Genomic DNA, 144179 nt, shown 5'->3' on the forward strand with positions numbered 1-144179 from the left:
GGTCCAAGAAATGAATACAGATACTAATCACAGCAATCTTGGTTCTAGTTCTGTCACCGTAACATAATAACTCTGCGAAGATAAATGAATTTTACACTAGTTTATACTAGTCGACTTGCATACTTGACCCCCTTGAAAAAATTTTAGTAGATGTCAGCATTCCCTATTATCCCACTTAGGCTTAGACAATGAATTGGAGAAGTGCTTTATTTAGATGAAATGTGACTGCATATTTATTCAGATGAAATGTGACTGTATTTATATTAGGTTTTAAAAATATATATATTTTTTATTTCTTATTTTCATTTTTATTATTCTTAATTTACATGGCATGGTTCAGTAGAATATAAGTTTGTTTGTCTACGAAGCATTCTTACTTTCATGATTGCACTTGCACTTTATGGGTTGAATTACTTAGATTTCATTCTCGTAAAGGCAATGTTTTTTAAAAAGTTGAGTAAGCTTGATCAGAGCTTGAAATCCTGTTGAAAGTATACGCAATTTCCCTTAGCTTTATACACATATTATATTTTTCAATGTAGGATCCTACATAGTATATGTTTGTCTTATATTAATGTGTTAGCGCTTTATAGGTCGTATTGTATTAATATATTTTTTAGAACTTTTGATCATTTGGTATCTTAAGACTTTGATGTTATGTCTAGTTTGTAATAATTTCATTGAAGTGCTGATAGAATATATCACTGAATGAAGGAAGTGACGGAATGAATATTCTAAGTGATTGACCAATTGGTACTGAAGGGGGACTATTTAAATTTGACTGTTTTAAAGTGTTGTTATGTCTGATGAAGCCGAAAGGTGAAAGCGCTCACAATTATACAATAAAATATTTTTTGGATTAGCTGTTCGTGGTCTGAAGAATCTTCGTGCCTTTGCAGTGACATTGATATTTGTTTTTTCATCACGTTAAAGAGTCTGACATTGATGGTTTACAGAACAAGTCAGCTACTTGGTAACTACTGTGGCGACACCCAGGATTGATTATTTTTATTTGTTCATTGCCACGGTAGTTTTTGTGGTTCGGTATGGTGTTGTTATTATCAATATATATATATATATATATATATATATATATATATATATATATATATATATATATATATATATATATATATATAGATATATATATATATATATATATATATATATATATATATATATATATATATATATATATATATATATATATATATATATATATATATATATATATATATATATATATATATATATATATATATATATATATATATATATATATATATATGGGTCCCATTCAAGTAATCGAAGTTTCAGAACTTCAAATCTCATATGGCTGAAACCATATGATCGAAGTTTTAAAACTTCGAACACCTATAACGGAGATCTCCATACAGCACAGAATGGGAATATTCCCTTTTCCTTGCTGTAGTGTGATCTCAGAGCTGGTATATTTTAATAGCAGGGGGTGGTGGGGGGGGGCTGCCCCACTGCATAAATGTGTATTAAATTTTTTTTTTTGAATGTTCGAAGTTTTAAAACGTTGATCATATGGTCCCGGCCACATGACATTCGAAGTTTTGAAATTTCGATCATTCAAAGTAGACCCATATAAATATATATCTATATATATCTATATATATTTATATATATATATATATATATATATATATATATATATATATATATATATATGTATATACATATATTTATATGGATCTACTTCAGTAGATTGACTTACTTAAATGCCGAAGACCATAAAGCTAAGACAATATGACCGTAACTGCAAAATACTGGAAATTGTGAAGATCGAATTTCATAAGAGGGGAACTGCAGTGAATAAACGTCAAACTGAAGCACGTGCATTGCCTATATAAGTGCATATACCTTTCACTAGATGTACAAAGTACCAATTCAAAACAAAAACAAAATCACACAAGATGGCTAACATAATGTACGATACTCTGGGCAGAGTAGGAGCAGTGTATACAACTACTAAACCTCAAAAAGGAAAGGATATGTCAATACTGGACAGATATTGCTACCACCTGGAAAAAACCTTAAAAATCCACAAAGTACTGGACTTGTAAGTATAAGTGTAGGGTTAAATAAAGGCAGAGCAATTACTGTATGTGTAGCTAATGGGGAAGAGTTGAGTAAATCTATATCACACAACCATTCCAGAGATCCCTCTGAGATGCAAAAGTACTGTGTATGTACTGAATTAAAGCAAAGGTAGCATTGTCCATGGGTACACCATGTCTTATAGTTGATGATATAATGGCATCTACTTCATTAGACTTTGCTCCAACTCTTCCTAATAGAAAAGCGCTGTTGCAGCAAATCACTAGAATTAGAAAGAAGGATTTACAAGTTGATTGTAAAGATCAGTTAACACTGGAAAATATAAATGTTCATAACTTTCTCTTAAGTGATGGATATTTTTTAAAGAAGACATTGGCTGATAGTGTAACTAACACAGCAGTTGTGGTCTTTACTATGTAGAACAACTTGTTTGACCTAAGTGCAGCCACCATTTGGCCAATGGACTCTACTTACTTTAGCAAAGGAACACTATGTAGGCAGTTACACAGTATTCACAGGCTAGTTAAGTATGGCAGATATAGTAAGATGTTGCATTTTTCTTTTGTCTTATGTCCAACAAATCATTAAAATCCTATAACATGACGTGGCACTGTCCCTTTGATTGACTAACTGCTCAAGGTTTCAAAGCTAATCTAAAATATATTCTTTGTGATTTTTAAATAGCTGCAGTTAAGAGTATTAGATTAAATGTGAACGGCACTATATCCAAATGGTGTTTTTTTCACTTTGGACAGAATATTTGGTGGAAGGTGCAGTCACTAGGTTTCGCTGCCTTATACAACTCATCTATCTATTTCCAACTATCGGTAAAGACCTTAGCTGTGTTAACATTTCTACCAGAAGAGGAAGTTTCAAGTGCTTATCAAGCTGTTAGAGAAGGGTTTCCACTGAAGGAAATTAATTAACGAAGTACTTTTCTGACTGGTATGTATTGGGGAAACCTAGAGCGTTTACGACTAGAACTTCTGCTGTAGCTAGGTTTCCTCCTTTATTTCCAGTATGTTTTTGGAATGTCTTTGAGTTAAATGCATTGTTTCTTCCTTGGACACAGAATTCAGTAGAGGAATGGCATAGATGTCTTTAAGATCTACTAGGAAAATGTGTTACAAATCTCTGTCTTTTGATATTAATGTTAGCTAAGGAACAAAACAGAGTAGAGGAGTTATGTTTCGTATGTTGGCAGTTTGTCCCCCATCACCCAAAAAGCAGATATTGCTGCAGAGATGCAGTCAGTTTGAGCTGGTTTTGAAAAATAAATATAATAATACAAATTGTTACTCTTCTGAAGATGTAAAACAGTAACTGAACGAAATGCGATGTTTGAGTGTTACATGATGGTTCACTAAAATATAGTATTTGCACAATGGAGGAAGGTATGCAGTTTCACAAGTGTCATTGAATTGGAGTGACATTAAATTTTCTTTAATAAAGTCACAAGTGTAGGGATCATTAAGTCATGTCTGCAGTACAAATTTCGATGAAGAAAACGTAGCTGTATTGCCAAAGGCTCCGATCATAAATGTAGAAATGTAGTAGGAAAAAATCTTCGGTTCCACCACAGCTGTAAAAATGTTAAAAACAAACTTTAATCTTCAGTAAAAACAACAAAAACAGGAGCGCAGTAAAATTCCCTGATAAGCACTTTCGGCTTACTAGCCTTCATCAGATCATATGTCTTAGCTGTGCTCACCCTGAATTTAAAGACAGAATAAACCAATCAATGTTCCATACACATAGTCATAACCAATGAAAACTCATTAGTTTGCATACAGCATATCTTCTGTGTCTTGCTGTGAGCCAATCATTATTGTATCTCAAGGTATCAAATGTCTGGTATCCTAGTGGCAGAACTATCCAATAGCAAGAAAGTTAATCATTTGCATACAGCATAAATCCTGCTTCTTGTTATAGCCAATCATATTTATGCCATCAAATATCCAATCTACAATTTTCTTGTCCTGTAGCTATCCAGTAGCATCGAAGGGACTGAATTCCTTTGGTTGCCAGAACATGTTGTTATTCAGTTCATTCAACAATATGCAGTACTTCACAGAAGCAAGTAGCACATATGATACAGTTTTATAAGTGCAATAGCTGTGGTGCTCTTACATATAAATTCCTATTATGTGCGTATTACACAGTATAGCGAATTAATACATGTATCATGTGGTTTTCAGAGTAACATACTCTATGCTTCCTGAAGTATTCTTAGCCATTTGCTCTATGTTCTATAGAAAATACTGCCTGGTCACAGATTCAGCATAAAATAATGCACCACAAAGAGTGTTATCACTGCTGCAGCATTCCTTGTTTTTATCAGTCTCTGCCTTGAATAATTAAACTGAAAAATGATGTAAATATATTCACAGAACAACTTGACGAAGCATAAAAATAATTCATAGCTCTTGCATCCCATTGCCATAATAATAAGGTTGCACCACAAATGGTGTTGTAGATAATCACTGCTGCAGCTTTCCTTGTTTTTACCAGTCTCTGCCTCAGATAATTAAACTGCAAATGATGTAAATATATTCACAGAACAACTTGGCAAAGCATAGAATAGATTGCAGCTCTTATATTCCATTGCCACAAATTATCCATTTATCCATTAATCTTCCTTTCTAGAAGCTACACTCATTTTTCTTGCTTTCAGCATATGTTTCAGTGAGGCAAAACTATTGAGACCTGGTGGACGGTTGGCTCTCAAGTAGGTTATCCAGCTGGATTCACGTAGTTTACTTCTGTTTTTAATATCCCCTTCTCGTAAACTCATGGGAATTACTTCCACTTCTCTGAATTTAAAGCGGTGGGTGGGATTGCCAGCAACATGCACTGCAAAAGCATTTGTGAGATCCAATTTCTTAATATCTCTAAGATGACGCAGGATCCTATTGTTTCTGGTAGAGGGTGGCTCACTGACTCTTAGTCTGTATATATAGAAAATGAACTAAAAAAAAAAAATTGCCTAAAACTGAAGCAGTATTAAAAAGACACTGGATCTTTTCTGATTTAACAAAACCCAAGGCAGAACTGGGGGTAATGAGATCTTGCTAGTCACTATGGACATTACCAGCCTTTTTACAGTCATTCCTGATGAATATGGGATACAGGCAATTCACTCCTTCCTGCATCAAGCAGGGTCCAATGCTGATCTCATATGCCTATTGTTGGAACTTGTATTGGAAGCTAATGTTTTTGTTTACGGTTCAGAATTCTTTCTACAGACATGTGGGTCAACAATGGGCACCCCCTGTGCAAACTGCTATTTGAACTTGGTATTGGCCCAATGGAAAAAAGAAGGTTATGAGTCATTCTAACCCATGGTATAGTCATCTGAAGTATTATGGCCATTTTGTGGATGACATCTTTATCCTATGGGAGGGTAATGAAAGCCAACTGGATGAATTCACTGAATATCTCAATCGTAGTATGGGATTTTTGGAATTCAAAGTTAAATCTTCAAGAGAGACTATTGATTTCTTGGTAGTGAAGATCAGCATTCATGCCGACTCGAGTGTGAGTACCAGTATATATAGAAAATCAACCTGGAGAAACCATTATTTACATTGGTCAAGCATGCATCCTGGCCATGTCTTTAATAATATTTTTGAAAACCAAGCAATAAGGATCTCTAGGCTCTGCGCAAATGGCCAAGAGTTTGATTCAGAATTTCTAAATTTGCAATCTAACCTAGAAGCAAGGAGTTATGGTGCAAAATACCTAATAAAGGTGAATGAACAAGATGACATTCGGAATGGAAGAGGCCAACCATACTTCTCCAACCAAGGACCAGATTTACATAAGAAGAACGTGAAACCAAGGATTTGAAGAAATCAGCTTACCTGCAATTTAACTTACAGTATGGATAACGAGAGTATGTGGCAATATCAGAAGGTTCTGGCCCATACTCACTGCTGATGAAAAACTTAAAGATATTGTTGGTGAGTCACCTCGATTCACCTTCAAGAATAAAAAGAATCTACAAAGACTACTTTGTAACAAAGATGGCACTGCTGAACAAGAAATTTCAAATAGAAAGGGTACTTATAGGTGCCACAGATGTAAAGCATGTAATCACTTGGATAGTGACAATACTTTTATACATCCGGGCATGAACCATATCTACAGTTTCAATACATATGCAAGCTGCAATACAAAACATCTAATTTATCTTGCTTGCTGTACACATTGTACTGCTTTTTACATAGGCAAAACAGATCAGATTTTTAAAAATTGGATCCTGCGTCATCTTGGAGATATTAAGAAATTGGATCTCACAAATGCTCTTGCAGAACATGTTGCCGGCAGTCTCACCCACCGCTTTAAATTCAGAGCAGTGGAAGTAATTCCCATGAGTTTACGAGAAGGGGATATTAAAAACAGAAGTAAACTACGTGAATCCAGCTGGATAACCAGCTTGAGAGCCAACCGTCCCCCAGGTCTCAATAGTGTTGCCTCATTGAAACATATGCTGAAAGCAAGAAAAATGAGTGTAGCTTCTAGAAAGGAAGATTAATGGATAAATGGATAATTTGTGGCAATGGAATATAAGAGCTGCAATCTATTCTATGCTTTGCCAAGTTGTTCTGCAAATATATTTACATCATTTGCAGTTTAATTATCTGAGGCAGAGACTGTTAAAACAAGGAAAGCTGCAGCAGTGATTATCTACAACATCCTTTGTGGTGCAACCTTATTATTATTATTATGGCAATGGGATACAAGAGCTACAAATTATTTTTATGCTTCGTCAAGTTGTTCTGCAAATATATTTACATCATTTGAAGTTTAATTATTCAAGGCAGAGACTGATAAAAACAAGGAATGCTGCAGCAGTGATAACACTCTTTGTGGTGCATTATTTTATGCTGAATCTGTGACCAGGCAGTATTTTCTATAGAACAAGGAGCAAATGGCTAAGAATACTTCAGGAGTCATAGAGTATGTTACTCTGAAAACCACATGGATACATGTATTAATTCGCTATACTGTGTAATACGCACATAATAGGAATTTATATGCAAGAGCACCAATGCTATTGCACTTATAAAACTGTATCATATGTGCTACTTGCTTCTGTGAAGTACTGCATATTGTTGAATGAACTGAATAACAATATGTTCTGGCAACCAAAGGAATTCAGTCCTTTCGATGCTATTGGATAGCTACAGGACAAGAAAATTGTAGATTGGATATTTGATGGCATAAATATGATTGACTATAACAAGAAGCAGGATTTATGCTGTATGCAAATCATTAACTTTGTTGCTAGATAGTTCTGCCACTAGGATACCAGACATTTGATATGTTGAGATACAATAATGAATGGCTCACAGCAAGACACAGGAGATATGCTGTATGCAAACTAACGAGTTTTCATTGGTTATGACTATGTGTCTGGAACATTGATAGGTTTATTCTGTTGGTTTATTCTGTCTTTAATTTTAGGGTGAGCACAGCTAAGACATATGATCTGATGAAGGCTAGTAAGCCAAAAGTGCTTATCAAGGAATTTTACTGTGCTCCTGTTTTTGTTGTTTTTACTGAAGATTAAAGTTTGTTTTTAACATTTTTATAGCTGTGGTGGAATGGAGGATTTTCTCCTACTGCAGTACAAATTTTGGTCTTTTAAGTTTTGATTTTTAACTCGTTCGATGTTGACATTTCACTCTTATGACACTCTATGCTGTTAGTTGTCGGCATTTAGCAATTATGGTATTGTAGTCTCAGGATTGTGGTCTTCAGCATTTTTGTAAGTCGATCTACTGAAGTAGATCCATATATATATATATATATATATATATATATATATATCTGCATAGGACTACCTTGAATCAACGAAATTACATTTCATGAGCCTGTTTTTCTGAAAGTGTATTCATCAGAAAATGCACTTTCATAAAAAAATGACTGAAAATCACAAAAAAAAAAAAAAAGAACAACAAATAAAACATCTATGCAGGGGGCAAACCTTAAAATCCCTATATTATACATAGGAGCATAGTAAAAGATAAATAATCAGCACTGCCAACCACAAACCAAAAAAGTGTTTCAATTCTACACCTTCGCAGGATTGAAATAAAAAAAAAAAAATAACCTTTGCGTATTGTTACAGTAAATTCAGTTCACGTTTATAAACATAAAGTCATGTCCACATTTGCAGTCTTACCCTTAGGAATTACAGTGTCATACCTCATCATATAACTTATTTTAAATTTACGTACAATAGAGAGTCAATTATCCAAACGTCAGTTATCCAAATCAGCCTTCCAAAGTTTTTGGCTAGGAAAAATCATAAAATCTGCATATGTAAGCATTATTTGCTTGAGCATGTTTTTTGAGCTTGTAACCAGCTTGTGTGTGAAAAATATTCTTTATTATCTACCAGAATCGCTGAATGGTTGAAAGTGTATTCCTGTGTGCAGCAAAAAACAAGATTTTAGAAGTTTTTTATCTGCATCAATTATATGTTTGATTATCTGAACAGCTTGATTATACAAACTATTCTAGGTGCCAATTAAATTGGATAATCGACTCTCTATTGTAAAATCATTTATTTTGTTCCTAGTTCAACAGCACAATGAGCTTAAAACAGATGTTACACTAGACAAGTGAGAAAATACATAATCTCCATCTTGTCATTAAAAATATTTAGTTACAGCATTATTAACAGTGCTCTCACTTCTGCGCCTAAAAGAAATTCTTTTATATGAAATTTGAAACTACACATTGTATTCCCTACATAATGCTTTCCTTGGGCACTTGAAGTATTTCAATATATATATATATATATATATATATATATATATATATAGAGCTACTTCAGTAGATCGAACTTTTACTAGTTCGAACCACATATGGCCAAGACCATATGTTCAAACTTCTAAAAGTTCGAACACTGACATAAAACCACATAAAACCAAAAAACACAAAACTAAACTTCTATAGCAGGGGGCTACGCCCCGTGCAACACCAACACACCCCTTACTTAAATATACCAACTCCAAGATTGCACTACATTGCAAAATGGGAAATCTTCCCTTTCCGCTCTGTACAGAGATTTCCATTCAGTCAGATCGGACTTTTACAAGTTCGAACATATGGTCCCGGCCATATGTGGTTCGAGCTTATAAACATTTGATCTACTGAAGGGGACCCATATATATATATATATATATATATATATATATATATATATATATATATATATATCATAGCAGTTTACTATCATAATTTCGAACATGTTTGTTGCGAGTACTGACGTACTTGAAAAACATTGTCGATAATGACCGAGAAAAAGAACAAACAAAAAAAAAATGTCGAAATTCGAAATTGAATTGTCTAAATTTTTTTAACATACCATCATACAACACACATTTTGCAGGGGGGCAAGCCCCCCTGCACCCCCACACACCCTGCTACTTATATATAAAAACTCTGAGAATGCACTACAGTGAGGGAAAGAGTATATTTCCTGATCCCCACTATAGTGCGATTTCCACTCAATCTGCCGAATTCACAACAGCAAATGCACAATACCATTCACTGTTGTGCATTCGGCATGGTTTTTTACGCACATACAAACCTGTGCAAACTTACTTTCGGATATCCGTTGTTGCACACTTCAGCCGCAACATTTTGTTAGTACACCTATCATAACTAATTGACTTCTGTATTGTCAACCCACTTTAGTCGACTATGAAGATGTTTCACAGTTTTTTGACAATAGACAATCCCTGGGAAAGGGAATATGCCCCTTCCCCATGGATTGCCTGATCTTGGAGTTAGCATATATAATTAGCAGAGAGTATGAGAGTACAGCCCCTAACAGAGGACTTGCCCCTACTTTTGACATTATAGCACATTCCAAGAAGTAACTTCATTGCACACAGATTGATGTCAGCATTTGCATTTCATTGTTAATAAATCGATATTTGGCATGTCAGTGTAACATTCATTCAATGAATGCCATTAGTTCCAAATATATATATATATATATATATATATATATATATATATATATATATACACACACACACACACACATATATATACACACACATACATATACTTTTCATTTCGTCTTAGCAAACTGCAAATGATAACTCGTTGTATAACATTCCATTAATAGTTTTCCATGCTATTTGAATGGCATAAATGAAGATATACATTTACAATTTAAAGGAATTTTTTCTGTAACAATAAATAACATCTGATTAATATAGCAGATATGCTGTATCAATTGCAAAAAAGAATCCTAAATATATTATGCATGCAAAACTTAAGTGAATGATTATTAACTAAGGTATGCCATGTCATATAAATTCTAAACAGAATTGGTGCAAAAGTTTATAATCAAGCAAAAATAATAAATCTTCACTTCCTATTTTTCTTCACTGTAAACAATGTAGTATAAATCTGGGGATCTTTCTAAATAAGATAATCTCCATAGGTATCTTCTGGGCCAGTAATTAAACAGTAAGTCTCATTGAATTGGTACTTAAAACATTACAGCAGAAATATAAAATGCACACAATGATACAAATGCATAACGCCACACAGCAAAAAAATTACACAAGTTATAAAACATTATTTTGTGGTAGAGCTTGTTCCTACATCCCCTGACATGGGGGTCTCTGCCCCCACACCTCAAATTTGTAAATATACTATCTCCAAGGTCACATAAACTTGAATTAGAAAGAAATGTTAAGAAAAATAAACCTATTTTTTTCTCCTTTACTCTGAGTCAGCTGACCTTGGAGACAGTAAAACAGTATATGCAGCAAAGCAACAGATGATGCTAAGAAGCATCATGAAACCAGACCATCGTGAAGGAAATAAGACACTTCAAGAGTTTACTAAAATGTGCACAACAAATCACCCTAAATGCCAAATCTCTAGCGCTTTTACAGCCCTTCACTAGCAATCCATTCATGATTTGCTCAGACAATTGCTCAAAGACATCCTTCATTGAACAATTTCCCTTTCATCTTAAGAATAACCAATCAGTAATGGATTTATTTATGATGGTGAATGGCAGCATGTAAAACTACCATAGGTGCATTTTACATAGGAATGATCTAGGAAATTATTCATACTGTCCATGTAAAGTTATATTTATTTATTTTATTTATTCTTTATTGACTGGGTTAGTCCCATTAGGCTAGAGGCCTCTTTTAAGGGGAAACCTGATGCGGCATTTTAAACTTCTAGTTGTAGTTTGGCCAGAGCATCAGAGAACATTTCACACTCTTTTTCGACAGGTGACACAGGATCTTTTATATACACCTGGGCTAGCACCAACTTAAGCACATGGGACATTGGTTTAACATCTCATCCAAAGGTTGACACCACCAAGAGGGCAGCACCCCCCCCAACTCATGTTTTTTTTTTTCTGCTTGTGCTACAAAGTCAAGATTTTACCTGTTCTTCTGTTTTAGTAGTGTCAAAGGACACTCTGAAACTGATTTAATTTAATTTATAAATAAACAACAAATCACTCATAAATCCTGTGAAAAAATATTTGCTAATAATCTGATGACAAGTGCAGCTTTTCTGTCAAAAATACACATAAATAAGTTTGTATAACTGAGGGCAAAAGCTGTACCCATTGAGTTGTCTTTGATTTGCGAACAAAACATTCTTCTTAAAAAGAAAACAATTCATAATTAACATGTAATATAGAAGTTCCAATAAATAGCCCAGTTTTGCATTCTCTTTAGAATAATCTTTGATTTTAGCTGATCTACCTGCAAGCTATAACCATATGAATCGTTAGGGAAAAAAATCACACATCAAAAAGCGAAAAATATTTTTCAACATGCAAAAATGTCAGTGGTTATTGTTTTCAAATTTGTTATACCACAATTTCCTGATGGAGACTGCCATGTGGTGATTTAATTTTACAGTCAGTGTTTTAGATCCTAATGTGCTTATTGTCATTGGCAGTGGCAACAGTCTGTCTTTTTCCAAGATTTCACTTCCTTTGACGTTTTTAGTGGTTGTCACTGGCACAGTTACATGAAAGAACATATGCGGACATTTTTTTCATCCCCAAGCATATGGTTCCAACCCAGAGTTTCTAGCTAAGGTAAAAGAGGTCAGTCACCTCTGACAATTTGCTTATGCTCAGACTGTGATAGCTAGTGTCACCTTGTCTCTCTGATTTTTATTTTAATGCTCCCTATCAGATTATTACTGATCCTATACTATAATGAATGCATTTGAGATAACCATTCCAGATATTCTGTTACTCGGCTGAGCCAAAGACTATCTCCATAATGCAGAAGATGTCTTAATGAAATCCAAAAGAAAATAACATGCAATTTGGAAAAAAAAATGCTATTGAGAGAGGAGACAGTATACAATTAAATGCAGACAAAAGAGATGAAAATGTAAAACATATTTTCTTTGAGTGTGGCATTCTTGTAGCTAGACTAAAGAAAATGCAAAGTTACTTGTGATGAGGAAGTTTTATAAAAGTGGACTTTTCTCAGGCACATTTGAGTTCATCACGTGAAATATGTGCTCTTATTCAGACTCTGAATTTTTGCTCCAGAACTTTCTGTCTCAGATGTGAGGTTGTTCATTTGTGACTGTCAAAATACTCTTAAGTAATTAGGTAAGATTTGTTTTATTAACCCTGTATCTGAAATCAATCATCTAACTTAATCTGTTTTTTATGCTAATTTATGTTTGAGATGTAGTTAGCCCTCCTTCACTACATGATAGAAAAGATGCTCAAACGCAGCAAAAATAATATGCAATCTCACTGAAAACTAGAAAGATTCAGGTTTAAGCATAAAACAAATATATTAGTTGTTTAGTTAATGATTTGTTCATATGAGTTAGACTAGCTGTAGCTAGAACTGATAGGAAAACTTTTTTGGGTCTAATATAAGCACCTGAGTTTGAGATGTTTGAGTACCACTACCTCACATCCAGGTGCTTGAGTATCACTACCTCACAGCCAGGTGTTTGAGTGCCACTGTCTCACAGTCAGGTGCCCAAATATCACTATCTCATACCCGGTGCTCAAGTACCACTACCTTACATCCAGGTGCCCAAATATCACTATCTCATACCCACATCTCAAGTGCCACTACCTTGCATCCAGGTGCTTGAGTACCACTACCTCATATCCAGATGCTCGAGTATCACTACCTCACAGCCAGGTGCTCGAACATCACTACCTCAGAGCCGATGCTGAAGTACCACTACCTCACATCCAGGTGCTCGAGTACCATTACTTCACATCTAGGTGCTTAAGAACCACTACTTCACAGTCAGGGACTCAGGTCTCATGTAGCTGACACAGCCATCTACTTGCACTCGGATTCAGACTTCGCTACATGTTCAAGTGATGTGAGGCAGCCATGAGGAGCTGCTGCACTTCACCTGAACACAGTAGTGATTTTGAGCAAGTTAAGTGCAGCGGCCATAGGGAGGGAGTGGGAGAGGGGAGGAGGTGCAGCTTAAGGCTTCAGGCAGCGGTCAGGATAGGGGATTAATCTTAGGGAGAGGAGACCTTTAAAGTTAGGGAGTGAAAAGGAAGTTTAGGGTTAAGGAGTGATCAGGGATTTTAGGTTTGCTGAGCAGGAAGAGAGTTTTAGGTTTATGGAGAAAGGACTTTAGGGTTAGGGATGTGAGTGCTATGGTTAGGGTGGGGGTCAGATGGGAGTTCCAGGGTTAGTGTTAAGGTACTGTTATGGCTTTGCAATTCAGTAAGGTCAGGTGGCGGGAGGGCTAGGTGATTAATTAAGGCCAGGTCAGTTGGGGTTAGGGCACTTGACTATTAGAGTAAGTGTGTCATGAACTTCTGGCAAGTGAGCACTTATAGTCATACCTCTCACATTCTTAGTGCAAGAAATACAGACAAAACCTAAAATAATGGGGGGAAGGCCCAAAAATAGGGACTGATTTTAAATATTGGTCTTATAATCTTAGAAAGCTGTTAGAATAACAGGATTTGTGTTAGCATGCATTTCTTGAAGGATATGAAGTCTGAACTTCAAATATATGTCATTATTTAGTGAATTCAGTCCCTGGTGATTTGCCAGAAAACAACAAATTTTATGAAGACCAAAAATATGAGGCAAAATCTGGACAGAAAATCTGGAGAGCTGAGAAGCATGTTTGTAGTAGACTCAACCTTATCAGGTAGGTCAAACTTAACACTTGGGTAAAAGTGTTCATTAGCATCTAGTAAAATCTCAAAGTAGTCACTTAAAAACAAAATTCTCTAAATTAAGAAACAAGTTCCCATGTCTCTAGTTTATTAAAAAAATGTAATACTTTTAATTTAGGTTACAAGAGCCATTCTCCAAAAACAGAAATATAAATTTGCACTAGAGTATATGAGTTTCATATGAGGGCAAACTTTGCCTTTTATGTGTCTTAGGTAGGGACTAAAAGGCATGAATAGATGGGACACTTAGAAAAGTAATTTCAGTTGGAAAATGTTGCAGTGCATGATGTGGTTAGATGTCTCCTCTAATGATTGCATTTAGCAGCATTGAATTGGTATTGTTTTATATTTAAATTTGTTTACTCAAAGCAATTACGTGCCATTGTACACTGCATACCACGGCGACTGAGGTGGTGGGGAAAAGTGAAAAGAAGTGATTCTGGAGGAAAAAATTCAAAGACAGAGTGAGTGATCAAGAATCCGTGGTTTGGCAGAAAATGGAAATGATGATTACTAGGTGAGGAAGATTATGATGGTGACGATAACACTTAAAAAACATTTAAACTAGGAGGGATGCAACACAATTTAAGGCATTTATCAGACTTGCTGGATCTGAAAGGTAATTGTATGTAAATCTGCCAATTTTAATTTTTTGCATTAAGAATATGATACCACAATAAATCAAAAGGTACAAAAGATATAAGGCAAGGCAAACGCAACTATGGACAATTAGTTTATATTGATCAGCAGCTGGTATTATTGGTAAATAAGGCAAGGGGAAATTCAAAACTGAGTTACACTGCAATGTCTGGAGATATAAGGCAAGGCAAACGCAACTATGGACAATTAGTTTATATTGATCAGCAGCTGGTATTATTGGTAGATAAGGCAAGGGGAAATTCAAAACTGAGTTACACTGCAATGTCTGGAGATATAAGGCAAGGCAAACGCAACTATGGACAATTAATTTATATTGATCAGCAGCTGGTATTATTGGTAGATAAGGCAAGGGGAAATTCAAAACTGAGTTACACTGCAATGTCTGGAGATATAAGGCAAGGCAAACGCAACTATGGACAATTAGTTTATATTGATCAGCAGCTGGTATTATTGGTAGATAAGGCAAGGGGAAATTCAAAACTGAGTTACACTGCAATGTCTGGAGATATAAGGCAAGGCAAACGCAACTATGGACAATTAGTTTATATTGATCAGCAGCTGGTATTATTGGTAGATAAGGCAAGGGGAAATTAAAAACTGAGTTACACTGGAATGTCTGGAGATATAAGGCAAGGCAAACGCAACTATGGACAATTAGTTTATATTGATCAGCAGCTGGTATTATTGGTAGATAAGGCAAGGGGAAATTCAAAACTGAGTTACACTGCAATGTCTGGAGATATAAGGCAAGGCAAACGCAACTATGGACAATTAGTTTATATTGATCAGCAGCTGGTATTATTGGTAGATAAGGCAAGGGAAATTCAAAACTGAGTTACACTGCAATGTCTGGAGATATAAGGCAAGGCAAACGCAACTATGGACAATTAGTTTATATTGATCAGCAGCTGGTATTATTGGTAGATAAGGCAAGGGGAAATTCAAAACTGAGTTACACTGCAATGTCTGGAGATATAAGGCAAGGCAAACGCAACTATGGACAATTAGTTTATATTGATCAGCAGCTGGTATTATTGGTAGATAAGGCAAGGGAAATTCAAAACTGAGTTACACTGCAATGTCTGGAGATATAAGGCAAGGCAAACGCAACTATGGACAATTAGTTTATATTGATCAGCAGCTGGTATTATTGGTAGATAAGGCAAGGGGAAATTCAAAACTGAGTTACACTGCAATGTCTGGAGATATAAGGCAAGGCAAACGCAACTATGGACAATTAGTTTATATTGATCAGCAGCTGGTATTATTGGTAGATAAGGCAAGGGGAAATTCAAAACTGAGTTACACTGCAATGTCTGGAGATATAAGGCAAGGCAAACGCAACTATGGACAATTAGTTTATATTGATCAGCAGCTGGTATTATTGGTAGATAAGGCAAGGGAAATTCAAAACTGAGTTACACTGCAATGTCTGGAGATATAAGGCAAGGCAAACGCAACTATGGACAATTAGTTTATATTGATCAGCAGCTGGTATTATTGGTAGATAAGGCAAGGGGAAATTCAAAACTGAGTTACACTGGAATGTCTGCAGCTGATGAATGAATGGACAGCTTTCTGTATTATAGAACAAAGATGGCACTCTGGGTGGGGCTCACAGCTTCATAAGGCAGTGATGGCGCTCTTAGATGATTATGTCTCCTAAAAGTTTGCATGTGTGTAGTCACCCCCTTTGCCCCCCCTCACCCAATAAATCAGATTATGCAAATTATTTTCAAAATATAATCATAAATCTTTCTCACTTCACATATTGTAGTCTCCTTTGGCACACATAGTCAATACAGAAGTCTATATCAAAGGCAGGGGTTTGAATCTGGTAACATCTGTCTGTTAGACAGCAGTGGCTTACATACAGAAAACAGTTATAGCTCATGCAGAGGGCCACCGTTTTTAAGCATTGTTCTATTAGGTAGGGCATCCATTCCCCTTATAATAGAAAAGTGCTGTAAACCCTTCAAGAGTGTTCTTCATAACTCAACCAATATGCATATTTCTGTGGCATGCATGATTATGTATCTCTCTGATATCTGTCCTGGCATGTGTACAAAAGTGACAAGATATGAATGTTTATTATACCATTCATTGCTCAAAGGCATTACTTATTTTTGAAATAATTATGCTCTGCATTGCATGTCTTCACCCAAACATTTCTTTTCTTCATACTGTACAATGTATGGTTGATAACAGCTTGCATAAAACATTTTTTGTTGTATGACATATTGCCAGATCATCAGAAAGTGTGATTGGGCCTCTGTTATGGCACTTTCCAGTGTGTTGGTGATGTTGAATTGCTGTTATGTCACTATTCCCTGTAAATCCTTGTGAGCATGCACAGTATAATGATGTATGAGATGTGTACATTTTACCAACAGAATATTTCAAGTCCTGAAATATAATCAGATCTGTGTTGTCATTTCCCACTTATGTATGTTAAGTGTTATTATATTACCATTTATCATTTACATGAATATACAACACATGCTTGTCTATTACATATTTATAGGTAATAAACTCATTTCATATGGGTGCCAGTGACAGTTATGGGCAGAAACATGTCTTTTCTGATGTGCATTGCAGAACAGCTGTGAGGGTTATTTCTTCTTGTGTATACATGCTGAAATGTAGAATGCAACAGTGGTGCCAGATACCATACATAAATTCCCTGTATATATACTGTATCTATTATGCAATAACTGCAGTCTATGCATTTATCCCATAATGTATCTACTGTCCTCACTAACTGTTATCTCAACTCAGCATTTTATTAACACGTTCATCAAATGAACTCCCCTTTGTTACATTGCAGCTTTATGTCCCTCTCACATCCTTTGCTAACATGCCCATTTTTATTTATGTGCATAAGTCAAGTACTGCCATTGAGATTAATTATCATTACATAAATATGACAGTATTTATACATTAAAGATATTTATTTGACATTTCTCCCTCCAGTATCTGACTATATTTTCCCTATTTCCCCACCCCTCCTAATTACTTTTTCAGTATAACCAATCTTAATTGTATGCATTTCCCCCATTTCACTTCCTCTCTTCAGAATACTTTTACTGTACTTGTTCCTACTATTTCTGGGGTACAACTCATACTCTTTTATTAGGTTTGTCTATAGGCAAGTTGTTTTTGTATACATTCTATGCTCATGTTTGCAAGCACCTTTCCATCTCCACAAAAACTATTGTTGTTTGTCTTTTCGGCTTTTCCCAGTTAGGGGTCACCACAGCAAAACTCCGGTCCGCTAATGATTGGCAGTCAATTTTTATGGTGCTGAGTTGCCAGCCTGACCCCCAACCTTCAGCTAAGGCACGCCCATTCACGCATGTCTTTCGGAGGCCACTCGACCGCGGGGAGGACAAGCAGACTCCACACAGAAGGCACTCCAGCCGAGAATCGAACAGGAGAAACTCTTGCTGTGAGGCAACAACGCTACCGCTGTACCACCGTGGCTTGTTATCGCCACAAACACTATCGCTGGTCATAAAAGGTGCTTGCATATTTTAAGTCATGATGAACAGCGTGCATATTCGATTAGTGCTGTTGCTCTTCTCGCTAATACGCTTAAATTGTGTAGGCTTAGCATGAAGCCTGCACAATTGTTAGGGAATCCCATCTATGGTCTCTAACAGCATGGTAAGCAAGGCATAGATCATCCCTTAAAAGTCTATATAGTACTGAAAAGAGAGACAGGGCTTCCAGCCGCCTGCTATGATAACACAGCAATATTAGTCTAGTGATCTTTTTCATTAGGATTTGGAGGCCTATCTAAATATTTGCTATACTAAGTGAGATATATCCCAAATGGGTCATTCTACACAATAACTGGTCTGATCAGTCCGGAGTACAGGGTCAGAATTTTTTTTTTTGGATTTTGAGGATATTCCTTTAACTGTCAGTTGTGCTAAAAAGAAAGACTTCTTAACTACTGTTGTTACATGATGGGCAACAGTGAAGAAATTATCAACCCAGGTTTCTATATCCCTGACAAAACTTTTACTTAGTAACAGTGTGTTGTTTATACAGTATGAATAGGAGAGTGTTTATATACCAACAGTACCAACACCAGATTTTTTTTGTTTAGTTTTAGCCCATTTTTACTACACCAAGAGTTTACTAGGAACAGTTCATTCTGGAGGGTTTTGTTGTCAGACCATGATTTATCGATGACCTCTAGCTTGCAGCCATCTGCAGACTTAGTTAGCCAGAGATCATTGCTCTCTGCATGGAACTCTGGGAAATATATGCCAAAAAATAAGTGGTCTAGTACTGAGGCCTGAGTGACACCACTGGTAATCATCTCACTTTCTGATGGGACTTGGGCAAACTGCACTGTGTGGGTTATATCTTTCATTAGATGGCTATCCATCTTAACACATCTGGATCATTTTTTAAGCATTTAGTTTCTGAATGCTGTTGTCATGTGGGATGGTGTTTAAGGCCTTTGCCAGGTCTATCAAAGCTATGTGTAGCAAGTAACCAGTGTCACCAGGCTGTGTAACCTTTTTAAAGAGATTTAAAAGTTTCCGAAGTCAAGCTCTACCCTTAACAAAGCCAAATTGTTGGATGTCAAGGCTAATGAATTTTGTATAAATTAGTTTATGAAATCCATTATAATGTACTCAATTGCCTTGCAAGTAAGACTGGTAGAGCTGATGGGTTGTCATTTCCTGAGTCTGTTGTAAGACCACCCTTATGGCGAGTATTACCATAACAGTGTACCATTCATCACAGACAAAATCAGCATCTTTGGTCAGGTCAGATAATTTCAGGAGGGGATCAGTAAAAGGTTGTTTGACACTGTCATTTAAACAATTGGGTATGTTATAAAGCCCCATGGACAAAGTATTTTGTTCTTGGTGAGTGCTTCTGTTATTTCTAGGTTTTGGGTAAAAGTCTTAAGGGCAAAGTTTGTATTACATCTGTTTTTCAGGGTAGTTATAATGTCGCCAGGATCAATCTATGAGACATCATTATAAATAAGCTAGGAGAATAGCAGGACATTGTTTCCTAGTTTTCTGGCATAGCTATCTAAAGGACTTATGATTTTCTTTGTCTTGGAAGGAAGCCAGAGTTTATGGCTTCATTTGATGGGTGTACTGGTAATTTTCTGCTTTTTATTTTACTTTTTATATTCTCCTCGAGTAGTGGAGTTTGGGGGTCTAGTAAGACTGTTTTTGACAAGAAACCACCACAGAGATTTTTTTTTTATTAGACTTCCCTTGAAACATGATCTTGGCAGGAACTGATAGTTCTATACTTTTTTTTTTCTAAATAGGAATGGAATATTTTGGTGAAATTTGCTGTTGTGTCCAAGATGAGAAGAATATAATTGTGGGTAAAGTTGGAACTTTTGACAAATAAGTAAAAGAGAAATTCACAAGTTGATGGTGAAACTTTACTGGAGAAGTAGAAACCAGGGATTAGAGAAAGAGGCTGTCATATTTGCAAGAATTTTTGTTTCTCAAGTCCAGGAATGTTGGTGTTGAAATTTATAGAGGGGTAGTTGAAATCACCCAGAATACTTGTGTTTTTGCTAATAGGGAGATAATTCAAGACATCAAAGAATCTCCCGTGCTCTTATTCTCACAGAAAGTTAATTCTATGACAACCTATTAGATAATACTTTTTTTCCATCTGGTCTAAAGACATAAAAATCACAAAACTCAACTATAGAGGAGGTGGTCTCTTTACATTTGACCCAGGTTTTTGTGACTTCACAGATATGGATGTTTTCCAAATGTAGGAATGTACCCTGATCAGGTAATTTGTTGTTTATACTTCTTTCATTGAGGACAGACACCTTTATATGATGTGATTTGGAGTTTGATATGTTAGTTCTGATGGAATATCCGTCAGTTGGACCCTGCCTAAAAAGGCAGTATGGGGCTATCCTGAGTCTTAGCCAGTATGCAGAAGCCTTGGGACAACAGGTGCAGGCCATCCTTGGCAAAGCAAGTTGACTATTGTGTATCTCTTCCTGTAATGATATATACTGAAACCCCCTTCAATTACACAAGCTATTTAGCCAGTTGTTAAGTTTTTCTTTGTATCTATGCAACATTTGAGGTGAGGGTTTGATGCCACTCAGAACCAATGTCTTTTCAACATTTGTAACATACTAACAGTTCCAAAATTTCTCTCTGCATGTCACAGTGGGTGTTGCAGTTCAAGTCAATCACTCTTATATCAATAATTACCATGTCACATTCAAAGATACTGGGTGTTAGGGTCCTTAGAACCTTGTTACGTCTGACATCCTGGTGCCTAGAAGAGAACCCATTGTGACCTTCTCCTTGAACGGTAGTAATGCATCTGAAAGAAAACAATATAATGAAATATTGCATTTGTAGAACATGGATTAAAAATAAAGTAAATAAAATACATACTTAAAGCATACATACACAGGCAAAATATGTGGGTGAAGAAGAAGCAAGTATGTGAAAAGTAATGAACCAACCAATTGTAGCATAAAGTGTGGTATACATAACACTTTTAAACAGAGAAAAAACTCTTGGGGATGCTAAAGATTATTTATCGCTTTGGTTCTGCTTTTATTAATGGAACTTATTCAGAATATAAGCCTCCAAGCTATCATTAAAAACATATTTTATACTTGTTTCAAAACGTCAGATGATGAACCAATCAATCACCAGCATTATAAGCTAAAAAGGCTCACCAAAAATTTTACTTTAAGGGATGCAGATTCAAAATACTTTTTACGCTAACCACATCATTCAAATTTGGAACAACATTTGGTAACAATTTCCATAATAATTCCTTGTCTCCAGGATAATTATCAAAATCATCACCACAGCAGTCAAGGAGCATTTTTTTTCAATATTGAAAACTCACATTTCTTAAAATTCTGAACAAAAAAACTAAAACACAGACATTTCAACGTCAATATTCTCTAGTAGCTCAAGTAAAATATCCTGGCCATAGTAAACCTTTTTGATGGGAATGAAACTAAGTCAGTGCTTTAAAATGTTCTGCTATCACAGATAAGGATGAAGTGACAGTTTTTTTTTTTTTTTTTTCAGGGTAGAAATGTTACCCAGACTTCCTAGGGTTATGAGAGAGAGTGCATACTTCAGTTTTGGAATGATGGCATTTTTATTTTTGGCTGTGCAGCTAATGTTTTCAGAAGCATTAGCTGTATTTTTAGTGGAGAACCAGTGGCAGATTTATGAAAGTCCTCTTATGTAGTTATTTGTAAGTCAGAGAATTAAGGGGAAACTATGAAGAACTAAAAGGGTGTCATCATATAGAGGTGAAATAAGGTGTGGAATATTCTGTTGCTCAGTCAATTCAGTATGTTATACAAGTCAGCATTATCCAACACATATTCATAGAAAACTAAATGTATTTATCTGTTCATAATGGCTAAGAGTATGGCATGTCTTTTTTTTTATTCAAGGCCAACGAACTAATGCTCACACTTGTTTAACCACTACAGTCTTTAGAAGTGGAATAAATTGTAATGTCATTCAATAATAAAAAGGGTGCAGTCCTGCAGGAAATTTTTTGTTTCCCATTCATAGTTCTAAGCTGTGAATGAATATGGATGGGGATGAACTTTGCTTTATTTGGCTGGAGAGTCTATTCCACAGCAACATTATTCTCTGTGAGATATAATCGTCACTCAAAACTGTTGTGTTGATTTTGTAGAAGAGGTTTAGATCCCTAGACTGAGCATTTCTGATGCTATTTGACTTGATGATGTGCTATCAGTAATGGGTAGGAGGATGTCTTGTATTGCCAGACAAAAGTCAGCTCTTAGCAGTCTGTAGGATATGTAGTATAGTGACAAGGCTTTCAGTCGGTCCATGTATGGCATGTTGTTTAGAACTTGTATCTTTTTAGTAAGGTATGTCTGTGGGTGTTCAAGTTGTTGCCTGTGCCTGGACAGATACATGCCAAAGGGAGCATCATATCCAATAATTGGTTTAATGAGGGCTGAGTAAAGTGGGACAATGACATCCCTAGATCTAGACATAATCTCTTTGTTTATAGAATGTGCAATATAGAAGGACTTTCTTGCAAGAATAGACACTTACTGGTCAAAAGTTATGTTACTGTTCACATAATTTCCCAAATCCCACAAAACTGGATTAACTCTTAAGGGCAAATTGTCAATGTGGTAGTTCCCTGGGGTAGGTGGCTTCCCAAAAGATACAATAATGTATCTATTTTTTTTTTTTTTTTTTGGCATTTAGTTTCAGTCCATGATTTTGGCACCAGTTATTTATTTGAGACACATCTTCCTGTAGGATGGCTAAGTCACTTGGGGATTCAATGACTGCTCCTAACATGCAGTCATCTGCAATCTTAGTCAGCCAGAGACCTTTTCTACTGGCTCTTTCTTCAGAAAAGCAGATTCAAAAAAGGAGAAGACCCAGCACAAAACCTGGGAGACTACACTGGTGAGTGATCTCTTTGTGGTGGTAACTTCCCCTATTTTCTTTATCATGTCTTATCTTCAGCTGGTGATGGAAGGGTTTATTCCCAGTTGATTTAGCTTTTCTACTTTGCCTGAGTGGGGAATTGTGTCAAAAGCTTTGGCCACATCAAGGTATGCGGTGTGTACCATTTTGTCTTCATCCATTGCTTTGATGACTTTTTCAAAAAAAATCTCCCAGTCTGAGTAAGCATGATCTGCCCTTGAACACAAACTGAAATGGGTGCAGTGTCTGGAGGTTCCCTATATCCTAACTGATTAATTCTATGATAAGTCTTTCCATGGCTTTGCATATGAGGCTGGTCAGAGTTATGGGTCTGTAATTGCCTGGATCTCTGGAAGGTCCTCACTTATGCAGGGGGAAATAACTGTAGCTGTGTTCCATTCATTTGGTACAAAAACCTGTATGGAGGCTGAGATTGAATGTTGCTGTTGTTAGAGCTATGGCTAAATTGTGCTTCATGCTATTTAAGATACATCCAGGGATATCGCCCGGACCCACTGATGCAGTATTTTTAGCTTTTTGTATCACATTTAGGACTTGGTCTTGTGTGATAGCTGGAGCTGAGCCAGCTTCAGGTATATCTTGAGGGACAGACAGATGGGATAGAGAGGGCTAAAATTAGTGCTAAATTTATCAGCCAGTAGGTTTGTTATAACTTCAGCTTCAGTTTAGGTAGCATCATCCTGAATCAGCTCAACACATTGCTGAATTGTGCTTTTGAGATTACAAACATCGCTAAAAATTCCCTGTGCTTGCTTTTGGCTTGGGTAGCTATTTTAGCCTCAAACGTGGCTTTGTTGTTTTTTAAGCTCCTTGAGTTGTTTGTTTATTTCAGTGGTAAGGGCTATAACATTCTGGGAATTACTCTTCTTATTTCTGGTCAAAATATCTTCCTTTTATTAGAACGACTGTTGATATGGTTCCACCGTGTAGATTTGTTTCTGGGGTTTGCCCTGCACTTCTTCCTGCAGGAAACAGCTACATATATACAGCTGTTTGCATGCTGGTATAGTGTGGTGATGTACATTTCTGTGTATTCAGTGGAGTTAACTGGACTTTGGTGGGGATTTGAATCTTTCCAATGTATCACTTAGGAATAGGTAGTTTGTTTTAAATAAATTCCTAAGGGCATCTTGGATGGAAGGGATCTCTGGTTTCAGTTTTATTGTGATGGAGACTGCTTTATGGTTAGACCTAACAAGTGATGAAGATATGCAAGGGATGGTGCAACAAGCTCCCATATTACTAAGGAGAAGTTCAAAGATGTTATTCCACCTAATGGGTACTCTTATTGTTCCATGGCATTCGTATTGACAATGTTCATGAATTTATGTTCTTCTGAACTAGTGGTGGTGTAGGTTTCCCAGTCTATATTTGGACAGCTCACCTAGGAAAATGTATTGGGTTTAATGCTGAGTGATTGTAGTTCCTGTAGATAAGCATTGCTGCTTTCTTTTGTCATGCAGGGCGTTCTATAGTTAGGTAATATGTAGTACAGGACCTCTCTGATGGCTATTTGGACATGAAGAAGCTCTAGTGCATCCTGTTACTTTACCAGCCTTGATATGAGTCTGTTCTGGATGTAGATTCAGACACCTCCACCTTTTATCCCCTCCTGCACAGTAGCTGGTATAAACATGTGGAAAGAATTATAACCCTGTACAGCCAAAGTTCTCTCTGCTGTTTTAAACCATGTTTCATTCACTACACAGACAATGTCTTCCAGAGTAAGAAGGGTTTTTAGGGAGTGGAGTTTTTTTTTCAGGTTCCTAACATTGATTAGCAACACCTTCATGTTTTCCTGTGCTCGTTCTGTTATGTTAGTAAGTTTATCAGGTGGGCATTGCCTAAAAAAGGCACTATGGAGGTGGGCAATGTCTTTGCTAATAATTGAAATCCTAGAGGGGACAGATCCAGGCCATCTCTGGTGAAGCAGCGTGGTCTGTCAATCATATTCTGCCAGGCTGACAAACATTAGTCCCCCCCCCTTTGAATAACAGCATAAATTAAGACAATTGTTGAAGTCAATTATTTTTTGCTCACATCACGGCATCATCCTTAGTGAAGGTAGAATGCTGTTCAATGTTAGGCTTGTGCCTGCTTTAGACACATAGTCTCATTATGTCTCTCTTCATATAATCCAGAGATGTACACCTCAAGTTATTTTCACTGCCATGAACTATGATAGAGTCATACTGCTACTTGTTGTTCAAGGACTTGAGATTGTGCATGATCTGATGGATCCTGGCTCCAGACAACCAAAACCAACTACCCATCACTCTTTCCTTGCTCAGCCTGGTTTGTAAGAGGTACATCTGTATGTATTACAATGGGCTCACCTATAACAAGAATGCTTGGTTGGGTCAATGCTTGCCTTGTGGGCTCAGCATCTGTGAGTTTGGGACTCCTTGTGCTATGTGAGGAAGGAGGCTTAATATGCTGAGTGCGCTTTATGCCTATGTTGTGTTTTGGCAGTCTTTAAGGTTTAGGCAAGTTAATCTTTAGAACCTCAGCATATGATAAATTATATATATTGTGATGGCCTTGGAGAGGTATGATGTGTGGTGTACTGTTGACAATTTTGGTGTCTGAGTTTACTGTGTGTGAGATTTTTGCCTACAATAATATTATATATGTAAATCTCTTGCACACTGTGTTATGTTTGTGGTATATGTTTTTGGTATGCAGCACAGTCTACATCTTAAACAGCATCCTTATGCAAATATTTCATTCTGCAGTTGACTTAATGCCAAAAATGTTCTCATAGAGTTACAATTTTTAATAATACACACCATGGAAACTTTCCAGGTAGAGTGATCATTACATATAAATTATTCCATAAACACCACTAAAAACTTTACAGCATGTATTTTTACTTGTTACTTATTATATTCAGCTTTTTTATTTGTAAGAATCAGTACATCTGCTGACAGGAAGTTATACTTATTGGCAGTATAAGTGTGTGTGTGTGCGTGCGTGCGTGCGTGTGTGTGTGTGTGTGTGTGTGTGTGTGTGTGTGTGTGTGTGTGTGTGTGTGTGCGCGTATGTATGTGTGTGTGCATGTATTACAGTAACATTTGGTCTATGATACTTGCGTTGAGAATTATCTGAGGCAATACAGTAAATGTTTATGTATGTGTCTTTGTGTGTGTTGAAGGATGTATAGGAATCATACAGGTAAAATCTCCTGTAGAAAAAAAAAATATGTTACATTGTACCCTAAGGGCCATGGAGATACTTTGCACATTTGCACTATGGACCACGGAGAAGCCAATGTTAAATGCTCATAGTCATCTCCATGGCATAAAAAAGAGAAATGTTTTTATTATGGTGCAATTGAACTGATTTTGAATAATGTTCAAATGCCTGAAGAAGCTGTAAGGGGAGGTTGGGAGTGTGACTTATCATTTGGGTGACACCTACCAGGACCACATTCGTGGAGTTTGGGCCTAGGATAAAAGCACTGCCAAGTGCAATTCTACAGAAAGCTGATGGTATTCAGAATGATAAGGCCTGCTTCTCAATGTAGCCAGGCAATAGCAGTGCTAGGAGAGCTGCTGAGAGAAGTGGTGCTGTTCCTGGGATGAAGGTTGGCTGTCTTGTAGGGGAACTGCATGCTTGTCCAATGCTTGCCACCCGAGTCTCACCACATGGCCATGATTGAGCCAATAGAGGTCATGGGACAGGAACAAGTGGATCACTGGGTCTTGGCTATCTCTGTGGATGCCTGGCCTCCACCCTGTAAAACAAACGAGCTGATTGGATACAGTTAGAAGAGCCCCTGGACAAGGTCCTATAGGGGGTATAGAGAGAGAGCAAAAAATGTTTAATGTTAATCAGATGAAAGTTCTATTCCTGTTGATATGGTGCATCATGGTAATACTTTAAAATCAAAAATGAAACCAGTGAATGAGTGAAAGGGCAGGGAGAGCTGCAGATATATAATGACTTTCTGGGCATAAAATGAAGTTTCATTAATGGACAGATACACACACACATGCACACATGTACACAGACACACACACACACACACACACACACACACACACACACACACACACACACACACACACACACACACACACACACACACACACACACACACACACACACACACACACACACACACACACACACAAACACACACACTCAAAAGCTGCTTTAGCTACCGAGGAATAAAGTATATTCTTCTCTGCAGGAGGAGAGTGAACTGTCACGTGAGATCAAAGAATTCTTTGCATTTGTGGGTCTCGAGCACTAAACTGGCTGCATTAACACAGAAAGGAGAGGGTGCCTTATGAACTATTTGCCCTATTTTAACTTGCTCTTCTAGTCCAGGTTCAAAATACTTATCTATAGCTAATGTGCAGCAGGGTGATGTGGGTGCTTTTAACCTTGTCAGTGCCTGACACTTTGAAACTAATTTAGTCCGGCCTGGAAGAAGGAATGAGAAGGCCTTCAAATATAGTAATGCAAATAAGCCTGTGGTTTAATCATTTTCAAGTTAAACATATTAGTTTGGGGGTACAGGGAGTACAGCCCTCTGAATGGAATGTGGGGGCTGTTGCCCCTAAATTAAAAACAAATATTCAGTTACCTTCCTGTCTAGTCTTGTCAGCTCAGACAAATAACCCAAATCACATTGATTTGTCAACATTGACCTGCTTTAGAAATGGCCAGTAACAGTGGTATTTTCTGGAGGCTTATAGGTAGCTACTAGGAATGCAGTTCATGAGACCGTAGAAGAACCTAGTCTAGTTTTACAACTATCCCAGAACACTGTTAGATTAAGTGACTTGCTCAGAATCACAGAGAAAGTAAATGGAGGATGAGGGAATCAAACCCTGCACTACAGGAAGCAGCTCATGAGCCTTAGTCCTCTACACTAACTGCCAGACAATGCTGTTGATACTGTAAGTCACATACTGTTAGGAGTGCCAGAGCACTTTCAGACAATTAAGTCAGTATACAATAATGGTAAGATAGTATTACTAAAACACAAATGGCCATTACAAGGGCTGCAAATAAATTATAGCCCTCTCTTTTTACCCTTAAATGAAGTTTCCTGATAAGGAACTCATGAAACATCGTATCTTTAATACAGTCTGGGAAAATGAAATCATCTGTCTTCCTTGGTTAAAGAAGGTTTATCATTAGAACCGTTCATAGATTAACTGGATAAATATGTGCTAGGTCTAACGTTTCACCTTGGATTTTAAATGTGGCAGGTGGAGTGATCCCTTTGTTTCCTTGTCTATAAATAATTACAGTAATCATTTATGTGACATTATGACATTATCCCTCGGATTTACTATTCTTCCATGCAGCACTAGCTTAGTCCTGCATGGAAGTGGCCATTTAGGAGCAGGACGGCAATGCGGCATGCATATTAATGAAGGCACGCTGCCTGAGCTCCTAATCTTACACGGAGCATGTAAGAGTGCAGGGGGCATGTCTGAGAGCAGAGCTGTCAGAATATATATGCCCCTGCAATGAAGAACGGCAGAAAGTCCTAAAAGAATGAGTGAGACCACTCATAGGTGTACGCATACCCCCAGCAACATCCACCCATGTGTACAAGAGCAATAGTTAACACAAAAAATATAAAGATACTTTATTTTTTCAAGAAACAGATTAAATTTAACCATAGGTGCGCGGGTATGCCCATCACTTAGCTCTGGTTAATGCAGCTTAAATGGCAGAAGAGGATAAAAAACAAGATATATACAAATGCAGCAGTATAGCAATACATTCATCTTATGAGCAGTCATTCCTGGTTCGAGTCCCACTGCAGCACTTTCCATGTCAGATCACTTTATGACCATATTTTTAGTTGCATAACCTACTAAATAACATATATTTGTGAAATGGAGTACTGCATTAAATGCAGATGTGAGGTATCAGTGTCATAATGTTGCAAAGTCCACAGATAATCACATGTGCCCCATAGAGTATATGTACACAGGAATCAGGGATACAAATGGAAGATAAAATGTGTAATGAATGATAACTCCATACAGCATCCCAATCCCCTACCTCCCCAAGAACCATTAAACATTACTAACTAAATTAGTGCAGTGGTAAGTGGGAGTAAGCACTAGTAAGCAAGTGTAGGCACTATTAAGCAGTAGTAAGCGGGAGTAAGCATATTTATGCACTAGTAAGCAAGTTTAAGCCTGTTTGTGTGGGGGTAAGCAATGCGCACACAGGTTAAGCAATATTGAAGCTAACTCTCTGTAAGCATATTTAAGTGGAGGTTAGCAGTGCTTACCTTCACACAAACCCACGCAAACCTGCTTACAATTGCTTATAAGTGCCTTAATCACTCTGTATCCAACGGCCCTTGTTCTGCCCAGAAACAAAATAAACAGCCTTTGCAGATCTTGAACCCTGTGCACTATAGTCACAGTAGTTAACCACTAAGCGATCACAGCAGTACATAAGATTGAGGTATCACCAAACAAATCCTCACTATAGGAAAATCAAACTGAACATGTGAAAGGAATCTATATACAGTCTTATGTTGTATAGCCTACTACATAACATAAATATGTGAACTGGAGTACTGCAGTAAGCCTAGATGTGAGGTGTAATTGTAATAAAGTGTTGAAGTCCCCTAATAAACACAAGGACCCCATACAGTGTACGTACAAATGAATCATGGATACCAGACACGTATATAACATGTAATGAATAATAAGTCAATGCCAAAAAGCAAATATAATGCAAATTAAATATTACGCAATGCTAAACATTGCTCAGCCCAGCTTAGTAGGTGTAAGCAATGTGTAGGTCAGCTAACTTAATTTGCCCATTGGTATACCCCTTTAAACAATGCCAACCTTAGGTAAGCAGGTTTGCCCATAGCTTAGCTTTTTCAAAACTGTCCAATCATGGCAAAATGTGGAAAATCAGCCCTATTTAAACCCAACAGGTGAGAATACATCTCATAACTGGTTGTAGCTTCCCCTTGCAGGCACCATGTCTGTAATGGGAGAGGGTGTGCACTTTTGGGTGCAGCAGTGGGGCATCCAGGAGTCCAGAGTCATGGCAGGACTCCTTGCCAAAGACCATGAGCAGAGACTGCTGCAGGGCCAGTACCAGGGTTCCCAGTATAAAGCAGAAGCCTGTGACTGTCTCACCTGTGACCTCACCAGTGCCACTTGTCTACCCCGAACTGGTGAGCAGGTCAGGTATCACTATGCCGACCTGAAGCGGCGAAAGGGGGATCTCTTGGATCAGTGGATCCAAGAGGCTAGGACGTCAGGGGAGGTCCCAGCTGTGTATAAGTATCACTCCACTATCTGTTTAATAATCACCAGCTCTTGTATATTATGGATAGGTATGGCTAAATATCCCTCTTATGCCCTTCACAGAGGCAAGTGAGAAGGCTGCAAAGCAGGATGGCCATGGATGTCACTTGGAGAGGTTGCGAAGCGAAGCAGGTTAGTAATACTCTTGCATGTACTGTCATAGGAAATAAAAGTATTAGTAAGTTAATTGCCTGTATAAAACCTGCATTGTTTGAGGCAAGTACTGCATACACCAGAGAATATGGCAGGAAGAGTCTCATATGGGTTGTATGTAAATAAAAGCATAATAGCTTGACAATGATGGTCTAACTGCTGGACTGCATGTGTTTACAATGGTGTCATATGGTAATGTAGATTTGCAATCACTTAATAGTACTGTTTTATTACTCACTATTACCCACACTGTGCAACATAAATAAAATGTGTAGGAATGTTTGTATATGACTGGTGTAATCCCCAGAGGTCATGCAGTAAAACTGAGAGAGACATAGACAGAAAACAATGAAAAGACAGACAACAAAACCCGAAAAGCACACACACAACTGAGACGTGAACTGTTGTATATTTTGCACACACAGCCATGGTTTGAATCCTGTGAGTGGTAGTAGTTTGCATACAGAATCATATCCCAGAACTGTACAGATATGTCCAGAATGTCCAGTAAAGTGGCCCATATCTGCTGCCTGTCACTCTGTCCTCCTGGGAAATCAGTGGGATGATCCCAGACGTATAGGCTGCAAACAAAAAATACAACTGATTGTCATACATCTAAAAGAACAAACCTGTCACTCTAGCAACCCCCCAAACTGTTATGAGAGTAATAAGCAAAGTATGTCCCATCTACACCCCCATGTTGTCAAGCTGTGACCAGAGTGTGTACAGTAACAGAGTGAGATGTAAGGGCATAATACTAATGTGAAATCTGGTACTTTGTGTGGCAACATTCAGGTAGTGCTAACAAACATTCCTCCCACAGGTCAGTTAGATATGAACACTGTGCCCAGAAATAAAAGATTGATACCCTGTACTGGTACTGTTTACTTTGGTATTGTATGGCATTGTTATTGTTGCAGTTGCTCTGAATAATAAGGTATTACTCATCACTGTCACCCACACTCTGCTACATAATATAACTGTGTAGGAAATCCTGTATAAGAGTGATGCAATACAAGGGCAGCATGTAAAATCACAGGAGAATTATACACAGAAATCAGATAAGAGATATACAGCTATAGGTATATAGCACACACAACTGTGATGGACAGTGTTTTAGTGTTAGTAGACACAGCCATGGTCTGAATCCTGGGAGTGGAAGTAGGCTGCATACAGAAACATACCCCACAACTGTACAGATATGTCCAGAATGTCTGGTATATTGGCCCATATCTGCTGCCTGTCCCCCTGTCCCCCTGGGAAATCAGTGGGATGATCCCCGATGATTAAGCAGCAAACAGGAAATACAACTGCTTGTCACACATCTATACGAACAACCCTGTCACACTAACAACTCCAAAAAATGTTATGAGGGTAATAAGCCAAGTATGTCCCATGTACACCCCCATGTTGTCAAGCTGTGACCAGAGTGTGTACAGTAACAGAGTGAGACGTATGTGCATAATACTAATGTGGATTCTGGTAATTTGTGTGGCAACATTAAGGTAGTGCTAACAAACAGTGCTCCCACAGGTCCGTCAGATACAAACACTGTACCTAGAAATAAAAGAGTGATACCCTGTGCTGGTACTGTTTGCTTTGGTATTGTATGGCATTGCTATTGTTGCAGTTGCTCTGAATAATAAGGTATCACTCATCACTGCCACCCACACTGTGCTACATAATATAACTGTCTAGGAAATCCTGTATAAGAATGTTGAAAGTCACTAAAGGTTGAAGAGGGCAATATTCTACATATGTCCCAGTTCACCTGCATGTGGTCAAGACATGACCAGAGTCTGTGCAAAAAGAGATGGACAGGTATGTGCATAACATCAACCTGGAATCCGGAAGAATGCGTAGAAACAATTAGTGTTAACAAACAATTCCTCCACAGGTATACTAGGTAAGAAGTGTATACTGCAGGTAAAACCAGTTCATATATATAGTTGTCAACAGCCATATCACTGTCCAAACTAAGGCAATAGGGTAGTGTACTAATACTTGTAAGGTACAGATAACAGCACTGACCAGGAAAGTAATGTGAACTACAGGAATATACTAGTTGTTAATTGACATCTTTCTCTCTCCCATCATATCTCCAACAATAAACTAAATACCCAACTCATTGGTATGTGATGATTTCACTGTAATGTTGGGACATATGTCCTATTGTTTGATAATTATTTAAATCTGTTTCTATGCATGTGCTATGTTGAAATACTCCAACACTGGTGGCATGGTGCCATCAATGTACCTGCATGCTGTTGCAATTACCACTTTGGTCCCATATATGCATGTGTTCTGTTTGCTGTGCAACTGTTCCATATCTGGTGTCTTGGTTAATGAGAATATCCATGCATGCTGTTATACCGAATCCTGGAATGTGCTGACTGTTACTAACTCACGTATGTTAATAAAACATAAAAACCATAGCACGTATGGGAATGCGGGTCCCAGCGACCCACCTGTCCCACCTCAGCTGGCCATGTCACTGGGCAACAGCACATCTGGGGCCCAACCCAGGACCTCCTTGTCCGTTGGTCCTACACCACCTTCGGGTGGAACTGCCTCGGGGGATGGGGCTCACCCTCCAGGAGCAGGAGCGGACAGGAACCTGTCGCCCATCACCAGGTCCGGGTCGTGGTGCGTAGTGAGCTCAGTCAGCAGTTTGGAGATCTGCTATGCCAGCTCGAGGGTCGCGTGTCATGACCTGGTTGGCCTGGCTCTCTGACTCAGCCCTCAGCACAGCCACCTTCGAGGCTGTGAAGGTGCAGTGGTGACTGGCCATGGGTGGGGACCTCAGTCCCACTGTTTCCACTAGGGGACTCATGGGCTTCCTATTTCCCAACACCCCTCCCCATCAAGGTGTGTACCCCCACATGTGTCACATACTGCCCCTGTATGCGTCTTGTTTGTCTTGTCTGTTAACCTACCCAGCCAACCTCCCCAAATATAAATACTCTCCCTCCCCAACATCCCACTCTCACCTGAAAAAAAAAGTTCCCAAAAAAAATCTTGCCCCATACATAGCTGTCCATTTTGCACACATGTCCACTGGACACATGTAATCTGGTCTAATTGGCATCACAACATACTATTGTTGTCTTCACCCTTCTCTCAGGGGTTTGAGTGTCCAAATCAACCTCTAAATTCAGTGTATATGCACAGCTGTTTCTGGAGAAGAAATGGGCAGCTATGGATCTTCCCTACACCCTTCCTGCACATCCCTAGCTATTTTCCCTACTGTCTGTCCCTCTTTGTGCCCCTTTTTCACAACTTTCCTATCAACCCTTTTTTCTTTTCTTTTAAAGAAATTAGTATGGAGAGGTAAGCGGGAGTAAGCACTTTTAAGCAACAGTAAGCAGGTGTAAGCTTGTTTGTACGGGGGTAAGCAAAGCCTACACAGGTTAAGCAACTGAAAAGCTAAATCAGTATAAGAAACCGTAACTGGAAGTTAGCAGGGCTTACCTCCATGCAAACCCACTTACAACTGCTTAAAAGTGGCTTAATTTATTTATTTATTTATAAAGACCACTGGGTCATTAACCCATTTTCAATGGAGGCTGGGGAGAAAAGCTCCACGGTAGTACATTCAAAAAAAATTAAGACATTTTGAGTTTTAAAACACATGTGCACATTATATGTCATAATGGTAGTGCATTCACTATAAATACCATACACAATTCACTTATATACTATAATGGTAGTACATTCAATATAGTACATTAAGAGAACATATTCATAGTTCCATCTTCAGATAAAAATTCACAGAAGGTTTCAAGTAAGGAAGAGAGTTAAGTCCATTGAGTAAAGGGCTGATGTAATAGTGAGGCAAGATTGTGAGTGTCACATAGGATTGTGTAGCAAGAGGTACGGGGAAGAAGGGAAAAGTCAGGCAGTAAAGGGCAGTAAGAGGTAAGGAGAAGGAGAAAAAATCAGGCAGTAAGGGCAGCAATATATATATACAGAGGTCAGTTGAGATTGCTCTGAAGGATCACTCTGTATCCAATGGCCCTTGTTCTGCCCAGCAACAAAATAAACAGCCTTTGCAAGGCTCAAACCCAGGACCCTACACACCATAGCCAAAGTGATTTACCACTAAGCCATGTCAGTTATGCATAACCCTAGTATTTCACAATATCGTCCAGCCCATTCATTCAACAGTACAGGAAATGTATTTAAGCATGTAGATGTATGTGTGTGTGTGTGTGTGTGTGTGTGTGTGTATATATATATATATATATATATATATATATATATATATATATATATATATAAATAGATATAACATATCTATATATGTAGATATAGATATATAAATATAACTATATATATATATATATATATATATATATATACATACATATGCATATATCTATAGATGTATATGTCTACATCTATATGTCTATATATATATATATATATATATATATATATATATACATACATACATACATATGCATATATCTATAGATGTATATGTCTACTTCTATAAGTCTATATATATATATATATATATATATATATATATATATATATATATATGTAAGTATAAATATATATCTATATATGTGTATACAAACATGTATCTATAGATATAAAAAAGAACACAACAAAAACATATATGTCCACATGCACTGTTAATTGGGAAGAGGGGGCCCAAGCAACATGCATCTTGTACGTATAGATATACCCCCCAGCCAAACATGTCTGACCTGCAATACAGTATCAACTGTTGCAAATCCCATAACCAGGACCTGACACAACATGGGCACAAGATGTTAACAGTATTCCATCCCACCTGTATGATGTCAGGCTGGTATCAGTAACATATCATGCAGTGCAGTCTGGATACCATAGGGAATGTACACTGTGGAAGCAGTCAACATTCTTAAGATACATATACACAGACACATATATGCAAATACATATCTAGATATATATACATATATATAGATATATATGTAACTACACATACACACACAGAGATATGTATAGGAAGATACATATGTAGAAGGTGCACACAATACGGAACAACCACTATGCCTACAGTTGCCACCTTACCAACTGGACACTGTATGAGCCACCCATACAAATGACAATTATTGCCTGCAACATATTCACTTCACACACAGAGAGGTCAATTGATATAACACCACACACAGGTCTGCATACATGGGAAAGCTTTATTTGTGTACTATTACAGTAGTATATGCCATGTCATATAGCTTTTTAGACTTTGATATACATATAAACAGACTAATGCAACTGTCAAACAGATAAATTAATACAGTATTCTGGAAAGTTTTACATATGTTGCTGTCCAGGACAAGGCCTTCAAGTAGTACAACAGTAAAGACAGACTGGGCCACAGGATAACAATCAATCAACAGTAAGTAATGCATATGTATAATCCAGCAGACTTTATCTACACACTGTACACAATCCCTAGGGGGTAAAGACCTCAGCTGACACAATGGAAAGTATCTGTTACATAATAAGGCATAACTGACACCATCACAATCACACTGACAAACAGAACAGTGTGTATGGCAGGAAGCAGTAGGCCTGCATTTACCCAAGGTGAATTGTATGGTAATGTACATCCAGATATCTTAAGGCAGCTTACCCCTGATAGCCCCACATGTTGTAACAGCCTAGGTTAGTTATGGTGCATCCCCCCATAGACTTACACACATGGCCATATACCACTGTTACATACACTGGCCTCTGGAGTGCTTAAGGGCACACATGTATTGTGTAGATGAAGCCCACTCATATATGGACCCAACCCCAAAATAGGTGTGGGGGCTACAACAGCAGTGGAATGATGGCAGGAATGGCAGCATGACATACTCACAGCCCACTACAGAGCAATCCCTGACAGCATGTCATATGGGCAAAGTCTGGTATGTAGGTGGAGGACAGAGGGTGGAACACAAGCCCATATGTGAAATAGTGTTGTCATACACTAAGCAAGTCGCTGATGTTACAGGATAGACTGCAACATACCCTTAGTCAGGAATATTAAGTTAGAAACACAAATGTATGTAGTCATGTACTGATAGCACTCAACAAACACACACACTGCCAGTGATATATCTGACACAAGACCTGTGTGGTGGACAGACAAATCATAACAGGCACACTTCTGGCCATCAAGTGGATAGGCCCACAGTTGAGAGCTATGCAGACAGACTGCATTCCATGTTAAACTAGTATGTACACACAAACCTTGTAACAGTGGTGCTAGACAATGTATACAACAACACTACTCACACTCTGTCTGTAGTTCTGGAACCTCATACAAATATGTAGCTTGCCTGAGTGTGCAAGTTCTCTTGTAAGAGGTATTTCTACCTGCTGTCTGTAACATTGCTGCCCATACACAGGAAGGATGTCCACCATACAGGAAAGGTAAAGGGACTACGCCCACATGATGTAGGGATTTATAGTAGTGGGTAGCCATGACAGTGGTAATTGGAAGTACTACACAGCATGCTGCATGCAGGTAGCAAGTGGAGGACACTGATTGGTGCAGAGGCCATCACCTGATCATGTGCATCACCTACAAAAGCCATACTGCAATCTATTCAAAGCAGCTCAATCCATTTACTGGAGAGAAACTGAGATAGATATAGAGAGAGAGAGTGAGTGAGTGAGTGAGTGAGTGAAAGAAAGGCAAACACACACACACACACACACACACACACACACACACACACACACACACACACACACACACACACACACACACACACACACACACACACACACACAAAAAAGAAAACATCCATCCAGCAAACTGTCCAGAAGAGACATCATTCCCACAACAGGTATGTGACGTATATATGCATGTAACTGACTGTAGTACTTGGTCCATAATAATGGGATAGATGATGTGCAATGATTTATATGTGCCATCAGGTGTTGTTGTAATGATGTTCAGCTGAACAACTGCTAAGGTCAATATTGTCTGTCCCTGGGGGTAGTGGGCCAAACCCATTAACTGTGCAGAGCAGCACTGATTGATAACATGTAAGCCATCATAGTGTGTGTTGTGCAATGGGAAGCATGTATATTACTGTGGCCAATAGCTGGTGGTGGAAGTAATGCCATAATGATGGACACATGGGTTCCACAGCCCACCACTTGCAGGATCTCAGGTTAACCTGTATTGTAGCATGCTAGAATGCCATAGGTGTGTAATAGGGTTACCTGCAATCTGGCCCTACATATACCTCCTAATGTTAGGCTGTGTCCATATATGCCACCTGTCTATGTTGTAGCAAGGCAGAACAGTGCAGTTGTGCAAGAAGGTGTTGTGAGATTGTGGACCTGATGTCTGAATGTACCCCATATATAGGTATGTATATGTGTACACACACACACACACACACACACACACACACACACACACACACATATATATATATATATATATATATATATACATATATATATCTACATGTATGTCCACAGATATACAGATACCCATATGTAGACATATATATATAAACACATATATACATCATATATATCTACACATATATACCTATATGCATGTCTACATATATACAAACACACACACATATATGTATGTAAATACATGTCCCCTTTATTACCACCACAGAGCTGCATGTCATGTGCGAGGGAACAGCACACACACACATATATACAGCTGACAGTGTATGCAACATGGACCGGTATGTCACATGTGAACCCCTTGTTGGGAACACATTGCCATTGAAGTAGGGAATGGGAATATGGGGAAGTATGGCAGGTATAGTTGTGGAGGTGGTCTGGGTTGGTAGATATAGAGGATAGCCTACAGGGGTGGTATGTGACACATGTGGTGGGTAAACACCCTGGATGGTGAATGTAGTCTGTGGTGTGGAAGCCCTGTGGGCCCCAATATGGACACAATGGGAACAAGCCTCCCACCCACTGCTACTCACAACAGCAGTCCACGTCCCAAAGGTGCCTGGCCTGGAGGCCGAGCAGGAGGATCATGTGGACCCTGTGAATGTGTATTGGGTGCCTCAAGGTGATGTAGCACATCCCACAAGTGTCTGTGGAGCCTGCTATGGAACAGACCCTGGACCTGACCTTGGGGGACAAGATCATGTCTGTGTGTGCCTCCAGGGGGGGACAACATCCCCTGAGTTGGTTCCACCTTAAGGTAGTGCTGGACCAGTACACAAGGAGGCCCCAGGGTAGGTCCCACATGTGATGCGGCCTGGTAACATGGGCAGATGAGTTTGGAGAGGTGGTTCTGCTGGCAAATATTCCCTAAACATGCTATTGTGTCACTGTTATAGAACATATGTGGGTATTAATAGTCTACATAATCCCGGAACATGCCCAACAGCAAGCAAAGATATCCCCAATAACACAGAATGTCAGATGTGCAACAATCATGTAGCAAGAATACCACAGGCATATAGGGAACCATAGTGGCCCTGACAATGGTATGCAGGTGAATAGTCTGTAACAGCCCAGCAATGATAGTGTCCACACAGGGAACATGGCTACAAACACATAGCACAAAGAATGGTACAATACAATATATGTCCCATTTGTAGGTAAGCTGTAGCCATACCTATTGAGTTGTGTGTACACAGTTTGTTGTTGCTGATATGGTGGGGGGTGACAGAGATGTGTATTAAGAACTGTGGTAACCTTGCTGTATGAGTTGCTCAGATCTGTTTCCATCTTTATGTCTTTCAAGCACGATGTCACATGGACGCCACCTGGCCTACTCAGCTGCTGAGAACGACATACTGATAAACCACCTAATCCAGCACTACCCTGTCCTGTTTGGCTGGGACACCCATGAGCAGCAGGAGTGGACCGCCCTGTGGAACAACCTAGTCCACAGGGTCAATGATGTCAGACTGCACAAACCCCAATTATGAGCAGGTCCAGCAGCATTGTTCTGACCTGCTTTACAATGCCTGTCAGTGTGCTGCTGCAGTCCATGGGGATAACCTCACAATAGGAGGGGGCCATGCCATCCATCCCCCCTTAACACATGTTGAGGAGCTCCTTGCCAGCCTCATGGTACCTGCCCCTCTGCATAGCCAACAATTGCCGGACACCATTGTGGAGGTGGGTGCTTCCCACACACCGGCTGAGGAGCATGCAGGTAAGGCCACAGGGAACATCAGTAGACCACTGGTGTTTATGCATCCACATCGGTACAGGTAGAACATGCATATCTCACATGTCATAGATATAGTTTGTTGCTGCATAGTAGTGATAAACAGATGTGCATATGTGGTAGTATTGTGGACATGTACTGTTGATGTACTGTAATGCTGCACCTATCCTGTAGCAATGCCACAGGTGTGGCCACTAACTTTGCATCTCTCACCCTCTTATGTAGGTCCCTCCAGTATACCACCAAGGCAGCAGCCTGTAGCTGGTGAGTATGGTTTATGTTGATGCTTGCCAATACACTGAGCATGTAATGGCTATGGTATATTCCATACACACATCTAACATACCTACCCAGAATGCATGCTGTACATGTGCATGTATTGTTGCTGTTAAATGCAGAGCATCACAGTGGTGACCATGATGGGGTATTGGAAGGGTATGTCAGACACCAGCAAGATAACTAACATCCTGTCATTGTGGAATGTGTCCACAGGGAGTAACATAATGGTGGGAGACATGGCCTACAGTACGGACATGTGTGAAACATCACCCGTATACAGTGCAACAACAGTATATATACAAGTAGTACAATGGCAACTGTTACAGAGTTACACTATGGGATGACACATTACTGTGGTCCACATTATCAGCTGGGACTAAGCTGTAACATGTGGTGTGCAGTGAATGGGGCGCTGCAAACTGACACACATGTGTAGGCCTTACTTGTCAAGCATCTGAAAAGAGGCTGAAGGTGGGGAGGAGGTGTTAGCATGACACACCAGTGCACTGCAGCAGGGATCCTACAGATGCTAAGAATGGCTGTATCTGCACACAGTCAGATTTAGGAACTGTGGCAGATGTAACCCTACCCCCACAGCAATAGTGGTGGTGGTGTGTGAACACCAAGGGATGTGTACGAGTAGACCTTGCAATCATGCAGAATTGGGGACATGCGTAGGGCAGACTGAGCATATACTGACAAATGCAGATGGCCCATGCTAGTATACCCCTGCCAGGATTAGTGACTGCAGTAGTACACACGGAGTGTATGCATCATGGTCAGCATCTGCACACGTAACATATTCCGTAGACACTGCATGTGAATGTACAGGACATATGTCACATATCGGGCTCATGTGCTGTTAATATATACGGTGATGTGGTCCCATTGCAGATCAAGGAAGGGTGTGTCATATCAATAAGGGTGTGTACACTCCCCATAGCCATGGTATGCTCTGACATTTGTCAGTGTAATAATATTGGATTGGTCATACATGATCTGCTGATGTTTGATCTGTAAACCTGACATCAGGCATTCACAAATGACATCTGTACACATATCATCACAGGTATGTGTTGCTGAAAAACATAGGGGCTGTGAGCATTACAGCTGACATAACTGACACAGTACTACACATTCAGCAATGGGTTGTACACCTGTGAGGTTTGGTGCACAATACATGGCAGGGTGCAGAACAGGTGTACAGCAATACTGTGTACATGGGTGCAGTGCTATCCAGAGGAAGGGTCATCACCTACTAACACAGCACATGCATCACACACATGTATACTGTTGCTAGCATGGATTGAGTATAGCTGCACTGCATGCTGTTGTGTATCAGATGTTATACATGTTGATAGATGGGTAATAGGAGGACTGTGTGTACTATCATTGTGCAACCTCAACTGTATGTGTGTGTGTGTGTGTGTGTGTGTGTGTGTGTGTGTGTGTGTGTGTGTGTGTGTGTGTGTGTGTGTGTGTGTGTGTGTGTGTGTGTGTGTGTGTGTGTGTGTGTGTGTATGTGTGTGTGTGTGTGTGTGTGTGTGTGTCTCACTGAGTGGTTTCTTTGTCTGTAGGGTCACTCTGGTGAAGTGGAGGGAGGTTGATGCATGTAGGATGCGTGTGTGCATGTGTGTTTGTTTGTGTGGGTGTCCATGTATGTACATGTGTGATTGTGGGGTTGTTGATACAGCAGTACTTCTCTTTGAGATCATGCAGTACATGGACATGGACTGACACATGACACAACAGGAATACTTGTCATGTATGTAATCACAGGGCAGCTGATAGTATAATATAGTGTGTAGCATGGAACATGCATTGGGAGGGAAGGTAGACACCAGGTATACCCTTAATATCGCATTCAGCAGAGAGGTGGCTGTCAACACACATATGCAGCACTACAGATGCACTGGGGAATTACTAGACTACACCAGGGAGTGCATCCATATATTACAGTTGTCACATGATAGGTTGATTGAGCAGCGTATCTAGCATATACTGAGCAATACTTACACTCTAGTGCATGATAGTATGGAGTGAAAATAATAGCCCCTCACATATAGGGGCCATGCTCACAATGTCAGGACATATACACGGTGAACACTGAATGACAGCAGTGAGGCCATGTAAAACCACTCCACGCAGGTCAGGGAGGTAATGGTGTAACAGGTCTTGTGTTGTGGTCACTTGTCTAGGCATTTAGAGGAATGATACATTAATGAGTGGTATTAATGAGTGTATGATACCAAGTGTGATGCAGGATAGAGAATGCATGGGAATAAATATGGGACTGTCTGTAAAGTCACGGACAGGTAGATATTAAGGTGGTGTGTGTGTGTGTGTGTGTGTGTGTGTGTGTGTGTGTGTGTGTGTGTGTGTGTGTGTGTGTGTGTGTGTGTGTAGTGTTATGCAATGCTGTACAGGTCTTAAAGTTCATTTATTGTTTTCCCCCACAGGTGGCAAGGAGGGTCAGGGTCCCTCCTGCATGCAATCTGATGTTGGTGTCTATACAGATACTGAAGATGACGATAGTAGTGTTGAGGCACAGGTGGGGTTGTCAGGGGCCGAAACAGCACCATCATTTGACATCCCCCTTTTAGCCACCCCAACCCCGCACACAGTTTCAATGCCTTTACATAACCCATCACCAGTGGCCATAGTGGAGGGACAGCTGGCATTTGGTGGCAGTGCACAGGAGAGTATGGTAACAATGCCTACTGTGTCTGGTCACAACAGGCATAACCAGGTGTCTGGCAGGGTACCACATAGGCAGATGTCCCAGGGTGCTCGTGGTAGGGCCGCTGGTCATCATGCCCCTGGCAGACATGCTACAACTGGTGCCACCAGGTACATGTTTCAGACTTTCATGGCAACACAGGCACGTATGGAACATTACATCAGACAGGGCCTGAGGCTGCAGAGGGTTGCTCTCACATCTGCAAGCAACAACTTCCGTGAACTGTCTGGTGCCATCCGTGCTTATACCGAGCTCATGGATAGTTGGTCTGGTGAGATGATGTCTCTCATTGACCGTGGTTTGTCCGTGCTTGAATGTGTGGTGGAAATGCGGTGACTGCCACTTGGATGTAAGCCAGCAACACCAACAGCTTGCAGTCAATGTGGATGTATTAGGAAACCAAGGGGCTCCCCATAGTGGTAGTACCAGCCCCAGCACTGCGGGGGGCACTGTCCACATGACACCACAGAAGACCATGAGCATGTGGTCCTGGCCAGTCCCAGGAGAGACCTGGTTCCAGCGGACATCTGTCATCATCATGGGAGAGTAGCGCATCGAGGCCTGTAACCTGGATATGACCATGGAACTTCTGGCAGAGGTAGTGAACTGCACACCCTGCCAGGTATGGTTTGCTGCTGTCCATAAACACCTGTGTAGGGCAGCCACATGGCAGAACTGTGTTCATGCATACCCACACACTATACAAACACACCTAGGGCAACCCCATACCTGCACACACCACATCACCGTGCTCAGTTCACCTCATTACACCCCTCACTCACACACATGGTGTCAAATGTATGGCGCACCCCCGGCTCTGGCAAACAAACAACACACCCTGTGCATATGATGATACCTGTGCCACATCCCTGTCATCCATAACATCAATGCAGGGATAGGCTAAAATGGTTCTGATGCACACAGTGACTGTACTACAGTGTACCAAAGTACTGCAGTGTAACGTTATCAGGAGTAAGGTTTAATGCATACATGTCAGGTAGTGTAGCCATTCAGCAATGATGCATTCTAGGTGTTAGTAAAACTGGTTGATTGTGGCCTCCACAATGTTATCCATTTGTATTGTAGGTGTACATGTGTCAGTAGGAGGATGGTCTGCAGTCATATTCCACAAGGGGTATGGCACTGTGGTGACACCATGGCTGTGACATATATGGGGTACAGTTGAACACATGTCAAAGCTTTGTATAACAGTTATTGCCTGTGCCACATGGACAGGTGACCTGCTGGGACGTGTATAATCTGCAACCTAATGTAGACCCAGCCACATACACTCACACCTTTACTAGGCAACACTGGGACTAGACCCCTACCTAGGCATGTAGTGCTACTCAAGTGTGTAGCTTTCATTGCACACACCACACAGCATTTAGGGTGAAGTGTGTTCCAGGTTACATGTTACATGCAGAACATCCCCAGACATGTACAGTATGCTAATGGGGGATGCAGTGGGTGTATATAGGTTCATAGGTTCATGCGTTGGTACTAGGCTATCAGTCCTAGGGCCTATAGAAGCCTAGCCATAACAATTTCCTGGCTATTTCATCCCGCACTATTTACTTCCCTGGACCCCTGTCTAGCAGGGTGACTGACGTGATCCCTGGGGTGAATTTACTTTCTCTCATCCAATAATCAAGGTTCCTTTTGAAGAGGGCCAAAGAGGTGCTCTGCTTGACATGTACGGGCAGTCTATTCCAGAGTCTGGGGAGTCTCTGGGTCAGGAACCTATCCCTCAAGCATGTTTTGTTTATTGTGATGACAAGATTTAGATCCCTGGAGCATGTGGCTCTGAGGGATTGGGATTTCTTTAAGTGTAGCATGTCCAACAGCTCTGGGTTTGACATGGCCTTGTATGTTAAGCAGAGATCACCTCAGAGTAGACGATATGTGACAGAGTATAGCTGGAGTTTTTTAAGGCGGTCAGTATAGGGCATCTGCTTTAGGCCTGTGACTTCTTTAGTGAGGTATTTCTGTGGCCTTTCCAGTTGTTGCAGATGTATTGAGAGGTACACACCAAATGGGGTGCTGTATTCTATAATGAGTCTAATGAGGGATGAGTACAGTGGGACAATGACCTCCTTTTTTCTGGATGAAAAGCCCTTAGTGATGAGGTGTGCCACATAGAAGGATTTCCTTACTGTTGTGGCGATGTGGTTATTGAAGGTGAGACCACTTTCCACCTGTGTCCCTATGTCTCTTATCACACTTTCGGTGTTTAGTGTACTGCCACCTATGTGGTAATTCACAGGTACATGTTTTTTCCCAAATGGGATAACTATACATTTCTTGGCATTGAGCTTGAGCCCATGGCTCTGGCACCAAGCACTTGTTTCTGTAAGGCCCTTTTGTAGAGTATCGACATCATTTGGGGATTCAATAATGGCTCCCAGTTTGCAGTCATCTGAGAACTTTCTTAGCCAGAGTCCCTTAGTGTTGGCCTGTACTTCAGAGAAGTAGATGCCAAACAAGAGAGTTCCCAGGACTGAACCCTGAGGTACACCACTTGTCACTTGTCTGGAGCTGGGTTTGGAGTCAGCTACTTTTACAGTGTGGGTTCTGCCAGTAAGCCAGTTGGCAACCCATTGAGTGACGTAGGGATCAATGCCCAGCTTAGTAAGTTAATCTATGATTCCAGAGTAGGGGATGGTGTCAAAGCCCTTGGCGAGGTCCAGATAGGCTGCGTGGACTGTCTTACCCTCGTCCACGGCTCTGGAGACTGATTTAAAGAAGTCAATCAGGTTCAGGACACAAGATCGGCACTTCACGAACCCAAACTGGGTGGGGTCCAGTGGTTTAAGGTTGCCAATGTCTTTGTTTATAAGTTCCATGATAATATGTTCCATGGCTTTGCAGATCAGGCTTGTCAGACTGATGGGGCGGTAGTTCCCTGGATCCAAGGTGGATTCCCCCTTGTGGAGTGGGATAACTGTAGCTGTGCGCCACTCAGTGGGCATGAAGCCTGAGCTGAGGTGAGAAAGAAATGTCAAGAAAATACAGCATTTGCACTTGGTGGGTAGGCACACACACACACACACACACACACACACACACACACACACACACACACACACACACACACACAACACACAAAAAAATAAATGAATAAATAAAAATAAAAAGGCAACACAACAAAAGCAGTGAAGGGGAAAAATAAAATAAAGAAAAGCAATGAGACCCTATCACCAACCTCAAATGATGACTTGAAGAAGAGCAGAGCAAAGGCCACAACTGCTAAGTGATCCCAAGCCTCAGCAAAGCTCACCATATGGACAATACATAATGTGACATACCTTCATATACACATTAAAAGACACATAACAAGCAGACACATGTCTGAGACACCTGGGCCTATTGCTGCTAACTAACTTGACCATGTGTCCAGTGTGTTACATGTAGGCTGCACACAACACATGCATAACTGGGTTGGAATGTGGTATCAGTTACCTGTATGGTTGATGGTGACAGTGGTAACCATAAAGTGGTACATGGGACATATTCCGGGTGTACCATGGTGTAATGACAGTGTACACAGCACCCACATCCCCCAGTGGATATTGTACTCCCTGATACCCATGATGACAGTCTGACATACCCACCATCACACATTGTCCACAACTGTGATACACCCCATTGTATATCCCAACAGTGGTACTACAGCGATATGCATCTAATACACATGCCACAGGCATAGTAGGGTGTTGCATTATCATGCCTCACCTATGGGCAGCAACAATGCTATCTGTACTACTGTGTAGCAATGGGAATTGTAATAGGAGTATGTGGCTTCGGAATGCTGTACCCTACAGATATACGGACATGCACACATACACACACTTGCCAGAAAATAATGGGTATCCCATGCCTATCGACTTATTTGTACAACACTATTGTGCTGGTACTACAAGGCTCGTGTAACCAGTAGGGAGAGGAGCATAACAGGGTACATGCAATGTCCCATACTGCAGCATCAACAACTGACTATGGCAATGGGTGTTGCGGTGGTTGTGAAGGCCCTCATGGAATTCCCAAGTACAGGTGCGCTAACACACAGATACTGCTATACTCAGTAATGCACACGTACATGTGTTTCAGTACTGGGGTGCATCGCTGCATGTGGTCATAGCTGTGTACCTAGCTATTGTCCATGGAGAGATGGGTTGTGTAGGGGATGCGTGTACAGTGGTATCCTGCCACCTGCCATGTGGAAGCAGGCAATCTATCAACAGACACCACTGTAGTGACACTCAGGGTGAGAGTGACATGCATCAGCCAATCCTCTGGGTGCCTGCTGCACATGGCCACGCAAGTAATCAAGTTGACATGTATGCAACATGTGTTACAACACATGGTTAGTGTCTATGATGGAAACCTGTACCCAAGCATGTTCTGTTGACTGTGGTAGTATAGTGGCAGTACCCATGGCATGTGGTGCATACAGGGTGTTGTCTCCTATATGTGCCAGTTCTTACACAGCTGGGCAGACATGTTAATGTCAATTAAGCATAGGTTGCCTGTACATATCCAAGCTGGTTGCCTGCCATCTGCACATCTGTACAGGGGCTGACAGTCATCAGCTATGAATGTAGCTATGCAGTAGGATGAATGTGTTGACAGATAGATGTTTGACAACAATATGTATGCCATAACTACATGTTGAAAGCTCTCACTAACATGTGCTGTACAGACAGTAGCCTACAGTTACATTCCACATGTCGGATCATTATCCATTAGGGGATATATACTGTGACACAGCTCACATACCAGGTATACAACAGGGAGGCCTCAGAGTCCATCTATGCCTGCAGGTGTGTCTGTTGTCAATACAACATTTAGCACTCAACTCTTGCCTGGGAAAGCACTGTCAACAGTAGTACCGCCATGATACACTACATGCTGGTATGACAGCACATACCCTGGGGTACTACCCCTGTATGTAACACATTCACATGGATAACAGTGCTGTACAAGCCTCATATACTTGTGTGTCCCAGACATGACACTCACACCCCTTGCTACTGTAATGACAGCACATAGGCACATGTATTGCACATGGCATTACATACACGTATTACAGATGTCATTACCCTGTTAGGTTATCGGACTGGGTGGTGTGAACTGGTTAGCAGGGCTAAGTGATGCTTATCAGGTATCAACATTGCACCAATATAACAGCTGAGCTGATCTGCGCACTGCTACACGAAGCTTACACTGTGTAAGTGTCTGTACATTTACTCATAGCTTAGCACCACTTAGCTTTGCACAAACCCACTTAAAGCTGCTCAAAACTGCCTTAACCACTCCATATCTGACAGCCCTTGTTCACCCCAGCAACAAAATGAACAGCCCATGCAGGTCTTGAAACCAGGACCCTGTACACTAGAGTCACAACACTTAAACACTACACCATGACCACTGTGAAGACAGCTGTTGTTTTTCCAATATATCTGTCAATACACATACTGATTAGTATTGAACAATTGCCTTTACTTCCAAAATTGTGTAGTACTTGTCAATAATATGACTGTTGCATCACATATGTTGTTTAATCATAATGTACACATATTATCAGATACATACTGTGAGATACATCTGGGAAGGTATACACAACCATGATGTTTACACATCACAGGGATATGGATATATACATACACATATGTTGATATATGTCTACATGTACATACACGTATATTTATACATATGTCTGTATGCACATCTGTACAGTACATCATATATATGGCCATGTGTAGATCTCTTTGCATATGTATATATATATATATATATATATATATATATATATATATATATATATATATATGTATACATATGTCTATATAGCTATATATGTATGCACATCATATGTGTACAGATATGCCTCTTTATGTAGATATCTATGTACATATCTATTACTATATGTGCATACATATCTATTCTGATATACCTATTACTGTCAATATATATGTAGATATCCATACGTATATGTTCATATGTATTTATATCTGTATATGTGTAGACATATATTGCTGTGTATATGTATATAGTTGAGTTATATATATATACATATATATATATATATATATATATATATATATATATATATATATATATATATATATATATATATACATTTATATAGGTTCATAGGTAGATACTAAGCTATCTGCCTGAGGGCATTTATAAGTCTATCCAGAGTGTGTCAGCTTTTGCCATACCATTGATTAACTAATCCTCTGTCAAGGAGAGCCAATGAAGTGATCCCAGGGGTCTATTTTCTGTTACCCATCCACTCATCAAAGTTTCTCTTGAAGAGTGTTAGTGAGGGGCTCTGCCTGATGTAATTTGGAATTTTGTTCCAAAGCATGGGGAGTCTCTGTGATAGGAATCTATCCCTCCAGCATGTTCTATTTATTGTTGTGGCGAGGTTTAGCTCACTAGAGCGTATGGCTTGCAGTGACTTGGATTTCTTTTAGGTGGAGCATATCCATCAATTCTGAGTTGGACATGGCTTTGTAAGTCAGGCAGAGATCACCTCTGAGTAAGCGATATGCCACTGAGTACAGCCGGAGTTTTTTCAGTTGGGCTGCATAGGACATATGTTTGAAGACAGTAATCCTCTTGGTGAGGTACTTTTGTGATTTTTCCAGCTGTTGGAAGTGTATTGTGAGGTACATCCCAAATGGGGCATTGTACTCTATGATGGTTCTAATGAGTGATGAGTAGAGAGGCACTATAACCTCTTTATTTCTAGACGCAAAATGTTTAGTAATTAGATGGGCCACATAGAAGGATTTCCTAACTACTTTGGCAATATGATTGTCAAAGGAGAGATTACTATCTACCTGGGTCCCCAGATCCCTTATTACCTCTTCTGTATTAAGGGGGCTGCCACCTATGTGGTAATTCATGGGTGATTTGTTTTTCCCAAATGGGATGACTATGCATTTTTTGGCATTTAGCTTGAGGCCATGACTTTGACACCAGGTGTCCATCTCAGTAAGGCCCTTTTGGAGAATGTCCATGTCAGCCGGAGAGTCATCGGCGAACTTGGTTAGCCATAGTCTTCCTGTGTTTGCTTGTACTTCTGAGAAGTCTATGCTGAACAGTTGGGGTCCCAGGACTGAGCCTTGTGGGACACCACTTGTGACTGGTTTAGAGTGGGACCTGGAGCCCACTATTCTTACTGTGTGAGTTCTGTTTGTAAGCCAGTTGGCAACCCATCTCGTGACATAGGGGTTTATGTTCAGACTGGTGAGTTTTTCTGTAATACCCGAGTGGGGAATGGTGTTGAAAGCCTTGGTAAGGTCAAGGTAGGCTGCATGAGCCACCTTTCCCTTGTCTATGCCCTTGGTGACTGTCTCAAAGAAGTCAACCAGGTTTAGTAGGCATGATCTGCCCTTAACAAAGCCAAACTGGGTTGGGTCAAGTGTTTGGAGGTTCCCAATGTCTTTGTTAATGAGTTCCATGATGATGCGCTCCATAGCCTTGCAGACCAGACCTAGTCAGGCTTATGGGGCGATAGTTACCAGGGTCAGTTGTGGCCCCTCCTTTGTGGAGAGGAATAACTGTTGCTGTGCGCCATTCTATGGGCACATAGCCTGTGGAAAGGCTGAGGTTGAACAGCGTGTTTAGGTGGGGGGTTAGTTTGTTCTGTAGTTCATACAAGATGCAGCCTGGGACACCATCTGGCCCCATTGATGCTGTGCTTTTGGCTTTTGAAAGGGCTGTTTTCACCTGTGCATCTGTGATTTCCGAGACACTACACTTTTCTGGTTTTGTTGTGGGCCCTGTTGGAGGTGAGAGGGGGGTGAAGTTTGCACTGAATCTATCTGCCAGGATGTTGGCAATATCAGTAGGTTCAGTATATTTTGTGCTATTTTGCACTAGTTCAGTGCATATCTGTGAATTGCCACTTAGATTCTTAACATAGCTAAAGAAGGCTTTGTGGTTATCTTTTGAATCCTTGGCTATTTGTTTTTGAAGTTAGCCTTGGATGAGATCATGAGGGACCTTAGTTTCTTACTGATACTGAGCATGGATGTCTTTCCTGAACTAGTTTCCTCCTTCTATTGTATAGACTGTTTATTGCAGGGGCAACCAAATTGGTTTCCTTCTCTTAGAGGAGTGAGTCTTGGTTTTGCTAGGGATGGCATGATCCATGCATCCTTGTAGGTGCTCAAAGAGTGCATTTGTAAAGGTTTCTGCATCTTGGGCAGCATTATCCTTTAGCGTGGGGACTGTGAAACTTACCAGCTCTGCCTTAAGTAAGGTGAAGTTTGCTTTAGAAAAGTTTTTTACTGTGGTTTCCTTAGTTGGGGGTGGTGTTGGGGTGTGGACATCCAGAGTGATTAGTTTATGGTCTGATCTAACCAGTGACTGGTTGACCTCCGGTGTGGAACATCTGTCTCTCATGTTGGTGATGACCAGGTCCAATATGTTTTTACCTCTGGTAGGGGAGTTTACCAGCTGATCCAGGGCATTTGAGTTGATGAATTCCAGGAAGCGATGGGCCTGGGAATTTCTACTCGAGTAGTTTTCCCAGTGAATGGTAGGGTAATTGAAATCACCCAATATCAGGGTGTTCGGTAGGACCTTCATATTTTCAAGTGTCTCCAGAAAGGTGAAATGGTGGTCCTTGGTCATGGAGGGTGATCTGTAGCAGGCCACAATTTGTATTGCAGATTTGCCCGATGTTAGTTGCACATGGATGATCTCAGAAGTATCATGCTGTGCCACTAACCTGGAGGTGTAGGTATCCTTGATGAATATGGATACACCCCCTCCATTTGTGTTTCGGTCTGTGTTCTGTGGCCGAAACGTGTGGTATGAGTTGTAGCCCAGTAGTGCTGGGGTGCACTCTGGAGCCTTGAACCAGGTTTCAGTTACTGCACAGATGTTGACGTTCTCCATACTGAGGAGTGCTTTGAGCATGTGCATTTTGAGATTTAAACTCCTGGCGTTGAGTAGCATAACCCTCATTTTTTTGTTAATTGTACTGTTTACGGAGGTGGGTTTGACTTTTGAGCCTTGTCTAAAAAGGCACTATGGGGGCAACAAGAGCGTTGGCCAGTATTCGAATATATGGTCTATATTATGAAAGTGAAAAGACGTTTACACGAATACTAAAAGTCGAACTGTATAGCGAGAAGTGGACTTAGAGCAAAAGTCGAAAACTGTGAAAATGGAAATATCGAATTTCCATGGTTGGCCCATCTGTGGATTAGCTGCATAAGGTAAGTGTTGGATAGTTACGGAGTTTAGGATAGGGTGCGGGTTAAGGTAAGTGCTTAGATAAGTAATGTATGTTAGATTTAGTGCATGGTTAGAGGTAGGGTTTGGTTAAATGTATGTATGTAGGTTATTTATTTTGTTTGTGTATATTTTCATAGGGGAAATGTGCGGTAGTTACGGACCTTAGGGTTAGGGAGGGGTTAAGGATGGTGCATAGATAGTTTTGTATGTGGGGTTTAGTAGTGTTGGAGGTAGGGTTTTGTTAAATGTATGTATGCGGATTATTTGTTTTGTTTGGGTGTATGTCTGTAGGGGACGTGTGCGGTAGTTACGGACCTTAGGATTAGGGAGGGGTTAAGGAAAGTGCATAGTTAGTTGCGTATGTGGAGTTTAGTGTCAGGTTAGAAGTGAGGTTTTGTGCTTTACTTTAGGTTAGAAGTAGGGTTTGGTTAGTGTATGTATGCATGTGGTTTATTTATTTTATTTGGGTAGGTAGTATATAGGTAATGGTGGGGTTGGCCGACTATGACAGTTCGATTTTTTTTTTGCTGTTTAGTGCATTTGGGATTTTCGCAGTTTGCAGTATAGAGGTCAATGTTTTGGTATTCGTGCATAGGGTTTTTCGCTTTCACAATATAGACCCTTCAAAAGCCTAGGGGTGACAGGTGCAAGCCGTCTCTTGTGAAGCAATGCAGCTTGTCAAGCATGTCATCCAAGGCTGACAGACACTGGATCCCCTTTGAATGACACCAGAAGTTTAGCCAATTGTTGAAATTGATCATTTTTTCTTTATACTGAGTTATCATTCTTGGTGAGGGCAGGATGCACTCCGGGTCAGGGTCATACCAGCCTGGGCTGCATGATCAGAGAGCTCTTCCATGTCTCTTTTCATGTAGTCCAGGGAGGTACATCTCAGGTCATTCACACCAACATGAACAATGACAGAGTCATATTTGTACTTGTTCTGGAGTGACTTGAGTGTTTGTGTTATGTGGCAGATTCTGGCTCCCGACAGGCAGCTAACAGTAACCTTCTGCTTGTCCAGCCTAGTGAATGGGACATCAGTGTGCCTGACTATAGAGTCACCTATTACTAGTGTGTTAGTATGTTATTTCACCTTAAGGGCTGTAATTGTGCAGCACACTGATTTTGTGTTTTATGTGTTGTCTGGTTTGTGACGGGAAGTGCAAGTTGTTTTGGTGCCTGCTTTGGAGGTCTCTGATGCTTTTGCAGGTTTTTATTTTTGTATATTTATGTGTATTTTTTGCCAGTGCTGTTTTAGTAGGTCTGTGTGTAGATGGAGGTGTGGTGCAAGTGTTAACCTTCTCCTCTTGACTGTCTGTTCCAGTCTTGGATGGAGACAGCTTAGCTTCCAGTTTGGCTGTATAATTGCATCTCTCGCTTATGTTAGTGTTTTGTGGTAGGAGGAGAGGGTTGTCAGTGTACATGAGGCAGTTGTAACATTGCCTCAGGATACCCAGATTCACCAGCTGGACTGGAGAGTTACCTGAAGTTACCCTTTGGTCATGCCTGAATAGTAGGGTGAGATGCTTAGTCGCTTGGTTGGTGAGGGGATGAATAAATAGCCTTGCCCTACTGGGCAATCAGTGTCAGGGTATATTAATGCTTGTAATTAGGTCTGAGCAAGTACTGGGCTGTAAGATGCTTTTTGAGTGCTTAGGTTGAGAGTTAGACTAGTTTCAAGGGAAAAACTGAAGAGGAGACTTAGTAGAGCCAAGAATAATTTAACCGTAGCTAACCGGCACTGCCCAATGCGCAAAACCGTGCAAACACAGTTTTTATAGTAGGGAAATGAAAGAGATAGAAATTAGCCAAAATGGCCAATAAACTACTAACTTCTGGTCTGGAACCACTCCTCCAGGGACAGATAGGTTACTCAAAGCCCCCCCCTCTCTCACAGGGGAACAGAGAAACTTCCTTCTATCCAAGTAAGGTATGGGCAACTCAGAAACTGTCCATATATGTATATATGTTGATATGTATATGTGTATATATCTATGTAGATATATGGATAATTATATGTACATATATGTTCACCATATGTCCAGAACATGGAGTGGAGTCCTACCTCAGCCCCAATAGTCCCAACCTCTTAGTGCAAGGGGATGTCAGGTATGTATTGCAGGTATATATGTAGACTGTTGCTACTGTAATAGGGGTTGTCTTAACAGACATGTTGTGTGTGGGAGGTCTCATCTGCTTTTAGCATGTGCGCCATTGGCTCCTGACAGACATCCTAAGAACATCATAGTACAGTACCACTGCTAGCACAGTAATGATTCTGTGGACTACAGCAGAGATATTGCCAATAAATGTGGACAGTCTGACACACTCTGGTCAGTCCAGGGGTATACACAGAACCCCTTAGTGCACGATATGTGGACCAAGCCTGAGAATGTGGATGTTAACAGCCATGTAGATGGGTATATCATGTAAATACTGGAATACATATGCCCACATAGGTTATGCATTCACACACTCCTGTCTGTCCTGACACATAATAACTGCTGTTGCAGAGGTCACATGGCCACATACTACCCACTTGTTAGTGACATACATCTGTGCAGCATCCCGCTGCTTTGACTGTAATACATGACAGTTATGGTGGCCCAACAGCAGTACATTTGGCATATATCTGGATATAACATCACAGTGGGTAAGTACACTAAGCTGCTAGGCATTTAACAGAGCACTGTGCAAACTACAGGCAGACTGCCACAACACTGGCCTACATTTCTTATGGAGGAATACACATGTACCTGCAAATATAGCAGGCTCTACAGGCATGTCACAGCACAGAGTAACAGACACCTGTGTAAAAGTGCATACCCACAACCAATGTGAACACAGCCACATCCAAATATGGGAAGCTAGCTTAATATTACATTATTATATGGACTGTCTGATCAACACCATCCTCATATGTGCCACTCACACACTAACGCTACATATACTGGACCACTACACAGTGTGGTCCGATGCCTGTCTGTGGTATGGGACATGTGTGTGTTTGACCCTACAAATATGTAAGCCAATAGGGTACCATACACTGGAGCAGCATGCAACATCAGGTAGAACAGGACCTAGAAAAGTGACATCTACCACAGTCTGTACACAGACCAAGGTACATATTTGCAATACACACACTGTCAACAATCACCATAAGTATATAGATCTCGGTACTGTACACACCACCACAGGATGCCCAGGTTATGTTGTCAGATATAACCCCTACTATACATAACATGTGTAGCAGTCTGTTATCTCACTGGCTTATCAGATATGATGTCAATAAATAATGGCGTACGGCACATATGCACCTCTTACTGCAAGACATATGTACAAAGGTTGACAGCATTGTGGCTGGAGGCCCAAACAAAGAACCAATACTGACATGTTGCTGTGATAACCTCATACATTTACTGTTGTAACAGGGTTTGTTGTGACATATGTCCTATGAGGGATATGAAGTCAGTAACTCTCATGGCTGTCACCATGGACTGACTGCAATCCTGACACTATGCTTCTGCAGTTCTCAGATATGTGTTCTGTGAGTAACACAAGAAACAAAAGGCACCACACACTGCCCAGTCTGCAGATGACCCTACAGATGGGGATTACCTCAAAAACATTACACTGTCATGACATGTATTAAAACATGTAGACCAGCCATATCCACACACACCCTGTTAAACTGATATTACTCCAAATGCAGGATAGCAACACTTATATTTTCTAGTCATGTCAGGCACATCCCCCTCCTGTGTGCTGGCCTGTTTCCACAGTGTATGTTGTTAGAGGTAAATCCCATATCCATCTGTGAGGCTGTTTGCCAAACACCAGATCTAGGTCCTGCTCACAGTGAATGAAAAGGCCCAACACCAACATGATGTTCCTAGATATTGAAGTGTGTTTCCATGCAATTGGCTATGGGAATGTTACCACAGCTGTTCCACATGCAATCAGCTAGAGGAGGGCTGCTATTTGTACAGAGGCCATCAGCTGATCATGGGCATCACTTAAAAAACACAAGCTACTGCCTAAGCAAAGCAGATGTAGTTCTCCACATCCACCAGAGAGGGAGTGAAAGAGACAGACAAACACAAAGTAAGTCAGGGAGGGGGTGGGAGAGTAAAACCTAAGCATGTTTGTGTCACACACCTAATAGTACAAGTACAGGATTTCAAACCCCTAACTATGTATTGCTATCACATGTCTATGCAGTTATTGCATGTGCCACATAGCTTACAAGGTGATGAGCTGACCAAACGTATATGTGATGGTGAGTGACATCTGCAACAGTGATATGGTAGCAATACGGTAGGTGTAGTACACATGCCTGTCCACACGAACAGGTGTCAGTGTCAACACTGCCACACTCCCTCAGGGAATCACACACATTGGCACACTTGTCAAGGTCAGGAATACACTTCCTAACTAGTTAGTTTGCCACAAGACAGTAATGTGCAGGTATCACATGCACCACAGGGGTCATTCGGAGGTTATATGGGCAAAGGGCATGTGAAGGTGTCTTACATCAATTGGCATGCTTCCTTATGCCAATGGGAGTTGTAGTGAATGTGAATATTTTCTAAAGTATCAGACATCACATACACAGACACAGGGTGCCAGTACTGACATGCATGCATGCATTGCTTCATGGGTGTGTACTGGTTGACTGTACCAGAAGGCTATTCAAGGCTGGGTGAAGGGTATACTTTGGCATCAGGCCACATGACAATGGTCTGCAGTGTGGTTCAGGGGTGTAGTGTCTGGATTGGCCCACATGGGTGAGTAATAACTATTGTGTGTGGCCATTGCTGTGTAATGCTTGCCATGTATGTGTTCTTTAGTCCATGACATGGACACTGTCTGGGATGTGGGACGTTACAGAGACATGCATCTGGAGCCTTTCTCCCCGGGCCTCTGCTGAAAATTGGCTTCGTTCCAATTCGGACTTTCCCTGTTAACAAATGTTAAATAAATAAATAAATGTGCACATGTCCCACATGCATGTACAGTGACATGTGAAACTGTACCTGGGGTGCTTGGCCCATGTCGTCTACACAGATTGTCATCAGCAGGTGTGCCAGTCCTGGCCTCATGTGCTGGGAACTGATAATGGACAGCAGTTTGACCCTGCACCTACATTGATAGCATTATAGAGGTATTCCCTGGTGTCAGTGGCATCTGTCCATACGGGGAATGTGTTTAAGGCATGGTATGTCCTTTGTGAGTCACATTTGATGGCACCACAGGTGTTGCAGGTGTCCAGTGGGGAACATAGGGAAGGCACACTGTCTGCATGTACATGCCTATTGTACTGATGGCACCCTGTCCATCAGTACAATAGGCACGCTGTCTGCATGTACCTGCCTATTGTACTGATGGACAGGGTGCCATGCCCTCTTTAGTCCCCTCAATCATACCATGGCTACTATTTGTGGGCAATATGCAGGGTACTATCAACATAGAGGTTGTTGCCTAGGCAAGTGTGTTTGTGTATGAGACATGGGTTTAGACTGTTCTGTGGGTAATACAAGGGTTGCTCACTTTGTTCACCAGGCCTTGATGTCACATGTAGGGGTTTGGGTTGGCACCCCAGCCTCTCGCCTATTTCACATCTGTTATCCTTGTAAGATGGACATTGTGACATATAATAGGGCCAGCATATAAGAAATTTGCAAAATCCACTCCACAATGAGTCCAGTTGTTACACACTCACAGCCACCACTACACAGGATACAAATGACAAACACACACACACACAGACACACACACTTGCCATGTCTGAGATTAGAACTCCTACCTAACTAATTGATTACACTACAGCATTACGCTGTTATAGGACATGCTACAGAGCTCACTGAAATAACCCTTCCCCAAAGGTGTATTTCACTGGGAATGACATCAGCAGGCTTGCCAAAGAAGGTTGATTGAGGTTGTAGTGACTGTGAATAGTTCCAAAAGCAATACACCATACACAGGCAAAGAAACACACACACAGCCACACTTGGCATGTGTGGGAATAGAACCCCTACCAAAGTACTATATCACACTTTAGCATTATGCTGTTTTAGGATGCAACACAGAGATTACTGGAGTATTCCTTCCCCAAAGGTGTATTTCACTGGGAATGACATCAGCAGGCTTGCCAAAGGTGGTTAATTGAGGTTGTAGTGACGGTGAATGGGCCCAAAAGCATCATACCCTACACAAACAAAGAAACACACACCCAAACATCCACATTTGCCATGTGTGGAAATAGAACCCCTACGAAACTATTATGTCACATTACAGCATTATGCTGTTAGAGGACACACCATGGTGATTACTGAGATACACCTTTCCCAAAGGTGTATTTCAATGTAAATTACATCAGCAACCTTGCCAAGGTAGGGAATTTAAATTGTAGTTAGTGTGACTAGCCTAAAAAACATTGCTCCCTACACAGACACAAACACATCCATGCCTGGGAAGAGAACTCCTATCTAACTAGTTTATCACACTACAGCATTACACAGTTATAGGATGTGCCACGTAGATTAATTGGCTACTCTTTTCTCAAAGGTGAATTTTAAAATGAATGACATCAGCAGCCTTGCCAAAGTAGGGCATTTGAATTGTAGTGAGTGTGACTAGCCTAAAAAGCACTGTTCCCTACACAGACACAGACATGCACACACAGCTGCCATGTCTGAGATTAGAACTCCAACCTAACTAGTTTATCACACTGCAACATTACGGAGTTATAGGATGTGCCATGGAGATTACTGAGCTACTTGTTTCCCAAAGGTGTATTTCAAAGTGAATGACATCAGCAGCCTTGCCAAAGCAGGGCTTTTGCATTGTAGTGAGTGTGACTAGCCTAAAAAGCATTGCTCCCTACACAGGCACACACACACACACACACACACACACACACACACACACACACACACAAACACACACGCACACACACACCTGCTATGTCTAGGATTAGAACTCCTACCTAACTAGTTTATCACACTACAGCATTACACAGTTATAGGATGTGCCATGGAGATTACTGGGCTACTTCTTTTCCAAAGGTGTATTTCAAAGTGAAGGATATCAGCAGCCTTGCCAAAGTAGGGCATCGGAATTGTAGTGAGTGATACTAGCCTAAAAAGCATTGCTCCCTCCACAGACGCACACACAGTTGCCATGTCTGGGATTAGAACTCCTACCTAACTAGTTTATCACACTACAGCATTGCAAAGTTATAAGACGCGCCATGGAGATTACTGGGCTACTCATTTCCCAAAGGTGTATTTCAAGGTGAATGACATCAACAGCCTTGCCAAAGTGGGCATATGAATTGTAGTGAGTGTTACTAGCCTAAAAAGCATTGCTCCCTACACACACACACACACACACACACACACACACACACACACACACACACACACGCACAGACACACACACAGTTGCCATGTCTGGGATTAGAACTCCTACCGAACTAGTTTATCACACTACAGCATTATGCAGTTATAGGATGCGCCATGGAGATTATTGGGCTACTGCTTTCCCAAAGGTGTATTTCAAAGTGAATGACATCAGCAGGCTTATCATAGTTGGGCTATGGGGATGGCAGTGTGTGTGCATGGGCCATAACTCATTCATCTAGAGGTAGACACACTACACTCAGGAACATGCATGTTTATATTCTGCAGGTATGTGTATGCAGCTGCTAGATGACTACTGCCTTGTACAGTCTTGTTGCACAGCTAGCACTTGCACCACAGAGTATGTAATGCTGAGGGATACCAGTGGCTAATGACTACAGTGAGTGACATTTACACATGTGGTTGAAGCCATTTGGCTGCGTGTTGGGTGGGACAGATCTCATGATGGGAGGCTCTTTGTCACTGTTAATCTCTTCCACACATCTATGTATGTGTACTTTTAGCATATTATAGTGTGTTATCCTTGGATATATGTGTGTATTCCTATCAAATGTGTGTGCAAAGCATGACTGGTGCATACTGAGGAGTGTATGCACTAGCATCTGCAACTGTCAGATATGTATGGTCCACTGTTGTTGGCAGACATATGCTCCATTTGTTTAAGTGTGTGAGCATGACCAGTATGCCCTTCTGTATTGAATATGTGGATCCATTCCAGGTAGTTTGTACTCCAGTGCAGACCTTTGTGTTCTACACCTACAGGTAGCAAACTGTTTCTGCAGGTTATCTGTAGATCAGTTGGCAATATGGGGTCACACTGCGCAAGGGATAGTGTGTACAGTAGGTGATTGTGTGTGTGCTGTTTCTGTTACCTGGTATTGGTGGTAGCACAGATATTTAGACATGCGTACTGTTATACGCTGTGATGTGTTATGCCCTCAAGTACTGTCAGGTGGGCAGCTTTTCTCACAGTGATATCCTGGGGAACACAGGGTGAATGCAGTTGTGACCAGTATTGTGGTCAAACACCTACATATTCATGGACAGTTATGCCATTCTGGAGGAGGAGTTGCAGGCACTTGCTGCTGGGTCTGTGTATCCAGTTCAGCACCTTGGTACAGTGCTTGCAGAGGATCCCATACTTGTACATCCATTGACATGACAGTATGGCCTTATCTTGCTGTGCTAATACCTCACAGCTGTACAGATTCACACAGGTTACCCAGAGGCAGGGGTCATAAGGCAGGACATTGTCCCTATTGTGGTGTATGAGCAGGTTTGTAGCCACCCAGTTTTTTTGTTTGCAGCCAGGGATAGTATGTGCACACGGCTGTGTGTCGGAGCTTGCACATTCTATGCTGCCCATGCTCCCACCACCCCCTCTATTATTCAGTCTTCTTCCATACATAATGCATACATTCTCTGATACTTTCCCTACAGTTATCACTTCATCACAGCTGTGTTTTTGTGTTGGCCCACAGTTCATGCAGTGGGACATGGTGGACATGTTACTGTGGTTTGTCCACATGGCCATGTATATGGTGTATGTGGAGTGTGTTATGTTATTTAGGTGTCCATGACATAACATACATTGGCAGTATGGGTGAGACACAGGGCTTTTGCAGAGGCCTGTAGGCCATTTGTTGGTGATGCAGGCCAGCTGTAGCAGGCCGCTGCATTCTGTCAGTCCTACAGTTGCGCAGATGCGCTGCTTTTTACATAGGGAAAACTGAAAGGAAGATTAAGCAGCACATTTATGAGCATCAGTATGCCATTAGTAAGAAAGATACAACTAATGACCTGACCAGACATATCATTGAGTTCCCTGAACAAAGGTTCAAATTTGCTATATTAAAACATGTAAGAATTGACCAGAGAGGTGGACCTTGGCAATTACAATTAGAAATGGAAGAGGTTTTTTGGCAAATTAGAACAGCAGTCTACATTTTTCCAGGGCTTAATGAACACGTCTGTGTAAGATGTAGTCTCAAATACCTTGCCCTATGAAGGTAGCCTTTTTGGGTTTGGATTGAAGTATTGCCATTATTAGCATATACAAAACTGTGTTTCTTGTAAAATAATATATTTACTCTACATTACTTGAATAATTGTAAACAGTAGGAAAGCTATTATTATTCATTTTATAGTAAGGTATTTCTTGCATGTAGTATTAACATTTATATGTCCCTTTTATTAGGGTAGTAGTTAAGGTGGTATTTATCCTATTCTGGTTCATTTATTTTATTTTATTTTACTTATAGGCACATTCAGGCTTTTGTCTAACAGACTGGTTATGCTTTTAGCTGGTTCATTTATACGATTTAGTCAATGGCTCTTTCAGTTTATAGTATAATGAGCCACGTATTTATGAGAAAGTTTTAAGTATATAATTTCATAGCAATAATAGTAATTATATACACATATATATATAATTTTTTATTGAAGTGATTTAGCTCACTGCATACAGGGATGTATTTAATATGTCGTTGACTTGCTGTGTTATTGTCTTGCATACATTTGAAAGTGTGTTTTTCACGCTTCCCTTTTAAAGAATTGCACAATGTAATTGTTTTTTTAATTGAATGATTGGTTTAACTTTTTCTTATAAAAAGCTGCTTAATTGCTTTGTACCTTGTCTGAAGAAGGAGAGGCACTGACCACTCTGAAAGCTCTAATAAAACAGTTTTTGTTTTCGTTTTTTGTCACTGCTCAGTCTGACTCCCTCTTTTTTGTTTTATCAAGTTTTTTGGTTTTCTGGTTTGTTGTTGCTGTCAGTCCTACAGTCCCAGACTGTCATACAGTATATTCCCTGGGGTGACAGGGTAGGTGTGCTAAGTGTTCATGCCAATACTTTCTATCAGTATTGATCAGGTGGTGTGGATGCTGGTAGGGTGCTACTTACATCTAGGGACACACCTGCATGGAACACCTGCACTGCATGCTGCATTCTTTCGCTATTGCCATACACAGGTGGGAGTCATATTGTACCCACTCCCAACAGCAGGGATACAACCAGAGAGGTACCTGTGGGTGGTGTTTGGGTGAGCTGGGTGCATGTGTGCTATGGACACTACTTGCATTTGACTCACAGATATGCATGGGGCATTCCAGTTATGCTGGCTTGTGCAGGGACATCAGCCATTTCCCAACACATCAGTCCTATCACCTTTGTGATCTGCAAGTGTTCGGCCAGACAACATCAGTATTCCCTACTACAAGCCCAGATAATATGATGCATACCTGTATGTACAATTCCAAGGTTGTGTCCATTTCATGGTTGCACATTATATACTGTATGTCGGGGGTACTTTTCCTTGTGTACTGCTTGTATATCTAGTCAAACAGTCATGCCATGTCAATCTTTCAGATGGTGACACATATTACCACCATACATTTACAATGGCTTACTGCTAGCATGTGTTATACTGGGGGGACTTGTCTTTGGCACTGCAGTTGTGAGGACTTGGCCCTGTCATCGACAGTAGTGGGAAATGGTCACCAGGTCAACTCTCAACATGCCTACATACTGACCACTCTCACAAAATATGAAACACACACCAACCTAACACACGCATACTTGCATATTGTACACATGCTACAATCTATCCTGCTACCGTGGCCACCTCAGGTCATCTGTGCTCCACTGGTATTATACCTATACATACATGTTACTACATGTCTACATTGGATTGGAGGGGGGGCACACCTGACTGTTTCTACATTTATACATAGTATTTGGGGGGGGGGTACACCTGACTGTTACAAGGTGTGTATATTGGATTGGTGGGGCACACCTGACTGTTGCTACATGTCTAAATAGGAATGGGGAAGGGGGCACACCTGACTGTTACTACATTTCTATGTAGGATTGGGGGGCACACCTGACTGTTTCTACATCTCTACACAGGATTGGGGGGGCACACCTGACTGCTTCTACATTTCTACACAGGATTAGGGGGGCACACCTGACTGTTACTGCATTTCACATGGGATTGGGGAGCACACCTGACTGTTTCTACATTTCTACACAGGATTGAGGGGGGCACACCTGACTGTTTCTACACAGGACTTGGGGGGCACCTGACTGTTTCTACATTTCTACACAGGATTGGGGGTGGGGACACACCTGACTGTTTCTACATTTCTACACAGGATTGGGGGGGGGTCACACCTGACCATTTCTACATTTCTACACAGGATTGGGGGGCACACCTGACTATTTCTACATTTCTACACAGGATTAGAGGGAACACCTGACTGTTTCTACATTTCTACATAGGATTGGGGGGGCACACCTGATTATTTCTAAATTTCTACACACGATTGGGGGGCACACCTAACTCTTGCTACATTTCTGCATAGGATTGGGGGGCGCACCTGACACTTATACATATTTGCTATGACTATACTGGTATGTCAGGCACTCCATTTCATTCTGTAATCTAACCTATCATGCTGACAAGAGGCATATCAGTGTACTACAGCTCTTAGGTTTGATTGACCTACATATCAGTTTCTGACTTCCTACCCTTCAGAACTAACATCTCACTGCCTGACCTGCTGTAGTCTGTTTGTGTATGCATGGGGAGGGGGAGGTTACCCATAGACATCATTCAGAGGCCTTAGCACAGCCTTTTTTTGTGTTTGTCTACACCTGTTCTACTGGCTGAGACTGTTGTTGGGTATGTGAACCTCCCTAACTGGCATGTGTGTATCATATAGACACACATGTGGCCCAGCACATTGCTTGCCGTGGGTTTTGTCGCCATGTGTAGTACTGGCTACTGTGGTGACACCAGTATTTGTTACAAAACTCATGGTGCTACTATAGGTGTCAACTATCTGCTGGCATCCCATTCAGCCACCCGATTCTCTTGCATGCTCACATCCATACCATAGATACAAGTAACAACACATACTACTCCATTCGACAATTGGTAAGGAGAGTGACTTACCTTGTGGGTGTGCCAGTATTGAAGATGGTGCTGGAGAGCTGCCTATGTCAGATGCACGTAGTACACTCCCTATACATGGTTGAGCACAGGTAGAGTCATGTTTGGCATCCCTTTTACTGTATGTGCAAGTCAGAGAGAGGTGTCATTCCCTGGGTCCCTACTGTGCCAGTGTATGTGCTATGCATTGCCTCTTGGCCAAGGCCAGGTCATACTGAGCACGCCTCCTTCTGCCTACTGGGGCAGGCTCAGGTTGATCCTGTGAGTCACTCTGTGCCTGTGCAGGCCTTGGCAATGGTTGTGGTCTGTGTGGCCCTGCCCCATGCTGTTCCTGCTGCAGCTGTTTCCACAGGATCATATTGTGTAGCATGGCACATACAATGACAATCTGTGTACATGTAGATGAGGAATACTGCAAGGCTCCACCAGATGTGTCCAGGCAATGGAACCATGACTTGAGTATCCCAAACACATGCTCTATTACAACTCTGGTCTGTGCATGTGCCTCATTATGGAGTTCTTGTTCAGGTGTGTGTGCATTTCTGATGGGTGTCATCAGCCACGGCTCCAGTGAGTAACCAGCATCTCCCACCAGGTGACCGTAAGGGATGTCCCCACTGACAAATCTCTGGTACAGCTGCGTCAGATGCCAGATGTGGGAATCATGATAGCTTCCAGGGCATCCAACACACACATTCATTATAATGCCCGGGCACTGCACACGACCTGGCAGTTGATGGAGGGGAATCCCTTGCAGTTGAAGTAGACCCTACCCCACTCACCAGGTGGTGCTCTGATGTGTATGTACGTGCAGTCTATAGCACCCACTACCTCAGGTTATTCTGCTATTTGGTGGAAGAGATGCATATTGCTGGCCAATGCCTGACATGTGTTGGGGAGATATACGTGCTCACTGGCATGTGCTGAAATGGCATCCAAGAACTGGTGGAGTACCCTGGATGCTGATGCCTGTGAGATCCCCATGATATCCCCGGTTGGCCTTTGGAAGGTACCTGTAGCTAGTATTCTTAGGCCGACACATACCTTGGTATCCACTGGGATGGGTTCCCCTCTGTTAGTTCTGTGTGTGAGGCATGGCCGGCACAACTCAACAGTTTGCTGTAAGAGATCCTTGTCCACCCTATAGCGCTTCACAATCTCCAGCTCATGTAATCCCTGGTAGGTTATCCTGGGTCTGTACACTCTTCTCCGTCTCCTCACTGTGGGTTGTTCGACAGCATTCTCATACTCACCACCCTCAGCCTCTTCCACATGTTCATGTTTGATAGCTATTGCAGCCCCTATCATTTTGTTGTATTTGTTTGTTAAATTTTCCCCAATTGTATACACCGGTGGTGTAGAGTATGTGGGAAAAAACAGAGGGAAAGGTGTTTGCATAGTTTATAGTAGTGTTCTGGGCTGGGCTGGTCTGCTGCCTGTGTAATTGGCTGGTTCTGATACATTTCACCTGCCAGCTATGCTAGTTCTCCTAGATTACCTTCCCATTACCTTCCTATTTAAGCCTGGGGGTGTGCTGCGCAAACACAGTGCTCAAATGTGCACAGAGCTGCTATTTCCTGGTTTACTTTTTTTTCCTTTAAAACCACACCTGCATAGACAATGTAAAGAGTGCTAGGCAGCCTCAGACACACACCCTTGCTTAACTCTGCTAAGCTAAGGGCAAACCCAGGCCACAGGGCTCCAATCCACTTACAGTATGCCTGACACCCCCCCCCTATGATGTCAGCTAACTCTTAGGCTTGCACCAAGGCATTCCTTCTCTTACACTGTTGGGTGCTGACTAGCATGCAGGGGAAATCTGGGATTTAGTACCATTCCCCTCATTTGCATAGGATTGCCTGCTGATGCATAGTTACAGGTCCCACACTGAACCTCCCCCCTTAGCAGTGTGTATTCACTGGCCATGTTGTCTTCTGCCTGCCATTGAGTTTGTTTGTGTCTTTCGGCTTTTCCCGGTTAGGGGTCGCCACAGCGGAACTCCGGTCTGCTAATGACTGGCAGTTGATTTTTACATACCGGCTTGCCAGGCCTGATGCACAACCTTCAACGAAGGCATGCCCATTTACGCATGTCTCCACGCAGAAGACGCTCTAGCTGAGAATCGAATGGGACAGCATCTTACTGTGAGATGGCCTGCCATTGAGTATAATGGCAAAATAGTGATTTTGGTTAGAATGCTTATTTTAGGCTTTTTTATTTATTTTTTGCCCAGTCCCATTTGCACGCCGCTGCCCTACGCTTAAACAGCCAAGATCGGCTAAAAAAATTAAAGTTGATTTTTTTATTTTTGCAACTGTTTTCCATGCCAATGGCCATATATTTAGCCATTAGCATGCTTTCTACTTAATATCCACCCTTTATTTGGAGCTGTCATGGCTCAGTTTTGTAGTTTGCAGAAATGTACTCATTTACTGGCAGAGTACATTTCTGCAGATTACACTAGTCCTGCATGGCTGGCTTCCAGCTTCCTGGATTGCAAATTCACCTCAAATGGGGTAATTTGCATACAGGGGCTGAGTCCGTGCAGGACTAGTGCAAGAGTGCTCGTGCACGTCCCTAAAACCTATTCCTGGATTGCACAGCAGACATATTGCCTGCAGGAGCTTCTGCACTAGTCCTGCACTCCATGAAGGGCTTGCTGAATCCAGGGGTATGTCTGGTAATGCTTCTATCAGTGGAAAAAACTGGCAATGAAAATTAAATTGTATTTGATTTTTCAAGCTTGTCTGTATCTGAATAATCATGCACATTTTGACTTCCCTACCAAAATGATTATCATTTCATCTAATAGTATCAAAACTATCTGAGACAGTAAGTACTGCATGGCAAATTATAACATGGATTTCACCGAATTACAATGATCTATATATATGGCCTTAAGACTCTGCTATTATTTTTTTCAAATTGTTGTGCAGTCTTAACATACAGAGATATCTGAGCTACTTACATGAGGTTTAAAAATATAATTTTCACAGATAATGTTTTACCCGGTTTATTCATCAAATACATAATGCTATAGCAAAAAAAATTCTTCTAAAACCATAAATGTGTACTGCTCAATAATGTATTAAAAATATCATAAACTATCTCTGAATTCAACATAAGGAGGAAAAAGTATCATTCTTTTATCAGAAATGATGTACTTGTCAAGCAAGTATATATGTGCATGTGTAGTTGTTTACGTGCGTGTATATGTGTGAGTGTGTACTTATGTGTGTGTGTGTGTGTGTGTGTGTGTGTGTGTGTGTGTGTGCGCGTGTGTGTGTGTGTGTGTGTGTGTGTGTGTGTGGATGGCTCTGTGTGTGTGTGTGTGTGTGTGTGTGTGTGTGTGTGTGTGTGTGTGTGTGTGTGTGTGTGTGGCTGTGTGTGTGTATATGACTCTGTGTGTGTGTGTGTGTGTGTGTGTGTGTGTGTGTGTGTGTGTGTGTGTGTGTCTATGTGCACACACCTGTTAGTATGTGTGTGTGCATGTGCATGCATGTGTGTTTGCATATTACATGTTTTGTTGAAGTAGAAGACCAAAATATATTGCTACGTAATAATTAACAGGTCATCATCTGCAAAGCAATCTCCTTCCCGAAAGAAGCTAATCAACAACCCTGTGATCACTGAATTTAATGTTTAACCTCTCAGAAGATTATATATACAGCATTTTAAATTGAATTTCACCAGAACAGTGTATAGATTAAGGAATAACCGCTTTATTTTTGTAATCTAAATTAAAATCTCATTCCTCTTTTCTAGTGAAACATTTGGAAAAATCATTCGTGCAGACATGTTAATCTGAATCGGTATGCTCTCAAATGCTCTTAATGCAGTTCAAGCTCTTCATGAAGCAATTTTTGCCTTTAAAGCTTTTAGTATAATTGTTCTTGCTGTAGGTATTCACAATTTGGGTTTTGTAATTATGCTTCACTAAACTTGGTTTCCTTTTTAACTGCAACGTTCATTCAAAAATGTTAACATGGCAAGACTGGAGCTAATAGGTTACTTAAAGAGAAAGAGATGTAATCTCAAATACGCTGAAGCAAGCTCCTTGGTGTTATTTAATTTCTTCACCTTATATTGCCCTACTGGGCTACAAGTCTCCTTGTTTACCAACAAAAAATGTAACATTTTAAAGTAAGATGAAGAAAAACTGTGTTAGTTACTGTATCAGTCTGAACTTGGAAAGATAAAAGGGTTCAGAATAGAAGCACAGGTATGTATAGCAATTTACAGAGGAGATAAGGCTTCCATAAATATCACAGGTGCTGAGGTGAAGACAGAAAGCATGTCTTTGGTGTCAAAAATAATGGATTTAGCATTAGCTAAATAGCAAAATGCACTGCAGTATGCCTATTATATTGTTATCAAAGAGATATCCATTTTCTTTCTTTAACATTCAACTATAACTACTTTATCCAGCACTAGTACGTAAACTCACTATCACAAGTTATCATAACTATTTTCGCATCCTTTGTTCTAGCACCATTTCTCCTCACTGAACCCACTGTATTTTTTACTGCTCTAAGACCATTTAGTAAATTCACTTCAGTTGCCTGGAAATCTTTATTGCCAGGAGTGAACACCCACCCTACTCTAAGAAAACAAACCTTTAACTGTCTCTGAATCTGTGTAGTGTAAGTGTCTCTTTCCAGTTTTTTGCCAGTTCTTGCCACCTCCATGACAGAGGGATAAAGTCACCCAAATTAAGTTTGTATCTTATTCACTACAGACCTCAGCAGGACAGGAATGTAAATGAAGTTGCTGATGCTGGCTTAGCTCTCCTTGGGGGGAAAGAGTTGATTAAGCTGCACTATGATGTCTCCACATGTACAATGGTCCAAGTATAACAGGTCATTGGATAGATCCCAAAGCATTCACAAGCATGACCAAAGTAGAATGTGTACAGATATGTCTACAAGGCAAATTATGGACAACACAATGGCTTTGTGATAAGATTTCTTACCTGCAATTCCAGGGTCTAAGTTTAAACCTGATATTTAGTCACTATAACTGTGAAGTCTGCATGTTTCCCATGTCTGTGTGAGTATTCTTGGGTATACACCTGTTTCTCAATATCTCCACCAATACTAAAACCAGAAGACTAAATCTTCACCTAGAGATAAATACACCATGGTGGAGGGACAGGTTTATAACCCAATGCTTCCCAAACCTCAGAAATTAACTGCCCTGTATGTTAAGCAGTACAACTCACTGCCTTATTTTATAAATAACATAGATTAGTGGATAAATAAGCACAAATTTACTGTTGGATTAACTGATATGGCCATCCTGAAGAAAGAAAGTTTAGCATGAGAGGAGGTAATGAATGAATTGTCTTTAGAATCAGTGGCCTCGGAACATCTATGAATCTATGAGTCCTCTCAGATTCTGAAAATGTTGCTTGCTTGCATTACATTTTCCACATAGTTATTGTATTTATTCTTGCCCCCTGTGGCTTAAATCATGGTTGAAAAGAGTGTGCCCAAGGCTACTTACTTGACCATCATGTTAAATAGATAAATAAATCCAATTAGCTCAAAATGGTCATCACCAAGACTGCCTGAGTTTCACTCACTAGAAGCCTAACAAATTAAAGTTGTGTTACTCAAAAGGTAGTTCAATATTGACTGGAAATAGTAGACACCTCCCCTCACATAGGATGGTGTGATGCTGTATATTTTCAGACAGTCTGACAACAACAAGATGTTGCACTGATGTGGGTAAACCTCCCTGGATAGAAAAGATGTCTCCACAGCTGATGTGTTGTGCTATACAGCCAGTAGAAAGGGATACATTACTGGTTCAGTACAGAATCTCCAGGTAGGGTTTGATGGTCAGAGGAGGCAAGGCCAAAAAATATCAGTCATGCTTCCTCAATTCTTCCTCACATCTAGCTTAACTACTTTATCTGCCACTAATTATCATTTGTGAACTTTATTTCACAAAATAGTTAATTCCCACCACAATCAATAAATACATGTCAGATTCACCTTTTATGAATGTCTTTGATCCTTTAAATGTATTATCATTTTCTGTCTTAATATGATTTTGTCTTCTTTCAGTTGAAAAACAATGCTCAAAAATATTTACTTGGTTAAAAATGATAAAATAAAACTGAAATACTAAATTAACAAAATGTGGATTATTGGCAACGTAACTCCACACCCTAGATTTGAGCATCATATATCTAGTCAGTTCTTAAGGGAAAAGCTGTCAGCAGCTAAAGAGAAAACGTGCATCCTGACGAAAGTATTTTACAGATGTTCTCAATGAATATCATTGTACCAGATATAACAAAAGACATGCAACAGCAATACTGGAAAACTGGAACAAGATGGGGGCCGTAAAGAAGATGCAGAAAGACATCAAACTCCTTAAAGGACAAGTATTTAATCACCTTCCCTTCAAGAGCTGTTGTTTTGTCAGCTTGCAGCAGCATAATGTAGCAGGCAATCATCTTTCTACTACATTCTTGACTTTTGAGTATCATTTCAATCTGTTGGTCTGAATAAATAGTGTAATTTCATTTCACTAACATTTTGGTCATGTAAAAATGTTATAGATTCTGAAGCCACTGTAATATTTTACATTATTCTGTCTATACCTAATTCTGCTCAAAAATCTAGATAATTTTGAAGGTTTCCCAAGATGACTGCATATTGATCAAGAGCTTAATTTCAGCTCCCCAGTGTGAAAAAAGAAACTGATAGATTAGGGTCCAGTAATTCTACCTGTTTTATTAAAATTCACTTACTAGCTAGTACGTCACTGCCTGGATGTCAAAAAGTGAAAAACTTAAAGACCCTGAAAGAAAATCAGCAAGAAAAGGTGAAGAGAAAACACCGGCTGGGAAAAATTCTACAGCTGTTCAGCAAAAAGCAGTTTAAGCTCCAGCTTTGATACAAGATATGGCTTTCAGTAATTTAAAAGGAAAAAAAATAAGTCAAATTTGCTCAGAGCTGATTAAAACAAATGAAAAATTGAATGAGTCTATCAACTCAAATAACAAAAGACTAGAAAAAATGGAATATGTTTTAAACAGTTATTCAGATAAACTGATAAAACTATAAAAATCATTGGTCAAAATGAAGAAAAGGCTTCAAGATGAGCTGTTTCAAAAAATGGTACAGTCAGAGGACAGGGAGAGAACCTGATATTTTCTACTGTATCAGAGAAACTGGAAGGAACAGACTGTATTAATTTTATGAAAGTATAGATAAGTAACTGGACTGGTATTCCACAGCAGGATTTGTTAATTGAAAAGCCACATCAGGTGTATGCTCCAAACCTGGCCATGGGAAAGCAGCCAAGACCTATATTAGTAAAGATGTAATCATACTAGCAGAAAGAGTTGATCCTGACAAAACTGTGGAAGAAGGGAAAAGTATTAAAAATGGAGACAGTAGAATGATTGTGGAAAATGATTATTCATTGTATACCAGGTAGAAGAGAAAGAAATCTATCCCAGTAATCAGGGAATGTCAGAAGGCAGGTTTGAGATTCAACCTGCTGTATTCAGCTGCTTACAGACTATTTCTTTCTTGGCAAACCTATGTCACTTTTTGATGCAAGACAGACTAAGGAGAAAATACAAAAGTCTGTCCAACACAAAGTGAGCCATGAAAGATGACTCTGCTTCTCGTTCTTCTGATAATAAAGTTCATAGAGAGACTTTGCCAGTAAAATCTTTTCCAATGCTTCAAAGGAAAGTGCTTGCAAGATAGAAGAACCACAAGAACTGATTAGAAGAACTGGGAGTACCTTGGACTTGAATGAATGTCTGGGGTTGGGAGATGGAGTTGAACAGAAAGAATAGCAATAACACTGAAAGCATCAATCACATTTGTATAATATGAATTGACAAGAAAAGGAGACAGGAAAGGATTTGATCTTTGTTGACTCTGTTAAATTTGTTGGGGGACTGACAAGCCTTTGCCCCACTTCATGTCACTGATGTTTGGAAGGATACTAAAAGGGAAAAAAAGAGAGTAACTGTAGTATAACAATCTTTGTTCATAACAGTATTTGTATAAAGCATGTCATGATATAAACTACATGTTATATGGTAAATCATTTTAGTGATTGCTGTGTATAGTGAAGATGCTAAAGGAAACAAGTATTTTTTTCTTTTTTAATTTTAAGAAAAGTAGGTATTACAAAGTAAAAGGAAAGATTAGACAAAAATATGTCTGAGTTAATCAGCTGTAATCTTGGACTGCTGGGGTGGGAATTTGGTGTAAAAGTGCACTGAATATAATATAATACATGTATAGCTGAAATGTTGTTTTTTGCTATTACATAGGTGAATGAATTAATGCCCTTTGCTCAATCTAATAACAAGCTTTTTGTTTAAGCAAGTGTGTTTTTTAATTATGACTGCACAATGTTATGAATAGTTTTCCTTTAGCAAATTAATGTTCAATGTTAGTTGAGAAGTGCATTCTGTTCTTAATATTTCTATGGAAACAAGCTGACTAAGGATGAATGGAATAAATCAAGAGGTCTGGACATTGTTTACTGAGAGAAATATAACATTATAAGGTACATGGACAAGCAACTCAGTAGAAAATTAAGGTTAAAATTTTTGTAAGTGAATAGATGGTAGTTTTTCTGGTGAACAAATACTTTAATGCATTTACTAAAACAATGTATAATTTAGCTTTATTTAAAGATAGCCATTGCACTGTTTAAGATTAAAAGTTAAGATTTTTTGAAAGTATATTAAGTGTTTTTCACATCTGGAAGGGAATAATGGTAAGATAAGAACAGACAGCAATTAACGTATTTAGGAGCATATGCTGTAATATGTGCTTTAGTGTTGCTAACATTACTGTTTGGTTAGTTAATGCCTGTGGGTGTACCTGTCACAATTTGGGATATTTATTCCTATTAGGAGGATTAAACTTAATTATTTGAATATGTGCATAGTTTTATGTGTTTGTTTTATGTTAATAGGTTCTAGGGGTGCATTTTTTATAGTTTTCATTAAAACAAAAGTCTTGTAAAATGTGACATAGGTTCAAATGGACATGACAAGAAACACTTCTATAAAGGAGCAACCTGCCAAAATGGGTGCATGTAACACAAACACTGGAGAAAGACATTTAAAAAAAAAAAGTTGTCATATATAATAAATGGGAATTAGACTTTTTTATCATAATGGCTACACTGTATTACTTTGGAACATGAATGGCCTTACAGGTATAGACAAAAAAGTAAGAGTATTGAAATATATTAAGAAATGTAGACTGCAAATAGCAATGCTACAGGAGACACATTTTGAAAGAAGTGAGCGTGTGAATTTGATAAAGAAAGGACTTCAGGATGAATATTTAGCAGAATATCAGGGCCAATGGAAAAATAAAGTATACTAATTGTTATAGGAGCTCCAATAGTGATAGAAGGGGGGAGATAGTAATGGTATATTTGTGGTAGTAAAGGGCTACAGGCAAAGGAGGAGGATTATGCTAGCATGTATTTATATTTATATTCCACCTAAAACTGCTATTATGGAGTATTATATTAAGAACATTTTGGGAGAAATAATCAGCTTTCAGCAGAGAATATTACTTATAGGTGGGGAGTGAAACTTTATTTGTAACAATTAGAATGTATCTGGAAGGAAAATATAACAAAATAAAATAGATTTCTGAAGACATTTATGGAGCTGTTTGGTATGGAAAATATAAATTTAATAGCAAGGACTTGGATAGAATTTACATATTATTACCTAAGGTACAATAACTAGACTAGACTAGACAGAAATTATATTTCACAGAAACATGTATATTTAATTTAAAGCGTTGACACACTTCCAATAACTTCCAGATCATGCATCAATAACAACTAGGATAAAATGCAGGCTAATTAAGTATAAATTAAACACTGACACTTCCCCATCTACATGTCAAAAAAGAGAAGCATTTCTTCAGAAGTTTTAGCTGCTGAGTGAGATAAAATGAAAGTGAAAGTGAAATTTAAAAATATTGTAAAAATAAAATAAAAAGAGATTTGGTTATTAAGAATTATTTAGAGGGTCTGACAAAGGTTAAAGTATTGCAGAATAAGAGGGATCTCACAGGACAAGAAGAGGTGCAACTGCAGAGTGCTAACGAGAAAATAAGGGAGTATCTGGATAATATGCATGAGTTTAGATAGATTGCTGTTAAGCATATTTTTTGATAATTAGTCCAGAGCACAAAAACTTTTAGCACAGCAACTTAGACAAAAGAATGTAGAAAGACTTACTGCTAAACTTAGGGACCCTATAATAATAACAACCAGAGATCATGTAGAGGAAATGTTATGTAAATTTGCAGAAAGCAAAGGGATTTGGAAATCAAGGAAAAGCATAAATGGAAACATTTATGGAAGACTTTGGCATGCCATAGTTAGAGTTAGATGAGGCTCTATAGTTAACAGTCAAAATAGAATGAAATGAGATACAAATGATGACATGCAATCAACTTGCAGGAATGTCTCCAGGATTAGATGGTATTTGTGTGGAAGTTTGCTAGCTAGAAGGGAGTAAAGTGATAAAGAACTTGGAGGTTTTATTTAACAATATTTTAAAAGGAGGGGATGCAACAACATCCTGGAAGAAAGCAGTGGTGGCTGTAATACCTAAAGACGGCAAATACTCATCAGACACAGCTTTGTATAGACCCATTTCAATTTTAAATCATGCTTATATGCCTATAATAGCTAAAAGAATGGTAAAGGTGTTTCCAAAATGAATAGATATGGATCAATTTATTGTGTGAAGCGAATGTAATCATTTGACACCATTAAAAGAAGAATGATGATCCAGAGGGATGCGGGATGTAAGAAAATGTCACTGTTGTTGGTGTGTCTTAATGCATAGAAAGCATTTGACAGAGTAAACTGGGATTTTATGAGTAGGGCAATGGAAGAAGTTGGATTCCTGATACAATGATAATGGCAATTAGTTCCTCTCTGATACATCGTGTCTGAAGAGAGGAACATTTCCCTTTGTTATTTCTGTGATATTCAGGGCCATTGACAAAGAAAATAAGAGACTCAGAAATTCAAGGATATAACTGGTATGGTAATCAAGAAAAACTGCTTTTATTTGTAGACAATATTATTTTGTTCCTGATAAAACCAGAAAAGGGCATTTTAATGTTGTAAAATATTTTGACACAGGTTCAAGTGTTTTTGGGGATATAAAACTAAGGAAGAAAAAACAAAGGCTATTTATGGGGATATGATAAAATCAAGTACTTAGGAGTATGGATTATTTATGACAGCTAAGGATATATGGCAAGAGATAACATAATCAATAATTAATAACATAATACAAAAACTGAGAAACTGGTAGCCCTTGTTTAGGTATATAGATAGCAAGATACAAGCAGTGAAAATGTTCTTAGTCCCATTAGTTTTATAAACATGTCAGGCATATTTTTATCAACAAGAGGAGAAGGGGTGGGCAATAATTAATAGAGTTGTAGGATTTTATCTGGGAGAGGGTCATGATCTTTTCAATAGAACAAGACAGTTTAGGAGTACCTGATTTGAAGGGATATTTTAGAGCAACACAGTTAAGGCTTGTGTATATATATATATATATATATATATATATATATATATATATATATATATATATATAAAAACACAAGCAGAAAGCCATGATTCAAACTGGATAAGGATAATGATGATGTGAGGGTGATTCAAGAAATAAGAAGAGAGTAAGATTTTGGATGCACATTCTTAAGGAGAATATCAGCAGCCATATAGAGTATTATATTTGTAAAGTATTAGAAAGTATTCTAAGAACTAAGCCAAAATGGCAATGAAGAGAGGAGATTTGAATGATAAATATGACTACAATTAGGGGTACAGAGAAAAGAGGGGGCTGGAATTTATTGGAGAAAACTGGCAAAGCAAGCAATGTACTGAGAGCAAATAACTAGATAGGGAAAGATAATAGAATTGGAAGAGGCCGAGAAGGTATGGGGGTTAGATACTACCTTCCTTATCAGAGACTGATATTAGAGTATAGGCAAATAGAAAGGGATAGGGGATTCCTAAGTGAAATACCTGCTCTGGTAGAAATTTTAGCATTCTAGAACAGAAGCTGCTATTTAAAATGGATAATTAGTAGGGCATATAAAATATTGCAGGATAACTGTAGGAATCAATCAGACGTGGTTAGAAAATATTGGCAAGCAAGAGTGAATAAACAATTCACAAGGAAACTATGGAAGGACATGTATATGGCTCCCAAATATGCAGCAAAGTCTACAAGTTTTAGAGATTTTGCTAGTAAGTGTCTACATGGGTATTTGTATACCTCAAGCAGATTCCAAATACTTTTTTTCTCACATAGATGGCAAATGTTGGAAGTGTGATGGGAAGAAACAGGTAACTGGAAACACATGTTTTGGGAGTGTAATGGATTGGCAGACTTTAAAAACTCCCTACAGAGTATTCTGCCAGAGATATTGGGTGAGCAAATGGGTATACCTAAGGAAATTATTTTTGAGCTAGGACACAGGATCTGAGTTGCCTAGAAGAAAGACGGCCTTGTTAAGTTTAATTCTGGTAGATGCCAAAAAAGTAAATTACTAGAAAGTGGAAATCAAAGTCTAAACCAACTATATTTAAAGTAGTGAATATTGTATCAAAGATAAAAGAGCTGGAAGCAGGATCTTTAGAAAAGGGTAGGAGTACATTACATAGAACAAAATGGAAATTGTGGGAACAATACATTCAGAATAATATTTTGGAGGAGGAGTGAGGTTTTAGTTCAGGCAGGAATTGATCAACTTATGTAAGGTTGCACTGATGACTGCAGAAAAAAACATAAGAGATGTATAAGGTTTGTAACTGTGAACATATTAACATGTTTTTTTTCTTTATATAAATGCATGTTTGCCTATGTCTTAAGTGATAATTCAATAAAGGTGTTAAAAAATCTGAATAATTCTTTGACTGAACTACAGGCTTTCTACATCTATGGTCAGACAATGCCTGTCAAACACTGATACGATTTATGGTTACTCTCCAGTGGTAGACGTTATCATTATCCAGTATCACTATGTAGCTTGTTATTTGCAGGTCTTCGAGATATTTTACATAAAGAAATATGTCTTCTAATTGCATCCAAGTAACATGGAGTCCTAATCTGATTTATTGTCTGACTTCAGAATAAACTCCCCCACATATCAAACTTTGGACTTGATGACTGGATGGGAAGCCATAAATTCATGCCTGAGGTATGTGGAAATAATCTTCTAACCTGAGGTAAGTAATATAGGCTCAACACTAAGGGGTATTGTAGCTAAGCTTCTCGATGGCCGTTCAGCTGTAAGGTTAATATATGCTCATGAACTTGTTCGGCTCTTCAAGTTAAGCCTTTACAACCTGGTTGAGCTGCAGTATCGATTCAGGATGCTTTTTGTTCATCTGATACCCCATGTTAGTTGCTGTAAAATTTATTTTCACAACTGAATTTTTGTACTCTATTGTGCAAAGCTACCATTATGTTTATCTGTATATGCATATCATTTTAGTCTATCTGATTTTCAGTCATTAGCAGTGAAAACCACACTCTTGTTTTATCAGCCTGCTTGAAATGTTAATGGAAGGGGGGTATCTAATTTATGTTTTCTTACATTTATACATGAAAGTAGCTCTCAAGTGCAGCTGCAGCAAAACTCAATAAAAGATGAGTCTTAATAGAAAGAAACTTGTATTAATATTATGAATACCACAAAATCAACTATTGTGAAACAACACAAAACCACAAAGGCAGCAAAACCAGAAAAAAGTTGTAAGATTGCACTTATAGGTGGAAACAAATTATGCTTTTCTGAGTGCTGTCTTACAACTTTTTCTGGTTTTCCTGGCCTTTGTGGTTTTATGTTGTATTGATATTATGTTTGCTCAAAATTTTTGTTTTGAAACTTTATGCATTCTGTTTTTGCTAACTTTATCTTACTGTACTATTACTCAATTTATCACATTTTGTTTCTCCCAGTTCACTAACACAGTTAAAATATAAAGATTAACAAACTAGCTGTACGTCCTACAGAACCCATTTCTCTTAGACTACCTGTTGCCAAACTGGGAAATGGAGGGCAAGATTTTAGTGAAGAATTGGAGGCTTACTAGGGTGGGGGACTCTGCAGATAGACATTCAGACTTGTTACCTTGTCCTTGATTCTGAGGGGCTCCTCCTTAGCTTATGCAGACTCCTCTCCATTGCTTTGTAAAAATCTGCACACCAGCAGCTTGCTGTGCCTGCTTAATTTCTTTTTTGTTAAATGCAGCAGAGGTGGCTGTGAATCCCTTTGATAAATGGGGCATGAAGGCTGAAAAAGGTGAGAAACTCACTGAATTATTTTCTCTCTCTGCACACTTTTTAAGGTCTTCTGCAGCAGACGGTCCAAATGCAACATCTCTATTTAAGGGAGAATTTAAAATTTCACCTCCAGCATTGTAATTAAGTTTTTATGTACATAACCAGGTGACCTTCTGATAGCAGTTCCAGTAGCAGAAGCTCCAGATGTGGCATCAGCTTGTGTGAGCAATACCACATGACACAAAGATGCAAATGAGAAAGAAGCTGCAATGTTCCTCAGAGTCTCAAATGAAGCAAGTATAAGCTTTAACATGTAAGCCAATTAAACATTCTAAAATAAGTGTTGCAGAAGAAATACACTTTTTTTCCCAAATCTTTCAAAGGCTTTCCCATCCTTATCCAAGGAGGAGGGATTAAAATTTACCAGATGTTTATCACCAACAGCATTTACCAAAGAAATCACTTCATGGTCAGATCTGAGGTTAGAATCTAACAACATATAAGACTGAGTAACTTTATATAATCGTTCTGCTTTCTTAGGGGCAGCAGGCCGCTGTTGGGCAAAATATAGGCTGTAATAAATATGTCCTCCACTTCTGGAAGAATAGGATAAGCTATAGTAGATTCAGGAAATTCCATTTGCAATTAATCATAATATTTCTTTAATGACAATGGAAGATCATTGATTTCCAAATGAAACAAATGAGTCATTCTGGATATGGTTTCAAAAAAAGAAAATCTTTCCTAGGGACTATCAGCATAGACACTCTCCTCAAAATCAGAGACATGAGGAAAGAAACAGAAGTTGTCCCCTCAGAATCATTTTCCTGTTCAATGTCCTAAACATTCTCAGACAGTAGTAAGTTTTAACAACTTTCTTCCAAAAAGTAACCCCCCTGTTAAAAAACATATTAAAAATCATGTGCCAGTATATTTAATCACTTTTTTCCTAGTTTAAAATTAATAATTTCACAAAATAAGATCACTTACTGTCATAAAATTAAAATGTGGAAGTTTTGTTTTTTCACACAGGGTACTGACCAGCAAAGGAGAAGTTTTAGCCCATCATCAATCCTTGAAAGCCCACAGTAGGAGCGCTTAACAGCAGCAGGAAGGCTCTAAAGAGTTTGGCATCCAAACTCTTTGTCTTCTTCTGCTGAAGGTGATCAGTGGTTTGGGTCCATGGAAGGTATCCTAAAGCTTTGGAAGTTGGGTGGCTGTTATATCCTTTGCAGAATATAACCCCTATAGCCAAGGCAGACAAATGATAAATATTCATTTTTCTTCCATAAGTAGTGGCCTTCATATATTCCAAATCATAGGAATCATAGGAAAGTCAAGGTAACTGAGTCGTGTTACCATTTATACCTTGCAAGCACCAACCCTCAGACTATACCTCTTTTTTTAGTGGAGGGCTAGACTAGTCAAGCACTAGGTGAGTTTGGGAATACCTGTCCAGGCATCTAGTTCCCATTTGAAAGAAGATAATGCATCAAGCTTATTAATTTGTAATGAGTGCCTATTCCAGAGGTGGAAAATGTACTGTGTAATGAATCTATCTCTCCACTGAACTTTACTTAGGTGCTGGTACAGGTTTAGATCCCTGGTTCTGACTTTTGTGAGACTATTTCTGGAGATACAAGATATTCAGGACCATCAAATCCCTAATGACATGGAAGGCAAGTCATAGATCTCTTCTTATGAATGCATAAACTATTGAATAAGGGAACAATGCTTCCAGTCTGTTCTGGCAGCTTAGGGTTTTAACCCATAGATCATCTTATTTAGGAACCTCTGGAATCTTTCTATTTGTTTGAAATGTCTAGGAAGTGCATCCCAAAGGGGGTATATTTTTCATTAATTGGCCTTATCAATCCTGAATATAAGGGGACAATGACCTCTTTATCTCTGGATGATATACCTTTAGTAATTAGCTGTGTTAAATTGATTACTACTGTTACATGATAATCAAATGATAGGGAATTATCAACCCGAAGTCCTAGATCCTTAATACCATTCTCATTTTGGAGTGGGGTATTGTCTATGTTGTATGCTGAGTAGAGGGGCTGGCTATCAAATGCAATAATATTGCACTTTTTGGCATTTAATTTAAGCCCATTTTTAGAATGTCAGGTGTTTATAAGTGTAAGTTCTTGCTGAAGGGCTTGGGTGTCAGAGGGGGGACTTGACAATAACTCCCAGTTTATAATCATCTGCAAACTTGGTTAGCCAGAAGTCTTTGTTCATAGTCAAAAGATCAGAAAAGTAACTGCTGAATGCAAAAGTCCCAGCACTGATTAGTATGGAACACCACTGAGTAGGTGGTATGCAACTGAGTACAGCTGGAGTTTCTTCAGTCAAGCTGCATAGGGCATCTGTTTGAGGCCAGTGATCCTCTTGGTGAGGTACTTCTGTGGTCTTTCCAGCTGTTGCAGGTGTCTTGTAAGGTACATCCCAAATGGGGCATAGTACTCTATGATGGATCTGATGAGTGATGAGTAGAGGGGCACAATGACCTCTTTGATCTGGATGCGAACCCTTTTGTGATTAGGTGGGCCACATAGAAAGATTTTCTAACCACTTTGGCAATGTGATTATCAAAGTTGAGATTGTTATCTACTTGGGTCACCAGATCCATTATTACATCTTCCGTATTTAGGGGACAACCACCTATGTGGTAGTTTGTGGGTACTTTGTTTTTTCCAAAGGGGATGACTATGCACTTTTTGCCATTTAGCTTGAGACCATGATTTTGACACCAGGTAGCTGTCTTACTGAGACCCTTTTGGAGGATGTCTGTGTCAGCTGGAGAGTCAATTATAGCCCCTAGTTTGCAGTCGTCTGCGAACTTGGTCAGCCATAGTCCTCTTGTGCTTGCCTGTACCTCTGAGAAGTACATGCTGAACCGGAGGGGTCCTAGGACTGAGCCCTGGGGAATGCCACTTGTAACCGGGTTAGAGTCTGACCTAGCTCCTGCAATTCTCACCATGTGGGTTCTGTACATAAGCCAGTTGGCAACCCATCTGGTGATGTAGGGGTTTATGTTCAGGCTGGTGAGCTTGTCTCTAATACCAGAATTGGGAATGGTGTTGAAGGCCTTTGCGAGGTCTAGGTAAGCTGTGTGTACCACCTTTCCCTCATCTATAGCCTTGGTAACTGTCTCAAAGAAGTCCACCAGGTTTAGAAAGCATGATCTGCCCTTAACAAATCTGAACTGGGTAGGGTCCAGTGTTTGGAGGTTCCCAAAGTCTCTGTTAATGAGTTCCATGATGATGTGCTCCATAGCCTTGCAGACCAATCTAGTCAGACTTATATGGCGATAGCTCCTGGGGTCTGTTGTGGCTCCACCTTTGTGGAACTGAATAACCATTGCTGTGTGCCACTATGGGTACGTAGCCTGTGGACAGGCTGAGTTTGAACAGTGTGTTTAGGTAAGGGGTTAGTTCATCTTTGAGCTCATGTAGGACACAGCCTGGGACACCGTCTGGTCCCATTGATGTTGGGGTTTTGGCTTTGGAGAGGGCTGTTTTAACCTGACTGTCTGTGATTTCAGGGACTCTACATTCTTCTGCTATGGGTTATGGGCCATTTTGGGGGTGAGGGGGGGATGAAGTTTGCACTGAACATGTCTGCCAGGATGTTGGCAATATCGGTCGGTTCAGTGTATTTTGTGCCATTCTGCACTATCTCCGAGCAGATCTGAGCATTGCCACTTAGATTCTTGACATAGCTAAAGAATGCCTTGTGGTTATCTTTCAAGTCCTTGGCAATTTTTCTTTCGAAGCTCGCCTTGGATGATTTTATGAGGGATTGTAGTTTCTTGCTGATACTGATCAGGGATGTCTTCCCTTCTTGGGATTTTAGTCTTTTCTGTACTAGTTTCCTGCTTCTATTGTATAGCTTGTTTATGGCAGGAGTCCACCAGACTGGTTTCCTTTTCATGGAGGAGTGAGTCTTGGTTTTGCTTGGGATAGCATGATCCATGCATTCTTGTAGGTGCCCGTAGAATGCATTAGTAAAGGATTTTGCAGCTTGGACAGTGTTATACTTTAGCATGGGGGCTTTGAAACTTTCCACCTCGGTCTTAAGTAACGTGAAGTTTGCTTTTGAAAAGTTTTTCATGGTGGTTTCATTGTCTGAGGGTGGGGTCGGAATGTGGATATCCAAAGTGATTTGTTCATGGCCAGATCTAACCAGCGAGGGGTTGACCTCCAGTATGGAACACCAGTCTCCCATGTAGTTGATGACCAAGTCCAATATCTTGTCACCTCTGGTGGGAGTGTTGACCAGTTGAACCAGGGCATTTGAGTTTATAAATTCTAGGAAATGTTGGGCAAGGGAGTTAGTACTTGAGTAGTTCTCCCAGTTAATGTTTGGGTAATTGAAATCACCCAATGTTAGGGTGTTTGGTAGGACCTTTATGTTTCCCACTGTTTCCAAAAACACAGAATGGGGGTCATGGGACATGGTGGGTGATCTGTAGCAAGCTACAAAACAACAAATAACATGTTTTTAAGAAGAGGGTATGATCCAGAAGTTGTACAATCAGCAGTGGATAAAGTTTTACATAATGGTAATAATAATTCTTTAATGAAAAGAAAAAATGATTATATGGGTCAATGTTTCAATGAAAAGGATATTGAATTTAAAATTGATCCTATATATTTTATTTCTACATATAACAGCAAGAGTGAAGAGATAATAAATTTAACAACTAAGTCCAAAAGTAAAGGAAGTGGAGTGAAGCAGGTCATGTAAAAATAAAAATAATTTATTCTCAAACAACCAAAAAATTAAAAGATAGATAAGCGCTTTCGCTTTGCAAACTTCATCAGATCTATAACACAGAGACATGACATTTCAAACTAAATATATACTAGTTAAAACTCTGTAGACCAATCAAATTCATGTACTAATAAGCATCTTAAAGCACTACTACATATATATATATATATATATATATATATATATATATATATATATACCAGATATCAATTTCACTATCTTAGAAGCTTATCAAGCAATACTAAAATACATCTTATTATATATAAAAAAGTGTATAAAGTATATATATGTATATATGTGAAAATCTGAAAACTGTATAATAAAATACCAAAATAATAAACATCATAAACACAATAATAAAAGCATAATTTATAGATTATAAATATGTACCTATGCAAATGCTCTATATGCATAGAACTGATCTTATTTAACCCTACTTGGATAATGTGCACACAATTATATATATCACTTAATGTTCCTACGCTTTCTTAGCAGGGGCTTAATGGAGGATATTAAAGACATTATTAGTAAACACTGGTCTATTCTGCAAGCAGATGATGGCATTAAGAGGATAGTTGGTGAGCAACCCCATTTTTTGTTCAGAAATAAGAGAAATTTGAAGAGAATGTTATGTTATCCAAAACCTAAAGAAATTACCTTTGGTAATGATAATACCAGACCATGTGGACAGTGCAATGTCTGCACTTACATAGATACTAGCACAAGGTTCTTTCATCCTGATCTGGAAAGAGAGTTTAGGACATCAACTGATGCCAATTGTATGACATCTAATTTAGTATATCTGGCTGTATTCCAGATATGCTCTTCTTTCTATGTGGGCAAGACCAACAGACCTTTCAGAGATAGGATATGAGAACATGTTTATCATATCAGAAAAGATCTAGTACATAATGCTTTAGCTAAACATATTATGCAACATGGTGATACGCATAGGTTTCTGTTTAGAGCCTTAGAGGTAATAATCCCTAGTGCACGAGAGGGTGATATCAGGAATTATACTGAGTGCAGGGAGAGTAATTGGATAATAGTGTTAAGAGCAGATAGAGACATGGGACTTAATGAAAGAGCCTCCATTAAGCCCCTGCTAAGAAAGCATAGGAACATTAAGTGATATATAAAATTGTGTGCACATTATCCAAGCAGGGTTAAATAAGATCAGTTCTTTGCATATACAGCATTTGCATAGGTACATATTTATAATCTATAAATTATACTTTTATTATTGTGTTTATTTTATTATACAGTTTTCATATTTTCACATATATACATATATATACTTTATACACTTTTTTATATATAATAAGATACGTATTTTAGTATCGCTTGATAAGCTTTTAAGATAGTGAAATTGATATATGGTATATATATATATATATATATATATATATATATGTGTGTGTAGTAGTGCTTTAAGATCCTTATTAGTACATGAATTTGATTGGTCTACAGAGTTTTAACTAGTATATATTTAGTTTGAAATGTCATGTCTCTGTGTTATAGATCTGATGAAGCTTACAAAGCGAAAGCGCTTATCTATCTTTTAATTTTTGGTTGTTTGAGAATAAATTATTTTTATTTTTACCTATCCTGCTTCACTCCGCTTCCTTTACTTTTGGACTTAGTTGTTATATTCTTGGAATTTGGAAACAGAGTTTTTATCAGGTGTATCGGCAGTATCTTTCTTACTGACAGATAATAAATTTAGTTAAACATTATTGGAAATATTTATTACAGAATAAACATTTGTCAACTATTTTTCCAGTAGACCACCTCTTTTCATTTACCAATGGGAAAAGTTTGAAAAATATGTTAATCCATGGAACTTTCTTTATGTCAGTGTCTAACCCTCCAAAACCATTGAACAATTTTGACACTTTAAGATGTGGAAGATGTAATGTATGCACTCTCGTTGTTAATAAAGTAGAATATATTAACAATGTTAAATTTGAAGTTAGAGGTACTTATACATGTAATAGCAAAGGAGTAATATATGTTTTGTATTGACCCTGTGGGTTCTTTTAAATAGGAGAAACAAAACGTATGTTTTGTGCCAGATTTATGGAACATTTAAGGGATGTAAAGCACCAAAGGGAAGACAAAATAATTTCCTTACATTTTAAAACTAAGCACCAAGGTAATAATAGTCTTTTACAAAGTACTATTTTAGAACAGATTAATTGTCTGTGATGGGATGAAAATGTTTTGAAACAAAAATTATTATATAAGGAATGTATTTACATTTTAAAATATAATATGATGACCCCTAAGGGACTGAACAATGAGCTTAATTGGAAATGTTTACTTTAAATGTTTAGCATGCTTAATTGTATAATTGATGGTTATTAACATTTTAATGGTATAAAAGTGGGTTTGTTTAAGATGTATGTATTCCAAGAAGGTGGTAACACCGTGGTGCTAGAAGAGTGAAGAATAAAACAGTGACTTTATTGTTGTTCATTTTCATTTAGTCTCCTGTGATCTCAGTTTGGATTCGGTTGTTGCAAGTTGGTTTATCAGGGAGTGTTGTTGTACTTTCTATGGTACGAGTTGTAGCCTGGTATGCTGGGGTGCTCTCTGGAGCCTTAAACCAGGTTTCTGTTACTGCACATATAGCAATTTTCTCCATACTGCGGAGTGCCTCGAGTGTGTGTATTTTGAGGTATAGACTTCTGGCACTGAGTAGCATTACCCTCAGTTTTTTGTTACTTGTGCTATTTACGGCGGCGGGTTTGTCTTTTGAGCCTTGCCTAAAAAAGGCACTATGGGGGTGGCAAGAGCCTTGGCCAGTATTTGAAAGCCTAAGGGTGACAGGTGCAAGCCATCTCTAGCGAAGCAGCGTGGCTTGTCGAGCATGTCATCCCAGGTGGACAGACAATAGATCCCCTTTGAATGACACCAGAAACTTAGCTAATTGTTGAAATCAAGAATTTTTTCTTTATTCCGTGGTATCATTCTTGGTGAGGGCAGGATGCTACTCAGGGTCAGGGTCATACCGACCTGGGCTACGTGATCAGAGAGCTCTTCCATGTCTCTTTTCATGTAGTCCAGGGAGGTACAGCTCAGGTCATTCACACCAACATGGACAATGACAGAGTCATATTTGTACTTGTTCTGGAGTGACCTGAATGCTTGTGTTATGTGGCAGATCCGGCAACCGACAGGCAGCTAACAGTAACCTTCTCCTTATTCAGCCTAGTGAGTGGGACGTTAGTGTGCCTGACTATAGAGTCACCTATTACTAGTATGTTGGATATGTTATTTTGCCTTAAGGGCTGTGATTGCATGGCACACTGATTTTGTGAAGTATGTGTTTCATGGTTTGTGTTGGGGGGTGGAGGTTGCTTGGATGTTTGCTTTGGAGGTCTCTGTTGGTTTTGCAGATTTTTATTTAGAGCCTTCGAGTATGTTTTCATGTATTTATGTGTGTTTTTTGCCGGTGCTGGTTTAATGGGTCTATGTGAGATTGGTGGTGTGATGCAAGTATTTCCCTTCTCCTCTTGAGTGTCTGATCCAGTCTTGGGTTGAGAGAGCTTAGCCTCCAGTCTGGCTTATAATTGCATCTCTCGCATGTATTAGTGTTTGGTGGTAGGAGGAGAGAGTTGTCTGTGTACATGAGGCAGTTATAACATTGCCTCAAAATGCCCAGATTCACCAGTTGGACTGGAGAGTACACCTAAAACTGCCCTTTGGAGATGCCTGGATAGGTACAGTGAACTGTTTTACTGGATGGCTGGTACGGTCAAATAGACAGCCTTGTCCTTCTTTACAGTACAGGAGGGTCTAGTGCTAGGGTTTATAAGTGCTTGCTATGAGTTTTGAGCAAGTGCCAGACTGAGAAATGAATGGCTTGAGTGCTTAAGTTGAAAGTTTGTCTAGTTCCGAGGGAAAAATTGAAGAGGAAACTTTGTGGAGCCGGAAATAGTTATACCCTAGCTAATCGGCGCTGCCTGGCATGCAAAACTTATTAAACAGTTAGACATTTTGGCAGTGTATCTTTCCATAGCAGAAGTATTTTTAGTCCTGGAGAGCACCTTGACCACATGTTCCTTAGTGATGATGGTGAGGTCTAAGAAATTCAAGAATAAGTAGGCTTTGGGGTAACATTTGCACTTAATATGTTTGTTTGAAGATTGGCAATGTCTACTGGGTCAGAGTAGATAGTGCCATTAAGAATAAGTTTAGAGTAATGCTGGGTGTTATTTCTTAGTTTTCTAAAATAACTAAGCAAAGATTTGTATTTATCCTTTTTTTGCAAATGCCAACCTAAGTTCATGGGCTGCTTTAGTTACCTAATAGTATTTTTTAAATTAATTTTAGTCAATTTTTGTTGTATCCTTGATATGGTGGCATTTTGATCTGCCATATACTTTAAGGACGTTTTTCTTTTAATGTAGAGTTTATTAATGTTGGTGAACCATCAGGGTGGTTTGCTTTTAAATTTTCTGTTACATTTAGGTCTGCTTGGAATTCCCAGTTCTGTAAATTTATATGATGTGATGTTGCTATATAGATGCTGAAACTTCATCATAGAAATAATGAGATTACCGCATCTGAAGTCCTTGGTTTCAGCAGGTTTAGAGAATTTTAAGCTGAGGGTCAATAGCTTATGATCCAGACTAACAGAAGAAGGAGATACCAGGGGGATAGTACATGAATATGCCATAGTAATATATGAACCAGGTCAAGAATATTATGTCCTCTGGTGGGTTTGTCAGCAGTATGGTCCAGGGAGCCTTTGCTTTTTAATTCTAAGAACTTTTGGGCATATCCTACATTGCAGGCATAGGTGCTCTAGTATACTGAAGGGTAGGTAGTTAAAGTCTCCCAAAATAACAGAGTTCTCGTTTATAGAGAACTCACCAAGTAAATTTAGGAACCTTAAATGATTTTCACTGAAAATAAAGAATGCCCAGTAGCAGATTATAAGCAGATAGCTAGTTCTGTTTAGTTGTGATTTAGAGTTTAATAAGTTCCATTTGTGTGTCTCTAGTAATCTGTATAGAAGTGATGTGGTCAAAAACAAATATCTAGTTACCATCAATGTTGCTATAGGGTCTAAAAATATGGTAAATGCAAAACACAAGTATGGGGGAGTATTTTCTAAACATTTAAAGCATGTTTCAGTAATTACACAAATATGGATGCATTCTAAAAACAAGGTCAAGCAATTTATTGTTGAGACTTCTGGCACTGAGCAGAGCTACCCTAATGTGATCCTGTTTTTGATTTGATATCTTAGTTACACTGGGATGCCCATTAGCTTAACTCTATCTAAAAGGCTCTTTGGGTATAGCAATTGCTTCAGCTAGTACACAGAAGCACTGGAACAAGAGGTGCAGGTCATCCTTTGCAAAACAAGTAGGAATGTTGAACATCTCTTCCTATGCTGACACATACTGGATCACCTTGTAATGATTTCAGCTATTTAGTCAGTTGTTGAAAACAATTATGGTTGCTTTGCATATAGGCATCATTTAAGATAAGGAAATATTCCACTCATAAAAAGAGTCTTGCCTGCATTTGTGACATGCACAGAGAGTTCTAACATGCCTCTCTGCATATCTCTAAGGGTTTTGCATCCCAAGCCAATTACCCCTACATGAACCACTACCACGACATTTTGTAGGTGAAAGTGTCCTTTGGGGTCTTGGGTTATTGGAGAGTCTGCTACCTGAAAGACCACTCACCATCACCATGTCTTTGCCCAACCTTGTGGGAGTAAAATCAGTGTTTATGACTATAGAATCACTGATCACTAAAACTTTTTATTTATAGATTGGTCTGGTATGCTAGAGTTGAGAACATTTAAGGTCTTGGTGACTCTTTGTTGAAAGTGTACCTGAAGGTTACGTGGCCCTGGATTTTCACCGAGACCTAGTCTTCAAAGGTCTAGGAGGCTTTGGAAATTTTATTTTTACAACCTATGTATAAAACATCTTTGTGTGGACTGGTATAGAATGCAGTGGTTGTGTGCTTTGATCTCAATCTGTGTTTTTTGTGAGAGTAAGACCTGTGTATTTGTTAAATATTTGCATCTCTCAAAAGCAGAATTTTTTATGTTGAGTAAGAATTCATTATATAGGAGCACAAGGCAGTTACTATACAGTTAGGATCACAGAGAGTACTATATATAGTTTTGTGAGACATTTAATGAGTTATACTGTAGAGGAATGTAACACATTTTCTTATGAAGTAAGTTAGGTTTAGTTAGTAGGAGTGCATTGTCTGTTATCATATGATCTAAATGAGGTAAATTAAATTTGGTTAGTAAGGTTACACTGCCTGACTAAATAAAGTAAATGAAGCAATTTAGGTTAAGTTTCAATAGTGACAATGGCAGTATGGAGTCAATAAGGTTTACAAGCTATGTAGAGCAGCTCCAGGCTGGTTTGAGCACTATAGAGCAGTTATGTGCTAGTTAGGGCACTGTTGGCTGCTAGAGGTTACTTGGAGGGTATGGGATATAGTGTGGCAACTCTGGGTAGCTGTCTGCACTTCAAAGTGTCACAATTCATGCTAACTAGTATGGTTAGAGAGAAGTAGCTACATCCATACACTGCATATTGTAACCCAGTTGCACTACAAGCAGCGGTCTGCAAACTTAGGCAACTTGCAGCAATATTGACAAAAGCTAAAAAAAATCAGATTTGCTCACTGGCCAATAGTAAATGACACACTTCAAGGTTCTACAACAATCCAAGGCCTAAAAATGGTTTGTTTCCTTCCCCACTCTCACTGGAGTAAACCAGAAGCAGTTTTTAGTTAGATTACTCATCATCATCTTCTTTCGGCTGCTCCCATTAGGGGTCGCCACAGCGGATCATCTGTTTCCATTTCTTAATGTCCTCTGCATCATGCTCTTTCACACCAACCACCTGCATGTCCTCTCTCACCACATCCATAAACTTTATCTTAGGCCTTCCTCTTTTCCTCTTACCTGGCAGCTCCATCCTTAGCAACCTTTTCCCAATATACCCAGCATCCCTCCTCAGCACATGTCCAAACCAACTCAGTCTCACCTCTCTTGCTTTGTCTCCAAACTGTCCAACCTGAGCTGACCCTCTAATATACTGATTCCTAATCCTGTCCATCCTAGTTGCACCCAGTACAAATCTTAACATCTTTAACTCTGCCACATCCAGCTCTGACTCCTGCCTTTTCATCAATGCCACCGTCTCCGACCCATATAACATAGCTGGTCTCACTACCCTCTTGTAGACCTTCCCTTTCACTCTTATTACTAAAAGAACAAAAAATGTACAGCTATTACAGTAAACACACAAGGAAAAACAGAAATAAGCACGTATCTCAGATCATGCAGGGCTAGTATTTTAGTCAATCCCATAGCACAACCACAGCCCTCATGTCATTCACTCACATAGTTAACAGCTATAGAAACAATGGTAAATACATTTCAGATATCTTCCTAGACCTCCCCAAGGCCTTTGATATGGTCAGTCATAACAAGCTAATAAATGTTCTATCAGAATTTAATCTCAGCCAGGCCACTCTAACACGGTCTCATAATTATCTAACAGGAAGACAGCAGGCAGTAAAGTGGGGCCAACAGCTATCACCCCTGCTCCCAGTAACAGTAAGAGTTCCACAGGGCTCCATTCTTGGACCGTTGTTTTTCACTATTTTCGCCAATAACCTCTACACCTCTACTCTCCATTCCACAGTCATTCAGGATGCGGATGACTCAGCATTAATCTGCACCTCCTCCTCCCCGCAGGAATTACACAATAAATCTCAACTATCTTTTCTCTCTGTTGAATCATGGTTAACTGGTCATCAGCTAATACTTAACCCAAACAAAACAAAACTTAATATCTTCCAACCCACACAACATAACAATCCTGACCTCTCTTTTAACATCCAGTCCCATAACAAAACATCATATCTCCTGTTACCCATACTAAGCTACTTGGGGTTGTGATTTACTCTAACATGACATCTGACACCCATATCTCTCTCACCATAAAGAAGGTCCATAAAAACTAGGTACCTTATAGAGGAACAAACAGTTCCTAACAAACACTACTAGAGCCACAATTGCCCGTACACATCTTATCTCTACATTACTATATGCCCCCTCAGTCCTCACCAATCTTAGAAAATCAGAATTAATCAAACTACAATCCTGCTATAATAAAATTGCCAAATTTGCCACCAAGAGCTCCTACAGATCAAACCATTGTGTAGCACTCAAACAGCTCAAATGGTTGGAACTTCCTCACCTGCTTCTATATAATCAACTACTCCTGTCACGTAAGATTATATATCATCCCCAAAAAAAACCTTCACTTCAAGACCTGATAACACCTTACTCATCCACCAGAAATCTCCACTCAAACAACAAACTACTCCTCAAAGTATCTAAAGATAACAATACCAGCGCTGGCACATCCCTCTACTCTAATACAATAGCCAAGCAGTGGAATAAACTGCCCCTTTCATCACAGCCCTGTCCTCCACAAATTAATTTAAAAGGTCCCTAAAACCTCATTTGATGAACTCTTGGTTCTGCAACTGCAACAGCCCAGGTTAATGCAAGCAACCCCTCTCAATCTATTACTTTACCTATATATATCCACCAGTCCCTCTCCATTCCATTCTACTATACTCCTCACATCTCCTACAATTCTACTCAGCTGCTTCACTCCACCAGGGTTACTGACTGGCAGATGCTGAAGACCAACACCAGTACCTGTTAAAAGAAATAGATCTATTCGCATCATATATTGTTAGGCCACATACCAAAAGAGTAGTTCTTCATCAGCACTGTATCACTATGTGTATTTATCATTGTGTATAAACTGAAGACAAAAACTTGCACAAGACATCTTACAATGTTAAGCCTTATGCTAAACTATCTGTTCACTAGAGTATTTGTCATCACACAGATTTACTGTATTTACTTGTCGTGCTTTATTGCTGTGAATGTTATAACTTGTTGATACTTGTTAACCTCTGCTATCTCTGAAAAAACAAAAAAACAAAAAAAAATCTTGCTTTTTTCCCACTTTTCTGAGATTTAAAAAAGTTCAGTTACAGGCTTGCTGTTCTTGAACTGTTTGTAAGTTTCTGTGAGGCCATTTTTTGCTTGGGCTAAAGGAAAGTCTCTCTGTTGATCAGTGGCAGTGAAAAACATTGAGCAGCCTGCCTGCCCCTGTGGGAGTGGTTACCGACTTGAAACTGTAGTTTTATTGGCCATTCTGGGTCAATTCCAAAACTCCTTCATCTTCCTCTCTTAAAACCTGGTTGCCTCATGGTTTTGGCATCTTTTCAGGCTTGTTGGCTGTTGGTGAAGCACCCACCAAGAGGAGAAAATGCTGAGAGAAGAAAGGAGCCACTTTTGAGACTTTAGGTATTTTTCCTCTGTTTATTTGCTAAGTTTTTCTGCATAGCCGCCTATTTTGAGCATTTTCTGGCTTGTTAAATTTGATTTCTGCATTAGTAAATGTATTTAGAGCACAACCTAGAGCTGTTTACTGAATTTCCTGTTTGCACTTATTTTTAAAATCGTTTTTTTCTCAAAACTTGCATTTTATCTGTCTTTGGCCTAGCACTCTTGTGTGGGGTCATTTACTGCACTGTTATAACTTGTTGATACTTGTTAACCTCTGCTATCTCTGAAAAAAACAAAAAAATCTTGCTTTTTTCCCACTTTTCTGAGATTTAAAAAAGTTCATTTACAGGCTTGCTGTTCTTGAACTGTTTGTAAGTTTCTGTGAGGCCATTTTTTGCTTGGGCTAAAGGAAAGTATCTCTGTTGATCAGTGGCAGTGAAAAACATTGAGCAGCCTGCCTGCCCCTATGGGAGTGGTTACTGACTTGAAACTGTAGTTTTATTGGCCATTCTGGGTCAATTCCAAAACTCCTTCATCTTCCTCTCTTAAAACCTGGTTGCCTCATGGTTTTGGCGTCTTTTCAGGCTTGTTGGCTGTTGGTGAAGCACCCACAAAGAGGAGAAAATGCTGAGAGAAGAAAGGAGCCACTTTAGAGACTTTAAGTATTTTTCCTCTGTTTATTTGCCAAGTTTTTCTGCATAGCCGCCTATTTTGAGCATTTTCTGGCTTGTTAAATTTGATTTCTGCATTAGTAAATGTATTTAGAGCACAACCTAGAGCTGTTTACTGAATTTCCTGTTTGCACTTATTTTTAAAATCGTTTTTTTCTCAAAACTTGCATTTTATCTGTCTTTGGCCTAGCACTCTTGTGTGGGGTCATTTACTGCACTGTTATAACTTGTTGATACTTGTTAACCTCTGCTATCTCTGAAAAAAAAAAAAAAACAAAAAAATCTTGCTTTTTTCCCACTTTTCTGAGATTTAAAAAAGTTCATTTACAGGCTTGCTGTTCTTGAACTGTTTGTAAGTTTCTGTGAGGCCATTTTTTGCTTGGGCTAAAGGAAAGTATCTCTGTTGATCAGTGGCAGTGAAAAACATTGAGCAGCCTGCCTGCCCCTGTGGGAGTGGTTACTGACTTGAAACTGTAGTTTTATTGGCCATTCTGGGTCAATTCCAAAACTCCTTCATCTTCCTCTCTTAAAACCCTCTTTTGCGCGGTTTTGCGCATTTTTGAGCATAGCGCAACAGCAGGCAGCGCCGCCTAATTGGGTTTAAACTGTTCCTGGCTCCATAAAGTCTGCTCTTCACTTTTTCCCTTAGAACTGCTCTATCTCTCAATTTAAACACCATATTCTCATTCTAAGGCCCTTCACTGGTCCAATTAAGTAATCCTACAAGTTAGCACTATTAAACCATAAGCACTACTTACTCTTATACACTGTACAATTACCCTGTCCTCTATTGGTCCATCTTAAATTCAGTTTCCCTATTACTCTAGCATGTCCAAAGGTCAGTCAATGGTTTCCTCTCCAGTCCAGCTGGTGAATCAGGGAATTTTGAGGCAATGTTACAACTGTCTCATGTACACAAACAACCCTCTCCTCCTCCAAACAGGTTCAAATATATGTGAGAGATGCAACTATTTAGCCAAACTGGAGGCTGAGCTCTCTCATCTCAAAACTGGTGTAACCAGTCAGGAGGAGAAGGTAACCTCACACAACACGATTCCAGTATCACATAGTCCCACCACATCAGTGAACCAAACACATAAATACACAAAAACATACTCGGAGGCTCTAAATAAAAATCTACCTAAGCAACAGAGACCTCCAAAGCAGACATCCAAGCAAACGCTACATCAAAACAAAACACACACAACACATAACCAACAAAGTCAGTGTGCCAAGCAGCCAAAGCCCTTAAGGCTGAATAACACACCTGATACTCTTGTTATAGGTGACTCTATTGTCAGAAACACTGACGTCCTGCTCACCAGGCTGAATAAAGAGAAGGTCACAGTGAGCTGCCTGTCGGGTGCTAGGATCTGACACATAACGCAAGCACTCAGGTCACTCCAAAGCAAATACAAATATGACTCAGTCATTGTACATGCTGGTGTGAATGACCTGAGACGTACCTCCCTTGACTACATGAAAAGAGACATAGAGGAGCTCTCTGATCATGTAGCCCAGGCTGGTATGACCCTGACCTTGAGCAGCATCTTACCTTCACCTAGAATGATGCCACAGTACAAAGACAAAATGATCAATTTTAACAATTGGCTAAAATTTTGGTGTCATTCAAAGGGGATCCAGTGTCTGTCAGCCTGGGATGACATGCTCGACAAGCCACATTGCTTCGCTAGGGACGGCTTGCACCTGTCACCACTGGGCTTTGGATATTGGCAAAGGCTCTTGGCAAGCCCATAATGCCTGTTTGCGCAAGGCTTAAAAGTCAAACCCACACCCATAGACAGCACAAGGAACAAGAAACTAAGGGTAATGCTGCTAAACGCCAGAAGTCTTAACCTCAAGATGCATGCACTCAAGCTCTCCTCCTCAGTATGGAGAACATCGATATCTGTGCAGTGACAGAAACCTGGTTCAAGGCTCCAGAGAGCACCCCAGCACTACCAGGCTATACCTCATATCATGCTTTTGGCCCCAAAACCCAGACCGAACCACAAAAGGAGGGGGAGTTTCCATATTTATCAAGGATATCCACACCTCCAGGTTAGTGGCATTGCACGAAGTATCAGAGACCATCCATGTGCAACTAACAGTGGGCAAGACTGCTTTTCAGTTTATAGCATCCTACAGACCACCCTCTCAAAGTCAGGAATCCCATTTGGCTTTCCTGAAAACATTGGAGAACATGAAGATCTCTCCAAACACCATTATATTGGGTGACTTCAACTACCCAAACATTGACTGGAAGCACTACTCAAGCCCCAGCACCTTAGCCCAAAGATTCCTGGAAATTATAAACTCAAATGCTATGGAACAACTAGTAACCACTCCCACAAGAGGGGACAACATACTAGACCTGATCATTACCAACATGGGGACTCTATGCTCCACACCAGAAGTATATCCCTCATTGGTAAGATCAGACCATAAATTAATTTCACTGGATGTCCACATCTCGACCCCACCCCCAGCCCAGAAAACCACAGTGAAAAACTTCTCAAAAGTGAACTTCTCACTTCTCAAAACTGAAGTGGAATCCTTCAAGGCCCCAGGGCCAGTTGAAACTACAGCCCAAACTGCAGAATCCTATATAAATGCATTCTACGGACATCTCCAGGAATGCATGGATCATGCTATCCCAAACAAAACCAAGACCCAATCATCCAAAGGCAGGCGTCCAGTCTGGTGGACCCCTGCCATAAATAAATTGTACAACAGAAGGAGGAGGCTACTACATGATAGAGCAAAATCCCTAATAGGGAAGGCATCTCTGATCAGTACTAGCAAAAAATTACGATCCCTCATAAAATCCTCTAAGGCCAGCTTCGAGAGAAAAATTGCACAGGACACCAAAGACAATCATAAGACTTTTTTCAGTTATGTTAGAAACTTGGGATGCAACTCCCAGACTTGTTCTGAGTTGATTCTGAATGACAAAAAATACACTGAACCCACAGACATTGCCAATATCCTGGCAGACAGGTTCAGTGCAAACTCCCCCCCCCCAAAAGAGCAAGTATCTATCCCGGCAGAGGGCTGCCTCCCAAACATCTCAGATGCTCAGGTGAAGGCTGCCCTCTCCAAAGCAAAAAACACTGCTTCCATGGGACCAGATGGCGTCCCAGGTTGCGTCCTACATGAACTACAAGAGGAACTAATCCCTCAAATAAAACAGCTATACAATCTCAGCCTCACTACAGGATATGTGCCCACAGAATGGTGTACAGCAACAGTGGTCCCACTCCACAAAGGTGGAGCCTCCACGGACCCTGGAAACTATCGCCCCATAAGCCTGACTAGCTTAGTCTGCAAGGCTATGGAGAGGATCATCATAGAGCTCATAAACAAAGACATTGGGGACCTACAGACACTAGATCCTACCCAGTTCGGCTTTGTCAAAGGCAGATCCTGCCTTTTGAACCTGGTTGACTTCTTTGAAACAGTCACCAAAGCCATAGATGAAGGGAAGGTAGTCCACACAGGCTATCTGGACCTTGCAAAGGCATTTGACACAATACCTCTCTCGGGCATCATAGATAAGCTATCCAGCTTAAATATAAACCCCTATGTCACAAGATGGGTCGCAAACTGGCTCAAAGACAGAACCCACAGAGTGAGAGTTGCTGGAGCCATGTCAGACTCGAAACCGGTCACAAGTGGCATCCCACAGGGTTCTGTCCTGGGACCACTCTTGTTCGGTATATACTTTTCCGAGGTACAGGCAAACGTGGGAGGACTATGGCTCACCAAGTTTGCAGACGACTGCAAACTGGGTGCCATAATCAACTCTCCAGCTGACAAAAACATCCTTCAAAAAGGTCTCACAGAGACAGATAACTGGTGCCAGCGCTATGGTTTAAAGCTAAATGCCAAAAAATGTATAGTCATACCCTTTGGCAAAAACAATGTGCCCACAAATTACCACATAGGTGGAAACCCATTAAGTATAGAGAAAGTTATTAGCGACCTGGGGACCCAAGTTGATAGCAATCTCTCCTTTGAAAACCACATTGCCAAAGTGGTTAGAAATACCTTCTACATAGCCCACCTCATTATGAAGGGTTTCACATCTAGATCAAGAGAGGTAATCGTGCCCCTTTATTCATCCCTCATCAGGCCCATCATAGAATACAATGCCCCTTTTGGGATGTACCTTACCCGACACCTGCAGCAATTAGAAAGACCCCAAAAGTATCTCACGAAGAGGATCAAGGGTCTCAAACAGATGCCATATGCTGCTCAGTTAAAAAACTCCAGCTCTACTCAGTTGCATACCGCCTACTTCGAGGCGATCTATGCCTGACATACAAAGCTAGGTCAAATCCAGAATTAATGGACATGCTCCACCTCAGTAAATCTAAATCCCTTAGAGCCACACGCTTGAGGGACTTAAACCTCAGCACAGAAATAAATAGAACTTGCTGGAGGGACAGGTTCATAACCCAGAGGCTCCCTTCGCTCTGGAATAGAATTCCAGTTCATGTGAGGCAGAGCACCTCACTGAATCTCTTCAAGAAGAATCTCGATAAGTGGATGGGGGATCGTAGGTTTGTCCCAGGGATTACTCCCGCGTCACTATTAGACAGAGGCACAGTAAACTAAACCTTAAAAAGGGCACAGTATACTAAAATCAAGGGGTGGCGTAAGCCATACAGAATCGGGCTAGGCTTATAATTGCCCCAGGGAAGATAGCCTAGTATGAACCTATGAACCTATATTGCAAACCAGGTGATTACTGTATAATGTACTAAATATCCAAAGGAACCAATGTCAAGTCAAGATTATAATGTTATGTTCTGCTGTTATTCTGTAAACATTGTTTAAGTACTACTGTTTATGTTAAACATTGATTACTGTCTATGTAATTGTTTGTGTCAGACCATCCCGGTAAACAAATATAAAATAAAATAAATAGAAATAAGTCAGATTCATGAGAAAATGGCACAATCCAGAGATTAGCAGCTTAGCATGTAGCAGCTTGTAGAAAATGATGAAAAGATACATCTGCTCCTCATTGGTTATGGTGACGACTCTGTGCCCTCTAGTTCACCTGTCTGTCCTGTAGTTCACAAGAATTCTGCAGCTCCCTTCCATGATTTGTGACCCACTTCTGGACTGGCACCATGAGTTTCAAGTCAAGGAACTCTGCTAGGCTGCTATTTTACTTGCTTCCAAATGCTGCACAGCTATTTTCTGCAGTTATTCCATAACCTTCTCTGTTCTTAAGCTTAATCTGACCATTCTCTGTTTATAGAGTTGCCAGACTTAATGCTGTAGGTCAGGTGTGTGATAAACATTTGATGCACAAATGTTGCTATATTAATTCCTCAGCTGCCTCTTTGCTTTATTTTACAAAACTAACATTCCTTGAATGGAGATATGTGTGTCCATTCTGTGAAAAGCTACAGTAGACAGTAACTCTGTATGGACTGTCTCACTCAAGGGGATGACTAATGATGATGCCCTTACTTCAGCACAGATCTCCAATGTCTTTTCCATTGGTCATTCACAGTATTACTGCCACGTTCCTTATTACTGTAGAGGTAATTTGTCCACTTTCCTTTTTCCTTTTTGCATTTAATTTCTTACATAGCATACACATTCCTGATGACATATCCCATTTAAAGAAATCCCCCACTGTGACATTTTTCTTGCTGTAGTACAGCTTAGATGGATATTAGGATATTATTGGGCATCACTTTTTCAGGTTGTATAAGTGTCACAACTGACCATTTACCCATTGCCATACTACTGTCCTCAGTAACACAGATTCATAGGTAATCCTTAGGCATGATGTCCAGGAGACCACTGAGGTGCCTAGTGTAACATTTTCTCAAATGCCTCAGAGCACTGCCTGATTAAGAAGCTTAGTCAGAATCACAAATTATTTATTTATTTCAGTTTGATTACCGGGGAAGTCCACTGGGCCAGAATGTGCCCATTTTCAGTGGAGGCCCGGGGAGAAAAGCTCCATAAGAAACACAATTAGAGGTAACAAAATGTCCTGTGCAAAGCAGCTTACTAACAGCTCTGAGTACATTTGATTAGCAGAATTCTAAACAGTGGCTAGATAGAGCAGCCAAGAAGCTCTTGTTCTTTTTTTTTTGTCCTCTTTCTAATATAGTTAGTCAAAGATGCTAGATGTACTTCTTAAACAAATGAAGGCCACTGAAAGGAAGGGGAGGAAAGTGAAGGTGTTGGAATGATTGCACCAAAAGACATCATCTGAAAGAAATGAATCTGTGAGAGGAATTTAAGGAAATAGATAAAAAAAACAGCTGAGTAAAGACTGCTTTGTGAAGAATGGTTAAGAATTTTGATAAGGTAGCAAAATGGCAAAGAGTACAAATGTGATCAAAGGCTAGTGCTAGTGCTGTCAACAGTGCATGAAATAGTGAAATGATTGATGAGTTAAGGCAAACGTGAATGAAGTAACCTTGCAGATCCTTCTACATATGTTATTAATCAGCAAAAGTTAGCTAATGATATGATAGCACTGAAGGTTATGAAAACAGATCTAGAACTGCCGATTGCATGTAAGGGTGAATGTTGAGTCATTAGAATATATAACATACAAAAACACAGCAGAAAAAAAAGTGGGAGAAGAATTGAATGAAAGCTTTTTTGAAGCCTCAGATGGAGCTCTATCAGTAGGACTGCAGACAGAAAGTCACAATTCTTTTTGGCAAACAGGCTCCTTGTCAGATGTTTATTGAAATAGCAAAATTTAAACACACCAGTCTGAGATCAAAAGAATATTTTTTTGTAGAATATGACAGTATTTCAAGGGGAAAATGGCTTTTAAAGGAAGGACCAGAAACATAACCGTCTTCTTTCTTTTTTAAACTGGCTGTTGGAAAATCGGATTAAAATAATTTTAGATACATTAAGAGGCAGTGAGGTGATTAACTGTGAACTAATCTGGGTTGAATTATAAACTTTGTATAAAATTAGGTATTAAGATCACATGCCCCAAACTGTTTTTATACTTTTCATATAAACAAATATGATGATATAGTAGCTGCTGAAAATCAGTGAATAATTGCCCGCTGTTTAGCATATGATAAAGATCAAACTAATGTGAGTAATCAGGATATAAAATATATGCCTGAGTAGTTTATATAAACAACATCTTGCCTAGACAATAGCACTAAGCTGCAGATATTAGAAAAAGCTCTAACAATGACCCAGATGGTATAACTCATACTGTAGCATCAAAAGTCCTTACAGTCAAACTAAGAACAGCAAAACCTGATGAAGATTTAGGCTTTTATAGTCAGGTTCAGGGGGAAAGAGATACAGTTCCCATTGCCAAAGAAAATAGTATGGAACTGGTAAATAAGAATGATTTTATTTATTTTGCAAATAAACAAAAACATTGTAAGAAGTACTGGCCCCAGTGAGATGCCTAGAAGCTGCAAAAAAAAAATAAATAAATAAATAAAAAAAACGCTGTATGTATGACCCATATACCAACATGAAAAGGTGTTATATTAAGATTTAGAACAGCAGATCCTGATGAAGTATTGGGCAAGAAGAAACAGAAGAAATAATACCAGTTGGAAACAAAACAATCGTATCAAACCTATATATTTTTAAAGAGTCAGTGCATTAAAAGATTGATTTTTGATTTACCAATCTGTGAAATATCAAAATCAAAAAGAAGATGGTTCTTCTCCAACCACAAACAAAGGATGCCGACACCTTATCTACAGTTCTGCAACACCAACGGCAGCAGTTAAATGTGAACACTGATGCTGCTCCTCCCAGAAATGATGGGAACATATGGATGTTGGACGAGAGGATAAAGATGATTTAGAAACTGATTCTGGAAATTTTCTACATGATATAAACAATGACTGCTGATAAGATGAGCCACCATCCCGATTGCACCTCTTTTTCCCCTTGATATGGATAGTCACCCTTTTCTTAGGGAAATACAGAAAGAATACTGTGGTGAATATTTCAACAGGCACAGAAACTGCAGTTTCAATGACTGGTTGTTAGCCTAGGTCTTGATGAAAATGTAGTAGTCTTAGTTGGTTTTAATTTTCTTTAACGAAGACATTTTACAGCAGAAACCTCCTGGTACATTTTAAAGAACCTGATGTAAATCTGGAAAGGGGAATATAATATTCTTTGGGTATATCCCAAATCCAAAGTTGCTGTTCTAGATATGGACATCTTAGGACCCATAGAAATTGTTGTAGATTTAGTGTATAGTAGGTCATGGAAAGATAGAAATTCAGCTTCCTGAATGGTATACATTCAGAAGCAGTCTTGATAAATATTTCTAAACAATTGTTGAAACAGGGTCTTAAAATTCAGTATCTTTGGTTGTGGGTTCACAAAATTGCTGAATGTTGAAAAATTGATAAAACTGTTTTAGCGAGGAGAAAAAATTGTACACTTTTAGAGGTAGTATAAAATATTTCAATAGGTTGTCAAGGATATGAATCAAGCAACTTAGGAACATGAAAGACATTTGGTGGTAATAAAAAGAAATGTATGTTGTAATAGAAAATGAAAGGTACATGTGACTATTACGTGAACCAATGTATGCCTTCAGCTGCTCACTTAGTGGACACCACATCAGACCATCTAGCACAGCTGCAAATCAACTGTGAAGTATTTTTGTGTTTGGGTGTTACACATCACTTTTCTCTGTGTTTTTAATACCAAATTCTGCTTTAAAATTTTCATTTTCATTTGATAATAAACAGTACTCAGCTATTGTGGCTGTTCCACAGTTCACCAATACATTTTACCAGGCTCTAGTTAAAAGGGTCTATATTAGATCACCGAGCACTTAAAAAAGCGAATGGTGATTAATCGACCCTATGTAAGTGAAAGCTTACAATTTTGAATTGTCAGAACAGCGATTTAAAAACTCGCTGTTCCAACAACGACAACAAAAAAAAACATACTTTAAACATTACATTAAGTGAGGGGCTTCGCCCTCCACACCCCCCTACTTAAATATACCAACTCCAAGACCACACTTCAGTGCCGAAAATGGCAAAGTAACGAAGTGGCCAAGTAAATTCTTTCCCAAGGAAAGAATTTGCTTAAAACCCGCTTCGATATTTTGCCGTTTCAGGCTTTTGAGTTCGACCAAGATGCATTCGAAAGAATGCGTCTTTGGTCTTCTAATAGGGAACCTAGTTAAAATACTGGAGCCTTTGAATTTCTTAGAGAATGTATTACAATATATTGATGACATTTTAACTCAAACCTCTGCGGTAGAACAGCATTATTTAATCCTGTATGCAGCATGCCAGGTTCTGGAAAAAATTGAATGCAAATTAACTTGGGTAGGGTGCAATTTGTTACACTGGAAGTACATTACTTAGGGGTGAAGCCCCTTCCTTGTTAAACACTATTATTACTTTGTGCAAGTTTTTATGGCTACTTCATTACTCTAGCCTCTAAAATATTTTGATGAAGGAGGCAGTGTAATGTACTAAATTGATAAAATGTACTTCTGAAGCTTTTATAATATTTTCAGAAAAAAGCCATGAATTACTTACATCAGCCACATTAGTAGCAGATGATAATACACTGTATTTTCAAATGCAATTCCCAGCAGTGATGATGTTAACGCTGCTGTCTTGTTACAGATGTAGTTAATATCACAGAACCATGTTAGGTTATTTTTGTAGATGTCAACACCAATTCAAAATCATATTTTACTTGCATGAAGCATCAATTAGGTGCTCAGTAATGCTAGAACAGACTATGCACATTGAGCATTTTGTAGATCTTGATTTATAGATACTGCTTGCTGTCAGAAAAATTTTTCTATTAGTTCTCAGCAACAGGCAACGTGGCTACTGATGTTCATAGAATCATAGGAGGTTACTAGATTATCGACCTGGAGGTCATTTTAAGCCTAGCCGTTTCAACCCAATGTAATACTGTAGAGGTACTAGTCAATACCCAAGACTGAATTTAGTGATAACTGCTCATGTTCACGTGCATTGTGGGCACTATCCCAGGAAGAATTTATGGTGCCCCATCCACGCATCCAAGTTCCTCTTGAACAGTGTCATAGAGATGCTCTGTTTTACATAAACTGGTAGCCTGTTCCAAAGACATGGCAGTCATTGGGAAATAAATCTGTTGCTCCAGCATGTCCTATTTAAGCCACAGGCCATATTTAAGTCTCTGGAATGGGTAGCCATGGACTCATTTGATTTATGGATACACAGTAAATTCATTAGGCTTTGGTCTTGGGTTGCTCTGTAGGCCAGGTATAAGTCTCCCCTAAGAAGTCCATATGATACGGAATATAGTGACAGGGATTTTAGTCGCTCCTTGTAAGGCACATGCTGAAGACCCTTGATCTTCTTTGTTAAAAACCTCTGAGATCTTTCTAATTGCTGTAAGTGCTTAGTACAATACATACCGAATGGGGTGTTATACTCAATTATGGGATGAGAAGTGCCAAGTATGGGGGGGGGTTATAATTTCATTTGCTCTCGAGGCAAAGCCTTTACTAATCAAGTGAACTACGTGGAAAGCTTTTCTTACAATGGTAGGCACATGGCAGTTGAAGTTAAGGTCATGGTAAATCTGTGATCCCAGCTCCCTTACCACTTCATGGGTACTTAAGGCATTGTTATTTATTTGATATTGTGAAGGGACATTGTTTGTGCCAAAGGTAATGATCATGATGCATTTCTTTGCATTCAGTTTGAGACTATGAGTAATACATCAGTCATTGGTCTGTGTGCGACTATCCTGGAATATACTGACATCATTTGGGGATTCAATGATTGCACCTAGTTTGCAGTCGTCAGAAAACCTGGTCAGCCACAACCCTTTAGTTTTGACCTGAACTTCCGAGAAGTATATACCAAACAGTAGGGGGCCCAGTACTGACCCCTGTGACATCTCACTGGTAACAGGCCTGCTGGTTGCTGTGGAGTCACCCACTTTGATAGTTTGTGTCTGGTTTGTAAGCCAGTTGGCAACCCATCTTACAACAAAGGGGTTTACATTCATTTTGCTAAGTGTATCGATAATGCCTGCATGTGGGATTGTGTTGAAAGCCTTTGCCAACTTCAGGTATGCTTTCTGCACAGATTTGCCCTTATCAGTGGCCTTGATCACACTTTCAAAGAAATTCACCAGATTTAACAGGTAGGATCTGCCCTTCATGAAGCCAAATTGGGTAGGATCCAACAATTGGAGGTCACCTATATCTTTATTTATGAGGTCCATAATGATATGTTCCATGACCTTACAGATGAGACTGGTCAGACTTATGGGTCTATAATTCCCAAGGTCTGTTGCTAGGCCACATTTGTGGAGGGGAATAACTGTAGCTGTCCTCCATTCTGCAGGAACAAAGTATGTGTTTAGGCTATTATTGAAAAGGGTACTTAGTGGTGATGCTATTTCATGTTTTATCCTGTTTATAAGACAGTCTGGAATGTCATCTGGTCCCATAGAGGCCATTTGTTTGTCTTGGACAGGGCTTTGAGGACCTGCTCGTCAGATATGTAAGGTGGGGGGAAGTTTGAGGGAAGGTTTGTTGTAAGGAGGGAATAAGGGAGTGAAATTTTTACTAGACCTATCCACTAGCAGGTTTGCTATCTCTTTGGAGACAGCATGTGTGATACTGTTGGCCACCAGTTCTGCACATGCTTGGGTCCTACCCTTTAGGTTACATACATAGCTGTAAAAGGCCTTATGGTTATCCTTGGCAGTACTTGCTAGGTTTCCCTCAAAAGAGCTCTTGGAAGATTTGATAAGATGTCTTATTTGCCTGTTAGAAGGCTGCTTTTCCATTGTTGGGTCCTTGTGTTTGTTTCTTGGCCAGCAACTTTTTGCATTTATTGCAGAGTTTGTTGATACTGGAAATCCACCATGGCAGCTTGATTTTACTTGGGGCTCTGACTTTGATTCTATCTGGTACAGTCAAGTTTATACACTTATGCAAGTGACTGTACAGTGCTTTAGTATAAGCTTTGGTGTAGTTACCACTTTTAGCTTGCAGTGAGGCTTGCAATGAATGCATTTATATCTTCACCTAGGAGGGTATAGTTTGCCTTGATGAAGTTTTTAGTCTGGTTTCACGCTTTGTGAGTTCTGGTGTTAGTGTCAGCTCAAAAGTGACTGATTTGTGGTAAGTTTTAACTAATGATGGTCCAACAGTTGCAGCAGTGCAGCTGTTTGACATATTATTGAGGACCAGATCTAGACTGTTTGTTCCTCTTATTAGGGTATGGACAATTTGCTCTAGGGTGTTTGAATTCACAATGTCAAGGAACTTTTGTGCTAGCGAGTTTGGGCTAGGTAGGTTTCCCAGCTGATGGTGGGATAATCGAAATCCCCCATAACCAGTGTGTTCAGTAAAATTTGGATTGTCTTCAGTTTGTTTAAGTAGGCTTCATGGGTGTTGTGACCCATGGAGGGGGATCTATAACTGGCTAGGACTTGAATGTGGGTCTTACCCACTGTAACTTGGACTTGGAGTAACTCCAAGGAGTTGTCCGGTCTGACTAGACATGAGGTGAATTTATCTCTAATATAGATTGAAGCACCACCTCCTTTGGTTTTCACACATTCATTTTGCTGCCTAAAGGTGTGGAAGAAATTTCTTGTCACAGTTGATGGAATATAAATGGGAATAATCATGACTGCATTCATATGCAGGGTATGCCCTTCCCTCAGTCTTCAGCAGTCAGTTCTGTGGAGGACTCCAAGATGTCTGTGTTAATGGTGCTGGATATTGGCATAAATGATCCTATATTATTAGATATGGGATTTATATCCCTACTGAAAGTGTAATACGCAAATTTAAAAATTTCCAGTCATCCATCAGTGAAAAGTGCAGTGCCTGATACAGCCTTGCATGCTCTGGAATTGTATGACTACTTAGCTTGTATATTCTTCTGTCAGTCCTTATGTGGTCTGTGATGTGGTATTGCAAGGAGAGGCATGGTAGTTTCTAAAAGTGACAAGAGAGAAAAAATAAATTTGAAAATGGTAGCATGGAATCGACATTTGAATACCAGAAGTTGATCACACTACAGTGAGAAAAGGGTACATTTCCCGATCCCTACAGTAGTGCAATCTGTTATCAGAATGTCAGTTCCAGATTAGTGAATGCACACTACCATTCGCTAATGTGGATTCAAACATTTTCTGGACTGACATTACGAAAACTTGAAAACAGCCTTTCGACCTTCCCAGCTTTGCATAAGTGCCAATCTAAATTTTGATAGTAAATTATATTATAATAATAACAACCATTGGATCCTCTCAAATCACTGTTTGGATGTAGGTGCACAACAAAATCTTGTGTGTGTACTAAGGATTTGGAATAAATTACACCCCTGTCTATAAAAAACTGCATTCAAATGGTAAAAGTAATTGAAAATTCTATTATAGTTTACTTATCTAGCTATGGATTAACTAATATGGATGTTATGTTTTTAAACAAAGGCTTAAAATTTATATCAAGTTGCAATGGAAATATTGTTGATGCAATTACTGATTTAAAACTTTTTGTCCATAAGTTAAGTCTGAAATTACTTTTTAGAGACTCTGAAATGTCTAATAATAATGCATGTAAGAGAAACTGTGTTTTTATTCCATATAACTGTCCGATTTTATCGGCTTTTCAGGAGTTGTGTGAGATGTATTTGATAGAAAGAATGAATTATTATAATTTTAATATGGAATAACTTGAAGCCTTAGCAAGTTTAGAAAGTAATACTGAATTAATTATTAAGCAAGCAGACAAGAAAGGGGCTACTGTTCTGTGTCACTATGTAAGTCTATGGAAGAATTTTTAAGCGATGAAAAAACATTCAGACTGACAGATTCTAATGAAGTTAAAAAATGCATTTCTAACATGAATTTGTTTATTTATGATTTACAATTGCAAAATAACATTACTTTAGAAAAGTTTATGTTTTTTACTGTTTCTTGTACAGTGTTGCCTATTATATATATATGGTTTACCTAAAATACATGAATCAGTAACCAACACCCCCCCAGACCGATTGTATCAGGGAAAGGTTGGATTACTGAACTCTTATCAATATATATATATATATATATATATATATATATATATATATATATATATATATATATATATGGTTCTACCTGAGATAGTCGACACTCCAGAACACCGACAAGCGAATCGCGAGTGCCAGAAGATCGACAATGCAGAAGACTGACGCGACGGATTAAAACACCGACGCCGAGGATGCCGACATGGGAAAAGGCTGTGTAAGTATGCGGTAGTGACGGACGTTAGGGTGCGAGTAAGGTAAGTGTGGATATTGATGGTCTGTGGGGATAGGGGTGGGTTAAGTGAGTTAGGGTCAGTGCGTGGGTTAGGTAAGTGTGTGGTAGTGATAGTCTTTGGGTTAGGGGCGGGTTAAGTGAGTTAGGGTTAGGGCGCGGGTTAGGTAAGTGTGCGTTAGTGATAGTGTTTGGGTTGGGGCGGGTTAAATGAGTTAGGGTTAGGGAGTGGGTTAGGTAAGTGTGCGGTAGTGATAGTCTTTGGGTTAGGGCGGTTAAGTGAGTTAGGGTTAGGGCGCGGGTTAGCTGAGTATGCGATAGTGACGGACCTTAGGGTTAGGGTTTGGGTTAGGGTTGTAGATAGTTGTGTATGTGAGGTTTAGTGTGGGTTTGTAGGGATTTTGGTGTGCTTGTGTTGTGTGTGTGGTTTTTGGACAGGGGATGTGTTTTGTTTGTTGATTGTTGTTATTGTGGTGTGTGCAGTGTATGCGGTTTCATGTTTGTGAACCGTCGGTTATTTCGTTGTCGGGCATGTGAGGTTTCGTGTTTCTGCACTGTCGATTATGTGGTGTCGGTGATTGCATTGTCGGTGTTCTGTGATTTCGATTATGTCAGGTAGAACCATATATATATATATATATATATATATATATATACAAGATATTTTAAGTAAATATATGATGAGATGTAAAAGTGTAGTGAAGGATTCATGTGACTTTTTGAAGAAATTATTTGCTTGGAACAGCACCAATAATGGGGAACAATTTATTATGGCAACACTGGACATAAACTCTTTGTTTACAGTCATTCAAAATGATTTTAGACTGGAATGTATTCATGAATTTTTAAGCTGTAATAGTAAGTAAAATAGCTACTGTAACAAAACTGTCATTCCGAACGGTGTAAATACCTCTCTGCTAACAAGAAAACCAATAAATAATCCAACAGATAATGCTGAGAGGTAACCAAAGGCTTGAAAAATTACTACCATGAAAAGTCCACAAAAAATAGTATGTAGTTGAAGTGTAAAATCCAAAACGTTGACTTTTATTTATATTGGATAAAAATGGTAAGCACTTTCACTAATGCTTCTTCAGACCGTTAACATTCAAATGCATTTCTTAATTCATTATATATACATCACGTGAGTAACTTCTAATTAGGCTCTTCAAAGGGCAATAGACACAGAGAAGTACACGTTTCTCTACATTCACTGTTGATGGTAAAATCAACCAAAATTGTTGAAACACTCAAGAAGATGTGGAATCACAAGAATGTGACTTAATTTGGAACATTTCTAACAAAATATTAGATAGCGATGAAATTAATGTACTGAACAAGGGCTTAACGTTTATCCCCACAGCTAAGAGCAAATTAACTGATGTTTTGACAGATATGAAAATCTTTGTCAGAAATGTCATGTTAAAATAACAATATGGTAATGATACCAGTAGTAGATCACAGCCCTTAAAGAAATTAAGTGACTATGTACCCCAGAACCATCCATTATTGGAAACGTTCTATAAAATAGTTGAGGAGGATATATATGATTTTTTTTCAACTAGAAAATCTTGTAAACCATATAATAATTTGAATTATCATGAAAGGCAAGCACTAAATAGACTTAGGTCAGATCAGAATGTTGTCTTTAGACCAGAGGACAAGGGAGGACCTATAGTAGTGATGGACAAAACTCACTATGATATCAGCATGGAGAACATGCTTAAGGATAATAAATAATATGAGTTAATTAATAAACAACATCTCGAATCTATTAAACATAAGCTGTATGATATGATTTGTGAATTAGTTAATAGCCATATCATAGATAGAGAATTGGGTGAGTTCCTATTAGTAGAATATCCGGTAATACCGAGTATCCATGGAATACCCAAGATACACAAGCATAGCACTAACCCCCCCATGCGACCTATAGTATCGGGAGGAGGATGGTGCACAGTGCCATTATCTCTATTTGTTGAGAATCATCTTAGACCTATTATTGACATGAACATACATATTCTTAAAGATACTAAGCAATTCTTAGTTGATTTATATCATCACTTCAGTACTTCTGTAGTGACTTTAGACATGTTGTTTGTCACATTAGACATACAATTCTTATTTACAATCATCCCTAATGATATTGGTGTACATGCTATTAGACAGTATTTAGGCAAACATAGCCAATATACTGGTCAAAAATAGACCTCATCTCTATGTTTATGGAAGCTATACTGGAGCACAACGTTTTTGTGTACAATGATAAAGTATATTTACAACGTGATGGCGTAGCAATGGGCACATCTTCTGCCAACAGCTATGCCAACATGTTCCTGGCCAGCTGGGAGGAAGATACTTTATTTCAGCATGAATTGCACGTCCAACATGTGCAATTCTATCGACATTTTGTAGATGACGTCTTCCTGGTTTGGCAGGGTAGTTCTGAAAATTTACAAACATACATAGATGAAATTAATGGCGTGATTTCTTACCTGAGATTTACTTCGCATTATTCAGATACCAGGGTAGAATATTTAGATGTATATGTTGAAAGGGTGATGAATGACCAAGTTAATACTGGGATCTACAGAAAAAATTGTTATAGAAATGCTCTTCTACATAGAAGAAGTATGCATCCCCATCACATACTTCATAATATAATTAAAGGACAAAGTATGAGGATTTCAAGATTAAATGCCACAGAGGGATGTTTTCAGGATGAAATTAATAATTTTAGGCATAGACCTATGCAACGGGGATATAGTGAAAATGAAATCAAGATGGGTCTAAGCAACATTAGTGAGCTAAGGCAAGATAGAGCTGCACCATACTTTTCAGAAGGGAGTAATGAGATTGTACGTAGAGAAGGGGACGCCAAACACTTAAGAATACCTATGTATTATACTAATGATAGAAAAGATGTTATAGATATCATTAATAAACATTGGCACATATTGACAAGTAATGATGAATTGAAACAGATAGGAGAAAAACCCAACTTTTTATATAAAAATAAATTCAACCTTAAAAGCCTCTTATGCCACCCAATCAATAAATGTGAACTACATACACATGCAGGCACTAGTCCCTGTGGAAATTGTAATTTCTGTGCTTATGTAGACACAGGCAATAGATTTACACATCCTAACACAGGACATAGCTATAATTTGTAATACTGAACACATAGTATATTTAGCCATATGCCAGTTATGTCAATCATTTTACGTTGGGAAAACCAATAGAATGCTTAGAACAAGAATTAGGGAACATCTTTATGCCATATGCATAGGGAATAGCCATAACGCCCAAGCTAAATATATTAACACTGCTAGTGTACATCATAGTTTTAAATTCATGGTTGTGGAGCAAATAGTGCCCGTTATTAGGGAAGGCAATATTCGAAACACCACAGAGAGACGGGAGGTCAATTGGATTATGACATTTAGGGCAGACAAGGGTAAAGGTCTCAATGAAAGGGCCTCTATTAAACCTGCCCTTAGAGCGAGATGCCTTAAGAGAATGTGAGAGTTTCCCTATTCATCATTGGTTGTTCATAAGTACACCTTGATCTTACATCACTAGTGTTATAAGTATAAGTTTCTGGATGTCAACATTAGTAGTTATGAGTTTATGACTTGAAAATAATGGTATATATTTATGTTACTTAGTAGCTTACATCAGGGATCAAGTTTGACATCCATTGTCACTTTGAGAAGTGCATCTTTGCTTTATGGGCTTTGGATGTTAATATTAGTATTTATGAGATTTATACTTTAAAAGCAACGTTATGTATTTGCGTTGTTTAATGACTTACACTAGAGATTAACTTTTGATATCTGATGCTATTTTAATTTAGGTACCACATCAGTTGGTCCTTTAAATCACTTGTAGTGACTATGTATATTAATTCTATTAATATTATACAACTAGATAGGATGTATATGATTAATTTATATTATGCATTGTGTCCAGCAATCTAACAGTTTAATTGTTTCTATAGGTTTAAAGTGCACTTCCCTTGCAGCTTAATGATACATCATTGGTTAGCTGAATTATTCGTGCAAATAATTCTCGTTTTATTTTTAATTTAAAATTCTTTAAAAATTCTTTAAATGTTATTAGTTTGTTTTATTTCCATATACGAAGACTGGATTAAGATATATTATATTTATCATAAGATATGTAATTTCCATGCAAGCACTTATGATTATAATATAATGGATTTATACAGCAGTCCATTACAATTTATATTTTAAATGTATTTAATTTATATTAGGTAAGCACATTTACGAATCAGCACAGTAATGCCATGTTTAGATAACACCTTATTATAAGCTACTTCTTTAATAAGTAGATTAATGTTGTAGCGAATGTTTGCTGAATTTTGGTTGATTTTACCATCAACAGTGAATGTAGAGAAACGTGTACTTCTCTGTGTCTATTGCCCTTTGAAGAGCCTAATTAGAAGTTACTCACGTGATGTATATATAATGAATTAAGAAATGCATTTGAATGTTAACGGTCTGAAGAAGCATTAGTGAAAGCGCTTACCATTTTTATCCAATATAAATAAAAGTCAACGTTTTGGATTTTACACTTCAACTACATGCTATTTTTTGTGGACTTTTCATGGTAGTAATTTTTCAAGCCTTTGGTTACCTCTCAGCATTATCTGTTGGATTATTTATTGGTTTTCTTGTTAGCAGAGAGGTATTTACACCATTCGGAATGACAGTTTTGTTACAGTAGCTATTTTACTTACTATTACAGCTTAAAAATTCATGAATACATTCCAGTCTAAAATCATTTTGAATGACTGTAAACAAAGAGCTTATGTCCAGTGTTGCCATAATAAATTGTTCCCCATTATTGGTGCTGTTCCAAGCAAATAATTTCTTCAAAAAGTCACATGAATCCTTCACTACACTTTTACATCTCATCATATATTTACTTAAAATATCTTGTGTATATATATATATATATATATATATATATATATATATATATATATGTGGTTCTACCTGACATAATCAAAACCCCAGAACACCGACAACGCTACTAAAATAGCTACTGTGTGTGAATTAACTTGATATTATTTTTAACAATATTTTTCTTTTTAATGAAAAGTCATACCTGCAAGTTTCTGGGGTGGCCATGGATACAATGGCCAATGTGTACGCAAATCTTGTTTTAAATCAATGGGAAAGTAAATTCATTTATACTGATGATGGTTTTTGTAATGCAAATTTATTGTTCTATAAAAAAATTTGTGGATGACTGCTTCCTTTTATGGAAAGGTACGGCTGATGAATTGCAGAGATTTATACTGTCCCTAGAAGAAACTACTATTTTTTTACGTTTTAAGTTGTGTTCATCAAATAGCAGCTTAGCATTTCTGGATATTAATTTATTTCTAGAAAATGGAGAGTTACATACAAGTGTGCACAAAAAACTAGTGCATGCGAATAGATAAATGCATAGATGTAGTATGCATGCTCCCCACACATTCAAAGGCATAGTGAAAAGCCGATTCTGTAGGGTGAGCAGACAATACCAATGAGCATCTTTGTAATGAACAGATGGAGGCTGTGGGACAGGAATTTGTAGAGAGAGGGTATAACAGAGAAAATATTATATGTATGGCTAAAGATGTGATGATAGGGAGATTGGATGTCACAGCCTCATATTTCAGCGAAAGAAATTGTATGATGAATAATGATACAACGAATGGCCACATAGTTGTATATGTTACAGCTTTTAATACTAAAACAAAGGAAGTTGAACAAGTTATACAAAAGAACTGGAATATTTTACTATCAATGCCAGAATTAAAACAAATAATTACAGTCAGACCCTGTTTTGCCTATAAGAACGAAAGGAATCTTAGACAGAGGTTGCGTTTTAAAGACTTTAAATTAAATAAAAGTAATGTCAAATATAATACCAATAAGAAAGGTACTTTCCCTTGTTATAATTGTAGTTGTTGTGAGGATGTAGTCACAAACACTCAGTTTATTCATCCTAACACTGCATAGTGTATAATTTTGACTGTTATGCTAATTGTAATGCAGCTTTTATAATATATTTAGCTACATGTATTAAATGTTCCTCATTTTATGTAGGTAAGAGTACTAGGAGATTAAAGGACCGTATTATAGAGCACAAGTCCGAAATCAGAAAAAAAATATATATATGCTAATGCATTGGCCAAACATATAGCTGAAAACAATAATGAACATAGATTCAAGTCTAGGGTCATTAAAGTAATTTATAATAATATGGGGGAGGTGGGGTGACATCAATAACTTGTTGGAGAATGTTGAATATTCTTGGATAGTGAGACTGCAGGCAGATATCTACCCTGGCATTAACAATCAAGTGAGTATAAAACCTGTCTTAGTTAAAAAAAACATGCTTTACATTGAATTTTTTATGATTTTTAATGTATTTAAATAACTTTTTATAGTATAGAAAAATAAGTTTTTACTTGTATGTACATGTTTTTATATGGTACCAATTATTAATTTCCTTGTGGTGGTGGTGCTGTGATAGCGTTGTCACCTCATAGAAAGACGCTGTCCAGTTCGATTCGCAGCTAGAACGTCTTCTGCGTGGAGACATGCGTGAATGGGCATACCTTCGTTGAAGGTTGTGCGTCAGGGCTGGTAACTCGACACGTAAAAATCAACTACCAATCATTAGCGGACCGGAGTTCTGCTGTGGCGACCCCTAACCGGGAAAAGCCAAAAGACACAACAACAACAACCAATTATTAATTTCCTTGTCTTGTTGGTTGGCTGTGTCATATGATTTTATTATCATTTTATTACTATTATTTAAATGATCTGATTATTTTGTCAGTATAGCACTGAAGAAGGGGAAACCCGAAAGCTTTGCCACACTTTATTTTATTGCTTATATCATACCTCTCAACTGTACCGAATTCCTCAGTAAATGCCTATTTTGAGGGTAAAATATTGGGGTGCCACAAATTCCTGCGTGGCCCCTTTAATTTCCGAATTTCCCAGGTTTTTTTTTTTTACTCATCACATGCAGATGACATCAGCTTTTAAATTTTAACCATGGGTTTAAGGCAAAAGAAAAGAGTATGGCGGGCGGTTGTTTTGCTTAATTCCTGCTCTTGGTACCGGTATGTGGGGTATAATGTGCATTTTATACTAGTTTGCTCTTTTCTACCAGAATCAGATGCTGTGCGTTACGCATACTATGCTGCAAGAGAAGTTGTTGGTGCAGCTGTATTGTGAGTTAACTACCTGTATTTTACATTAAGGTATTACTATTGCTGCTTAATGGAGAGAAAGTGGGGTGTGTGAGTCTCAGTTCGTGGCTAGCTGTATTTTAAATTTGTGAGGAATTGTATTTGCTGCAGAGAGACAAGACAATTTGCAGAATTGCAGCTAGCTGTATAATGTATTTTATGTTAGGAAGTTAGGTACTAATTCCCAGTTCACTCAGACGCTGTTGTTTTGCTTTCCTTATCACTGCTACGCCTGGTGAAGATACACAGAGTGACACGGCTGAGGGTAAGGACTAAGGAGAGAGAGCCGGCATAATTTTGAGGAGCTAATTATGAGGCTGTTTGAGCAGGGAACATTTTGTTTTGATGGGGCATTCTTTCCACTTATGCTGTCCATTTCATCCGTGTACCGCAATTGGATATGTATGTTTATGGCCGCATTTCGTGTGGTGGTTTGCCTATGCAATTGTTTCTCTCCAGAGAGACCACAGCATTGCAAGAGATGGTGAAAAAAAGGCCTTAAGGTCCCAGAGATGAAGCATACTGCTGGGACTTAGTGAAGGTGATGACAAACTGGCTTTATTCTTCCACCCGGCTACAATGTAAGCAGTAAACTGATTTTTTCACTTTAAGTATAAGATGGAGCATTTTGTTAGTTTTGGTTTTGTAAAGCAGATATACTTTGATGCCCCTTGTCAAGATGTGACAAGTCTGTGTTATAATGGTTATTAGTTTGTTAGTTATAATGTAAAGATGATAACATTCAGGTCGGTGACATCCGGATATGTCTAAGTATACATTTTGGGATGCACTTCCGAGTACTGTATGGAGAACGTGTTTATTTCAAGTAAAAGTTATGTTGGATTCTGAGCTCTGATCATGCCATGGTGATGTTCTCTGTTTAATGGCTTCTTCTATTCCTGTCTGAGAAGGGATTGGGATCAAAAGTGACTCCGGAAGCCGAGGCGGAATATTTTTGTTGAAGTCCAGGGAAATAGTGAAATAAATGTTGAACCTTGGCAGCCGGACTGGAGTGAAATGCTTGCAGGTAACAGCTGAAATTGGAAAATGCTAGCATAATTGATGATTGGGGTGAGGGATTTGTGGTGATGAATGAAAACCCAACAATCCTATGGTGGTGGTAAGGACCTCAGAAAATTTGAAGAAAAAGATGTTTGTCTTTCAGATTCAGAAGTTAAACACACTGTCGAATACCATTCCTAAAACAAGTTATGTATTCTTAATCCTCATTTAAATATCTACTAGCTGTTGCCATCACAGCACACAGGTAGTTGTCTGTGTCTATCAGGCTGGGATTAGATCTGGATGCTTCACTTCCATAGATCCACAAAGTTGTCTATACCAAGATGGACGGTTTTAGATGTTTATGTCATCCAAGTCTAGATATTACAATTGAGTGTTTTTTGTAAGGAATTGAAGTTTGAAATCTATTGATGTTACTAGGATTCTTCAGGCTCAGCATACGTATGCATTCTCTCTATGAGAGATGTTTGGATAAAACTGAGAATTGTAAAAATGCAGGTTGCCAGAGTGCGTTCTAGGGATGATGCCAAGCTAATGTGTTGATTTGGTTGATTGGGTCACTGTTAAGTATTTGGAATGCAGAGTTTTGAGATCTGGGTAATATACATTTGGTGTTGAAGTGTAGTTTAATTAGTTTGCTAGGACTTCATTGGTGTGTGCAGGGTGCCACATTGTGCTCAAATTGGGTGCTGCTTTTTGTGTTCTTTTCCAATCCTTGGATGGAAATGTTTAACTGTTTGTGCATCTTTTCAGATGGGCATTGAGGATACCAATAAATAAGGTCTACCTTCAGTGTTTGGCTGTACTGAAGTGGTTAGTTAGTGTACATGAATCCTATTTAGTAGGTGCAAAGGTTGCTTAGTAGGCCCTTGCAGTTGCTGTTGGCTCTGTAATATCCATGTGTTGGAAGCAAGCAGTGTCATTTACTTTTTAGGCTATAATGTGAGCAGTATTGCGAATGCACATACAGTACCTTTGGTGGGATGTAGTTATGCTGTGATCTGTTCATACTTTCTACATGATTTTTGTGTATGTGTAGTTAACTATAGTGTACACTTTTGCGGTATGGGAGGGAGGTGATAGGCTGCTTCGGAAAAAGACGTCCAGATTTTTGTTGTCATCCTGAAAGTCCATGGTTTGCTTAACCACACACCACTGCTCTTCAGTCTTCTTCATGGATTAACAAAAATGCAAAGCTCAGCCCTGTTCATAATTTTGAATGTCACTGCTGGACATTGTCTTGCTGAAGGGATTGGTTCACTGGGTGAAATGTTTCATGTTGGTGCTTGTGCATACATGAAAATACTGAAGGGAATGGATCGTTGGGTGAAATGTTTCATTTTAGTACTTGTGCATACTTGAAAATACAGAAGAAAATGGATCGCTGGGGGGAATGTTTCATTTTGGTGCTTGACTTGTCTAGTACAATTCCACTCGCAATTGCACTTATGCTCATGCACTGTAATATTACATTAAGTATAGTCAATGTCAGGTTAAAAAATACTATATTATATAGGAGATGTCATATTTTGCATTTATTTTGTCTACTCTTCAGTTTGGGTTTAAATGTTATCCCACAATTCCATTGCAGTGGGTGGGGTTACATACTCATGTATGTAAATTTTATGTTAATCAGCATACAGATTTGTACCTATTTTCATAGGCCTTTGTCCAGATTTTTGATTTTTCCAGGTTGAGAGGTATGCTGATGACATTTCCTAAACCTAGTAGCAGTACAAGCTTATGAAGAAGAACTTCAGTTATTGTCTCAGTCACAGTATGACCAACTTACAACTGCTTTGAATCTGCACTTTACTGATGGTTCAAGAGCACCTTATGTATCTCTGTTGACAGTAAACACAAAGGCTGAATTCCATTATAGATGCTTAGCACACATTGGAGCAATTGCATTGTATGATGTAAAGGAAAACGCACTGTGACATCCTGCCTTATGCGTAATGGTTTTGAAGAAAATTGTTTGCCCAATTTACAATATAATGCAAATTATGAAAACAAATCAGTAGTATGAAGGGTTCCACTAGCAGATGGACAACAGAGAGCAATCCATATTGATCCATATTGATCTCATTAGTAATTTCCGACCAGTTTAGGGCAGCTACCAATCTAATTTGGTTGCGGTGGATGTGTTTTCTAAATGGTGGAGGTGTTTTCAGCTAAAAATACTATTGCTGTAACTTTGCCAAGACTGTTTTTTGGAGGCATGTTTTTACCAAATAGGTCTTGGCAATGATTATAGAAAGTAAGTGACAATGACCCTAATTTTCTTTGCATGGAAATGAAAGCTTTATGTGCTTTCTTAGGTAAACAAAACATCCATGTTCCCACCTACTCACAGTCAACTGAGATTGTGGAAAAAATGAACCAAACATTAAAAATAAATTGACAAAAATTATTCAAAGAAAGATGAAGGTGCGGGTGCAGTGCCTGCACTAGGTGATAACGGCTATTAGAGCTACATCTTTGAAGGAGTACCAGGTTGTCACCTTACAATTTAATGAGTGGCTGATAACTGCCTTTTCTCTGTCCTCATGATCTTGTAATACCAAGCATGTACCAATAGGTGGTGATAAGCGATACATAGTAGAACAGATTCGCTAGAGTAACAGATAAAATAAATTACTGAAATATACAGTGCATAATTTGGCACAGAATACTCACCAATTAGGAGAACTGGGTAAAGTATTTTATTTTATTTATTTATTTTCTTATTTATTTATTTTTCTTTGTTGACTGGGAAAGTCTGATTGGGTAAAACCCATTTTCAGTTGTGGTCTGGAAGAAAAGCTCCGAGAAATATATTCAATATACTCATTACAGAATAAATTATTATAAATGTACATTACATAGATATTTCTTAAGCCATCCAGATACAAGCAGGCAATTGTTCTGCAGTAACTCCATACAAAGATGAAATGGGTATTTCTTCCTTTTTCAATTCTTTAAGTCTTTTCAGGTTTCTAATACTATGACAGGAATGGACCCCATCATCATCATCATCATCATCATCAGCCCCCTTTTTCTCATTTTTTTCGACATGGAGTTGGGGTATTGTGTTAATTGTCACCAACTCTCTCGATTCAGTGCCACACTACTGCCTTCTTCACCACTCATGCCTGACTGTCGCAGATCTTCTTTCACACAATCCATCCACCTCTTTAAAGGATGTCCTCACTTCCTCATACCTTCATCCTGTCTGTCCCAAATCTTTCTCACCAGATTGTCTTCTGCTTTCTGCACATGTCTAAACCACCATAATCTATTCTCTTTCATCTTTTCTGCAATTGGAGCTACTTTGGCTTCTGCTCTTATGTCGTCATTTCCTCGTCTATCCCACTGTGTGCATCCTACCACCTTTCTCAGGCACTTCATTCCCATCACCTCTAGCTTCTTCAACTGCTCTGCCTTTACTGCCCAGATTTCTGTACCATACAATAGTACTGGTCGCACTACTGTCTTGTACCTGTAGGTAGGTAATAGTTAAAGCTTGAAGTGGAAAGAAGCATTGTATAGCTAATAAGCCAATGATTTTGAGGGGAGGGGTGCTAGAAATACTAGGGTACATACTGACATAGATCTTGGTTATATAAGACTGGTGGAAGGTATAGGTTCATAGGTTCATAGGTTGGTACTAGGCTATTGACCCTATGGCCTATACAAGCCTAGCCATAAAAATTCCCTGGCTATTACTTCCCTGGTCCCCTGTCTAACAGGGCGATTGATGTCATCCCTAGGGTGAATTTCCTATTTCAATCCAATCATCAATGTTCTTTTTGAAGAGGGCCAAAGAGGCGCTCGCTTGACATGTATGGGCAGTCCATTCCAGAGTATGTGGAGTCTCTGGGTCAGGAACCTACCCCTCCAGCACGTTTTGTTCATTGTGATGACCAGGTTTAGATCCCTGCAACATGTGGCTCTGAGGGATGGGGATTTCTTTAAGTGTAGCATGTCCAGCAGCTCTGGGTTTGACATGGCCTTGTATGTTAAGCAGAGATCGGCTCTGAGCAAGCAATATGCAGCAGAGTATAGCTGGAGTTTTTTTAGACGGTCAGCATAGGGCATCTGCTTTAGGCTTGTGATTCTTTTAATGAGGCATTTCTGTGGTATTTCCAGTTGTTGCAGATGTCTTGTGAGGTACATACCAAATGGGGCACTGTACTCTATAATGGGTCTAATGAGGAATGAGTACAGTGGGACAATGACCTCCTTTTTTCTGGATGAAAAGCCCTTATTGATGAGGCGTGCCACATAGAAGGATTTCCTGACTATTGTGGCGATGTGGTTATTGAAGGTGAGACCACTGTCCACTTGAGTCCCTAAGTCCCTTATCACACTTTCAGTGTTTAGTGTACTGCCACTTATGTGGTAATTCATGGGTACATGTTTTTTTCCCAAAGGTGATAACTATACATTTCTTGGCATTGAGCTTAAGCCCATGGCTCTGGCACCAAGCACCGGTTTCTGTAAGGCCCTTTTGTAGAATATCCACATCATTTGGGGATTCAATAATGGTTCCAAGTTTGCAGTCATTTGTGAACTTTGTTAGCCAGAGTCACTGGCCTGTACTTCAGAGAAATAGATGCCAAACAAGAGCAGTCCAGGACTGAGGTCTGAGGTACTCCTCTTGTTACTTGTCTGGAGCTGGATTTTGAGTGGGCTCCTTTTACATTGTGGGTTCTGTCAGTAAGCCAGATGGCAACCCATTGGGTTCATAGATAGGTATTAGGCTATCTGCCCAAGGGCCTATGTAAGCCTAGCCAACAAGGTTCCCTGGCTTATGCCACCCAAGAAAGTTATTTTCCTGTACCCACTGTCGAGCAGAGATACAGAAGTGATCCCTGGGGTGTATTTCCTAATTCCCATCCACTCATCAAAATTTTTCTTGAAGAGTGCTAATGAAGAACTTTGCTTGACATAGATGGGTAGCCTGTTCCAGAGTATGGGAAGTCTCTGGGACAGGAATCTATTCCTCCAGCATGTCCTGTTTATTGTGGTGACAAAGTTTAGGTCCCTAGAGCATGTAGCTCGGAGGGATTGGGATTTCTTTAGGTGTAGCATGTCCAACAGCTCTGGGTTTGACATAGCTTTATATGTTAGGCAGAGATCACCTCGGAGTAGGCGATATGCTATGGAGTAAAGCTGGAGTTTTTTGAGGCGGTCAGTGTAGATCATTTGTTTGAGGCCAGTAATCCTCTTTGTGAGGTACTTCTGTGGCCTTTCCAGCTGCTGCAGATGTCTTGTGAGGTACATTCCAAAAGAGGCATTGTACTCTATAATGGGTCTAATGAGTGTCGAGTAGAGGGGAACAATGACCTCTTTTTTCCTGGATGAGAACCCTTTTATGATGAGGTATGCCACATAGAAGGACTTCCTGACTACTGTGGCGATGTGACTATCAAAGGAGAGACTACTGTCCACCTGGGTCCCAAGGTCTCTTATCATGCATTCAGTGTTAAGTAGATTGCTGCCTATGTGGTAGTTCATGCGTACAGAATTTTTACCAAAGAGGATGACACTGCACTTTTTGGCATTGAGCTTGAGGCCATGGCTCTGACACCAGGCATCTGTCTTAGTGAGGCCCTCCTGTAGGATGTCCACATCATTTGGGGACTTGACTATGGCTCCTAGTTTGCAGTCATCTGTGAACTTTGTTAGTCAGAGGCCTTTAGTGTTAGCCTGTACTTCAGAGAAGTAGATTCCAAACAGGAGAGGTCCCAGGACGGAACCCTGTGGTTCACCACTTGTCACTGCTTTGAGGTCAGATTTGGAATCTGCAACTTTTACAATGTGGGTTCTGTCAGTGAGACAGTTGGCAACCCATCTTGTGATGTAGGGATTTATACCTAGTTTAGTGAGCTTAGCTATAATTCCAGAATGGGGGATGGTGTCAAAAGCCTTGGGGAGGTCAAGATAGACTGTGTGAACCACCTTACCCTCATCTATGGCTTTGGTGACTGCCTCAAAGAAGTCGATCAGGTTCAGGAGGCATGATCTGCCTTTCACAAACCCGAACTGGGTGGGATCCAGAGTTTGGAGGTTACCAATGTTTTTGTTTATGAGTTCCATGATGATATGTTCCATGGCCTTGCAGACCAGGCTCATCAGGCTAATAGGTCGATAGTTCCCAGGATCAGTGGTGGCTCCCCCTTTGTGGAGTGGAATAACTGTTGCTGTGCGCCATTCAATGGGCACAAAGCCTGATGCGAGGCTATTATTGAACATGGTGCTTAAGTGGGAGCCAGTTCATTCAGAAGTTCGTGTAAAACGCAGCCTGGGATGTTGTCCAGTCCAATGGATGCTGTGTTTTTGGCTTTAGAGAGTGCAGCTTTTACCTGCGTAGTTGTGATTACAGAGACTCTGCATTCTTCCTGTAGAGATATGGGCCCTTTAGGGGGTGAGAGGGGGGTAAAGTTAGCACTGAACCTATCTGCCAGGATGTTAGCAATATCAGTTGGTTCTGTAATTTTCATGCATTTGTGCTGTAACTCAGAGCAGATCTGGGTGTTGCCATTAAGATTCTTGACATAGCTATAGAATGCTTTGTGGTTGTCCTTGGAATCAGTGGCAATTTTGTTTTTGTAGCTAGCTTTGGAGGATCTTATAAAGGATCTCAGCTTCTTACTGAGGCTGACCAGGGAGCTCCTCCACTCATGGGATTTTACTCTCTTTTGAACAGTTTCTTCCTTCTGTTGTACAGTTTGTTTATGGCAGAGGACCACCAGATTGGCTTCCTTTTTTGGAGGATAGCATCTTGGTTCTGTTTTGGATAGCACAATCCATGTACTCGTGTAAGTGCTTATAGAGTGCATTTGTGTAGGATTCAGCAGTTGTAACTGCATTATCCATCTGCATGGGTGTCATGAAGTTCACCACTTCTGTCTTAAAAAGCATGAAGTTGGCTTTGGAGACATTTTTTACTGTGGTTTCCTTAATGGGGGGTGGGGGCGGGATGTGGATATCAGGGGTGATTAGCTTATGGTCGGACCGTACCAACAAAGAGTTGACTTCAGGTGTGGAACTCATGTTGGTAATGACTAGGTCTATGATATTGTTGCCCTTCATGGGGGTGTGGATAAGTTGATCCAGGGCATTGGAGTTTATAAATTCCAGAAAGCGTTGAGCTAAGGAGCTGGTACACAAGTGGTTTTCCCAGTTAATGGTGGGGTAGTTGAAGTCGCCCATTATTAGGGTGTTTGATTGAACCCTAATATTTTCCAGTACATCAAGAAAAGAGGAGTGGGACTCCTGGGGCATGGTGGGGGATCTGTAGCAAGCTATAATTTGGATTGCAGTTTTGCCTAGAGTTAGCTGCACTTGGATAACCTCGGATGCATTGTGCTGAGCAAGTAAGCCTGGAGGTATGGTCCAGGTTACATGGCCGAAAAGTGTGGTATGAGTTATAGCCTGGTAGTGCAGGGGTGCTCTCTGGAGCCTTGAATCAGGTCTCAGTCACTGCACAGATATCGATGTTCTTCATTTTAAGGAGTGCCTCGCATGAGTGCATTTTGAGATTTAGACTTCTAGCATTGAATAGCATTACCCTCAGTTTTTGCTTGCCTGTTCCTGTTATGGTGGTGAATTTGTTATTTGAACCTTGCTTAAAAAAGGCACTATAGGGGCAGCAAGAGCCTTAGGCAGTATCCAGAATCCCAGGGGGGACAAGTGCAGGCCATTTGTGGCAAAGCATCGTGGTCTGTTGACCATGTCATCCCAAGCAGATAGATACTGGATCCCCTTAGAATGACACCAGAAGCTTAGCCAATTGTTGAAGTCAATCATTTTGTCCTTGTACTGCGGTATCATTCTGCATGATGGCAGAATGCTACTCAGGGCTAGGGTCATACCTGCCTGGGCTACAAGATTGGAGAGCTCTTCCATGTCTCTTTTCATATAGTCCAGGGAGGTACATCTCAGGTCATTCACACTAACATGGACAATGACAGAGTCATATTTGTACTTGTTGTGGAAAGACCAACATGCGTGAGTTATGTGGCGGATCCTGGGATCTGACAGGCAGCTGACAGTAACCTTCTCCTTGTTTAGCCTGGTAAATGGGACATCAGTGTGCCTGACTATAGAGTCACCTATGACTAGTGTGTTGGGTACGTTGTTTTGCCTTATTGACTGTGGTTGAGTGGCACACTGAGTCTGTGGGCTATGTGTCATTTGGGTTGTGTTGGGGGATGGAGGTTGCTTGTGTTTCTGCTTTGGAGGGCTCTGTTGCTTAGACAGATTATTATTGAGAGCCTCCGCTAATGTTTTTGTGTTACTATGTGTGGATTTTGGTGGTGTAGATTTAGTGAGACTATGTGATGAGTGTGGTGTGGTGCAAATGTTTACCTTTTCCTAATGATTGCCAAGTTCAGTCTTGGTTGGAGAGAGCTTTACCTCCAGTTTGGCTAGATAAGTGCATCTCTCACAGGTTGCAGTGTTGGGTGGTAGGAGGAGAGGGTTGTCTGTGTAAATGAGGCAATTTCTACATTGCCTCAAGATGCCCAGATTCATCAGATAGACAAGAGAGAACACTGGGAGATGACCCTTGGACATGCCTGAATAAAAAACTATTTTCCTCCAGATAAGTGAGGAAAGTGAGTACAAGAGCTGTTTTTCTCTAGGCAAGTGAGAAAAGTAAGTACAAAAACTGTTTTCCTCTAGGTAATGAGGAAGATTAAGTGCTATAGTAATTAGTAGCTTATTTAGTGCTTACAAGTTCTGAACAAGTGCTGAGCATGAATAAGCAAATTTAAGTGCTAAAACTAAGAATCCGTATCTGCACTAGACAAGTTACAGGACAGAAACAAGTGCAAATGCAGGCTTTCATATCAGAAAGTTAAAAGAGATGGTAGAAATTGCCGAAACGGCCAATAAATACAATTTCTGGACCATAACCACTCCTTATGTGGTAGACAGGTTACCTAGTGCTTACCACTCCCACTGATAATATAGAAGGCTTCCCTCCAACACAGAAAGGCTTGGGGGGTTCAGAAGCTTACATACAGTCCTGGATACAGAAAATCTGTATCTGGAACACTAGTTACAGGAAAGGTAGGAAACAGGCTTACAGTTTTTTTTGTTTTTTTTTTTACAGAAAAGTAGCAAAAACAGTAGTAAAAACAATTCACATGCAGTGCAAGCTAGCACACTTGAGTATGTAGCAATATTAGACCAAACACAGTTTAAAAAATGCAATTAAACTAAAAAGGACTAAAATCAAGTGCAGAAAGAGTTTATTAAGTAGAATGTGGTAAAGAGATGGGACTGGGGGAGTGCCTCAGATCAAATCTACAGTGGGACGGGCAACTGCAAAAGCCACCAAATTTAAACTACAAACCAAAAACAGGGAGAGTGGGTGGGACAAAACAGTTTCAACAGAGATCTAAGCAATAACTAACAGTACAAACTTTGAAACCAAAAAAATATGCTCAGCTCTGTATATTTGCAGATCAGTCTCTCAGAACAGTGAGACAACAGTTTCAACAGAGATCTAAGCAACAACTAACAGTACAAACTTTAATACCAAAAAAATATACTCAGCTCTGTATATTTGCAGATCAGTCTCTCAGAACAGTGAGACAACAGTTTCAACAGAGATCTAAGCAACAATTAACAAACTCTATAACCAAAAATATATACTCAGTTCTGTATATTTGCAGATAGTCTAGAAGGCAGTCTCTCAGAACACAGGTTCCAGCAATTAAATGCAGGCTGTTACTAACAGGTCAAATTAAGTGATCCTTGAGTTAGATAACACACAAGCTGTAAAAAACAGTTATACCAACTGAAGACATGGCAGAAAATGGGGGTGGGAAAAAGAGTTTCAACAGAGATCTAAGCAACAACTAACAGTACAAACTTTAAAACCAAAAAATATACACAGCTCTGTATATTTGCAGATCAGTCTCTCAGAACAGTGAGACAACAGTTTCAACAGAGATCTAAGCAACAATTAACAAACTCTATAACCAAAAATATATATACTCAGCTCTGTATATTTGCAGATAGTCTGGAAGGCAGTCTCTCAGAACACAGGTTCCAGCAATTAAATGCAGGCTGTTACTAACAGGTCAAATTAAGTGATCCTTGAGTTAGATAACACACAAGCTGTAAAAAACAGTTATACCAACTGAAGACACAGCAGAAAATGGGGGTGGGTGGGGGTGGGGGGGTGGAGGAAACAGGTTCAACAGAGATCTAAGCAACAACTAACAGTACAAATTTTCAAACAATAAATATACTCAGCTCTGTATATTTGCAGATCAGTCTCTTAGAACAGTGAGACAACAGTTTCAACAGAGATCTAAGCAACAATTAACAAACTCTATAACCAAAAAATATATACTCAGCTCTGTATATTTGCAGATAGTCTGGAAGGCAGTCTCTCAGAACACAGGTTTCAGCAATTAAATGCAAGGTGTTATAAACAGGTCAACTGTAATGATCCTTGAGTTAGATAACACATAAGCTGTAAAAAAACAGTTATACCACCTAACGACATGGCAGAAAATGGGGGTGGGAGTGGGGAAAACAGTTTCAACAGAGATCTAAGCAAAAACTAACAGTACAAACTTTAAAACCAAAAAATATATACTCAGCTCTGTATATTTGCAGATCAGTATCTCAGAACAGTGAGACAACAGTTTCAACAGAGATCTAAGCAACAATTAACAAAATCGATAATCCAAAAAAATATATACTCAGCTCTGTATATTTTCAGATAGTCTGGAAGTCAGTCTCTCAGAACACAGATTCCAGCAATTAAACGCAGGCCATTACTAATAGGTCAAATTAAGTGATCCTTGAGTTAGATATCACATAAGCTGTAAAAAACAGTTATACCAACTGATGACATGGCAGAAAATGGGAGTGGGAGTGGGGAAAACAGTTTCAACAGAGATCTAAGCAAAAACTAACAGTACAAACTTTAAAACCAAAAAATATATACTCAGCTCTTCATATTTGCAGATCAGTATCTCAGAACAGTGAGATAACAGTTTCAACAGAGATCTAAGCAACAACTAACAAACTCTATAACCAAAAAATATATACTCAGCTCTGTATATTTGCAGATCAGTCTCTCAGAACAGGGAGACAACAGTTTCAGCAGAGATCTAAGCAACAACTAACAGTACAAACTTTAAAACCAAAAAATATACTCAGCTCTGTATATTTGCAGATCAGTCTCTCAGAACAGTGAGACAACAGTTTCAACAGAGATCTAAGCAAAAATTAACAAACTCAATAACCTAAAACAAATATACTCAGCTCTGTATATTTGCAGATAGTCTGGAAGGCAGTCTCTCAGAACCCAGATTCCGGCAATTAAATGCAGGCCATTACTAACAGGTCAAATTAAGTGATCCTTGAGTTAGATAACACACAAGCTGTAAAAACAGTTATACCAACTGAAGACATGGCAGAAAATGGGGGTGGGGTGGGAAAAACAGTTTCAACAGAGATCTAAGCAACAAATAGCAGTACAAACTTTAAAACCAAAAAAATATATATACTCAGCTCTGAATATTTGCAGATCAGTCTCTCAGAACAGTGAGACAACAGTTTCAACAGAGATCTAAGCAAAAACTAACAGTACAAACTTTAAAACCAAAAAATATACTCAGCTCTGTATATTTGCATATAGTCTGGAAGGCAGTCTCTCAGAACACAGATTCCAGCAATTAAATGCAGGCCATTACTAACAGGTCAAATTAAGTGATCCTTGAGTTAGATAACACACAAGCTGTAAAAAGCAGTTATACCAACTGAAGACATGGCAGAAAATGGGGGTGGGGAAAACAGTTTCAACAGAGATCTAAGCAACAACTAGCAGTACAAACTTTAAAACCAAAAAAATATACTCAGCTCTGTATATTTGCAGATCAGTCTCTCAGAACAGTTAGACAACAGTTTCAACAGGATCTAAGCAACAATTAGCAAACTCTATAACCAAAAAATATATACTCAGCTCTGTATATTTGCAAATAGTCTGGAATGCAGTCTCTCAGAACACAGGTTTCAGCAATTCAATACAGGTTCCAGGTTGAGTGGCATACAGATTAATGCCCAGCTTAGTAAGTTTATCTATGATTCCAGAGTGGGGGATGGTGTCAATGGCCTTGACAAGGTCCAGATAGGCTGTGTGGTCCACCTTGCCCTCATCCACGGCTTTGGATACTGATTCCCCCCTGGAAATTACCGCCCCATTAGCTTGACAAGCCTTATCTGCAAAGCCATGGAGAGGATCATAATGGAACTCATAAATAAAGACATAGGGAACTTGCAGACTTTGGATCCAACTCAGTTTGGCTTTGTCAAAGGCAGATCCTGCCTCTTAAACTTGGTTGACTTTTTCGAGACAGTCACCAAGGCCATTGATGAGGGAAAGGCAGTCCATACAGCCTACCTCAACCTGGCAAAGGCCTTCGACACAATACCCCACTCAGGTATCATCGAAAAACTCATCAGCTTGAATGTAAACCCATACATCACAAGATGGGTTGCAAACTGGCTAAGTGACAGAACCCACAGGGTCAGAGTTGCTGGAGCCATGTCAGACTCAAAGCCTGTCACAAGTGGTGTCCCACAGGGCTCAGTCCTGGGTCCACTCTTGTTCGGCATCTACTTTTCTGAAGTACAAGCAAACACAGGAGGGTTATGGCTGACAAAGTTTGCAGATGACTGCAAACTGGGCCATAGTCGAAAAACACATCTGACACAGATATCCTCCAGAAGGGCCTCACAGAAATGGATAACTGGTGCCAGAGCCATGGCCTGAAGTTAAACGCCAAAAATGCATAGTCATACCCTTTGGGAAAACAAGGCTACCCTAGCTACCATATAGGTGGCAATCCACTGAGCACAGAAAAAGTCATCAGAGATCTGGGGACCCAGGTTGACAGTAGCCTTCGTTTGACACTCATGTTGCTAAAGTAGTTAGGAAAACCTTCTATATCACCCACCTGATCATGAAGGGATTCACATCTAGATCAAGGAGGTCATCGTCCCCTGTACTCATCACTTATTAGACCTATGATTGAGTACAATGCCCGCTCGAATGTATCTGACCAGACACCTGCTGCAGCTTGAAAGGCCCCAAAAGTTCCTCACCAAAAGGATAAAGGGTCTCAAAAATATGTCTTATGCTGCCCGACTGAAAGAACTCCAGCTCTATTCAGTCTCATACCGCTTGCTCAGAGGTGACCTGTGCCTGACATATAAGGCCATGTCAAACCCAGATTTGATGAATATGCTTCACCTCAAAAATCTAGATCCCTCAGAACCACAAGGGCGGAGACTTAAACCTTGACACGGTTATAAATAGAACGTGCTGGAGGGACAGATTCATCACCCAGAGACTCCCTATGCTGTGGAACAAAATCCCGGTACATGTGAGGCAGGGCACCTCTCTGGTCTTGTTCAAGAGGAATCTTGACCAATGGATGGGAGATTGCAGATATACCCCAGGGATTACTTCAGCGTCACTGCTTGACAGAGGCACAGCAAAATGATAGGCATAGTTTTTATTCAAACTAAAGGGGTGGCGAAAGCCACATAACTATGGGCTAGGCTTATAAATGCCCTTGGGCAGATAGCCTAGTATGAACCTATGAACCTATGAACCTAAAGAAGTCAATCAGGTTGAGGAGACAAGATCAGCCCTTTACAAAACCAAACTGGGTGGGGCCAGTGTTTGAAAGTTGCCAATGTCTATGTTTATAAGTTCCATGATAATGATTTCCATGGCTTTGCAGATCCGGCTCATCAGACTGATGGGACGATAGTTCCCGGGATCCAAGGTGGATCCCCCCTTGTGGAGTGGGATAATTGTAGCTGTGCGCCACTCATTGGGCGTGAAGCCTGAGGTGAGGCTATGATTAAACATGACACTTAGGTGAGGTGCCAGTTCATTTTGTAGTTCATGTAGTACACAGCCCAGGATGTTGTCTGGTCCCATGGATACTGTATTCTTAGCTTTGGAGAGTGCATTTTTTACCTGTGTGGCCATGATTCCTGGAATTTGGCAATCTTTTGGTCTTGAGCTGAGCCCTTTAGGGGGTGAGAGGGGGTGAAGTTGGCACTGAATCAATCTGCCAGAATATTGGCAATATCCTTGGGATCAGTATAGTTAATGCCATTCTGTTGTAGCTCAGAACAGATCCGAGCATTGCCATTTAGATTCTTGACATAACTATAGAATGCCTTGTGGTTGTCCTTGGAATCTTTGGCAATTTTATTTTCATAACTAGCTTTAGAGGATTTTATGAGGGATCTCAGCTTCTAACTGAGGCTGGTAAGGGAGTATTTTGCATCCTGGGGTTTTCCTCTTTTCTGTAACAGTTTCTTCCTTCTGTTGTATAGTTTGTTCATGGCAGGGGACCACCAGATTGGCTTCTTTTTTTTTGGAGGAGAGCATCTTAGTTCTATTTGGAATGGCACAATTTATGCATGAGTGGATGTGCTCATACAGTGCCTTGGTTTCAGCAGTCGAACTTTCAGTTCCCGTCTGCATGGGTGTCATGAAGTTTGCCACTTCTGACTTGAGTAGCATGAAGTTAGCTTTGGAGAATTTTTTATGGAGGTTTCCCTACTGGGGGGGTGGGGGTGAGATGTGGACATCAAGGGTGATTAGCTTATGGTCAGACCTAACCAATAAGGGGGTGACCACTGGTGTGGAGCATCGATGTCCCATGTTGGTAATGACCAGGTCTAGGATATTTCAGCCCCTGGTGGGACTATGTATTAGTTGATCTAGGGCATTGGAATTTATGAATTCCAAGAACCGTTGGGCTAAGGTGTTGGTACCCAAATAGTTTTCCCAATTAATGGCAGGGTAGTTGAAATCACCCAGTATTAGGGTGTTTGGTTGTATCTTAATATTTTTCAGTATGTTTAGAAAGGTGTAGTGAGAATCTTGGAGCATGGTGGGGGATCTGCAGCAAGCTACAATTTGGATTGCAATCTTACCTAGTATTAGTTGTACCTGTAGACTTTCAGATGCATTTTGTTGGGCAACTAGCCTGGAGGTGTGAATATCCTTGGTGAATATGGACACTCCTGGTTTGGTGGCCAAAAGTTGTGGTAAGAGTTGTAGCCTGTATTGCAGGGGTGCTCTCTGGAGCCTTGAACCAGGTCTCAGTTACTGCACAGATATCGATGTTCTCCATTTTTAGAAGTGCCTTGAGAGAGTGGATTTTGAGGTTTACACCTCTAGCATTGAGTAGCATTAACTTCCGATTTTGCATGCTTATACTTGTTACAGTGGTGGTTTTGTCCTTTGAGCCTTGCCCAAAAAAAGGCACTATAGGGGTGGCAAGAGCCTTAGCCAGTAACCTGAATCCCAGGGTTGACAGGTGCAGACCATCTCTGGCAAAGCATCATGGTCTTTCGATCATGTCATCCCAGGCAGACAGATACTTGATCCCCTTTGAATGACATCAGAACCTTAGCCAATTGTTGAAGTCAATCATTTTGTCCTTATACTGTGGTATCATTCTTGGCGAAGGCAGGATGCTACTCAGGGCTAGGGTCATATCTGCCTGGGCCACATGATCTGAGAGCTCTTCCATGTCTCTTTTCATGTAGTCCAGGGAGGTACATCTCAAGTCATTCACTCCAACATGGACAATGGCAGTGTCATATTTGTACCTGTTGTGGAGTGACTTGAGTGCATGCATGATGTGGTGGATCCTGGCTCCTGACATGCAACTGACTGTAATTTTCTCCTTGTTCAGCCTGGTGAGTGGGACATTGGTGTGCCTGACTATAGAGTTAACTATGACTAAAGTGTTGGGCATGTTGTCTTGCCTTAGGGGCTGTTGGGTGGCACACTGGTGTTGGGAGCTATGTGACACTTTGGTTGTGATTGGGCACATTGTCTTGCCTTAGGGGCTGTTGGGTGGCACACTAGTGTTGTGAGCTACGTGACACTTTGGTTGTGATTGGTGTTTGTTTGTGTTTCAGTTTCAGAGGTCCTTGTGGCAGGTTAATGTTAAGGGCCTCTGAATAAGTGGGTTTAGTGTTACTATGTGTGGATGTTGGAGGCATGAGTTTTGAAGGGCTATGTGTTGCTTGAGGTGTAGTGCAGGTGTTAACCCTCTCTTCTTGACTGTCTAGCACAATCTTGGGTGGAGAGAGCTTTGCTTCCAGTTTGGCTATGTAGGTGCATCTCTTGCAGGTTGTAGTGTTGGGTGGTAGGAGGAGAGGGTTGTCTGTGTACATGAGGCAATTGTGGCATTGCCCCAGTATGCCCAGATTCACCAGGTAGACAGGAGAAATCACCGGAAGCTGACCGTAAGACATGCCTGGTTCAGTGTTTCTTTTGTAAAGTACAAGAGCTGTTTTCCCTTACCTTGGCAAAGTACTTTGCAATTATAGGATATTTAGAGCCTACAATTAATTTCTCCTTATTAACAAGGAGAGTCAAGTGCTTGTATAAGTTTAAGGCTTCCTAGTACTTTACGGCAGGTTTTATAGCAAGTGCTAGTCACAGGGATTCAGATTTTAGTGGTACTACTGACAAACCAGCTAATTCTAAGGGAAAATTTGAAGAGCAGACTTTCTGGCACCGGGAGTAGTTTAAAGTGCTAGACTAATAGGCTAATAAAAGTGCAGGACAGCAGAAAACTAGCAGATCTGAGGGAAAAAATTGAAGAGCACCGCTAGCATACAAAAAGTCCAGGATACAGCAAGTCTGTATCTGGGCTACACTAGTTCCAGGAAATGTAGGAAACAGTTTTTTTTTAGCAGAAAGTGAAGAGGCAGAAGATAATGAGATAATTCAATATGCAGAAGTTAAAGGGGTGGGCCTTTGCTAGGCTCTCACAATTAACAGTAGAATGAGCTGATGTAATGTGACTGGGCGGGAGTATCCAGTATCGACTTAATACCACAGAAGGGCAACTCAAAGCCACCTAGACAAAAACAGTTGTACAGATTACAGAGATATTAAATCAAAATGCAGACAAAAAATGAGAAGAAACTCTAATCTTTTCTCAATATCACAGCTGGCAGTAGGTCAGTCTCTCTGCAGCAGGCTGAGCAACAGGTATATCTGATTTAAAACACAGGACAGAAGCCAAACCAATTATCCAAACAACACAGATGCAGGAATACACTGGCCGGATAAAACCAGTTCTGTAAACTTTCTGCCACTAAGAAAACAGACAAGGTCTTCAGACAAAGGATTTCACTACAGCTGAGTTCAACACTAAGATATATACAGCTATATCACACAAGAAGAAGAATAAATACAGTTGTACAGATTACAGAGATATTAAACCAAAATGCAGACAAAAATGGGAATAAACTCTTATTTCTTCTCATTATCACAGCTGGCAGTAGTTTAGTCTCTCTGCAGCAGGCTAAGCAACAGGTATATCTGATTTAAAACACAAGACAGAAGCCAAACCAATTATCCAAACAATACAGATGCAGGAATACTTTGGCAGGATAAAACCAGTTCTGTAAACTTTCTGTCATTAATAAAATAGACAAGGCCTCCAGACAAAAGATTTCACTACAACTGAGGTCAACACTAAGAGATATAAAACTATATCACACAACAACAAGAATAAATACAGTTGTACAGATTACAGAGATATTAAATCAAAATGCAGACAAAAAATAGAATAAACTCTTATTTGCTACCAATATCACAGCTGGCAGTAAATTAGTCTCTCTGCAGCAGCCTGAGCAATAGGTATATCTGATTTAAAACACAGGACAGAAACCAAACCAATTATCCAAACAATACAGATGCAGGAATACTTTGGCCAGATAAAACAAGTTTGGTAAACTTTCTGCCACTTAGAAAACAGACAAAGCCTCCAGACAAAGGATTTCACTGAAACTGAGATCAACACTTAGAGATATGCAACTATATCACACAAAAACAAGAATAAATACAGTTGTACAGATTACAGAGATATTAAATCAAAATGTAGACAAAAATGAGAATAAACTCTTATCTTTTCTCAGTTTCACAGCTGGCAGTAGGACAGTCTCTCTGCAGCAGGCCGAGCAACAGGTATATCTTATTTAAAACACAGGACAGAAGCCAAACCAATTATCCAAACAATACAGATGCAGGAATACTTTGGCCAGATAAAACCTGTCCTTTAAACTTCCTGCCACTAAGAAAACAGACAAGGCCTCCAGAAAAAGGATTTCACTACAGCTGAGGTCAACACTAAGAGATATACAGTTATAGCACACAAGAAGAAGAATAAATACAGTTGTACAGATTACAGACATATTAAATCAAAATGCAGACAAAAAATGATAATAAACTGTTATCATTTTTCAATATCACAGCCAGCTGTAGGTTAGTCTCTTTGCAGCAGCCTGAGCAACAGGTATATCTGATTTAAAACACAGGACAGAAGCCAAACAAATCATCCAAACAACACAGATACAGGAATACTTTGGGAAGATAAAACCAGTTCTGTTAACTTTCTGCCACTAAAAAAACAGACAAGTCTTTTAGACAAAGGATTTCACTACAACTGAGGTCAACACTAACAGATATAAAGCTATAACACACAAGAAGAAGAATAAATACAGTTGTACAGATTACAGAGATATTAAATCAAAATGCAGACAAAAATGAGAATAAACTCTTATTTTTTCTTATTATCAAAGCTGGCAGTAGGTTAGTCTCTCTGCAGCAGCCTGAGCAACAGGTATATCTGAATTAAAACACAGGACAGATGCCAAACCAATTATCCAAACAATACAGATGCAGGAATACTTTGGCCGGGTAAAATCAGTTCTGTAAACTTTCTGCCACTAAGAAAACAGACAAGGCCTCCATACAAAGGATTTCACTACAACTGAGGTCAACACTAAGAGATATACAGCTGTATCACACAACAACAAGAATAAATACAGCTGTACAGATTACAGAGATATTAAATCAAAATGCAGACAAAAAAATGAGAATAACGTCTTATCTTTTCTCAATATCACAGCTGGCAGTAGGTCAATCTCTCTGCAGCAGGCTGAGCAGCATGTATATCTGATTTAAAACATAGGACAGAAACCAAACAATACAGATGCAGGAATACTTTGGCCAGATGAAACTAGTTCTGAAAACCTACTTCCACTAAGAAAACAGACAAGACCTCCAGACAAAGGATTTCACTACAACTGAAGTCAACACTAAGAAATATAAAGTTATATCACACAACAACAAGAATAAATACAGTTGTACAGATTACAGAGATATTAAATCGAAACGAAGACAAAAATGAGAATAAACTTTTATCTTTTCTCAATATCACAGCTGGCAGGAGGTCAGTCTCTCTGCAGCAGACTAAGCAACATGTATATCTGATTTAAAACACAAGACAGAAGCCAAACCTATTATCCAAACAACACAGATGCAGGAATAGTTTGGCTGGATAAAACCAGTTCTGTAAACTTTCTGCCACTAAAAAAACAGACAAGGCCTCTAGACAAAGGATTTCACTACAGCTGAGGTCAACAGTAAGAGATATACAGCTATAACACACAAGAAGAAGAATAAATACAGTTGTACAGATTACAGAGATATTAAATCAAAATGCAGACAGAAATGAGAATAAACTTTTATCTTTTCTCAATATCACAGCTGGCATTAGGTCAGTCTCTCTGCAGCAGCTTGGGCAGCAGGTATATCTGATTTAAAAAACAGGACAGAAGCCAAACCAATTATCCAACCAACACAGATGCAGGAATAAATTGGCCAGATAAAAACAGTTCTTTAAACTTCCTGCCACTAAGAAAACAGACAAGGCCTTTAGACAAAGGATTTCACTACAACTGAGATCAACACTAAGAGATATACAGCCATAACACAGAAGAAGAAGAATAAATGCAGTTGTACATATTACAGAGATATTAAATCAAAATGCAGACATAAAATGAGAATAAACTCTTATTTGTTCTCAATATCACAGCTGGCAGTAGGTCAGTCTCTCTGCAGCAGGCTGAGCAGTAGGTATATCTGACTTAAAACACAGGACAGAAGCCAAAGCAATTATCCAAGCAATAGAGATGCAGGAATACTTTGGCTGGACAAAACCAGTTTGGTAAACTTTCTGCCACTAAGAAAACAGACAAGGCCTCCAAACAAAGGATTTCACTACAACTAAGGTCAACACTAACAGATATACAGCTATATCTCACAACAACAAGAATAAATACAGTTGTACAGATTACATATATATTAAATCAAAATGCAGACAAAAATGAGAATAAACTTATCTTTTCTCAGTATCACAGCTGGCAGTAGGTCAGTCTCTCTGCAGCAGGCTGAGCAACAGGTGTATCTGATTTAAAACACGGGACAGAAGCCAAACCAATTATCCAAACAATACAGATGCAGGAATACTTTGGCCGGATAAAACCAGTTCTGTAATCTTTCTGCCACTAAAAAAACTGACAAGGCCTCTAGTCAAAGGATTTCACTACAACTGATGTCAACACTAACAGATATACAGCTATATCACACAACAACAAGAATAAATACAGATGTACAGATCACAGGAATATTAAATCAAAATGCAGACAAAAAATGAGAATAACCTCTTATCTTTTCTCAATATCACAGCTGGCGGTAGGTCAGTGTCTCTGTAGCAGTTTGAGCAACAGGTATATCTGATTTAAAACACAGGACAGAAGCCAAACCAATTATTCAAACAACACAGATGCAGGAATATGTTGGCCGGATAACACCAGTTCTTTAAACTTTCTGCCACTAAGAAAACAGACAAGGCCTCCAGACAAAGGATTTCATGAGGTCAACACTAAGAAATATGCAGCTATATCACACAAGAAGAAGAATAAATACAGTTGTACAGATCACAGAGATATTAAATCAAAATGCAGACAAAAAATGAGAATAAACTCTTATATTTTCTCAATATCACAGCTGGCAGTAGGTCAGTTGCTCTGCAGCAACATGAGCAACAGGTATATCTGATTTAAAACACAGGATAGACGCCAAATCAATTATCCACAACATGGATGCAGGAATACTTTGGCCGGATAAAACCAGTTCTGTAAACATTCTACCACTAAGTAAACAGACAAGGCCTCTAGACAAAGGATTTCACTACAACTGAGGTCAACACTAAGATAATATACAGCTATATCACACAACAACAAGAATAAATGCTGTTGTACAGATTACAGAGATACTAAATCAAAATGCAGACAAAAAATGAGAATAAACTCTTATCTTTTGTCAATATCACAGCTGGCAGTAGGTCAGTCTCTCTGCAGCATCTTGAGCAACACATATATCTGAATTAAAACACAGGACAAATGCCAAACCACTTATCCAAACAATACAGATGCCGGAATACTTTGGCCGGATAAAACCAGTTCTGTAAACGTAATGTAACGAAGAAAACAGACAAAGCCTCCAGACAAAGGATTTCACTACAACTGAGGTCAACACTAAGAGATATACAGCTGTATCACACAAGAAGAAGAATAAGTACAGTTGCACAGATTACGGAGATATTAAATCAAAATGCAGACAAAAATGAGAATAAACTCTTATCTTTTCGCAGTATCACAGCTGTCAGTAGATTAGTCTCTCTGCAGTAGCCTGAGCAACAGGTATATCTGATTTAAAATACAGGACAGAAGCCAAACCAATTATTCAAACAATTCAGATGCAGGAATACTTTGGTTGGATAAAACCAGTTCTCTAAACTTTCTGCTACTAAGAAAACAGACAAGGCCTCCAGACAAAGGATTTCACTACAAGTAAGGTCAACACTAAGAGATATACAGGTATATCACCCAACAACAAGAATAAATACAGTTGTACAGATTACAGAGATATTAAATCAAAATACAGACAAAAAAATGAGAATAAACTCTTATCTTTTCTCAATATCACAGCTGTCAGTAGGTCAGTCTCACTGCAGCAGCCTGAGCAACAGGTATATCTGATTTAAAACACAGGACAGAAGCCAACCCAATTATCCAAACAATACAGATGCAGGAATACTTTGGCCGGATAAAACCAGTTCTGTAAACTTTCTGCCACTAAGAAAACAGACAAGGCCACCAGACACAGGATTTCACTACAACTGAGGTCAACACTAAAAGATATATAGCTATATCATGCAACAACAAGAATAAATACAGTTGTACAGATTGCAGAGATATTAAATCAAAATGCAGGCAAAAAATGAGAATAAACTCTTTTTTTTCTCAGTGTCACAGCTGGCAGTAGTTTAATCTATCTGCAGCAGCCTGAGCAACAGGTATATCTGATTTAAAACACAGGACAGAAGCCAAACCAGTTATCGAAACAATACAGATGCAGGAATACTTTGGCCGAATAAAACCAGTTTGTAAACTTTATGCCACTAAGAAAACAGACAAGGCCTCTAGACAAAGGATGTCACTACAACTGAGGTCAGCACTAAGATATACATATATAACTCACAAGAAGAACAATAAATGCAGTTGTGCCGATTACAGAGATATTAAATCAAAATGCAGACAAAAAATGAGAATAAACTCTTATCTTTTCTCACTATCACAGCTGGCAGTAGGTCAGTCTCTCTGCAGCAGTCTGAGCAACAGGTATATATCTGAAGCAGATGAATAATGTGGGAATGTCAGAAAGACATTGAAATGTAAAATACAGATTAAGGTGGGAAGGTAATTTAGGAGTGTTAGAAAGGTTTGTTGTGTAGAATGGAATAGAGTTTATAAAGTGATGTAGTGTAAAAGCTGACAAAGGAAAATTGAGTTACCCAGGTGAGGAGTATGTGTGCAACCACTTGTGATTTAGGTGTTGCTTTAGAAAGGGCTTGAGGGTGTAATGTTTCACAGTCTATTTTAAGTTATGTTGCAATGTTTCGCCAGAGTTTAGGGAGTACAGTCAGTTGCCTGCTAAGTTATTAGATTTTGTCATAATTACTAAGAGTTTATTGATTGAGCAAAGAGACTGGTGCTGCAGGCTATCTTTTAGTGATGGGCATTTTTCTGGTGCATGTATAAGATTGTACCATTAATAATTTGTGAATACGTTGAGTAGCTGGGTAGCTCAAGCCAATTTATTTATTTCAAGGCTCTGCAGAGATGAGTCCTACATGCAAGGGTGACAGCAAATTTTGCTACTTCATTGTAACAGGCAGAGAGTTTAGCTTTAACTGTAGTATTTAGATTTGTAAAAGTAGGTGAGATGTAGTAGGGATAGAAGAAGGTAGGCAGATGCTAGTGTTTGTCTTGTATTGTCTGTCCGGTAAGGTCTGGTTCTATAGAAGGAGCTGAGTTTCTGGTGTGTTTTATAATGGCTTTCAATATGTGTTGGTCAGATTTGACATTATTATCAATTAGGATATCCAGAATGGGTAACAGTTTTCATTTTTGTGTAGCTGAATCATGTTATTTTGAAAGAATGTGTTTTATTTAAATACTGTTTAGTACTGAAGAGCATATGTTTTATTTTTTAAGATTTAAATGTAGAATTTCATCTTTTAGCCACATTTTGATAGCAATGAAAGAAATGTGAGTGATGTCCTGAAGAATTGGCAAGGATGAGGCCCACATAGAAGGATTGAGATATCAGCATATTGAACTAAGCCAGAAAGGTGGGTGACAATATATAGTCTGTTTACAAAAATTTGAATAAGAGGGGGCCTAATGTTGATAAATTTAGGAATACCAACGGTGGCTGATAGGAAGGAGGATAGATTTTGTTTCCATTTGATTTCTTGATGCCTATCACTCAGATATCTATGGAACCATGAGAGAGAGAGGACTGGGTGAGGCCAAGGAAAGAAAGTTCAGTAAGAAGATGGGATATACTTTCAAATGCTTTTGGCAAGTTTAAAAGTAGAGAAGATACCATGTTTCTGTCATTCCTATCTTTGTTTGTGTTTGTGTCTTTTGGCTTTTTCCCAGTTAGGGGTCGCCACAGCGGAACTCCGGTCTGCTAATGATTGGCAGTAGAGTTTTACGTGCTGGCTTGCTGGGCCTAACGCGCAACCTTCAACGAAGGAACGCCCGTTCACACATGTCGTAACACAGAAAACGCTCTAACTGAGGATCGAATGGGCAACGTCTAACTGTGAGGCGACAATGCTACCGAGGCACCACCTCCTGTCATTCCTATGTTGTTTTATGATATTGGTGAAGTTCAAGAGAGCAGTGGTGGTACCATGGAGAGAAGGTTGTCAGAGTTAGTATACTGTATATGTTGTGAGTGACTGCATTCTTCTAGTATTTTTGACACAGGAGATAGAATGGCAACAGATGTATAGTTGGAAAACTGTGTTGATGTGCCATCTTTGTCGAGTGGTATCATATAGGATTTTTTTCCAGATGGATAGAACATATCTCTCTGATATGGATCACTTTATCACTTTGGATACAGGAAAACCATAGCATAGCTGCTATTTATAGGTATTGTGTTGGAAGAAACAGGGTGGTTTTAGTTTCACCAAATTTTTTATAGTAGCCACTCCAATGGCATTGAGGTATAAAGCCCTGATTACAGCCCAGTCAACCTAGGTTTGGTTGTCAACTCGGGTGACTAATGGAGCAGTAGGGGAGGGTCAGGTGTGCCCATCCTCAGCAGAGAGGGTGGTTAAATGGGTATTGCTAGCAGCAATCCTGGAGGAGGCTGGGGATGTTGTGTGAGGGGGTGTATCTCAGGAGGGGCATGAGGGGTGGGCATGGTCTAGCTACAGTGGAGTGGAGAAATGCACTACATGCCTCACTGCATGCCTGCCACAAATGCATCACCAAGTTACTGTGCTGGGAGGGGACAGTAATGGGCATGGCATAATGGAAAATCCTCCAGTGGATTGTTGACACTCAGACCCCCTGGATGCCCTTAAGCTCCATGACTGGTCCCTGCAGAATCAGAGAAAGTCTGGGGGGATCAGAGTAGCTGGTAGACCCGATGTGGAAGCGAGGCACTGGTTAACAATGTCATAGGATGATGTAAGGAACCCAATAAAAATGTTTTCTTGTAGTAAAGGTAGAGACTGTGTGGACGGAGAATAAATGTGATTGGTTAGGAGAGGGAATTGTTATTATTATTATTATTATTATTATTATTATTATTATTATTATTAATCAGAGATTGTACTATCTGTATAAGGTAGGAGTTTAATTGAGATGGTATTGGGTCAGAAGAAGGAGAGGGTGACATGATTTGGCCAAGATGTATTGTTTTGTTTAATGATAACCAAAAAAGCACTGGATTATTTTGGTGTTTATATTGGATATTGGTGTAATAAGCCTGTATATGTATTTTAATGCAGTCCTTAGTGAGATTTCTGAGTTGCCCAAAAGGTATGAAATGTATTTTTTTACTTTGTTTTTTATGCCTGTCTTTCAAAGCTTTGTCTCTCTGATGCATGTTTTTTAGTCACAATAGTAGCCAGCTACATAGTATAATCAACTTCTCATTAATATTAATGACAAATGCATTGGAAGTGTATTGCACTACCTCTAAAAACTTCTGAAATTACTTATGGTTCTGTTAGTGTTATCACTGCTCAATGATATATTTGAAGATGTTGCTACAGTTCTACACTGTCAACATTTATTTAGTGCACGTGTCAGTACTGCGTATACTATCCACAAAGTACCTGAACCGATTTGTAGCTTGCATATGCATTCAAGCCAAGACAAAAAATAAAAAAGGATAAGAAAAAGGTATAGTCAAGTCCACAGTCACACATACCAAAGCAAATAGGGATCCAAGACAGGGTGATGCTGAGAGCCCATAATCTTCTTAAGGCTAAAATTCTGAGAAGCACAACTGGCAATTATTTAGTGACTTACACAAAAGCAGAAATAGTTTAGTCTTCAAAGTCTAGCAAAGGAAACAGGCTTATTTTACATAGTACAGTTTGGCTATTTTGGAGACAAATAGCAGATGGTGACTGCTGAACTTGCCAGAGATATTTGTTATTGTTGCTTTATCTTTATCGGGTAAGATGATGCCTTAAAGTCAAGAGTAGCTAAGAGCCGAGACCACAGGCAAGCTGGGGTTCATTGGCAGTTAATAAATCCAACAGATTGGAAGGGAATTTCAGAAGGATTTCATAATAGTACAGTAGACTGCATTTTAGGCATACTTGCTTCAGGGCTTTAGACAGTGAAGTATAGTCTTTCATTTAGGCATGAGAGAGAGAGAGAGAGAGCGAGAGAAAAGGATCATCCAATTATAACAATATTGCAACTCCACTTAAACTGTAGCAAAAAGTACTACACTTGCCATTCTTCACAGCAGCAATGCTGAAGCATCCTCAACAGCTTCCCCACTATCCCACTGTGCTGCAGCTAAACATACTGTACCTCACATGCCTAACCATAATATCCCTTCTTACCTCCTACCAAGTCAAACTAATCCAGCCATTAAACAATCAAGGTCCTAAATTCTACCATCCCCATAACATGAAATCTCACTACTTCCCAATATCTGCTTCTGTCTTTACTACCCCAGTTATGCAATACTCCCCATTTAGAGTTCTGCGTCTACCCAGGGCTCCCCTAGTCTCCACCCAGTATAACAGAAACATCACATGCTTTATAAAGCTCATCATTCACATTGCCTCACAACTGACTCTTAGTGGTGACATTCACCCCAACCCAGGTCCACAAACATCCACATCACCTTATAACCTCCTCCCCAACACCTTTCCTCTCCCCAAAAAAACACAAGACCTACTATTACAAATATCAACAAAAGAAGCCTTCGAAACAAGATAACTGAATTGCAAGCCCATCTAGCCCATTACTCACCAGACATTATTGTATTAACAGATGCATGACTTAAACCTGGAATCGGTAACAATGAGATACTAGCCCCAGGTTATAATATCATACGCAAAGACTGTAAAGACAGAAAAGGGGATGGCATAGCAATTTTATTTAAAAAACCCTTAGATGTTCTGCCTTCTAAAATAAGTGTTCTCACTTTTAACATCGCTGAACTCTTAGCAGCCAAATTAAATATCAATCCTCAAAAATGTGTTAACATCACTGGTATCTACATCCCTCCTGGTGATAACATCCCTACAGTAGAGAACCTGCTACAGTGGACCTCTAACACCCTTCCCCAGGAAATTATCATTATGGGAGATAATTAACATAGATTTTCAAATCTGCAATTCTCATAGCCCATCTAACTTCATCAATTTATATGGATTTACTCAAACCATGTAAGTACCTACTAGAATCTACAAAACTTCCAATAGATCCTCTACACTCAACTGGATACTAACAAATAAACCTAACCTCTCACATGATGCAGGATCCTTACCAGACACCCTAAGTGATCACCAACGTACTTACTAAGGAAATGCATCAATCCAGCCAAAACTACTACCCTCTGGCTAATTAGAACCAAAAAAAACTTTAACCCTGAGCACTTTCTATCTGCCCTGAAAAACTGCAACTAGGAACCATTAAAATCTGTTAACTTGAATGAAGCCATAGATTACTTCAGCTCAGCCTTCTTAAATATATTGAATGTGCATGCACCACCCAGAACTATCTGTGTTAAATCGAATATTGCCCTATGGCTTAGCAAAGAAACTAGGTCATTAATCAGAACCAGAGACAAAGCCTGGTCCAAGTGGCTAAAACTTAGAATACAAGATTTAAAACAAACCTACAGGCAACTGAAAAATAAAGCTAA

This window comes from Protopterus annectens, chromosome 2.part1, assembly GCF_019279795.1.
Source record: "Protopterus annectens isolate FY-2018-M chromosome 2.part1, PAN1.0, whole genome shotgun sequence".
NCBI lineage: Eukaryota > Metazoa > Chordata > Ceratodontiformes > Protopteridae > Protopterus > Protopterus annectens.